General features: G+C 43.4%; 4 protein-coding genes across 7 annotated transcripts; 2 read left to right on the top strand and 2 right to left on the bottom strand.

Moving 5' to 3' along the window:
• Positions 1–18505: 18505 nt before the first annotated feature.
• On the bottom strand, positions 18506–21330 carry LOC133381756 (zinc finger protein OZF-like). Its single transcript, XM_061621168.1, has 2 exons — positions 21222–21330; positions 18506–20298 (listed from the first exon to the last, which is right to left on the bottom strand). The coding sequence occupies exon 2, from the start codon at positions 20232–20234 to the stop codon at positions 18834–18836; it is 1401 nt and encodes a 466-aa protein (XP_061477152.1). The 5' UTR covers positions 20235–20298; positions 21222–21330; the 3' UTR covers positions 18506–18833.
• A 38563-nt stretch (positions 21331–59893) lies between these two features.
• Positions 59894–71063, bottom strand: LOC133381751 (zinc finger protein 420-like). Of its 2 annotated transcripts, none has more exons than XM_061621158.1 (2): positions 70952–71063; positions 59894–61957 (listed from the first exon to the last, which is right to left on the bottom strand). In XM_061621158.1, exon 2 carries the CDS (start codon positions 61774–61776, stop codon positions 60112–60114), a length of 1665 nt encoding a protein of 554 aa, XP_061477142.1. In that variant the 5' UTR covers positions 61777–61957; positions 70952–71063; the 3' UTR covers positions 59894–60111. The 2 variants fall into 2 exon arrangements, with proteins under 2 accessions (XP_061477142.1, XP_061477143.1); XM_061621159.1 differs by lacking the exon at positions 70952–71063 and adding an exon at positions 69172–69760.
• Positions 69639–88134, top strand: LOC133381758 (zinc finger protein 664-like). 3 transcript variants are annotated; one of them, XM_061621176.1, is made up of 7 exons: positions 69639–69724; positions 72592–72720; positions 77626–77814; positions 81167–81311; positions 85105–85176; positions 85740–85823; positions 86812–88134. In XM_061621176.1, exons 3-7 carry the CDS (start codon positions 77746–77748, stop codon positions 87720–87722), a joined length of 1281 nt encoding a protein of 426 aa, XP_061477160.1. In that variant the 5' UTR covers positions 69639–69724; positions 72592–72720; positions 77626–77745; the 3' UTR covers positions 87723–88134. The 3 variants fall into 3 exon arrangements, with proteins under 3 accessions (XP_061477160.1, XP_061477159.1, XP_061477161.1); XM_061621175.1 differs by lacking the exon at positions 69639–69724 and adding an exon at positions 70536–70635; XM_061621177.1 differs by lacking the exons at positions 69639–69724; positions 72592–72720 and adding an exon at positions 70536–70635.
• A 19347-nt stretch (positions 88135–107481) lies between these two features.
• Positions 107482–115626, top strand: LOC133379056 (vomeronasal type-2 receptor 26-like). The gene is made up of 3 exons (XM_061613665.1): positions 107482–107667; positions 109909–110035; positions 114716–115626. The coding sequence occupies exons 1-3, from the start codon at positions 107482–107484 to the stop codon at positions 115624–115626; spliced, it is 1224 nt and encodes a 407-aa protein (XP_061469649.1).
• The last annotated feature ends 20603 nt before the right edge of the window (positions 115627–136229 follow it).

The following is a 136229-nucleotide window of genomic DNA, read 5'->3' as shown; positions in this document are numbered from 1 at the left end:
TCATCCATTATTTTCTGAAACATAGTTATTTCCAGCTTCTCAGCCACTTTCTTAATTGCCATTTTAAAAGAAAAATATAGGAAAACCACTTCTTATTTCAGCAACAATTGGGTTAATACTCCAAACTTGGTGACATCACAGTATAAACAGAGCAGACAGCCTTATCTCTCCATAGTTAAGTAAACAAAATGCAGTTCCCAGGATCGAAACAATTAATGGCAGTCGTCAAGAAACAGATTCGTCAAAATAAAATAGACCAAAAAGAGAGTAGTCTCAGACAGTATAATATTCTTCAAAATAAAAATCTGGAATAGAAATCCCTCTTCTGTGTATATCTTTAGAATGCAAATCCAGGACAGCTTTTTGCAACAAAAACAGAGATAAGCTATTAATTAGTGCGTAGCAGAGAGAAGTTATGGCTCCCCAGTGAGATGTCAAAAACCGATCAATCTGGCAAATCTCTTTTAAACAGCAACAATTTAAGTCAAGTAAAAGAAAAATATAGAAAGAAGGGTGCTTGCCTGTTAGTGCGTTCTCTCTTAGAAGATAAGATGAACGTTCGCTTTAACAGATAGAGCTTGCTGTTGAAAATCCGTCCCACCTTCGTCGGCTGGACCTCGTCCCATAAATTAATGAGATCTGGTCGTCCCAACAAAAATAGGCTTTGAGGTTAATCTCTTCGTTTCTCCCTACCCGGGAGAAGTTTAATCAGTCAAAAAAAAAAGAAAAAACTGACTGATATATCTGAATAAGCTTCTTTTGAGGCAGGAGCCCGTCTCAAAAGCAGGCACAGGCTAAGTCACCCTTCCCGGAAGTCAACAGTTAGGAAGATTTTCCTGATGTTCAGTCAAAATCTGGCTTCCTACAACTTGAGCCCATTATTCCATGTCCTGCACTCTGGGACGATCGAGAAGAGATCCCGGCCCTCCTCTGTGTGACAACCTTTCAAGTACCTGAACAGAACAGTGCTATCCTGTCTCCTCTCAATCTTCTCTTTTCACATATCACGACCTGAGAGACCAGGGTTCAAGTCCCCACACAGCCATGAAGCTCACTGGGTGACCTTGGGTCAATCGCTGCCTCTCAGCCTCAGAGAAAGCCAATTGTAAAACCACCTCTGAATACCATTTTCCATGAAAACCCTATTCATAAGGTCACCATAAGTCAGGATTGACTTGAAGGAGAAATAAATCCCACTGAACTCAAAAAGTATGCAAATTATCAAACCCACCCTCTCCTCCCTCCTATCCCCTCCCTCTTTGTAGGCCATGGGCAACTATATAAACATTGTAATGCATATGGATAGCTGCTTTAGCAATGGAGATTTATAAATTGAAGCTTATAACGCTTCCTTCTCAACTTTGAGCATCTGCAATAAAGTCAATATTTTAGCATCCTCCTGGCAGCTTGACGAGATAGGTCAAGGAATGGTCAATGTGTAAACTCAGCCCGTAGTTCACCTGGTCCTTATCGGAGGAACTAACAAGTTGGCCTTAGCGGGGAGGGGTGTGACCATTTAAGCTCTAAGTCTTATCTAGGAAGATAATGAGCCAAATGCTGCCAAGAGGGTAGTTTTCAGAGGTCAAGATGATCGGTTTGCTAGTAGTCTTAATTAGCACAATGCCTTCTCACCTTGAATGTATAATCAGTCAAGTACTATGATGCTTCAGATCAAATGCTGTGATGCTTTGAAGATAGTAGATATAACCTATTATTCATAGAATTGCTTTGATGCTTAGCCTGATATAGAACAATTAATCATGTATTCCGCCAAGAAGCGATGATTTGATGTAAGATAGCAACTTATCATGTATCTGTCATCATTGTGCCTTGCCAAAGACTTTGCTGCCCAGCTTGGGGTTCAGACTGGTCAATGTTCTATGCAGGGACCTTGCAGTCTGATCCATTGGGTATGCATGCTTGTTATTACTCAATAAACTGTCCTTGTGAGTAAACCTGAATCTGGTTTATTGATTCCTTGGTATGCTCTAAAACCTGAAAGCCCAAGGACCCAGGCAATACACTCTTGCCCCATCCCTCCCCTTCCTTTGCCCCTCCCTCTCCATCCCCATCCCCTTCCAATCTCCTCCTTCCCTTTGCCCTCCTCCCCATCCCCTTCCTCCTCCACATAATCAGTTTTACCTATCTTATTTCATTTATTTATCTTATTTTACCCTATTGATTTAATCTATACCCAGAACATGTCATACGGAAAGCAGTATTGGACCAAGATGAAGGAGGTGTCAAAAAGACGAAAGTAATGACAACAGAAGATTTATGTGACTTTAAAGTTGACAATGAGGACATTGAACTTGTCAAGGATTATCAATACCTCGGCACAATCAACTAAAATGGAGACAATAGTCAAGAAATCAGAAGAAGGCTAGGACTGGAGAGGGCAGCTGTGAGAGAACTAGAAAAGGTCCTCAAATGCAAAGATGCATCACTGAACACTAAAGTCAGGATCGTTGTGCCACTGGGCTGGTGTGGAAGAATCAGTGGGAGCCCCAAGCAGAAAAGAGGTGAACCTGAGCAGGGAGGAGTTGGCCTCTCCCAGCTATGCCCACCGGAATACTCGATTCAGCATCAGGGTAGATCTGAAGGTCGGGGAGGGGGGGTTGCTGTGGTCTATAGGAATTCCATCCCCCTCTCCAGGCAACCTGTCCATGTGACTACTGGTCTGGAATGTCTGCATCTTGTGTTGGGTCAGTGGGACAGATTGGGGATTCTGTTGGTGTACCGCCCACCCCACTGCCCAACGGACTCCCTAACTGAGCTGACAGAGGTAGTCTCGGATGTATTGCTGAGATCCCCTAGACTGGTGATGCTGGGGGATGTCAACATCCATGCCGAGGCCGCCTTATCTGGAGCAGCTCAGGATTTCATGGTTTCCCTGACAACCGTGGGGCTGTCCCAATATGTTACTGGCCCAACACACATAGCAGGCCATACTCTAGATCTGGTTTTCGCAACTGGACATGGAGATGATGATCTGATGGTAGGGAGCTTTACATCAGTCCCTCTCTCATGGACAGATCACCGCCTGTTGAGGTTTAGACTTACAGCGGCTCTTCCCCTCTGTAAGGGTGGGGGATCTATTAAGATGGTCCGCCCCCAGAGACTTATGACTTCTGATGATTTTCAGAGGGCTCTGGGGGGTTTTCCAGCTGATAGGGCTGGCGCTCCTGTCGAAACCCTGGTTGAACTGTGGGATGCAGAAATGGCCCGGGCAGTTGACACGATCGCTCCTGCGCGCCCTCTCCTGTGTAGAGCCCATGCAGCTCCATGGTATTCTCCGGAGCTGAGAGCGATGAAACAGTATAGGAGACAGCTGGAGTGCAGATGGAGGTGAACTCCTGATGGATGCAATCATGCACTGGTAAGTGCCTATACTAAGTTATACTCAGAGGCAATAAGGGCAGCAAAAAAGCAATATTTTGCTGCCACTATTAAAGCATCTATTTGCCGTCCAGCAGAGCTCTTTAAAGTTGTCCGTGGGCTATTGTCTTCTGGCCCTAAGGACTCAGTGGGATCATCTGAGGCCCGCTGTAATGAATTTGCTAGGCACTTCCAGGATAAAATCTTTTGCATCCGTCGGGACTTAGACTCCAATGTTATAGCAGTTGAATCGAATGAGGTATCCAGAGCACGGCCTTGTCCTGATTCTTTGGATGAGCTTCAGTTGGTACAGCTTGAGGACGTTGACAAGGTGCTTGGATTGGTGCGTGCAATCACTTCTAAGTTGGACCCTTGCCCCTCTTGGCTAATAAAAGCTAGCAGACATGGAACAGCCGGCTGGGCCAGGGAAGTGATAAACGCCTCACTGCAAGAGGGAGTGGTCCCTAGCTGCCTGAAAGAGGCGGTGATAAGACCACTTCTGAAGAAACCGTCCCTGGACCCAGAAAATCCCAACAATTACAGGCCGGTAGCAAATGTCCCATTCTTGGGCAAGGTCCTCGAACGAGTGGTTGCCAGCCAGCTCCAGACACTCTTGGATGAGACCGATTATCTAGATCCATTTCAATCGGGTTTCAGGCCTGGTTTTGGTACGGAGACAGCCTTGGTCACCCTGTATGATGACCTTTGTCAGGAGAGAGACAGGGGGAGTGTGACTCTGTTGATTCTCCTTGATCTCTCAGCGGCTTTTGATACCATCGACCATGGTATCCTTCTGGGGAGACTCGCTGATTTGGGAGTGGGTGGCACTGTTTGGCAGTGGTTCCGCTCCTACTTGGCAGGTCGTCTCCAGAAGATAGTGCTTGGGGAGCACTGCTTGACACCCTGGGTACTCCAGTATGGGGTTCCGCAGGGGTCAGTTTTGTCCCCCATGCTTTTTAACATCTATATGAAGCCCCTGGGTGTGGTCATCAGGAGCTTTGGAGTGTGTTGCCATCAGTATGCTGATGACATGCAGCTCTACTTCTCATTTTCATCTTTCTCAGGTGAGGCTGTCAATGTACTGAACCGTTGCCTGGCTGCGATAATGGACTGGATGAGAGCTAATAAACTGAGGCTTAATCCAGACAAGACCGAGATGCTGTTAGTGGGCAGTTCTGCCGACCAGATGGTGGATGTGCAACCTGTTCTGGATGGGGTTACACTCCCCCTGAAGGAGCAGGTTCGTAGTTTGGGAGTTCTTTTCAAACCTTCACTGTCACTTGAGGATCAAGTAGCCTCGGTGGCACGGAGTGCCTTTTACCAACTTCATTTGGTGGCCCAACTTCGCCCCTATCTGGATAGGGATGACCTTGCTTCAGTTGTCCATGCTCTGGTAACCTCTAAATTAGATTACTGCAATGCGCTCTATGTGGGGCTGCCTTTGAAGACGGTTCGGAAATTGCAGCTCGTACAGAATGCAGCGGCCAGATTGATAACAGGGACCAGGTGGTCCGAACATATAACACCGATTCTGGCCCGCTTGCATTGGCTGCCTATATGTTTCCGGGCCCAGTTCAAGGTGCTGGTCTTGACCTATAAAGCCTTACACGGCGCGGGACCATGATACCTGATGGAACGCCTTTCCCAATATGAACCTACCCGTACGCTATGCTCAGCATCAAAGACCTTCCTCCGGGTGCCTACTCAGAGGGAGGCTCGGAGGGTGGCGATAAGAAAGAGGGCCTTCTCAGTAGTGGCCCCCAAATTATGGAATAGTCTTCCTGATGAGGTACGCCTGGCGCCGACATTACTATCTTTTTGGCACCAGGTTAAAACTTTCCTCTTTTCCCAGGCATTTTAGTATGTATAAAAATGTTTATGTTTTAAATTTGAATTTTAAGCTTTTTAAAAAGCTGCTTTAAATATATGTTTTATTGTATTTTGATGTTGATTGTTGTGAACTGCCCAGAGAGCTTCGGCTATGGGCGGTATATAAATTTAATAAAATGAAATGAAATGAAATGAAATGAGGAGCTGCTTCTTGAAAGGGATCTTCAGGGAAGCCAACCAGCTCCTTGAAGGAGAGCTGCTGCATGTAAGTTAGAATGAAGTTATGTCAGCCTAAAGAAGTCTACTCAGAAGTGGTAAATTATAAAGAAAGAGACAGAAATATACAGCAAAGCCCATGACAGTATACTCATTTAAAGACACAGTAATATTTTAAGTAAGCTCAAGCACTTAATAATCTTCAAACAACATGCCTGTACCCCATAGTTATGGGTAAGTTAAATGTTATGGGTAAGTTAAAGGTTCAGAGGGAATGGCTGAGACTAAAGGGTGGGAGGCATGGGTTTAGGAGAACCTTAGGAGTGGGAATTGGAGTTCTTGTTTTTTAAATTACAGAATAAGTAAGTAAATACCCTCTTCTCTCACACAAGGCTACCCAGACATGTAATTTAATATGCACATTTTAATATCCTGCCTCTAGGATGCACACCTTAACATGGTGAGGGAGTTTGAGAGTGTTGAAGAAGCTAAGAGCAATGCCATCAGGAGTCTAGACCAAGAGGGTAGACTCCTAGCAGGGGCACCCAAGGCAGATGCTGAGACTGAATCTGTCCAAATTTTGATAAAAATCTGTCAAGAAATATGGAAAACTAAACAATGGCCCACAGATTGGAAGCGTTCCATATACATCCCACTTCCAAAGAAAGTAAATCCCAGGGAATGCAGTAATTATCGAACTATTGCCTTAATATCCCATGCAAGTAAAGTAATGCTCAAGATTCTACAACAAAGGCTCTTACCATATATGGAGTGAGAAATGCCAGACGTCCAAGCTGGATTTAGAAAGGGAAGAGGCACCACAGATCACATGGCAAGCATATGTTGGATAATGGAACAGACCAAGGAATTTCAGAAGAAAATCACCCTGTGCTTTATCGATTACAGCAAAGCCTTTGATAGTGTAGATCATGAAAAACTATGGAATGTTTTAAAAGAAATGGGGGTGCCACAGCATCTGATTGTCCTGATGCGCAACCTATACTCTGGACAAGAGGCTACTGTAAGGACAGCATATGGAGAAACCGATTGGTTCCACATCGGAAAGGGTGTGAAACAGGGCAGTGGCGTCACTAGGGTGGTGCTGGGGGTGCAGACTGCACCAGGTGACACCATCAGAGGGGGGTGTGATGTTCCTGGTTATAGTGTAAATATGGTAAGTGCTGTTTATATAGAAGACATATGGTAAGTGGAGTGAGAGAGGAGGGGGGAGTACATGAGCAGTAGAATGCTGGATGATTAGCTGAGCATTTGAATGGCTGGGAGTATAAATGGAAGAATGACAGTTGAATCTGGGTGGATGTCAGTAGTGTGGAGAAAGAGGTGTTTGAGGGTGGATGTTAAGGTGGAGGTGGTGTAGTTGAGAGGGAGTTGGAGTTCTGAGGCAATTAATAATAAGTCAAGTACAAAACAGAAATAGATGAAACCATATGCTTGTGAAACATTCCTAAAGTAATCTTGTTATTTCCTGTTATTAGTAAATAAATACTTCTTTGGTTTACCAAAGGCCTGATCCTTGGCTGGGGAATATACAGACCAGAAGGGAGGGCAAGGTAATTACCAAGGCTGAACAGAAACAGTATCTAATGGTGGCAGCGGTGAAGGGAGGAATGGTAACAAGTCAAGTATCCAGAGCAACCCAGAGTTGTATGCTTTTTATATAAAGATTCAAGGGGGTTGAGAACAGCATAAGCACGCAGTCAGAAAAGTAACCAGCTAGAGAGAGACTCAGGCAAAGTCTCTGGGAGTATTGGTTACAGGATGTGACTGGTGGTGCTGCCTAGCAGTGGGATCTAGTGAGATCTGTGCTAGAGCAGAGTGAGAAACCATATAAAGGACGGTCCGGACTGGTGGTGTCCCTGGTGGTGCCTAGTGAAAGGCAGTAGCCACAAGCAGGTGGGAACCTAACAGGGAGAACCAGGGAAGGGCGTCACAGGGGGTGACTCTCAGCTTTTATTTTTTTAAAAAATTAAGTTTCTAGGTGGTCCGGTTCTCAAGATATACATAAAAAAGTCAGCCCACCCGTTAAACCTTTTTTTAAACTACTGTATAGCACTTCGTAGCTTTAACCCCGCCCGTTCAGGATTGCAGCCAATCAGTGAAGTGTTTGTTTGACCTGTGGCAGTGTCTAGTAAACCTCATTGCAAGGCCAGAAAATGGTGGTCCCACCCCCCGTTTATCTGAAAATCTGATAAATTGGGTAAGTATATATATTTCAGTTTTTTCCCCTCTTGTGTGTAGGAGTCAGATCCTGGGCAGTGTTTTGAAAACCTTCGCAATACTTGCTTTTGTGGAGGTAAAAGCATTGCTAATCCCATATCTCGTGTCTCTGTTGGAGTCAGTATGCTTCTGAGTGCCAGGATCTTGTGGTCTTCAGCTGGTCAAAAACACAGAAAGCAGAGTTGGATGGATAGCAAGCAGCAGGAAAAAGAAAGATCCAATGCACCAACCCAAAAATTGGTTCTCTGGACATTTTTTATATTGATCAGGAACTGGACTGGGTGTGTGCATGACCTTTTCTATCTTTTGCATTAGTTTCATTATTTGTGTGGGAGGACCCACCTAAGACATAGACTATGAATTGCCATAATCAACGAGGGAGGGGGGATTCATGTAACTGAGACCCCTGCTTCATCAGCAGTTGTCTATACAGGGCACTTTGACACACTGGCTTTGCAAAAACACCCAGGGACCCAAAGCCCTGAGACCAAGGTTTCTTTACAAAGGAATGTAACAGCTGTCAACTTACCATGACTGGAATACATCACAAACCAGCTTTGTAAGGGAGAACTACCATCATCCCTTTGGAATAGGGTTGTCAGGTTCAATCCCTGAGACTGATCCTGTATCTTTAGGAGAAGAGAAAGTCAGCCAAGTGCTGGTGTTCTTGCAACTCTGTAATGGGAAAAACCACAAGGTGGAATTCTCCTTTCCCCCTGCACAACTTTTAAAGATACAGAAGACTTATTAGAGGCTCAACTAGGAGGTCTTTTGTATCTTTAAAAATTGTGCAGGGGGAAGGGAGAATTCCACCTTGTGGTTTTTCCCATTACAGGGTTGCAAGAACACCTGCACTTGGCTGACTGTCTCTTCTCCTAAAGTTACAGGATGAGTCTCAGGGATTGAACCTGACAACCCTACTTTGGAACAAGTATACTCTCTAGCCCAAGTGGAAGTCCAGAGAGCCTGTAAATCGACAAACTAAGGTTTCCACAAAGCAAGAGCCAAAACACACACACTGCTCCTGAAGCCTCAGGCCAACATCCAGTTAAACAGTTTGCTGTTGTTATGTGCCTCCAAGTCGACTACGACTTATGGTGACCCCAGGAATCAGTGACCTCCAAGAGCATCTGTCATGAACCACCCTATTCAGATCTTGTAAGTTCAGGTCTGTGGCTTCCTTAGTTAAACAGTAGCATATAGATTTACTGTCAAGGTGCTGTATTTAGAGCCAAAGTTTTTTTTCAGATAAACACACACTGAGTAAGCGTAGCTTATTGATATATAGTGTAAACAAGTTAGCAGCATGCAATTCCTAGTGAGCAATTGCCCGAAAGAGTTAGGCATAAGAAACTCAAGCATGGAATCAAAACAACAAGCCTAGCTTTTCGTAACCTGTGCTAAAAGAGCTGCATTTGCTCCCAGTTTGCTTCCGAGTACAATTCAAGGTGCTGGTTATGACCTCTATAGCCCTAAATGGTTTGGAATCTAGGTATCTGCCTGTCCTCCTTCCCCTCATTAGTTGTGCGCATCTCACAAGAGCCAAGAAAGAGGCCTGCGGTGAGTGCCTACTATATCTGAATGCTGACTGGCAAATACTCGCAACAGAGCCTCCTTTGTTGTGACCCCCAGACTATGGAGTGCCTTCCCCTGTGAGGTAAGATCAGCCCCTTCTCTTCCCATTTTTAGACAGCTGCTGAAAGCCATCTTTTTATGCAAGCATTTGGTTAAATTTCTAGCCCATTGCACTGATTTTTAAAACGATTTTTAAGGTTTTTAAGGCCAAGGTGGTGGACGTGGAAAAGCTGAGAGAGGCAGAGAGGTGTGTGGAGGAGGCCTTCGGGGACGTTATAGCTGTGTCCCACTCCAACGATGATAGCTCTCCTGCTATCATGGAGAACGATGGTCTCGGGGAAGGAGAGCATCCAGCTGAGGAAGAGGGAAATGATCCCTTAGAAGGGACCCATTCCTTGGGGGATGAGCAGCTATCCTCTCGTGCCGAGGATATATCTCCAGGGGGTGGACGGATCCTTGTAGTGGGTGATTCGATCATTAGGAACATAGACAGTGGGGTGTGTGATGGGCGTGTAGACCGCAAGGTGTTTTGCCTGCCTGGTGCGAAGGTTGCGGATATCGCCCGTCGTTTAGATAGTTTGGTAGACACTGCTGGGAAGGAGTCAGTGGTCGTGGTGCACGTTGGCACCAACGACATGGGGAAATGCAGCCGTGAGGTCCTGGAAGCAAAATTTAGGTTGCTAGGTAGGATGCTGAAAGCCAGGACCTCCAAGGTGGCTTTCTCTGAAATGCTACCAGTTCCACGCGCAGGACCAGCCAGACAGGCCCAGCTTCGCCGTCTCAATGCGTGGATGAGACGATGGTGTCGGGTGGAAGGGTTTGGATTTGTTAGGCACTGGGAAACATTTTGGGACAAGCCGGGCCTGTACAAAAGGGACGAGCTCCACTTGAACCAGAATGGAACCAGACTGCTGGCACTTAAAATTAAAAAGGTAGCAGAGCAGCTTTTAAACTGACTGAGGGGGGAAACCCGACAGGAGCTGAGAAAGGTCCGGTTCAGAATAAACCTCCCCCCTGGGATAAAAACCAAAGAAATGATGAAATTTTAAAAGGGGTAGGCCTAGAAGTAGGCATTGTGAGAGCAGGGGCACAGGATATAAATTCAGAAGAGCAAAATTACCACAGGCCTAACCACAAGTGCCAAAGACACTTGAAGAGAGACACTGCTTACAAGTGCCTGTACGCTAATGCTAGGAGCCTCTGAACCAAGATGGGAGAACTGGAGTGCTTGGTCTTAGAGAAGACCATTGATATAGTGAGCATAACGGAGACCTGGTGGAATGGAGAAAACCAGTGGGATATGGTTATCCCTGGATATAAACTATATCGGAAGGACAGGGAAGGACGTATTGGTGGCGGAGTCGCTCTATACGTGAAAGAAGGCATTGAATCCAGCAAGCTCGAAACCCCAAAAGAGGCAGACTCCTCCCCAAAATCGTTGTGGGTGATGATACCGTGCCCCAGGAGGGACTTAATACTGGGAATGATCTATCGTCCCTCTGATCAAAATGCTCAGGGAGACCTTGAGATGAGATATGAAATTGAGGAAGCATCCAAACTAGGAAATGTGGTAGTAATGGGTGACTTCAACTACCCGGACATAGACTGGCTGCATATGTGTTCCAGTCATGACAAAGAAGCAAAGTTTCTAGATATTCTAAATGACTATTCCCTAGATCAGTTGGTCATGGAACTGACCAGAGGGACAGAAACCCTGGACTTAATCCTCAGTGGGGACCGGGACCTGGTGCGAGATGTAAGTGTTGTTGAACCGATTGGGAGCAGTGACCACAGTGCTATTAAATTAAACATACACGTAAATGGCCAATTGCCAAGAAAATCCAACACGGTCACATTTGACTTCAAAAGAGGAAACTTCACAAAAATGAGGGGATTGGTAAAAAGAAAGCTGAAAAACAAAGTCCAGAGGGTCACATCACTCGAAAATGCTTGGAAGTTGTTTAAAAACACTATATTAGAAGCTCAACTGGAGTGCATACCGCAGATCAGAAAAGGTACCGCCAGGGCCAAGAAGATACCAGCATGGTTAACGAGCAAAGTCAAGGAAGCTCTTAGAGGCAAAAAGTCTTCCTTCAGAAAATGGAAGTCTTGTCCGAATGAAGAAAATAAAAAAGACCATAAACTCTGGCAAAAGAAATGCAAGAAGACAATAAGGGATGCTAAAACAGATTTTGAGGAGCACATTGCTAAGAACATAAAAACCAACAACAAAAAATTCTATAAATACATTCAAAGCAGGAGACCATCTAGGGAGGCGATTGGACCCTTGGATGATAAGGGAGTCAAAGGTGTACCAAAGAACGATAAGGAGATTGCAGAGAAGCTAAATGAATTCTTTGCATCTGTCTTCACAGTGGAAGATATAGGGCAGATCCCTGAACCTGAACTAACATTTGCAGGAAGGGATTCTGAGGAACTGAGACAAATAGTGGTAATGAGAGAGGAAGTTCTAAGCTTAATGGACAATATAAAAACTGACAAATCACCGGGCCCGGATGGCATCCACCCGAGAGTTCTCAAAGAACTCAAAGGTGAAATTGCTGATCTGCTAACTAAAATATGTAACTTGTCCCTCGGGTCCTCCTCTGTGCCTGAGGACTGGAAAGTGGCAAATGTAACGCCAATCTTCAAAAAGGGATCCAGAGGGGATCCCAGAAATTACAGGCCAGTTAGCTTAACTTCTGTCCCTGGAAAACTGGTAGAAAGTATAATTAAAGCTAGATTAACTAAGCACATAGAAGAACAAGCCTTGCTGAAGCAGAGCCAGCATGGCTTCTGCAAGGGAAAGTCCTGTCTCAGTAACCTATTAGAATTCTTTGAGAGTGTCAACAAGCATATAGATAGAGGTGATCCAGTGGACATAGTGTACTTAGACTTTCAAAAAGCGTTTGACAAGGTACCTCACCAAAGGCTTCTGAGGAAGCTTAGCAGTCATGGAATAATAGGAGAGGTCCTCTTGTGGATAAGGCATTGGTTAAGAAGCAGAAAGCAGAGAGTAGGAATCAACGGACAGTTCTCCCAATGGAGGGCTGTAGAAAGTGGAGTCCCTCAAGGATCGGTATTGGGACCTGTACTTTTCAACTTGTTCATTAATGACCTAGAATTAGGAGTGAGCAGTGAAGTGGCCAAGTTTGCTGACGACAGTAAATTGTTCAGGGTTGTTTAAACAAAAAGGGATTGCGAAGAGCTCCAAAAAGACCTCTCCAAACTGAGTGAATGGGCGGAAAAATGGCAAATGCAATTCAATATAAACAAGTGTAAAATTATGCATATTGGAGCAAAAAATCTGAATTTCACATATACGCTCATGGGGTCTGAACTGGCGGTGACCGACCAGGAGAGAGACCTTGGGGTTGTAGTGGACAGCATGATGAAAATGTCGACCCAGTGTGCGGCAGCTGTGAAAAAGGCAAATTCCATGCTAGCAATAATTACGAAAGGTATTGAAAATAAAACAGCCGATATCATAATGCCGTTGTATAAATTTATGGTGCGGCCGCATTTGGAATACTGTGTACAGTTCTGGTCGCCTCATCTCAAAAAGGATATTCTAGAGTTGGAAAAGGTTCAGAAGAGGGCAACCAGAATGATCAAGGGGATGGAGCGACTCCCTTACGAGGAAAGGTTGCAGCATTTGGGGCTTTTTAGTTTAGAGAAAAGGCGGGTCAGAGGAGACATGATAGAAGTGGATAAAATTATGCATGGCATTGAGAAAGTGGATAGAGAAAAGTTCTTCTCCCTCTCTCATAATACTAGAACTCGTGGACATTCAAAGAAGCTGAATGTTGGAAGATTCAGGACAGACGAAAGGAAGTACTTCTTTACTCAGCGCATAGTTAAACTATGGAATTTGCTCCCACAAGATGCAGTAATGGCCACCAGCTTGGATGGCTTTAAAAGAAGATTAGACAAATTCATGGAGGACAGGGCTATCAATGGCTACTAGCCATGATGGCTGTGCTGTGCCACCCTAGTCAGAGGCAGCATGCTTCTGAAAACCAGTTGCCGGAAGCCTCAGGAGGGGAGAGTGTTCTTGCACTCGGGTCCTGCTTGCGGGCTTCCCCCAGGCACCTGGTTGGTCACTGTGAGAACAGGATGCTGGACTAAATGGGCCACTGGCCTGATCCAGCAGGCTCTTCTTATGTTCTTATGTTCTTATGTTGTTATGTATGGGTCTTTGTGTGGTTTTGTATTTTTAAATCTGTATGGTTTTATGCATGCTTTGTATTTTTAAATCTATGTAATCTGCCTTGGAATACATATTCCAGGTGAGAGGCAGACAGCAAAAGCTGATGATGATGATTATCCCAGCATATTCACAACCTAGTAAAGCGGGAGGTTGAACCCTCTAGCAAGAGATGTAACATTAGGGTAAATCAAAGAAAATGGGGGCAACTAACTGAGGAGAAACCTTGCTTTTATCAGTAAAAGTCTAGCAACAGTCAGAAGGCTAGTTGACCAATCAGAGGGCTTCTGGGATGTAATGAGGCCAGAAGTTCAGTGTGAGGGCATACTAATTTACATCCCTTCAATGAGTGTCCTTGAGTAACAGGCGTTAGCTACTGAATACAGCATGTGACAATGATTCACCAATCCCATAAATTCCTGCCCACGTAACAACACAGTTCCTCCTCTCTGCAATCATTCCAAATCAATCAGAAAGCATTGGGTAACTCCACTGCTGATTCCAAGATTCTGTCCATCTCATTAATGTCACCATTGCTCTGCTGTTCCTCAAGACTAATGCTCTTTCAGGCCAGTACCACTGTGCATATGCCTTCAAGCATATTCTAGTACATGTATTGTTTCATTGTTCTGATTGGGCATGCTGACCCAGGTACTCTTGCTTATGTTTTGCCTCAGCTCAGAAGGACTGAATTTCAATGAGCCCTACAGTATCTTAACAGGGTTTCTTATTTCTCATGTTTTTCTTAGAAGTTCCATCTTTAACTGTAAAAAAAACACTTAGCTGTAGAGAAAAAGTTGTAACTAGGGAGCTTACTGTGCTGCAAGTTCACTTAGTTAAGAAATACAGTAGGCAATTCTAAAACCAGCTCTTGTTTCTCAGCCTCAGAGAAAATAGAAAAGGCAAGCTACCTCATAATACCTTTTTACCATGAAAAACTCACTTTCCGATGCTGTATTATAATATAACACGCAGGATTATTTTAAAATCATTATAAAATCACACTGTATCTCATTAAATCCTTTGATTATGCTGTAAAGTTTTTTCCCCTAGATGGGGCTATCGCTCTACACAACAAATCATCTTCCAAGATCAAAATAATATAATTATTAATCATACCTTCACAGGTTAAATGCTTGCTTGAGTTAAAACAATAGACTAATTAATATATGTCAGTGATGCATCAGCCACATTCTGGCAAGAACTGCAGTTCAAACTGAATTTACTTTGCCTGCTTCTTCAAACCTTACTCACAGGAGAAGAGAAAGTCAGCCAAGTGCAGGTGTTCTTGCAACACTGTAATTAGAAAAACCACAAGGTGGAATTCTCCCTTTCCCCTGTACAACGTTTAAAGATACAGAAGAACGCACCTGCACTTGGCTGACTTTCTCTTCTCCTAAAGATACAGGATCAGTCTCAGGCCATGAACCTGGCAACCCAAGAGTGGACATGTATAGGATTGTGCTCCACCAGAATGCATTTCACCATATTGGGCTGCATTCCTATCCATTAAGGCTACGCTAACAACTATATGAAGAGGTTTATTTTGACATAACCTTATACGGGCAAGAGTGAGTTTATGTCAGAATAACTACTCTTATGCATGTCTACTCAGTAGTAAGCCCCACTGAATTCCATGGGGCTTACTCCCTGACCCTGGTAAGTGTGTATGAGATTGCAACCTAAATTGGTTGGTCTTAAAAGACTGTTTACAGGACTGTAAACAAGGTACCTCATAAGTTCCAACTTGTTCACTTTTACATTTTCTTGTCAAGTAAATGTGGTGTAAGGTGAAAGGTTATTAGTGGACTAGGATCTGGGACACATGAAGCTCACTGGGTGACCTTGGGCTAGTTACTGTCCTTCACCTAACCTACCTCACAGGATTGTTGTGAGGATAAAGTGGAGAAGAGGATAACCATGAATGCCAGTTTGAGCTCTGTGGAAGAAAGGTGGGATAGAAGAATGGCATTCAGTGTTAGTCATACTCAAAGTAGACCCACTGAAGTCAATAGGCAAGACTAGCTTAGATTCATTAGTTTCCATGGGTAGGACTTAGTTGAATACAACCATAACTGCAGAGCTTGGCAAAGTTACTTTTTTAAACTACAACTCCCATCAGCCCCAGCCAGCATGGCCACTGGATTGGGCTGATGGGAGTTGTAGGTCAAAAAAGTAACTTTGCAAAGCTCTGCATAAGTGTAATATAAACGATAATAAGATGTTTATCTTCACCCAGTCTGACCATCATTTTGAATTGGCAGATGTGTGTGTGTGTGTGTAGTTATGGGATTGAGGGATGAGATTATTTCTTTGTGTCCCTTTCAGGCCTGTGACCTTGCTGCCCCGGGCTCCTGCGGGGAGGAAGGGTGAGATATAAATCAAATAGTAATAATAATAATAATAATAATCTTGTATCTGAAGTTGGGATAAGCAAGCAAGAAGCCTATTCTACTGGTCAGACCAGTTTCCTTTGTTAAACTAGCCTATGAGTTAAAAGGACTTATGAAACAGTCAAATTGCATATCCAAAGGGAGCTATTGGAACTCTTTTCAGGGGAGAGGCTCTCCTCCACCCATCCTGGACCCAAAGAGAGCCTTGTATTTTCTAGTCTAGTGGGAAGAAAGGCTGGGAACTGGAGACAGAGGGGCTTGCTTGCTGTCTGGACCCCCAAAGCAATAAGGACCCTGTGACGACCTTCCCTGGTTCTCCCTGTCTGGTTCCCACCTGCTGGTGGCTACTGCCTTTCACTAGGCACCACCAGGGACACCACTAGTCAGGACCGTCCTTTTTTATGGTTTCTCACTCCGCTCTAGCACAGATCTCACTAGATCCCACTGCTAGGCAGCACCACCAGTCACGTCCTGTAACCGATACTCCCAGAGACTTTACCTGAATCTCTCTCTAGCTGGTTACTTTTGTGACTGAGTGCTTATGCTGTTCCCAACCCCCTTGTATCTTTATAAATAAAGTATACAACTCTGGGTTGCTCTGGATACCTGACTTGTTACCATTCCTCCTTTCACCGCTGCCACCATTAGATACTGTTTCTGTTCAGCCTTGGTAATTACCTTGCCCTCCCTTCTGGTCTGTATATCCCCCAGCCAAGGATCAGGCCTTTGGTAAACCAAAGAAGTATTTATTTACTGATAACAGGAAATAACAAGATTACTTTAGGAATGTTTCACAAGCGTATGGTTTCATATATGGTCACTCTTTATGTTTCTGTTCATATATATCCTCTTTAAATATCAGCCAAATCCAATCCAAACTTCCCTCAGAACTCTGCCAACCAACTCATCAACCTCTCTCCAACCGACTCTCTAACCGACTCTCTCTCTCTCCTACTTCCAACTGACCCCATCTCATCACTCACAAACCTCCATTTATACCTTCAGCCAGCCAGTCACTCAGCCAATCATCATCCAGCGTACTTCAGCTTCTCACCCATGTACTCCTCTTTTCTCTCTCTGTCAATTACCATACATCACCCAATAGACCCGCACTTACCATATTTACAGATGCTAACTTACAGGAACATCACAGACCCACCTTAAGGTTAGGTTGCAAATATGTGTAAATAAAAACAGTATATCCTATAAGACACCATAGTCTCCACTAGCCTTCTTTCCAAGGAAATCAAACCCTGAGTAAATGCAGAAGCTCCTGGAAGTCTTGTACTGCTTGGAGACTGGGGTGTCGCATAACTATATGGGAGGGTGGGTTTGGAATCGGGAAAGAAAATGTGCAAATGGGACAGTTTGTGTTTTGCAATACAATCGTTTCATTGGGGTGGGAAATATATGATGAAAAGAAGGGAAGAAGACGGACCTTACAACACCAGAATCCTCCTACTCATAGACCCATCCAAGAGGGCCATTAGCAGGAATTTTTATTTAACCCTTGAGCTTTGATTTTCCCCTTGAAACAGATCCTATTGATCCATGAGTGAGAATCCAAATCACCCCTCTCCCATGCCTTGGTTACAGTCGGTGGGTCTGAACTCTTACCCTTCTTTCCCTCCCCAGTGTTTGCAAAAGTATTTTATTCAACAACAGATTACCTATTATATCATTTTGCAGTGGCCTGCCATGGTTTGGATGTACCTCACTTTCTCAGGAGCGTGTGTCTAATGATCTGTGGAATATGCCCTGCCTTGTATTCAAACTTCCCCAGGAGCTTTTTCTCCAGCACCTTCAACTTATTTTAAAAATATTAACATTCAAACTATAGACCAGTGTGGGCAAGCTCGCTGTTCTTACATTCCCCACCACCACCAATGATACATAAATATAGAATTAGTGGCCTAACAATAATACCAAATAAGAGAACTTTTTATCAGTATTTTATATTGTCTTATGTGGGAACAGTATATAAATCTTGATAACAATACTTTTGCAATGTTTTCAAGATGCAAGAATGAGAAATCGCTTTCCTCCTATTTTATTGTCTAACATGATTAATAATGATACTATACAGTAGGGCCCCGCTTACCGACGCTTCACATTCTGGTGTTCCACTAATGCGGTGGCAGGAAATTCCCCTTTTTAAAGCCAATTTTGTGATTTTGCGGCATTTTCGCATCATTTTTGCGCAACAGCCCCCTTATAGTCTATGGGTTCCACTTTACGGTGATTTCAAGTTTACGGCGGGGGCCTGGTCCCTAACCTGCCGTATAAGCGGGGCCCTACTGTACAAAGATAGGTCATCATCATTATTTTATCCCACCCTTCCTCCATGGAGACATTCAGGGTCTGGATTCGGTAATACAACAAGCTCTGCTGGAGACTTGTAGGAGTTTAGTAAGTGCTCTACTGTCACTGAAGCTCCTTTCATACTCTATTATTTTAAATAGCATCTCTCCTGAGTGGCTACTTCGAAGTTTATTATTATTATTATTAAATTTATTTATACCCCGCCTTTTGGCCAAAGGCCCTCAAGGCGGCTTACAAAGAAAAATAAACACAGGTATAAGGATACATCAATGAAAACAATACAATTTACAAAAATTAAACTAAATAACAAATAACATTATTAAGAAAAAAGTGTCCAAGAAAGAAACTCAGAATTGAAGACCTTGTCTTAAAAAGACATCTAGTTTATTTTCCACACTAAACTCTTTCTACACCTCATGCATTTAAATTGTTTCTCCTGTGTGTCTGTGTTCTTTGATGTGCAGTAAGGCTACTGCTCACACTAAAGCTCTTTCCACACTCCATGCATTTAAATGGTTTCTCCCCCATGTGAGTTCTCAGATGCACAGCAAGGCTACTGCTTGCACTGAAGCTCTTTCCACACTCCATAAATTTATATGGTTTCACCCATGTGGGTTTTTTGCTGTTTAGAAAGTGTTCTACTGTTAGTGTAGCTCTTATCACACTCAAAGCATTTAAAGTTTTGCTCCTGTGTGGGTTCTTTGATGTTTAGTAAGGTTAGTGCTTGCATTAAAGTTATTTCCACACTTCATGCATTTCAATGGTTTCTCTCCTGTGTGTGTTCTTTGATGCTGAGTAAGGCTGTTCCTCGCACTAAAGCTCTTTCCACACTCAATGCATTTAAATGGTTTCTCTCCTGTGTGGGTCCTTTGATGCTGAGTAAGGTTACTGCTCACACTGAATCGCTTTCCACATTCTATGCATTTAAATGGTTTTTCCCCTGTGTGACTTTGTTGATGTAAAATAAGGCTACTTTTCACACAGAATGTCTTTCCACACTCCATACATTTATGTGGCTTCATTCCTGTGTGGATTCTTTGATGTCTAGTTAATGTTCCACTGTCTCTGAAGCTCTTTTCACACTCTTTGCATTGATATGGCCTTTCTCCTGTGTGGGTTCTTAGATGCTTAGTAAGGCCACTGCTTAAACTGAAGCTCCTTCCACATTCTATGCATTTAAATGGTTTTTCTCCGGTGTGAGTTCTATTATGTAAAATAAGATGATCTCTGTGACTAAAGCTCTTTCCACACTCCTGACATTTATATGGTTTCTCTCCTGTGTGGGTTCTTTTATGTAAAGTTAGACTACTGTTCACTCTGAAACTCTTTCCACACTGTGTGCAGTTAAATGGTTTCTCTCCTGAGTGAGTTCTCAGATGCACAGTAAGGCTACTGCTTGCAGAGAAACTCTTTCCACACTCCATACATTTATATGGTTTCACCCCTGTGTGGGTTCTTTGATGTCTGGCAAGTGTTCTGCTGTCACTGAACCTCTTTCCATACTCCATGCATTTATATGGTTTCTCCCCTGTGTGGGTTTTGTGATGTCTGGTAAGGTCATATCTCTCACTAAAGGTCTTTCCACACTCCATGCATTTAAATGGTTTCTCTCCTGTGTGGGTTCTTTGATGTCTAATAAGGTGACGATTTACACTGAAGCTCTTTCCACACTTCATGCATTTAAATGGTTTCTCCCCTGTATGCATTCTTTGATGTTCAGTAAGGTGACCACTCACACTGAAACTCTTTCCACACTCCATGCATTTAAATGGTTTCTCCCCTGTGTGGGTTCTTTGATGTCTAGTAAGAGAACCACTCTGCCTAAAGGTCTTTCCACAATCCATGCATGTATATGCTTTCTCCCCTGTGTGGGTTCTGCAATGCCTATTTAATTCTGATTTATGGCTAAATATTATTCCACACACTGAAAATGTTTTCTTGCTGTTTCTTTTGTGATCTTCCACTGGAATCAGACCTTCATGGACATCCTCACCCTCATAGGTAGAGGATTTCTTCCTCCCATTCTTTGACTGATTTCCTTCATGCTGTTTTGGTCCTTCTTGATTTCCTAACATCTCTTCTGTTTGGCTGTTGCAGATGAAGCACAGATGGATTTTTCACTGTCTTGTCTACTACCTGCTGGGGTGGGAATGAAAAAATAATGTTCAATTTCAAGAAAAAAAACAAGGTAACTCATCACAGATTGAACTCTGTTTCTACGATTTTAGCATCCCTTCTTTCTCTGTATGTGCAACTGAGATGGAGGTTGTTTCCAGACTATAATACAGGCAAGAACATTAGATTCTTTATGGTGCATACTTCACTTGCTCTCATTAGGCACAGATGTGTCTGGTTTTCCCCCTCCTGTGATTCAACTGTGGGATCCATTTCTATGATATGATGCATTAAGCATTGGGGGGACAGAAGTGCGGGAGGCTGGAGAAGCTGGGAACAGCTCACTGCTCTGTGGTTCCTATGAATTTGGCTGCATTTCTTCAAAATGGTCAGATATAAATATAGGCATACAGAAAGTTGCCTTATGTGGTAGATCATCTGCTTGCATGCAGAAGGCTCCAGGTTCAACCCTCAGCTGTCCAGATAGGACTGGGAGAGAATCCTGGCTGAAACCCTAGAGAGCCACTGCCAGTCAGTGTAGACAGTACTGAGCTGGATGGACCAATGGTCTGACTCTGTATAAGGCAGCTTCCTATGTAAGACTATTGGTCCATCTAGCTGAGGTATGAGAGCCAGTGTGGTGTAGTGGTTAGAGTGCTGGACTATGACCTGGGAGACCAGGGTCTGAATCCCCACACAGCCATGAAGCTCACTGGGCGACTTTGGGCCAGTCACTGCCTCTCAGCCTCAGAGGAAGGCAATGGTAAACCACCTCTGAATACTGCTTACCACGTAAACATTATTCATAGGGTCGCCATAAGTTGGGATCAACTTGAAGGCAGTACATTTACATTCCATCCAACTTTGCATTCAGCCTTTCACAGGTTACCACATCATGAGTTTGTTCCCACTATAAGCTTTAACAAAACCTTTAAAAAAAATTTTACCTGCCAGTCTCTCCTCTTTCTCAGTACCCCGGCTAACTGGATCTTCTTCCTCCAGCCAAGAGATGAGCTCTCATTTGGGAATTTCTTTCAAATGAACAGACAGGCTGGTTACTTCTGAGAACAAAATATCCAGTCATTCCACTTTCCCCAATTGCTATGCCCCCCTTCCAAAAGCCAAGAGCATGGAAAGGCAAGTTCTCCTGCTGATGAACAGGACAGGGTCGTGTTGACCCAGCGGGATCCATCTGACCCTTGTGAACTGGCACTCTCATTCTGCATTAAGCTCAGCTGAGCAGCACTGTGGGAGCCAAGGCAGCTATTTTGATTTGGAGTGGGGTCGGTTGCTGGCTGCGAAGCAGAGCGGACGTAAAAGACGCTGCTCCGTAGCTTAAAGAAAATTCACAAAGGGAAGGACTCAATATAACTGCAAACCAGTTTCATGACTATCTTATCAACAAGAAGAAGTTTTACCTCCTTACCTGTAAGTCTAAACCCTGACTTGTTTCATCAATAGACTCTTAAATCTAGTTAAATCTAGATATTACCATATTGTCCTTAAAATGGTTCAAACAAGGAAAAATTGCTATGAACAAGATCCTAAATTGGACCTGATATTGGAAGCTCCTGGAAAAGCGGCTTATCAGCCCAAAATTACAAACTTCCTTATACCAACTAAAGCTGGCAGGACAAAAAGAATAGAGTCAAGACCAGATGAGGAAATCTCCTCTCGAATTGAAATAGATCATTCCTGCCCATGCTTGAGTGAGGAGATCCTGGCATCGGATGATCCAGGAATCCTACAAAGTTCGCATTTTGGAACACTTTTGGATCTCCCTTCTGGCAAAATGTCTTTATCTAGTCTGAGCAACCCCTTGCAGCAGGCACTTGAATGCGAGGCGACACCATTTTCATCTCAGTCTAAGGACAGTGACTTGCAATTTTCTCCTGCCGCTTCGTTTAACGTCAGTGCTTCAGATTCTGTCTGCCAGACTCCCTCTTTTGCCCAACCCCAGCCATCTTCTGTCTGCTCTCTAGAAGTTACGGAAACTATGGAATTGTCACAAATTGGCCTAAAATTACTTTTAACTGGCCAAAAATGCTTGCAGCTAAAATTAGCTATTATGGCCAAAGAGTCTGAAAATATCAAAATCTTTTTGGAAGAAACAAATAGCTTATTAAAATCATTTATGAAAGAACTAACTGATTGTCGTAAATACTTAAATTCTACTTCATCAGCTCATAAGCTAGAAACAGCTACGAAGAGCGCCAACAAAAAGAAACCTCGCAGTTTACCGAAAGGGAAAAAATCTAAAAATATTAAAAATTACAAACTACCACGGAGCAAGAAGATGAACTTCCAGAAACTTTTTAATCTACTTAAAGTTCAACAACATTCAGACCTGCAAACAAAGAAGCAATCAGATTCATCTTCAAAGAGAATATCCTCCAAAATCCACTGTGATGTTTTGCCAGACAGCAAGAAAATTTCGGTTTTGCCAGAGATATTTTCACACCCCAGCCCGAGGATTGAAAGTGAAAAAGGCTCTATAAACAGTATGATTTCACGGCAAGAAATCTCAGACGGTAACTGGCTTCTGAGATTAAACCCAAATAAACTTGCACTCCTGAACCTTCCTCTTTTCTACATTTAAAGAAAAAGCTATCGTTAGGAAACAAAGAGTGTGTCATGCTCTTCAGTCTCTAGCTGCAATGGATTTATGGCCGGACGACATCCTGCATGTGGAATTCCTTTACAACCCCTCGATTAAAACGTCCGTTTTACTTACTTTGAAATTGTCTGTGATAACAACATGGTTAATTGCAAATAAATCTATTCTAGGCAGGCATGGAATAATTGTTCAAAGATACTTCACAAATGAGGCCGGACCCATTCCCTTGCTCACAAAGAGAATTCCACTAACTAACTTGACCTCACCACAAAGGAGTGGGAAGCCTTCCCTGATTAGAAGCAAACATAACTCATCAAACTCTGGAATCCGGAATTCACCTCTGGATCAGCTTTCTCTAAATAGCTTACCTCAGACACTGAATACAGGACAAACTATGATGGGAAATAATCTATCTTCTCTGTCTCTTCCTTCACAAGAAACTTCAAACTCTGAAATACCTAATTCTCTTAACTCTGATATTATTATTATGGATGAGGTAAGCTCTTTCCCGCTCTTAGCTCCCATTCGCACTTCTACGCTGTCATCTCATAACATGGAAAATACTAAGGCTAATCAACAAACACCGTTTGACTTTGCGTGCAAGGGAGAGGATGAACTTATAAATAGTTTCCATACATTCTCAGACAGTGAACAAACCGAGGTCATCAATAAAATGCAAAACCTATTAAATAATCTAAGGGCTAAAAGGACTTGTTCTAGATTTCTGGAGGAATACGAATTGAGCTCACCTCCTAATATACAAGTTGCCTCTTCGAGAGTCCCCCAAAAGGTACTGTCACATTGCTACACAAATGTATGCAGACCCAGTATAACATGTGATGTTATAGTCCATGAGGCTTCTGAATTAATATGACAATCCCCATTAAATTCTGAAACCCCAATTCCAATCTGTGAAATTTATGAAAGAACGATAAATCATTATCCTGTGAATAGAAACCATTCACCCTGTAAATCCTCTTCCTTAAAGGAATTCTCCGTTCCACTGAGTCCTATTACTAATGCATGCCAGGTTTCTGCTCCTACACCTAACTCTACATTCCTCTTTCTTTCCTGGAATATTGCAGGGTGGAATGCTAAACAAAAGAACCCAGATTTTGTTTCCTTCCTGAACAAATTTGATTTAATCTTTTTACAGGAGACTTGGTGCTCTCAGAAATTATTTGTGGATGGCTTCTCTTGCTCATGTTTACCGGCGTCCTTTTCCCTACCTAACTCAATAAGCAGACCCAAAGGAGGTCTAGCCATACTTATTTCCACCTCTCTAACAGCACGTCCTTTAAGTGTTCCTTCCTGTAAAAACATTCCCCAGGCTGTTTTATTAGTTTTTAGCACAATTTCTCTTCTATTAGTTAATGTATACATCCTCCCCATTCTTCTAGGGCACAAATTGATCAGGACTGGGACGATCTTGCCAACTATTTGACATCACTTGAGGCTAAATTTCCCAGAGCGTCCTGTATTGTGATGGGTGATTTCAATGCTAGGTCTGGTCCACACAATGATGCTCTATTTGCATCAAACCTCTGGGGTGGTGAGGATATTTCCCCCTACTTTCTATCCCATGACCGGTTTTCCAAGGATCTCAAGATAAACTATGGTGGCATATGTTTAAATCGATTCCTTGCTGGACATAACATGATAATGCTGAATGGTCACAGTCAGTTAGACCCATGTGCGGAATTCACCTACATTTCTGGCCTTGGATGTAGTGTCATCGATTATGTGCTAATTTCCCATTTTTTGTTTGAGTTCATTTTAAATTTTTCTGTTGGCTTTAGACAGGACAGCGATCGTCTTCCCCTTACTTTTTCTTTATTATTACCGGTAGACGGTCGCTTGCTCTTAACCCACAATACAATGGCCACTCTAAACCATTCTATTCACAAAAGGACCTTCTGGACTTCCACTGTAGCTCTTAAAGTCACCTCTTTTCTCGCTTCTCCCTCTGCTTTGTCCTTGCAGAAGGAGATTATTTTTGCCACTGATCCAAATTTAGCGCTAATAGCGTATAAGTCCCTAACTTTAAACCTTAAAGACTCTATTATGATGTCATTTTCTTCCTCAAGGGCCCCTTCCTCCTTTGGTACTCCCAGATGGTTCGATAAGGATTGCCTAGGTGTCAAGAGACAGTTGAGATGGATATATCAACACTACCGACAGTTAAATCTAATTTCTCTTCCCCCAGAGTATTACTCGATTAAAAAGAATTACAAGCAATTGATAGCCACCAAAAAAAGGCAGGTGATGCATGAAGATTGGGAAGCCCTAATCCAAGCTTCCAGAACAAAAGACTCGCAGTGTTTCTGGAGGATTGTTGCTGGCTCCATGAGACCATTAAATCTGCCCCCTTGTCACATCTCTCCTTATCTCTGGGAAAAATATTTTTCTGCTTGCAATGAATCTGCTAATGTGGATCTTTTAATTGATACTCCAACAAATCTCCCCATATGGCATCCAGTAACTCAAAAAGAAATTGCCGGCCTGATTGCCTGTTTGAAACCTGGTAAAGCCCCTGGCCTCGATAATATTTTCTCTGAAATGCTGAAAGCTCACCAAGCTTGGTGGGTCCCCCTTCTTGCAAATCTTTTTACTTTAATTAATAACTCGGGATGTATTCCTGAGTCCTGGCTTGATTCCATTGTAATCCCTATATTTTAAAAAGGGAACAATGAAGACGCTGCAAATTATCGTCCAATCAGTCTCCTTTCCATTATCGGTAAACTTTATGCCTACTATTTAAAAGGGAGGCTCTCCTCATGGCTTGAGGAGGAAAACATTCTTGGGAGGGAGCAGGCAGCCTTCAGGAAAGGTAGGTCTGGGATCGAGCATTGCGTGATATTAAATCATTTAGCCGAAATATATGAGAATCGCTGGGGCAACGGTCTTTTTGTTGCTTTTGTCGATTTGAAATTGGCTTTTGACTCCATCCCAAGGGAGATACTTTGGGCTAAATTCGCTAAATCTACAATCGATAAAAGACTCCTTTTTTTAATTAGTCGTCTTCACCAACACACATCTTTCCGGGTCAGGTGCAGTCGCGATGGTCACCTTACAAATCCTATTAATACTACAAAAGGAGTTAGACAGGGTTGTATCCTTGCCCCGCTATTATTCAATTTTTTAATGAATGACTTGTCTTCACACTGTCATTCCCCGGATTTTCATCCCCCCAAACTAGCGAATTTGCATTGCCCATTGCTACTGTATGCTGATGATGATGCTCTTCTATCAGTATCTAGAGTAGGACTTAAACGTTTAATTAGAGTCTTTATGAGTTATTGTAACGAAAATGAATTGATTATAAATTTTTCCAAAACAAAGATTTTAGCCTTTGCTAAACATTCTTCTGTTCATGAATGGACGATCAATACTCATAAAATTGAACAGGTTCCCCATTTCAAGTATCTTGGGTTATTATTTCATTCTTCTCTGTCTTGGACTCCCCACATTAGAGGTGCCATTGCTACTGGTAGAAATTCAGCCAATGGCATCCGAAGGTTTTTCTTTACTAAAGGAGGACAGTACATCCCGGCAGCCATCAAGGTTTTCAGATCCAAAACTATTTCCCAACTTCTTTACGGGGCTCCCTTATGGATTGGCGCCTTCAACCCCTCAATGGAGGCAGTTCTATCTTTATTTCTAAGACAAATTCTAGGTGTTCCCAGATGTGTACCTTCAGCTGCCCTCAGGTTGGAAACTGGTCTGGCCTCACTAAAGTCCCAATCATGGATGACTGCCCTAAATTTTTGGGTTAAAATGTCTTATGAATACTCTTCTGGCTATCTCCCATTACTCTGGGAAGATCTTTTTATTTCAAAATGGGCCCAAACATTTATAAACTATCTTGCAAATATTGGCCTTTCAAATGAACATCTGATGACTCAGGATCCAAAGTCAGTTAAGATTTCAATCCTGACTGGTATCAGTGATGTGGACCTTCAAAGTTCATTTTCAGCCAATCACATATTTTCACTTTTGTGCAAGTGCAGGAATGTGCTTTGAAAAGCCCGGGAAACTGAACCAATCAGAGTCACGGGATGTTACGTTGTACTTCCCAGATGCAGAAATGTGCATTTCTGCATTTGCACACAAGGAGGCACTACAGTGGCTGGGTAAGGCGGGGTGCCGGCCGCCTCACAGCTGATCGGTTCACTGCACTGCCCCGGCAGCAAGCGGCAGTTACCATAAGAAAGCCTCCTCATGCCTTGCCCTTTGCTTCATGCTGCCTCTTGGGTGCTCCTTCCTCTGCCTGGAACGTCACTCTCCTCTCCTCTCCGGGCTATTTGCTTAACTTTTGGGAGGAAGTGAGGGAGACAAAACAAGCAGAAGCAAAGGGAGGTCCCATTCCCCCTGCCCACAAACAGGAGAGGGAAGTAAGCTCCCTGCACCTGCTCCTTCTCTGGCCAGCGAACGAAGCCAGGATAGGGCTGATGCATGCCCCTACTGCTGCTCATGTGTGAAATGGAGATGGCTCCTGAGCTCAAGGCTGCCTGGGAACTTTCCCCAAATCCCCAACTTGCAAGAATCTGCTTGGTTCTGCAGTAGTAACTGCAAGGCACATTGCAGCCTCTGGTCTTGGTGGCCTTAAATGTAGGGGTGGTTAGCAGGGAAGGGGAAGGAAGGGCACCCTGCCTGCTTCACACTTGCCCTCGGCTCAGAGCACTCGCAAACTTCCAGGGCGAAGGAGATCGGCACAGACCTGGCCCTGGACTCCACGCTCTACCTGGCTTTTAACAGCAGTTAGGGTTTTTTCCCCTTTTCTCTCTCCCCCCTTCTTCCCTTCTATTTTGCCCCTTTTAAGGATGAAAGAAGGAGTTTTTTGCTCTCTGCAGAGCTGCGGCTAATGCCTACTGCCAGTGCTTGTTAATTTCACACTTAGGTGGAAATTGTTTCAAGGTGAGCAGATACACTGTATCCAAAACAAAATAGTTGCAAAGCATAATAATCCGATCCCTTTATGTCCATTTTGCAGAGCAGCAGCTGCTATCTCCTGCTTGTTAATTTCACATTTAGGGGGAAATTGTTTCGGAGTGAGCGGATACATTGTATCAAAACCAAGAAAAATGTTGCAAAGGGTAATGCCTCTTGCTTGCCTGCATCCTGTACACAGGTACAAATCATATCTGTTGCTCCGCCCACTTATGCCACCATCATTGGTATGTGGGCCCTGGCAGGTTGCCCACAAGGAAATGCAACCCTTGGGCTCAAAAAAAGAGCCATCTCTTGTTTGGCCTTCCTCTTTTTCTACTCCCTTCTGTTTTTCCCAGCATGATTGTCTTTTCTAGTGAATCAGGTCTTCTCATGATGTGTCCAAAGTATGATAACCTCAATTTCATCATTTTAGCATCTAGTGACAGTTCTGGTTTAATTTATTCTAACACTCAATTATTTGTCTTTTTCGCAGTCCATGGTATGCGCAAAACTCCTCCAACACCACATTTCAAATGAGTTGATTTTTCTGTTACCTGCTTTTTTCACTTTCCAACTTGCACATCCATACACAGAGATCGGGACTGGTGTTCAGTGATATATCTTTGCATGTGAGGACCTTTTCTAGTTCTCTCATAGCTGCCCTCCCCAGAGGAACATAAAGTGTCTTTGGATATTATAATCAGGATTGCCTCTACCATGAATTTAAAAGCCTCAGGCTAGGTTAGGCATTGATTTATCATTTCTCCCTATCAGGCTGCAGCCTGATCCCAGGTATGTTGACTGGGGGGTAAATTCCACTTATAGGCTAGCCCTGGTGGCATCCTCTGTGCTGGGTAACTCCTTGGCTGGGCGCTGCGCCCGCTGTCTGCCCCACAAGGGCAGCTGGAGCCCAACTGGCACCTGGGCAGGGCCGTTTGTGAGCATTCCTCCTAGCTCTGAATGCCAAAAGTCTGCAAAACTTCAAAGAAGTCTCGGGGGGGGGAATGATAACTGCCAAACAAAACAGTGCAGAAACATGTGGATTTGGCATTATAAAGGGAAAACAAGTTCACCCATTCCAGTGTTCTCCTGGTTTGGGCTGCTGCTTGCAGCTTGTTTGTGACTTTGTCTGAAGCCTGTCTCTCAACATTATTTCTCCTTGGTGGTGTGGCACTGAATTTCGTCATTCGATGCGGGTCATTAGTTAAACAGTGACATAGTACTGCCTCAAGTATTTCAAATGATGTGGTAACCTAACTACTTTATTGTGCATGCACCAACCTATATTAGTTTGAATTTTTTTTGAAAAAACATGCCTGGGTATATAACTTGATATTACTTTGGTCTTGCAGGGAGAGAAACCATTTGCAATGAAGAGGCTGGAGATGTGCATAGAGATGAAGATTTGTGTGCAGAGCAAGCAGATAGGCTTCATTTTATCCCATTTAGGAAAATACCAGTGGTTTCTATTGAGTTCCTCTGAGGATGAGTGGCATTGAGTGGGCAAAGGCGAACCAGTGACCTTCATGGCTAGGTGGTTATGGATCCCTGGTCCTACACCTTAACCATTATACCAAAGTGGCTCCCATTTTTCAAATTTATGGCAAGAAATAAGGAAATGCCTTTTCATCCATGGAGGTGACTTGGACATTTGGTCTCCTTTATGTATCTCTACTTTGTTTTGGTTTCTTAAATGGTTTGCATTGTAATTGACACAGAGGTCCTTGGTATACAACTGTGCTGTCTTCTTGCCTGTGCAGTGGCGTCACTAGGGTTGGTGTCACCCAGTGCGGTAACTCATGGTGTCACCCCCACGGACCTCCTCCCATACCAGACCATACAGAATCCTTAGTAATGTTTTTTGTACTAATGTTACTCGTAAATTGTAATTCCCACATATCACTGAATGTAATGGCAATAGTAGTGACATAAACAACTAGCAAAATTAAAATTACACCTTTAAATTACAGTATCATACACACAGCCTAAATGTATTTACATTTATACATAATTTCATGTGGTTAAAGTGAAAATTTGGTAAGAAAACAATAGAATTCGAAGTAAAAACGTTTAAGAACTACATCAAAATTATGTTCATTTTAACATTAAACTTTACTGTTACATGAGATACATTAATGGATTAGGTTTGCATAATCAATAACGGCCCAAATAATGTAGAAGTTGTAGACAAATGCATATGGAAATATACTCATAAATGAAATAATACCAAAAAAATAAACAGGAACAAATACACAAACACTTCAGCACTTAGTGAACATCTCGACTAAATCAGAACTTTCCTTTCCTGGCCTTCAAAGCTGCAAACTTGTGAATCACTTCATTGAAATCAATGCCTTTCGCCAACTCACTTTCAATGGATAATATTGCAAGATCGGAAAGCCTTGACTGTCCCATGGTAGATCGCAAATAGTTCTTTATAAGTTTCAGCTTTGAAAAGCTCCTCTCACATGAAGCCACAGACACACAAATTGTCAGAAATAATTTTAGGCTTAGTGAAAGGGTTGGGAGAGATTCTACGAAGTCCCATTCAGCTATGAATGTCAAAACGTCTAATATTGCCCCATCTTTGGCTTCTTCCAGATCAATCTCTGCTGCTTTCAGGTGCCTTCTCAGCCTTGATATTTCTATTAAAAGCTTATTCTCGGGTACCTCATTATAGAAAGTGGTCAGTTTTGGAATGGACACCTTTTACTCTTCTGCTGTGGCAGATATGAGACTCCTCGCTTGAACAGCCTCAAACATGGCTGCTACTTCCTTGATGGCTCTTGATCTGAACTGGAGTTCAGAATGAAAGCGATCAATGCACTCAAGCATCACCCTCTTATTTTCTTCTTGCAGAGTGAGTCCAGCATTGCTTGCTTGCTCCCCTGCCATCCTCTTCTTGAACCTGGCTCTTCTCTCTACTGCAATTCCATATTCGTCTGATTTTAAAAGCGCCTGTTCAATTGCATGCTCCACCAGGTGACTGCGCTCCTCGTGCAGAAAAAGTCTTAGCACCTCTAGCTTTGCCACCACCTTGTCAAGCCCTTAGTCTGCGGGTACTGCTGTGTAAGATTAACTTCCTGAAGTACATCACACCAGGAGTACAGGTAGCACAGAAAAGTGAAGTCACAGACAGCAGGCAAAAGACCTTGTGCTGCACCTCTTATGTCCAAATTTTCATGTGGATCACAAAGAGCTTCAATCGCCACCACAAACTTATCAAACTTTTCTTTAACTGGCTTAACTGCAGCATGATGAGCACTCCAGCATGTTGTTGATAGCCTTTTCACTGACACTCCAGTATGGTCAATTAACACATCCCATCGATGGGTGGAAGCAGCAAAGAAAGAAAACATTCTCTCAAGAGTTCCAAAAAATGTCACACAACGATGCATTTTCAGCAAAAGAGTGCTGACCGCACAAGTTAAGTGAATGGTCCACACATCCATTAAAAATAGCTTTCTTGTTCTTTCCCTTAAGAATGGCTTGTACACCTCCATGGATTCCAGCCATAGTGGCAGGATTATCGTAACCTTGAGCGCGGCACATCATTAAGTCCAGTCCATCACTTTCCAGATTTTTTAGAATGTCAGAACTGAGGTCAGCAGCTATTTTCCCCTTTAAAGGGAAAAAAATCCTAGAAATACTTCTTTTACTTCAACTTTCCTATTGTTGATTTTTACATATCTGATCACTTCGGACATCTGGTCAGTATGTGATATGTCAGGTGTGCTGTCGAACATGATCCCAAAGTACTTTGCAGACTTTATGTCCATGACAAGCATCTCCTTCACATGATTTGTCAGGGCACTTATAAACTCATTCTGAGTTGTTGGTGAAAGATAAGAGACAGATACTTTAAGTTTACATGTGCTCTGCTTTAATCTCATTAGGTGCTCTTTCAGCACTGGATCATATTTTGAAAGCATCTCAACCAACTCAAGAAAGTTCCCTTTATTCAGTGAAGATTCTGGCAAGATGACTGGCAAGATCTGTTTGAAAGATGGCGACCGAATATTATTATTATTATTATTATTATTATTATTATTATTATTATTATTTATACTCCGCCTTTTGGCCAAAGGCCCTCAAGGCGGCTTACAAAGAAAAATAAACACAAGTTTAAAAATACATCAATAAAAGCGATACGATTTACAAAAAAATTAACTAAATAACATTATTAAGAAAAACAAATGTCCAAGAAATAGTTTGAACAAGTGAATTTAAAGTGGATCACTTTCTGTCTTTGCCAACACACAATATTCCATGCTTGGAGTCACTCTCAGACACAGGTTACTCTGTTCCAGTCCCAGCAGACTGTTGGGATTGGACCCCATTTGTGAGACTTCCATTTCTAAGCCAAGCTCAGAATAGGACGCTGAGTCTGGAGCTCCACTTTTTTATCAGTTTTTAGAGTACTTATCTCAAGGCTAAGCAACCTGCTCGGCCTCAGCTGAGGATTTTATACCAACTATATTTTTCTCGAGACCTGAAAGGTTGTCTTCCTTGTGTTTTTCTTTCCTCTGTCATTAATTACTGAGTAAGTAATTTCGTTATCTACAATCAGGGAGGAACCTTCCTACCGTCTGAGTGCAGTGCTGAGTCAGAGTCTAAAAAAGCCTACCAAAGTTCATTTGGGGCTCTACAAGGGGTTCTGGCACCAACAGCTCTGAATTCGGGGGGGATGTTAATACTCTAATGGTCTTGACAAGAAGTGTAAGAAAAGCCTTGGGAGCCGCCCTCCTGTTCGAGAGTATGTTACAACAGAGAAGACTCAGGGGGGGAGGAAAACCAAAGCTACAATCTCAACCCGCTTTGTATACCTCCAAAACCACTGACAAGGTGAATAAGGGCCAACTGAAAATTGCAGACTTTTTTACTTCACATCAAAAGGAAAGGCCTCATGAGAATTCCCCACCAGATATGTACCTACTTCATGATTGGTCCGTCTCCTTTAAAGATAATCTGCCGGTAATTTCCGAGGACTATCCTGTTCTAAATCTGGCAGCTGAAATCGCACTTGCAGAATCTCAAGAGGAAGCTGGCCATCATCCAATCTTTTGACATACTGAAGCATGGATCCAGCTAGTGTCTTGAGTGATTTTTTTTCTTGCCTCTTTTGCTTTCCTTTGCTGGCATCCACTTGGCCTTGTTGATTTATGCACTCCATGTGGCATGATTGAATATCCCTGCACAATAAGTTGTTGGAAAGACTCCATACACACAGAGAGAGAGAGAGAGAGAGAGCCAGCTGTGGGATCGTCACACAAACAACCTAGAATATTTTTTCCCTTTCACAAGGACATGCAAAAGATTGAACCCAGGACCTTCTACATGCAAAGCACAAAGCTTCAGGGGACACTGTAAATAAGGCTAAATTCCAGTCGGAGAGAAGGGGGAAAAGGAAACTCCACCGACACATACAGGGAGAGAGTCAGCTCAGTCCTTGCTAAAAAGGGCAGCTTCAGCCTTCCTGAAACACAACCACAAGCTCTGTTTCCCTAGGTTAAAGAAAGGTCAGGCTGTTCTAGGTGGGAAAACAACAAACACAAAAGACTTGCCTGGAAGTCGCAGCCCCTTGCTGAGATTAAAAGCAGCCAAAAGCTTAAACAGCCCTGCCCCTCGCTCAGGAAGGAAGGAAGCCTGAGAGAATACTAAAGAGTTAAGCCCAAGCTGATAGTTGAGCCATCAGCCTCAAGTAACACATCATTGGCTGGCAGCAGTAGCTGGGAGGAACCAGCCACACATACAAAGTCAGAGCACCTAGTGAGGGAGCCTGCTCCACGAACTAGAGGGAGCCCCAGCTGACGAAGCGTCAAGGCCCCAGCTGACGAAGCGTCAAGGCGAGTTAAGCAGCAGAGCGAGGAGGCCAGGGCCCCACACTCTGCCCTTCTGTTCCCTGACCTCAACTAAACCACAGTCTCCAACCTATTGACGTAATAAACCTTAAACAAAACTATGCAGGTAAGAAGCCAGCAGGGGTGTGGGGGCTTTCCAGTGTTTTGCACAGCCTGCAGCATGTACGACTATCTGCCTGTTGGACAGTAGTCGTGGGTGTGCTCTCGGTGCAATGAGCTCCTGGCTCTCCGGGAACGACTTCATTTCCTTGAGGCCAAGGTGGCAGACCTGGAAAAGCTGAGAGAGGCAGAGAGGTGTGTGGAGGAGGCCTTCAGGGACGTTATAGCTGTGCCCCACTCCAGTGATGATAGCTCTCCTGCTATCATGGAGAACGATGGTCTCGGGGAAGGAGAGCATCCAGCTGAGGAAGAGGGAAACGATCCCTTAGAAGGGACCCATTCCTTAGGGGATGAGCAGCTATCCTCTCGTGCCGAGGATATATCTCCAGGGAGTGGAGGGATCCTTGTAGTGGGTGATTCGATCATTAGGAACATAGACAGTGGGGTGTGTGATGGGCGTGTAGACCGCAAGGTGTTTTGCCTGCCTGGTGCGAAGGTTGCGGATATCGCCCGTCGTTTAGATAGTTTGGTAGACAGTGCTGGGAAGGAGTCAGTGGTCGTGGTGCACGTCGGCACCAACGACATGGGGAAATGCAGCCGTGAGGTCCTGGAAGCAAAATTTAGGTTGCTAGGTAGGATGATGAAAGCCAGGACCTCCAAGGTGGCTTTCTCTGAAATGCTACCAGTTCCATGTGCAGGACCAGCCAGACAGGCCCAGCTTCGCAGTCTCAATGTGTGGATGAGACGATGGTGTCGGGTGGAAGGGTTTAGATTTGTTAGGCACTGGGGAACATTTTGGGACAAGCCAGGCTTGTACAAAAGGGACGGGCTCCACTTGAACCAGAATGGAACCAGACTGCTGGCACTTAAAATTAAAAAGGTAGCAGAGCAGCTTTTAAACTGACTGAGGGGGGAAACCCGACAGGAGCTGAGGAAGGTCCGGTTTGGAATAAACCTCCCCCCTGGGATAAAAACCAAAGAAATGATGAAATTTTAAAAGGGGTAGGCCTAGAAGTAGGCATTGTGAGAGCAGGGGCACAGGATATAAATTCAGAAGAGCAAAATTACCACAGGCCAAACCACAAGTGCCAAAGACACTTGAAGAGAGACACTGCTTACAAGTGCCTGTACGCTAATGCTAGGAGCCTCTGAACCAAGATGGGAGAACTGGAGTCCTTGGTCTTAGAGGAGAGCATTGATATAGTGAGCATAACGGAGACCTGGTGGAATGGAGAAAACCAGTGGGATACGGTTATCCCTGGATATAAACTATATCGGAAGGACAGGGAAGGACGTATCGGTGGTGGAGTCACTCTATATGTGAAAGAAGACATTGAATCCAGCAAGCTCGAAACCCCAAAAGAGGCAGACTCCTCCACAGAATCGTTGTGGGTGGTGATACCATGCCCCAGAAGGGACTTAATACTGGGAACGATCTATCGTCCCCCTGATCAAAATGCTCAGGGAGACCTTGAGATGAGATATGAAATTGAGGAAGCATCCAAACTAGGAAATGTGGTAGTAACGGGTGACTTCAACTACCCGGACATAGAATGGCTGCATATGTGTTCCAGTCATGACAAAGAAGCAAAGTTTCTAGATATTCTAAATGACTATTCCCTAGACCAGTTGGTCATGGAACCGACCAGAGGGACGGCAACCCTGGACTTAATCCTCAGTGGGGACCGGGACCTGGTGCGAGATGTAAGTGTTGTTGAACCGATTGGGAGCAGTGACCACAGTGCTATTAAATTAAACATACATGTAAATGGCCAGTTGCCAAGAAAATCCAACACGGTCACATTTGACTTCAAAAGAGGAAACTTCACAAAAATGAGGGGATTGGTAAAAAGAAAGCTGAAAAACAAAGTCCAGAGGGTCACATCACTCGAAAATGCTTGGAAGTTGTTTAAAAAACATTATATTAGAAGCTCAACTGGAGTGCATACTGCAGATCAGAAAAGGTACCGCCAGGGCCAAGAAGATGCCAGCATGGTTAATGAGCAAAGTCAAGGAAGCTCTTAGAGGCAAAAAGTCTTCCTTCAGAAAATGGAAGTCTTGTCCGAATGAAGAAAATAAAAAAGAACACAAACTCTGGCAAAAGAAATGCAAGAAGACAATAAGGGATGCTAAAAAAGAATTTGAGGAGCACATTGCTAAGAACATAAAAACCAACAACAAAAAATTCTATAAATACATTCAAAGCAGGAGACCATCTAGGGAGGCGATTGGACCCTTGGATGATAAGGGAGTCAAAGGTGTACTAAAGAACGATAAGGAGATTGCAGAGAAGCTAAATGAATTCTTTGCATCTGTCTTCATAGTGGAAGATATAGGGCAGATCCCTGAACCTGAACTAACATTTGCAGGAAGGGATTCTGAGGAACTGAGACAAATAGTGGTAACGAGAGAGGAAGTTCTAGGCTTAATGGACAATATAAAAACTGACAAATCACCGGGCCCGGATGGCATCCACCCGAGAGTTCTCAAAGAACTCAAAGGTGAAATTGCTGATCTGCTAACTAAAATATGTAACTTGTCCCTCGGGTCCTCCTCCGTGCCTGAGGACTGGAAAGTGGCAAATGTAACGCCAATCTTCAAAAAGGGATCCAGAGGGGATCCCGGAAATTACAGGCCAGTTAGCTTAACTTCTGTCCCTGGAAAACTGGTAGAAAGTATGATTAAAGCTAGATTAACTAAGCACATAGAAGAACAAGCCTTGCTGAAGCAGAGCCAGCATGGCTTCTGCAAGGGAAAGTCCTGTCTCAGTAACCTATTAGAATTCTTTGAGAGTGTCAACAAGCATATAGATAGAGGTGATCCAGTGGACATAGTGTACTTAGACTTTCAAAAAGCGTTTGACAAGGTACCTCACCAAAGACTTCTGAGGAAGCTTAGCAGTCATGGAATAAGAGGAGAGGTCCTCTTGTGGATAAGGCATCGGTTAAGAAGCAGAAAGCAGAGAGTAGGAATCAACGGACAGTTCTCCCAATGGAGGGCTGTAGAAAGTGGAGTCCCTCAAGGATCGGTATTGGGAACTGTGCTTTTCAACTTGTTCATTAATGACCTAGAATTAGGAGTGAGCAGTGAAGCGGCCAAGTTTGCTGACGACACTAAATTGTTCAGGGTTGTTAAAACAAAAAGGGATTGTGAAGAGCTCCAAAAAGGCCTCTCCAAACTGAGTGAATGGGCGGAAAAATGGCAAATGCAATTCAATATAAACAAGTGTAAAATTATGCATATTGGAGCAAAAAATCTGAATTTCACATATACGCTCATGGGGTCTGAACTGGCGGTGACCGACCAGGAGAGAGACCTCGGGGTTGTAGTGGACAGCACGATGAAAATGTCGACCCAGTGTGCCGCAGCTGTGCAAAAGGCAAATTCCATGCTAGCGATAATTGGGAAAGGTATTGAAAATAAAACAGCCGATATCATAATGCCGTTGTATAAATCTATGGTGCGGCCACATTTGGAATACTGTGTACAGTTCTGGTCGCCTCATCTCAAAAAGGATATTATAGAGTTGGAAAAGGTTCAGAAGAGGGCAACCAGAATGATCAAGGGGATGGAGCGACTCCCTTACGAGGAAAGGTTGCAGCATTTGGGGCTTTTTAGTTTAGAGAAAAGGTGGGTCAGAGGAGACATGATAGAAGTGTATAAAATCATGCATGGCATTGAGAAAGTGGATAGAGAAAAGTTCTTCTCCCTCTCTCATAATACTAGAACTCGTGGACATTCAAAGAAGCTGAATGTTGGAAGATTCAGGACAGACAAAAGGAAGTACTTCTTTACTCAGCGCATAGTTCAACTATGGAATTTGCTCCCACAAGATGCAGTAATGGCCACCAGCTTGGACAGCTTTAAAAGAAGATTAGACCAATTCATGGAGGACAGGGCTATCAATGGCTACTAGCCGTGATGGCTGTGCTGTGCCACCCTAGTCATAGGCAGCATGCTTCTGAAAACCAGTTGCCGGAAGCCTCAGGAGGGAAGAGTGTTCTTGCACTCGGGTCCTGCTTGCGGGCTTCCCCCAGGCACCTGGTTGGCCACTGTGAGAACAGGATGCTGGACTAGATGGGCCACTGGCCTGATCCAGCAGGCTCTTCTTATGTTCTTATGTTCTTAATGGAAAAATTAGGTGCTCATAGCATACTCAGGTGCAACACCACTCTGTTCCCACAGCTTTGAAAAGTGATTTTTTGAACTATAACTCCCATCAGCCCAATCCAGTGCCTGTGCTGGCTGGGGCTGATGGGACTTGTGATTCACCAACTGACATTCTCCAAGCTCTGTCTCTTCCAAACAACGCCTAAAAGAACTGGTATTCCTGAATAATTTCTCATTGCACCCTTTTTTGCCTTATGGTTTTTAATGTACAAGGGCTACTGCTGCCCAGAGTTTTAAAAATGTTTTAACAAAGAATCAAGACATTTGAATTGTTACTTGGCAAAACAATGTGTAGTGGACACCACCCTGACCCCATCCCACTCTGGCACTTGGCACACAGTTTCACCAACACTGGTATGCTAACAACAGTCATTACCATGTGCCAAGGTGCTCCAAGTTGTTAGTATACCCACTATTATTATTGCCAAACTACAACTCCCAGAGCTGACCTCTAAGAGGCACTGATTGTTAAACCACCCAGACCACTGTTGCTGTATGTTCTCTGTCTGAAATTGTTGCAAACACTGTGCGTTAGGTTTCCCTGTATTTTCATTCTTGTCTCGCCATGTCTTCAGAAGGTTTGGAACCGGATGTACCAGGGCTTGAACATGAGGATGCAGAAGATGAATGTGGAAATGTTGGTACGTTGTCTACAGGGGAGTATTTGAACTGAGTGAGAGTTACTCCTGCAGTGTAAGACAAATTATGGACCCTCTGAGTTATGGTGTGGAAGAATGCTTCCCATAGAACATGCGGGACAGAAATGAGTACTTGGACACCAGTCAGCTAGACGCAGCAGGGTCTGCTTTGACGCCTTCAGTGGGGTTGTGTCACTGTTGCCATGTTTTGGAAATGTGCCCTTTCCCCGGCCATCAGCTTTGCTCAGCCAGGGGCAAAGAGGCTTCTTTTCTGGCAAGGGGCTGATCTTCGTTGCCCACCCAGGTGCTTTGCCCCTCTCCCACTTTGGGAGTTGACCTGTTCAGAAGCATTTCTCCACCCAGGATGTGGGCAGCCACAGTCGCTGCTGCCACCTCGTCCTACTCCCCCTTTCGCATGCAGGTTTATGGTGGATGACAAGCCGAGACAGTGCTCCTGGGCAGGCAAGGGTGCAGGCCCCAGAGGACCAAGCCAGGGGTGTAGTTGCCCAGGGTCTCAGGGGGTCCTAGACAGCTAACTTTTTTGGGAGCAAGGTCCATGTGTCTCCATTGTTCTACAAGCCAATCTGCATGGCCCAGAGCTTCTGCTGGGCACCAGGCATGTCGGAGGGCATCTATGCCAAACCAAACCAAAGAAAAATGTGCAGGAAAACATAAAGAACTGGGGGTGCCCACCCGAAACTCTGCTCTGGGCCAGGACAAACCATATACCTCAGGAAAGGGCAGAGTGTCCTCTGCAAGATGCCTGCTGGGTGCAGGGCACGGAGGAGGGCATTCATGCAAAACCGAAGCCAAGAAAATATTACAGGAAAAAAAACAGAACTCAGGGTGCCCACCCCAAAATCTGCTCTGGGCCAGGACAAATCATATACCTCAGGAAAGGGCAGAGTGTCCTCTACAAGATGCCTGCTGGGTGCAGGGCACGGAGGAGGGCATTCATGCAAAACCGAAGCCAAGAAAATATTACAGGAAAAAAAACAGAACTCAGGGTGCCCACCCCAAAATCTGCTCTGGGCCAGGACAAATCATACAGCCCAGGAAAGGGGAGGGTGTGCTCTATGAGACGCCACAGCATCCCGCCTGGCCCAGAGCTTCTGCTGGGCGCAGGGCACAGAGGAGGGCATCTATACAAAACCAAAGCAGAGAAAAACTTAAAGGAAAAAATAAGCAACTGGGGTGCCCACCCCAAAATCTGCTCTGGGGCAGGAGAAATCATTCAGCCCAGGATATGGGAGGGTGTCCTCCATGAGATGCCACTGCGTCCCACCTTGCCCACAGCTGCCATTTCGCACAGGGCACGGATGAGGGCACCTATGCAAAAACAAAGAAGATGAAAACATACAGGGAAAAATAACCAACTGGGGGTGCCCACCCCAAAATCTGCTCTGGGCCAGGACAAATCATACAGCCCAGGAAATGGGTGTGCTCTATGAGACGCCACAGCATCCCACCTGGCCCAGAGGTTCTGGTGGGCACAGGGCACAGAGCAGGGCATTCATGCAAAATTGAAGCCGAGAAAAAGACATACAGGAAAAATAAGTAACTGGGGGTGCCCACCCCAAACTCTGCTCTGGGGCAGGACAAATCATATAGCCCAGGAAAGGGGAGGGTGTCCGCTATGAGATGCCAGTGCAGTCCTGGCCCAGAGCAGATTTTGGGGTGGGCACCCCCAGCTACTTATTTGTTATGATTTTATGACATCATTATGTATTTACGGTAATATCAGAAGCCTGATGATTTCGATTGCATGATTTCAAGGGTACTTTTAGCAGAAGCTTGCAGAGGCCCCTTCGACTTCTCAACCCAAACTTTAGCCCTGATGGCACAGCAGCTGTAGGTCCTGGGTTCAAGTCATGGAGGGCCTTAAAGGTCAGGAACAGGAACCTGAATCGGGCTCAGAAACCAACTGGCAACTGTGACGTCCTTCCCCAGCACCACCTGTGAAGCTCTCACTTTGTGGCTACCAGCAGACAGGAACATCAGGTTTATTCTTACCCTTTACAGCACTAGCATAGATGTCAACAGATCCCCCTGCTAGGCCTTACTACCCAACACTCTGTATCTCTTATAACCTTTAGACTGTGCCTTAGTCTCTGCCAGGCTATCTTGATACCTTGTGTCTATGGGTATAAGTAATTCCCAACACCCCCCCCCCCGCAGCGTCTTGCACTGAAACTTACAGCCCTGGGTTTCTCTGTGGGACTGGATACAATATCTTTTCCTCTGCGCTGCGACCATTTGATACAACTGTTCAGCCTTGGTTACTTGCTATCCCTCCTGGTTTATGTTTCCCAGCTGAAGAAATCAGGCTTTTGTTTAACCAAGAAATATTTATTAAGAATTAGAAATAACAAGATTACTTAAGGAATGTTTCACAAGCATATGGTTTCATCTATATTCTGTTATGTACTTGACTTCTTACTAATTGCCTCAGAACTCCGACTCACTCTCAACAACAACAACCTCCAAACACCACCTCCCAGCCACCACCTCAATTCACCACCAAACCTCCACCCAGATTCAACTGTCATTCTTCCATTTATACTCCCAGCCATTCAAACGCTCAGCCAATCATCCAGCATTCTACTGCTCATGTACTCCCCCCTCCTCTTTCATTCCACTTACCACATATCTTCTATATAACCAGCACTTACCATATTTACAATATAAGCAGGAACATCACAGCAACCAACGTAGTCCTTTCCATTTTGGTGAGAGAGTTTCCCAGAGAGCTATTCCAGTTAAAGCGTCTCACAGCCACGTTTTATATCAGCTACAATTCCAACCTGTCTTCAAGGACAGCCCCATGTTTAACATGCTGCTGTGGTCTAACTGAGAGCTTACTAGAGCATGGAGAGCTATTCAAGCAAATCTACCCAGACATGTAATAGCAGACATTAGGAGGTCTGGCGCAAGGTGCCATCAGGATGCTGATAACACCTAGCTCTGTTTCTCCATAACATTTGAATCAGGAGAGATTGTGCAGCTCATCCTAGATCGAGATGAGTCACTGGAGGTAGCTGCAGGGACTGTTTGATCACATTAGTTCAGGCGTTGGTGACCTGGAGATTGGTTACTGCAATGCCCTTCATGTGGAACTTATTTATTATTTTTATTTATTTATAAATATATTTGTATAATGCTATTTTGTTAAAACAAACAACCGTATGATAAAAAAAAAATTAAAAATACAGTAAAAACAAAGGTCAAGTGTTGCAAAAAAAAAAAAAGACATCTTAATTAGCCAGGCAGAATGGAACAGTCTTCAGCAGGCACTTAAAAGTTAGAACAGAAGACGCCTGCTGGATCTCTGTTGGCAGAGCGTTCTAGAGAACTGGGCTGATGTCACTGAAGGCTCAATTGTGTGTCGAAGTTAAATGACCCTCACCAAATCGGGGGATGATCAGAGCTTCTCCTGCAGAAGATTTTAGTGATCGAGATGGGAGATTAGGGTTCAAGTGGTCCCTAAAATACCCTGGATCTAAGTTGTTCACAGCTTTGTAAATTAATACAAAGACCTTGAACCTGGTTTGGTAGCAGATGGGCAGCCGGTAGCAGATGTTCTAAGAGTGATGTCACATGCTGTCAGCCATGTGCCCCCATCAGTAGTCTGGCTGCTGCATTTTGCACCAGCTGAAGTTTCCGAACCAGGATCAACCAGGGTCAAGGGCAGCCCCACATAGAGCTCATGACAGTAATCCAACCTTGATGTTACCAATGCATGGACTACTGAGGTCAGGCTATCCTTTACACTTGGTCTGGAAACTTCAGTTAGTGCAGAATGCTGCAGCACAACTGCTGACATCCAGCATAGTCCACCTCTGCTCAGAGATTGGCACTGGCTTATGATTTGTTACTGGGACAACATTCAAGGTGCCACTCAGAGGTATAGTGATGGGGGGGATGAGGACATTGCCCCCAAATGAAAATTTTGCACCTCCCCAAATGAAATTTTCCTTCAGTCCCCAAATTTTTATCATTGCAGTGACTTAAAAATTCAGTTGAGCTTTTCGAAATGCAGTTTAGGCATCAAAGTTACCAAGGGAAGGTGAGCACAGTAAATATCAGAGTTAAAAGTGGGAATGAAGCAAACACAAGTCTTGATGCTGGGGAGGGAGTTGGCAAACCTATGGGTTGTTAGAATGCTGAGACATGAAGTGTTCCAAACAGAGCATGGACAGGGTTAAAAGCACACTCTGGGGCTCAGGGACAGAGAGCAGACCGAAGGCTGCAGGTGGCTGGGCAGGAAAGCTGCCAAGGCTATATAACGCCATAGAAACAGCTCAGGGTGTAGGGGGTGCATTTGATGTCTGTGAAGGAGAGAGCTTGTGTATCTGTATCTGTATCTGTATCTATAAGCTATTGGATCAGTAAAAGATTCATCTTCACCACTTCTAGCGTTCTGTCTCTATTCACTCCTGTTATACGCAGTGGCTTTGCCCTGACAGGCAAGCCGCAATTCCAACAAAGGGTTATGGGCCCAGAGACAGGAAAGCAATAGAGCATGAGCAGAGTGCAGTGAAGCAAAAAAGGCAGCAGAGCTGAGCCGACTGTCGAAGGAAGCACGGACGGTGACAGGAGCCAGTGGAAGCCTGTGCAGATCGTAAAAAGAGGCCTGGTGTGTAAAGAAATCAGATACGGTGAAGCTGTAAAAAGAGAAGTTTCGTTTCTCCAAAGTGACGCAAGGTAACTGTGAAAAATGGCAGTTTCACTTTCGCAAGGAATGCTGCTGGAGCGTCTGAACGAAACTAATTACTTGAATTGGAGACTGAGAATGCAGGCGTTTCTAACAAAGGAAGACTTATGGACTGTTGTAACAGAGGATCCCCCATCTGATCCCCCATCGGCACCGTGGAGAAGGCTGGATGAACGTGCGAGATCGTATATTATCCTGGCAGTAAGTGACTCTCAATTGCTATACGTGCAGGATAAAGAAACAGCGAAATTAGCTTGGCAAGCTCTGAATGAGATCCATGTTCGGAAATCAACAAGCAACCAAATAAGTTTAACAAGAAAATTGTACCAGCTCAAGTACACAGATAACGTCACAATGGCTGAACATTTGTTTAAAATTTCAAAGCTGTTTGCTGAGTTACAAGAAAGAAATGTAATATATCCGGACACACAAAATATATATATACTCCTGGCAACATTAAATTCTTCATGGGACAATCTTATTAGTTCACTCGAAGGGCTCCCTGAAGAGGATTTATCGCTCCCTTATGTGACAGGCAAGTTGATACAGCAGTGGGAGAGACAGCAGGAGGCTTCTGAACAGGAGAAGGAAAGAAAGTCGGAAGGAAAAAGTGAAAAGACTGAGATTAATGGCAGGTCGTTTGGCAGGTCGTTTGGAACAAAGGCATGCTATCGTTGTGGGTCATTAACTCATCTTCAAAGAGACTGTGAGTTGCGGCAGAGAAAACAGAGAAGGAATTCGTCCCAAGTGCAGCTAGTGAAAGCTGAAGGTAAAGACAGAGAAAGAGACTATAAAATTAAAGGAACCTGGACAATTGATTCTGGGGCTACACATAATCTAATAAAAGACAAGTCTATGTTCAGGACAATGGTTCCAGCGACGTCACATGTGGTACTAGCTGATGGGACTCAAAAACAGGTACAAGCTATGGGTACTGTGCATTTAAGTGCTTTAAATACGATAATTACTGACGTTTTGTACGTGCCAGACATTCAATGTAACATTTTATCTGTATCTAAACTATGTGCGATGGGATTTACAGTTACATTTAGAAACAGAACATGTGAGGTGAAAGCAGGAGAAAAAGTATGCGTGAGAGGGTTTCTCAGGGATTCCATGTATTATGTGCAACTGAACCCTACTGACAAAGAAAACGTAATGATGTTTTCTAACCAAAAGCCACATGATAACTGCATACATTCCTGGCATAAAAGATTAGGGCACGCAAATCATGAAATGATTAAGAAAATGCCTGCTTTGAGTAAAGATGTTACATTAAAACCATGTGATGCCTATATAGATTGTGAAATATGTAAGCAGACAAAAGCAACCACAGCTCCCAAACATAATGAAGCTGAAAGTCACACGGATAAGCCATACCAAACAATACATGTAGACGTGGCAGGACCTTTTCAGGGGTCACAAGGTGGAGCACGCTATTTCTTGGTAATACTAGATGAATTTTCAAGATATAGTACAGTATATCTGTTACGTTCCAAGAATGAAGCGGAAGGGAAACTAAAGATGTTCATACAAAGGGTGAAAGTACAGCATGGAATGAGCATACAGCAACTGAGATCGGATCAAGGAGGGGAATTTACCAGTCAGTCTTTGGCACAGTATCTAGAAAAGAAAGGCATTAAACACGCACTCACCGCTCCTTTTAGCCCCCATCAGAACGGGCTGGCGGAGAGAAAAAACAGATCCTTGCAAGATGCCACGAGGGCAATGATTAGAGATGCCAATCTGAGTAATGCCTACTGGAGTGAATGTATTATATATGCGGCTTATATTCAGAACAGGCTGTTCCACAGTGCTATAAACATGACACCCTACGAAAAGCTGTATGGACGTAAACCTACTCTCCAGCACATCCTAAAATTCTGCGCAAAATGCTGGGTTCATGTCCCAAGGGAAAACATAGGGGAAAACTAGCACCCAGGGCCCAGAAAGGAATTATTTTGGGGTTTCAAAATGTTTTTTACCGCATATGGCTGCCACAGGAGAGAAGGGTGATATTTAGCCGGAGTGTGAAAGCTCAGGAGGAAGACTGGGATAAGTCAGTGTCAGTTGATCTAACACACACACACAGTGGCTCAGAACAAGGGGGGCAAACAGTGAAAGAAGAGGAAGAGGAACGTGAACCTGATGAGACAGAAACACATATCAGCCCCAAACAAGAAGTTGTTTTAAGGAGATCAGAGCGATCTAATCTGGCAAACCGCCTGATAGATTTCAGATAGATATCATACGAAAACATGATGAAATGCATGGGTATACAGGTTTTACAGAAGTGCCAGAACGCAAAACAAATGAGGAAACCTTGTATCTAACATGTTTCAAACCAGAAATAAATGCTGACTGATGTGTTGTCTGATGTGATAAACAAATGTATAATGTATAATAAAAGATGGAGTGAGAGACCGGAAGCAAGAAAGAAACTGTAAATAACTGAACTGTAATTGAGGAATGTGAAATGTGAAAAGTACATGAGAAAAGCATAATCTGTAAAATGTAAAAAGTATGAAAGCCATGTCTGTTTGGAAGGTGGGGGCTTGTTAGAATGCTGAGACATGAAGTGTTCCAAACAGAGCATGGACAGGGTTAAAAGCACACTCTGGGGCTCAAGGACAGAGAGCAGACCGAAGGCTGCAGGTGGCTGGGCAGGAAAGCTGCCAAGGCTATATAACACCATAGAAACAGCTCAGGGTGTGGGGGGTGCATTTGATGTCTGTGAAGGAGAGAGCTCGTGTATCTGTATCTGTATCTATAAGCTATTGGATCAGTAAAAGATTCATCTTCACCACTTCTAGCGTTCTGTCTCTATTCACTCCTGTTATACGCAGTGGCATTGCCCTGACAGGCAAGCCGCAATTCCAACAGGGTTTGCAATTGTGAGCAGGGCTGTGGAGTCGGAGTTGTGGAGTCGGAGTCAGAAGCAATTTTGGGTGGAGTCGGAGACGGTGTTGGTAGAAATGTACCGACTCCGACTCTGGCTTCAAAATAAAATTAATATTTTAATATTAATTTATTAATATTAATAAATTAATATAATTTGCCATTTATGAAGGAGTCGGAGTCAGAGTCGGACAGTAGAAAAATAGAGGAGTCGGAGTTGAAGGTTTGACGTACCAACTCCACAGCCCTGATTGTGAAGAAGGAAAGGCAGAAAGGACAATATTGTTATGCACTGCTGAGCATCTCCCCCTCCCTTGTAATGCTCAACCAGTCTCTGTAGGCGGCATCTGGTGGGTGTGCTCAGGCTTTTGGGCCTAGATTGTGCAGCAGTCCAGAGCAGGATCTGAGAAGAAGCAGAGAGGTGAGTGAAGGCCCAGGAAGTCCAATGAGACTTTACTAACATAGCCCAGGGAGGAGGAAAAAAGATGGCCGCAGTGAGCAGTCTGCAGTAAGTCTACTCTCCTGAATATTTTGATTTTATCTTTAATTTTAGCTTTTTTATCACAAATTTTATCATAAATTTTAAACCTTTTTGGCCATCTATGCATATGAACTGAAGAAGAACATTATTCTGAAGCCAAGGACTCATATTAACCTTTTCCTATTTAATGCAGCAAGCTTCCAAACAAGATCGGTGTTTCCTGCAGATAGAGATTTCCATTGATTTTCATTGACTCTTTCAACTTTAAAGTTAAACTTTCCTCTTATATGGTGTCTCTAATTCCAAGCCTTAGAATATACTAACGAAAAAGAAAAATCTTAAAAGAAAATAGTTAGAAAAGAAAAAGAGAAAGGATATGTATACTTACATTTAGTTATCTATCCTTGTGGAATTTTTACTGATAGCAGAACAGCAGCTGTTATTTACACAACTGATAACATTGGTTTAAGGGCTATTGAATTATGGTTCTTACTAGAAAAAGCTACAAAAAGCTGGGCCTTACGCCAATTGATAATCTAAATCTAAGCTCAACGCCAACGAAACGGACAAAGCAGTCGAAAATAACAAACTTTTGCTGCTTAAAGAAAGATGCTAATTCTGCAAACACTTCAAGGGCAGATCTTCCAGCTGTTCCACCTGGCCATAATTGGTCAATTTCCCTTACTCCCTGTGCTTTACTATCAGGAAAAGATGAAGCTTGTAATTTAGCTCAAGAAATTGCTCAAACATCCCTAGCTGATTTTATATTCGACAAAAACATGCTAGATGACTCTACTCAGAACAGCTCGCTCTCGATGCCGGCCCTTGAATCTTCTTACTGTGAAAACTCAATAAATTTGAACTGCTCTGCTGAATTTATTCTTCACCAGGAGACAGAAATCTCTCAGATACCAAAATGCAAGTCGATTATGCTGAGCGAAAGCTGGTCACATACAACTACTCTGATGTTAACCCAAATTGCGCAATTCGTGGCGGAATCAAACTCTTTACTTACAACTTTAACGAATCTCCTACTAAAAAATGTTGCGAAAACAAATAAAGACGATGCAACAGTAACCACAGCCACGAAAATAACGCAGACTATGGTAAAACAAGACTGTCAATTATTGACTTTAAATAAGAAATCATGTAGATCTAAAAAGCCATCCAGAAGCAAACAAATCAGGAAATCAAAAAATATGAAGACCTCTAAAACTCACTGCAAAAACAACATGAATTATAATAAGCTTTTTAAACTTTTGGATCCGCCAAAGTCTATGACTAAAAAGCAAAAGAGGAAGCGAAAGCATAAGAAGAAATCTAAAAAAGGGACTTCTGTTCAACTTCCGGCACCTCAATTAAACCAAACAGAACTTCCATTGAGGATTAATTCAAATGCTATGATCCCTGAGGGTTCTCCTATTTCAAGAAATGCAATAAATCAGCATCAAATCTCTCAACCATCGAAAATGTCAAATTTCTCTCCAGCTATCAGTCAAAATAGATGGAATCTAGTTCGAAGCGGGAACATGATAGCCATAACAAACTATCCAAAACCTTGGGGTCTGCTGAATCTACAAGCGCGGAAACATCACTTATGTGCCACCTTGGATAATATAATCCCTGGGCTTTTAAATGTCCACCAGATCATCTCAGTGGAATATCTCTTCAATAATTACATTTCCGCTAGAGCCCTGATAACATTATGTGATGATAATACAACGAATAATATCTATAAAAGAAGACAGATTCTTCTAAATCACAATCTTTTATTATCTAGGGTATTTAAAAATTGTGCTCCACCTCAATGTTTGATTTCGCGTGATCTACCAAAATATAGTCCTGTTTTGACTAACAGTTCTGATACTGCAGAACATCAAAATCCTCAACTCTACAGTACCTCGGACTCGAATCATGGTCTTAATGCTATAAGTCCTCTAGAAAATGGGAAATTCCTCCAGGAAGAGATTCTTCTACTTGACTCATTTTCCTCTTTATCGATAGATGCTAAAAGTGAAATAATCACGAAACTTGAAATTCTCTTACAGACTTTAAAAACGCAAATGGCAAATGTAACCCCCGGAGTGAGAATTTATGAAAACTTTAAACTGAATGCTACTGAAACAAATAAAGATCAGCCCTCCATCTGGAGGACTACTAATACTCAATCTATACAAAATGTTTCCTTAGAGATACCCAAGACAACGACTTTATCTAATCCCAACTCTTATCTTCTACAAGGTTATTGACCAAGATCGTCAAGTGTAAAGTGGTTCTTCTCCTTGGTTTCTTGGAATATTGCTGGATGGTCTAGCAAAATACAAATGCCAACTGTTAAGGATTTCCTATCCAGCTATGATATTTTATTAATACAGGAAACTTGGGCTAGGGATGAAATATACCTAGATGGATTCTCAGCCTTCTCCCTTGAAGCTCTGCGAAGCAATAGGGGGGGAAGAGATAAGGGAGGTTTATGTATTCTGGTTACTACCAGATTTGATGCTGTGATCTGCTCCTTGCGGGATCTAGCTGTGGCAATATTGTTAAAATCTACATCCTTTGTTTACTTAATAGTAAATGTATATATTCCCCCTAGCAAAAGAAAAAATTCTACCAAAAAACAATTTACCAAACTAGAATCTTATCTGTTAAGCTTGATTGACTCTTTCCCCGAAGCTATTTTAATCCTAGCAGGGGATTTTAATGCCAGAATGGGTGCATCAGATAATGACTTATATTCTAAATATCATCTTGAACCCCCGGCGATAGATGATCCTATAATAATCCCTGTAAGACAATCTAGGGATAGAGGAATAAATTATGCAGGTTTGTGCCTAATGCTTTTGTCTGTGAAATTAAATTTATCCCTGTTAAACGGCCGTATAAGGGGAGATTTTGATGGAGAGCTAACATGTCTAGGGCCCAGGGGAGCATCTGTCATAGACATGATCTTTGTCCCGCTGGAACTTTTTGCTCAAATTAAATGTTGCAGAGTCTTGTCACGACCTGAAAGTGATCATTTTCCGATATCTTTAAATGTCTATGGTACAAATAAATCCCCTTTTTTAGAACAACGAACATTCGCTGCCATGGATGTTGAGATACGCCCAGCGCGGATTAAGTGGATTCCTAAACTCCAGGAAAAGATCGCTGAAGGTCTCAACTCCTTTGAATTACAGACTATCAAAAACCAACTTATAACAGCCGCATATAGCTCTGTAAGCTACCATTACTTATACCAGTTGATTAATAAAATTCAATATTTGATTAGAACAGACCCCAGGAAGTCACTGAGAAGGTTTACCAATAAGGCGAACCTGTGGTTTGATAGTGAATGTTATGAAGCAAGAACACAAGTAAAATATTTTCATCAAGCATTTAATTTGCATAGATCTCATGAACATCTAGATAGATTTAGGACAGCTAGGAAAAAATTTAAACAGCTAATTAAGCGGAAGAAGATTCTTGCCCTAAGACAATCGTGGCAAAATCTCCTTCAGGCTTCCAAATTAAAAGACTCGACTATGTTTTGGCGTATAATAACCCAACACTGGCCTAAATCCAATCTTCGATTAGAATGTGCCATTGCTCCAGCTATTTGGGAAAACTATTACACCACTCTTTACCAGGGAAATTATATTATGGAAGATTCCAAACTGGACCCCCATATAGAACCCCCTGTATGGCCTCCAGTTACTTCAACTGAAGTCCTAGATCTTATAGCTACCCTCAAACCAAATAAGGCACCAGGGCCAGACAATATACCCCCCGAAGTCTTTAAAGCAAACGCAAAGTGGTGGGCCCCCACCTTGGCTGCATTATTTACTAACATCAACTCTTCCATGGTTATACCACAAGGGTGGGGTGCTGCAATAATAATTCCATTATACAAAAAAGGCTCTCGACTGGACCCTGCTAACTATAGACCGATAAGTTTGCTTAATATAATTAGTAAGCTATACACCACTTACCTCTATAGGAAATTACTAGATTGGGTTAACCATACCGATTTGTTAGCACCTGAACAAGCAGGTTTTCGCATAGGACGATCGCCGTCTGACCATGTTTTGGTTCTTCAGCATCTTATTACCAAATACAGCAAAACTAATGGTCAGGCTTTATATTCGGCCTTTGTAGATTTAAAGGCGGCCTTTGATTCTATATCTAGATCCAGACTCTGGGTGAAAATGCAAAACTTGGGAATTGATAGGCGTCTTTTAATCTTGATACAGGGCCTTTATCATAATACTTCCCTGCAGATTCGGTGTAATAACGAAGGCCATCTAACGAAGCGTATCTTTACCTATAAGGGTGTCAAACAGGGGTGCATTTTAGCACCCTTACTATTCAACATCTATATAAACCCCCTAGTGGCCAAACTTTCATCTATATCATCTCACCCTCCAACGCTAGCCTCTAACCCGAGAGCATGCCTGTTATATGCAGATGATATACTGCTCCTTTCACAGACACCCATTGGTCTCAAAAGATTGATGGCAGCTCTGTCATCCTTCTGTCAAGAAGAAAAACTAGTAGTAAATCGGCAGAAGACGAAGGTTCTTGTCTTTACTAAAAAAAGGACAAAACATATTTGGAGGATTGACAACTTGCCGATTGAGCAAGTAAAAACTATTAGATATCTCGGTATTGTACTTCAAGCATCAGGTTCCTATCAGATGCATATCTCCTCCTCCCTGTTAACTGCCAGACGTACAACAAAGGCCCTATTATCTTCTATACGAAAGGGGGCCAATTTATCTTTCCAGCCATAAAAGTATTTGCTGCGAAAATCCTCCCGCAACTCTTATATGGGGCTCAAACTAGTACATACACCAATTTTACTAAACTAGAAGCCATACAAAACTCCTTTTTAAGATCAATATTAGGAGTCCCTACTTGTGTTCCAAATTTTATATTGAGACTAGAATGTGGTCTCCAATCCATAGAGTCTTGCGTGTGGAAACTGAGATTACTATTATGGTTGAAATTAATTTTTAGGCCCATCGGGTTGGCTCCACATGTACTTATAGATAAAGTTCGTTCCCCTTGGGAAAAAATGATTCATGACAAACTTTTAAGCCTAGGCTTTTCTTTGCCCTACATTCTCCAGTTGGGTTATGACTCTGCTTGTGCGATAATTAAACAACGGTTAAAAGATATTGACTTCCAGCATCATTTACTCCTTGTAAAGAAACAAAGACACAACCCGAAATTTTTCACCTTAATGTCCTACCTCATGAATTTGGAACTTCCCAACTATAGAAGGGCTTTTACTCTAATTAGATTAAATATATTGCCATCCGCTGTATTGTCTGGTAGATATAATAAAATCTCATACTCTGAGAGACTTTGCCCCTGTGCTGATGGAGAAATTGAATCAAATGAACATGTTCTTTTTCGTTGTATATTTTATCATGATTTAAGATCTCAATTGATTATGCCTATCTTGTCGTCTCTTCCATCTAGTCCTGAATCCTTTTACATAGATTATCTACTAGGCGATTATGTACCTGAGGTGACACTTGCTGTCGCCAAATTTAGCGCTGCTGCTATTAAATGTAGGAAAATAAAAGTCCAATAACTAATTTTAATCCGATTGTTTTGTATATTGATTTTATTTGATATATATCTCCTTGCTGTTAAATCAAATGGAAGTCATTTGTATTTGTTTTATTTTGTAATATTTATGTATGAAGGGTCAATTTGACTGTAAATAAACTCAAACTCAAACTTAACATAGCCCAGGCAATGGGGAGTTGGGATATTGCAGGTGCATGGGTTTCTGGGAGAAATTTCTTCCCTAGTTTGTTAAAAAAAAAAGTTGAAACATACATGCTTTTAATCCTTACAAGCTGGTTCCATTTCAAAATGGTTTTGAATAATATAATGTGGCCAGAGCTTCAGTTGCAACAGTTTTGGACCTCCACCCAAGTGTGCAAACGATATCACCTTATTTAACTTTTCTCATGCAAAACTTATGTACTACCAAAATAGGGTGTTGGACATTTGCTGGTAGAGCCATCAGAAGCCATGTTAGCAAGCTGGTCCCAAGGCCTTTCTGTAGAACAGAGATTGTGTGCTTGTACAGTTGATTCTAGCACCTGTCGTTCAGATAGATGTATAGTTTCTTTGTGACATAGTGTCAAGCATTTCTTTATGAAAACTGATGTTTATAGTTATTAATTTATAGTTTATAGTTATTAATTTAATTTTTAAACTGAAACTTGCTTTCCTGGTATGGCAAAGGAGACCAGGTAGTTAGTTCCAGAAACAGCTGCCTCAGGAGAATTCAACTCACAATTCACAAGCTTACTAAAACATTGCACCTGTACAAGGATACCTTTCCACGCATACACACTTTGTATGCTGCAGGTCTCAACTTTGGTGCAGCTACAGCTGTGTGTGAAAGTTCATTCTCAACTTTGACACGTATGTTGACACCATACAGGTGTTTAATTGTTCATCAGAGAAAAACTGACTTCATAGAATTATAGAATCGTAAAGTTAGAAGGGGCCTATAAGGCCATCGAGTCCAACCCCCTGCTCAATGCAGGAATCCAAATGACAGCATCCCTGACAGGTGCCTGTCCAGCTACATTTTGACAGGGCAGGCCCCAGATATGCCAGGGCTTTTGGGCACAAGCCTGCCCCAGGCCCCGACGCTCCCCTTCTGTGATTCGTGGCAGGAACGCTGCCACGGATAGCACACGCCACCATTCTCTTGCTTAACCTACCTTTCTCAGCTGTTCTGTGGTTGCACACACAGCCTTGCCCTTAACAAAGATGGCGGCTGAGGTTTCCCTAAGGGGCTGAAGCCTCTGCCGCCATCTTGGCTCATGATAGGGATGCGTGCACACAGCACGCATGCATGCCATCGGCGAAGATGGCGGCAGAGGCTTCAGCCCCTTAGGGAAACCTCACCCACCATCTCTATTAAGGGCAGTGCTGCATGCGCAACTGCAGAACAAGGTAGGTTAAACAAGGGAATGGTGGAGCCCCGAAGCTCTTGCTGTGCAATCCGCGGCAGCAATCCTGCTGTGAATCATGGAAGGGGAGCACAGGGGCCTGTAGTCCCAGAGGCCCTCGGGCCAGTGCCCCACCTGACTGCCCTTTAAAACCAGCCCTGCCTCTTGAATCCCTCCAGTGTTGGAGAGCCCACCACCCCCAAGGTCATTGGATCCATTGTTGTACCACTCTAACAGTTAGGAAGTTTTTCCTGATGTTCAGCTGAAATCTGGCTTTCTGTAACTTGAGCCCATTATTCTGTGTCCTGCACTCTGGGAGGATGGAGAAGAGATCCTGGCCCTCCTCTTTGTGGCAACCATTCAAGTTGTTGCAGAGTGCTCTCATATCTCCCCCTCTGCCCAGTTCTTTCAGTCTGTCCTCATAAAGCTTTGTTTCTAGTCCCCTGATCATCCTCATTGCCCTCCTCTGAACTTGTTCCAGTTTGTCTGCATCCTTCTCAAAGTGTGGTGTCCAGAGCTGAATGCAGTCCTCAGGTGAAGCCTAACAAGTGCTGAAGAGAGGGGAACTAGTACTTCATGCAATTTGGAAACCATACTTCTGTTAATGCAGCCTAAAATAGAATTCACCCTTTTTGCAGCCACATCACACTGTTGGCTCATATTCAGCTTGTGATCAACAACAATTCCAATATCCTTCTCTCATGTAGTATTGCAAAGCCAAGTATCTCCCATTTTATAACTGTGTCTTTGGTTTCTTTTTCCTATCTTTGACTACGACTTATGGCGACCCTATGAGTCAGTGACCTCCAAGAGCATCTGTCATGAACCACCCTGTTCAGATCTTATAAGTTCAGGTCTGTGGCTTCCTTTATGGAATCAATCCATCTCTTGTTTGGCCTTCCTCTTTTTCTACTCCCTTCTGTTTTTCCCAGCGTTATTGTCTTTTCTGCCCTCCCCAGTCCTAGCCTTCTTTTGATTTCTTGACTATTGTCTCCATTTTGGTTAATGACTGTGCCGAGGTATTGATAATCCTTGACAAGTTCAATGTCCTCATTGTCAATTTTAAAGTTACATATTTTTTCTGTTGTCATTACTTTAGTCTTCTTGACGTTCAGCTGTAGGCCTGGTTTTGTGCTTTTCTCTTTAACTTTCATCAGCAGTCATTTCAGATCACTTCTGGTTTCTGCTAGTGGTATGGTATCATCTGCATATCTTAAGTTATTGATATTTCTCCCTCCAATTTTCACACCTCCTTCATCTTGGTCCAATCCCGCTTTCCATATGATATGTTCTGCATATAAATTAAATAAATAGGGTGATAAAATACACCCCTGTTTCAGTGGCATCACTAGGGTTGGTGTCACCTGGTGCAGTAACTCATGGTGTCACCCCCATGGACCTCCTCCTGTATCAGACCATACAGAATGTTTTTTGTACTAATATTACTCGTAAATCGTAATTCCCATATATCACTGGATGTAATGGCAATAGTAGTGACATAAACAACTAGCAAAATTAAAATTACACCTTTAAATTACAATATCATACGCACAGCCCAATTTCTTGCTCTTATCACTAATGGGAGTTAATTATCTTGCATATGCCCATAGTAAATTTTCAGATACTTTCAGACCCTCAGCAATTTTCAAGTGGTCTATGTAGAAGAAAGGTTTGGGAACCCTGGAATAAGACACCTGCTTATGTCCCTATGCTGCTCTCTCCCCTCATTTAGGTGCCTGGGATGCATGCGTATGGACACACCTCCTTACAATTATGGAAAGTGATTCTTAATAATAAGTCTCCAGACACAAAGTTACATAGGTATTTATCAGTTGTTTAGTAGAAAATTCAGAGCTGCAGGGTCCCTTCATGATATTTACAGCCACGTACACCCTTTTTTGCTCCTGGATTAAGAATGAGATCTTTGTTAATGCATTCTCTCACAACAACAAACATCTCTAGGAGCTAATCAGCATGTAAGTGGAGAGCGTTAGCAACTGAGAAGAGTCTTCTCAGTGGCTGACTCACCTCCTTTCACTCTGATTGGCTCCAATCTGCAGAAAAGGCAAGGAAGACTATTAGAAGACTCTTCTCAGTGACTAACACACTCCCTTTTCATGCTGACTGTAGGATGCTTGGAGACATAGGGACCCTGCTCCCAAAAAAGCAGAGGGACTAAGATCCCCTGGGCGACTACCCTCCTGGTGCTTATGGACATGACCGTAATATATTTTATAAAGTGCAAGTTCGATATTATTTATTAAGTGTGTTTAGGATTACACTGATGGCATTCCCAAATATGTACTTTCACACAGACTTTGGTTTTCCATAACACAATATTTGTCCAAGCCTCCACACTTGGGGGGGCACTACTTGCACACCCCTTCCATAAGCACATCAAAGTTGGATACACACCTGAACCAGGACCCAGACAAAAGGGCACTCAAAACAAAAAGGTAATTACAGTGGCTGAGTAGATCTTGTACAGTGGTTATACTGACTGGGCAGCCACTGTCCTTCACATTTTACAAAATAAACTTTTTCCTATACAAAGATTAAATTTCTGTGTATGAAAAAGTAATATATGAAGTGGTCTCAATAGTGAGAAAAGTAAACAAGTGAATGGTGATCCAAATATTTTTCATTCTCACATTATGAAGCTAGCTGCCAGATGATGTATTACCTTCCCTACGCACGCAGCATAGACTGAAAAAACAGCACCCAAGCCACCATTCAATATGTGTACGTGTTCTTTCCAACATGAATCTACAGGTCTCAAAAAGTAATGTGTGACAAAGTCCTCAAACACCTTATAACATGCCTCAAACATGGTCTTTTGTTCTACCAGCATGCCTTCACACCATCACTTTGCCAAAACATAAGGATAGGTAAATTGCTTTTAGGGAGGTTCACAATTATGATTTCCTATTGATTTAATCTAAAAATATTTAAAATACATAAAAACAGCCAGGGTAAGATATTGGAGAAATATAAAATAAATACAAATTAAAAAGGGGAGGGAGATGAAGAGACCTTAAATGTGCTACTCACCATCTCTCAGCCTATCGTCCCCTCAGGATGAAAACAATGGAGAACCATGACCACCCCCAGGAAGAAGGGCACACTTAAAATGTAGAGGAAAAAATCATCTACAACCATAGTGTGAAATCCAATACTTATTGGGACACAGTATGAAGAACTATTTATATAAACATGACTCTCAAATATGTTTATGAATTACACAATCTGTGAATATATTTATAGTGCAATCCGATGTTTGTTTACTCAGAAGCAAGTCCCAAGTCCCAATGTATTAAATGGGGCTTACTCAAACTGGGAAGTGTGCAGAGAACTACAGCCTCAAGTGATAAGGAACTTGTTCTTTCAACTTGTTCTTTTAAGTTGAGACCTTATCCCTGGGCTCCTACTGGGAGAAAGGGCGGGATATAAATCAAATAATAAATAAATAAACTTCATTCACCCAACCCAAAATTCAGAATCATGCCTCTTTAGGCTGTTTTTCAACTGTTTATTCTTGCTTTATGGTTTTTGGATTTTAAATGGCTTTATTTCTTGTTGTGAGCTGCCTTGGTTTCCAACCCTACCTCACAGGGTTGTTGGAAAGACTACACACACACACTGCAGATGTATAAATACATACAGCCCATATAATAGTTTATTGTCAAACCAATTGGTCATTGCAGAAAAATCAGTATTAGTTTTTAAAAAATCAGTATTAGTTTCCTACAGAATAAAAACTGTAATACCTAAGTAAGCCCTGCTTTTACCCCAGGACAGTGGTTTTATTGTTCCTATATTAGAAAAGTATTCTGTCGTAAACAACATCTCTCCCCTGTTCAGAGGTTGCACCCGTTACTCTAGCAATCAAGTCCAGGAAGGGAAGGGTCAAGAGTTTCCAGGCTCTCAGGCTGAAATCTTAACCATGTCTACTCAGAAGTAGTCAATGCCTTAATCAATGTCTCCTAGCAGTGCAAAGTTGGATGAATAAAAACAAATTGAAACTAAACCCAGAAAAAACAGAGGTCATTCTCACTGGCAAAAATCTACCCCAAGGAACTGGACATCTGCCTTCACTTGACGGAGTTTTTCTCCCTTTAAAATCTCAAGTCCGTAGTTTAGGTATAATCTTGGACTCAGCCCTAACCTTTGAACCCCAGGTTGCAGCCGTGTCTAGAGCCACATTTGCAAAACTAAAACTGGTCCATCAACTCCGCCCATTTTTAGGAACATCAGAATTAATGAAAGTAACTCAGGCCTTAGTAACCTCTCGACTGGACTATTGTAATTCTTTATATGTTGGCCTTTCTGCTAGAGCACTTCGACCGCTCAAGCAGGTACAAAGAGCGGCCACTAGGATGATCACTAAAACTGGCCCTCGGGTTCATACGTCACCTCTTCTTTACCATCTCCACTGGCTCCCTATTAGCTCCAGACATCAGTTTAAGATTCTGGTCCCAACGTTTAAGGCTCTTCATGGACTGGCGCCGGTATATTTGACCAACCGTCTCGTTGAATTCAAAACCTATCGCCCTATGCGATCAATTTTTGAAGGCACTCTTATTATCCCCTCAACTTTCATGATCTGCCAAATGAACACCAGGAGGAAGGCCTTTTCAGTCATAGCCCCTACTCTTTGGAATAATTTACCATCTGAGATAAGACGTTCTTCGTCTCTCATTGAATTCTGTCGGCAGATTAAAACATACTTGTTTCAACTAGCTTTTAATGTTTGAAGTGAGATTGTTTGTCGAACTTTTTAGTATTAATTTACTTATTTGTTTTTAGGTATTACATTATGCTGTTTTTTGTATTATCTCTGTTTTTTAATGTTCACCGCTCTGAATTCTGAGTTTCGGAACTAGAGCGGTATATAAATTTTTAAAATAAATAAATAAATAAAGTAAGCTCCAGTGAATTCACAACACAAACACAATTCTTTTTTACATTCACTCCAAAGTCCCATTGATTTTCAGCACATTCATAACCATGTCTACTCAAAAGTAAATCCTATTGAATTCAATGGGATTTACTCTGGAGATATGGGATTCTTTACACCACTGGTAAATCTGGCCCAGAACTGTCTCCCCCAACAAGCAGTGGCTCCCCCACAATGTCTTAGGAAAAGAGTTCCGCCTACCCTGCTGCCTTCCCCAGAGGCTCCTCTGTTGCCTGGAGAAGCCATTTTACTGATGCGACTGCCGACAAAACCCAGTTCTCACTCCCTTCCTGGTATGAGTAGCAGATGGAGAGCTTGGAATAGTTACTTTTTTGACCTACAACTCCCATCAGCCCAATCCAGTGGCCATACTGGCTGGGGCTGATGGGAGTTGTAGTTCAAAAAAGTAACTTTCCCAAGCTCTGAGCAGATAAAGTGAGGTCCTTTATTGCTGAGAAAGAGGGCTGTGACCAGATACAACCAGAGAGTGACGTCAGCTTGGAAAATGCACTTAAAATATATCGGTAGAAGACCAGTGAATTCATTTCAGTTTATGAAAGATGTAAGCATAAGACACACACACAATCAGAGGAAAATAACACAGTCCAAGGAAAATCAAAACATTATACATGAAAACCATTAGGATACTGTGATTAGATGAGGAGACAAAGTGAAGCAAACTATTTACTTATATTAGTTATATATTTAACAAAATGTGTACACTGCTGAACTGTAAAAAAAAAACACCCTCTAACTAGTTTACAAAGAATATAAAATATATTTTAAAATGATTAATAAAAACCAACATTTAAAAACAAGTTGAAAAAAGGAAAATGAATAAAATCAAGTTAAAAGTATACTAAAGTAAATCATGTGAAAGCACTTGGTAAAGTGGCCATTACGTACAAGGATTAGCATTTTTTTATTACCATTAATTAATTGCCTCCCATACAACATCTCAAAGACATCAACGATGAAAACAGAAAAAGAATTGATTAAATGATTAAAAACATTTCCAGATTTAATACAAATAGAGACTGGGATAAAAATCTCCAGTTATAGTGAAAAAAGGAAGGTCTTCAATAGGCACCAAAAAGAAAACAGAGATGGCACCTATCTGATATGTAACAGGAGGACCTCCTGATCAGATGGTATATGCAAGAGGCCCTCTCTTGCACACCTTAGTGATTGGTTGGATATATAAGATGTGAGCAGAGCTTGGAAAAGTTACTTTTTTGAACTACAACTCCCATCAGCCCCAGCCAGCATGGCCACTAGACTGGGCTAATGGGAGTTGTAGTTCAAAAAAGTAACTTTTCCAAATTCTGCTTCTAGGTATCCTGGTCCCAAGCAGAACAGAGCTTTAATCTTTGGTAGCCTGCAAGATTAAAATTAACTACAAATTTAACATTGCTAAATAATATATTGGCCCACCTAAATACCACCAGCCTTCTAGTTTATAGAAGAAGAGTAAGGCTTACACTGAAGTTCATTCGACATTCCATTCATTTAAATACTTTCTCATCTGTGTGTGTTCGTTGATGTTTAGTAAGGCTACCGCTCGCAGTGAAGCTCTTTCCACACTCCATGCATTTAAATGGTTTCTCCCCTGTGTGTGTTCTTTCATGTAAAGTAAGGCTACTGCTTCGGCTGAAGGTCTGTCCACATTCCATGCATTTAAATGGTTTCTCCCCTGTGTGTGTTCGTTGATGTTTAGTAAGGCTACCGCCCTCAGTGAAGCTCTTTCCACACTCCATGCATTTAAATGGTTTCTCCCCTGTGTGGGTTCTCTGATGTCTAGTAAGGTTACTATTCTGACTGAAGCTCCGTCCACATTCCATGCATTTAAATGGTTTCTCTCCTGTGTGTGCTCTATGGTGTTTTGTAAGGTTACCGCTCTCACTGAAGCTCTTTCCACACTCCATGCATATGAATGGCTTTTCACCTGTGTGCATTCTTTTATGTGTAGTAAGGCTACTGCTCACATTGAAGCTTTTTCCACACTCCATGCATGTGAATGGCTTTTCACCTGTGTGTATTCTTTTATGTTTAGTAAGGCTACTGCTATCACTGAAGCTCTTTCCACACTCAATGCATTTAAATGGCTTCTCCCCTGTGTGTGTTCGTTGATGTACAGTAAGGCCACTGATCGCACTAAAGCTCTTTCCACACTCAATGCATTTAAATGGTTTCTCCCCTGTGTGTGTTCGTTGATGTACAGTAAGGCCACTGATCTGACTGAAACTACATCCACACTCCATGCATTTAAATGGCTTCTCCCCTGTATGAGTTCTTTGATGTACAGTAAGGCCACTGCTCTTACTGAAATTCTGTCCACATTCCATGCATTTAAATGGTTTCTCTCCTGTGTGTGTTCTTTGATGTACAGTAAGTTTACTGCCTCCACTGAAGCTCTTTCCGCACTCCACGCATTGAAATGGTTTCTCCCCTGTGTGTGCTCTATGGTGTTTTCTAAGGCTACTGCACTCACTGAAGCTCTTTCCACACTCCATGCATTTAAATGGCTTTTCACCTGTGTGTATTCTTTTATGTTTAGTAAGGCTACTGCTATCACTGAAGCTCTTTCCACACTCAACGCATTTAAATGGCTTCTCCCCTGTGTGCATTCGTTGATGTACAGTAAGGTTGCCGGTCGCACTAAAGCTCTTTCCACACTCCATGCATTTAAAAGGTTTCTCTCCTGTGTGTGTTCGTTGATGTACAGTAAGGTGATAGCTCCCATTAAAGCTCTTTCCATAATCCATGCACTTAAAAGGTTTCTCTCCTGTGTGTGTTCGTTGATGTACAGTAAGCTTACTGCCTCCACTGTAGCGCTTTCCGCACTCCATGCATTTAAATGGTTTCTCCCCTGTGTGGGTTCTATGATGTCGAATAAGGTCACTATTCTGCCTGAAGCTCCTTCCACATTCAATGCATTTAAATGGTTTCTCCCCTGTGTGTGTTCTGTGATGAAAGGTAAGGCTACTGTTTTTTCTGAAGCTCTTTCCACACTCCATACATGTGAATGGCTTCTCTCCTGTGTGTGTTCGTTGATGTGTTGTAAGTTGATGGTGCTTACTGAAGCTCTTTCCACACTCCATGCATTTAAATGGCTTCTCTCCTGTGTGGATTCTGTAATGCACATTCAGTTGTGATTTGTCTCTAAACATTTTCTCACACACTAGGCATGTTTTCCTGCTGTTTTCTTTGGGATCTTCCTGTTGGATCAGGAGTTCATGGACCTCAGCAGAATGAAAAGTAGCAGATTCCTTCCTCCCATTCTTTTATTTTATTCCTGTTCCCAACGACACCACAGATGCTCCCCATAGTTCCCATTGTTTTGCCTATCATCTGGGAGAGTGAGAAAAAAATATGTGTGAACTGCAAGGATCTCATCACAGATCAAGTCCAATTAGCTGCTTTCCAATTCTTGCATCCCCACAATTCTCCCCTTTTCCTCTTTATGACTAGCTGAAACTGAGGTTGTTGTTATGTGCCTTCAAGTCAATTATGACTTATGGAGACCCTATTAATGGGGAATTCTATATATCCACACATATATATTAAAAAGTGGTATATGTTTTATAATCATAAGGAATTAAGCATTGAATTGCAGGCCTGTTGGGGCCCTGAAGATACAGGCTCACAGAGAACCCTAGATTTCCAATGGGCCTCAATCAGACCTGTGGGAAAAGCATGCAAAGAGAACTTAGTTTGAACTTTTGGGTTCTTGCCAGATCGGACTGTACATGACTGGCTGAGATTGATTACTTTATTGTTTGGAATCAAGGAGTGTTTAATCTGTGAGAAAGAGTTGTGATTGATGAAATAGCTAATGTTTGATTCTTGAAAATATCAATAATGCCATCTAGAGGGGAAAAAGTGTTACAGCATAATTAAATGTTTAATGAAGAGAAATACTGAGATTTTACAATGATTTTAAAGTGTGTTATATTATATTTACAACTTTAAGAAAAAGGGACATCTGGGGTGGCCTGCCTGCCTCTATATTTCTGAGGCTGAAAGATACTAGTTAACCAGAGTTACCCAGTCTTTTCCTTAGTCTGTGTGGCTTCAAAATGAAGCTCAAGTGTTTTAAGTAATCCCCTCTCTTGAGCTATGTATTTTATAAGTAAGGAAATGGGATTTCTGAGAAAAGTATAAGGACGTAAGAACCTGTATGGCAAAGGAATAGAACTGGGGGTGCTCATAAATTCCCAAACACCCTGAGTTGAGGCAAACTTAACTCAGGGAACTTGCCCAAATATTTCCATGTGTACCTGGGTCAGCCTGACTGATCAGGAACAATGGCATATGGAATGTACCAAGTATGCTTGAAAGCATATTCACAATAGTAACTGTTCCAACTAGTCCCAAAATTCATTAGTCTTGAAAGACAGTAGGACAATGGAGACATTAATGATATAGACAGAATCTTAGAATCATCACTGGAGTTAGCTAATACTTTCTGATTGGTTTGGAACAATTGTAGAGAGGAACTGTGATATGTGGACAAGAACTCATGAGATAGGTGAAAACATTGTCACATGCTGTAACTGTACTCTATAAAAGAGCTTGCACACAGTGCCTCAGTGCAGTCTCTCCGGGATGTTTCTGGGGGAGCTGACCCTGCATGTGCTTGTAGAAAATAAAGGCCTACCTTTTGCTCCAAGCCTGTGCCTTCCAAATTTATTCAAGGACCACAAGCAAAAGATCCCAAGGAGAAGAATTCTCCAACACTATGAATCGCAACCTCCAATAGCATCTATTACACCCTGTTTAGATCTTGTAAGTTCAGGTCTGTGGCTTTCTTTATGGAATCAATCCATCTTTTGTTTGGCCTTCCTCTTTTTCTACTCCCTTCTGTTTTTCCCAGCATTGTTGTCTTTTCTAGTGAATCGTGTCTTCTCATGATGTGCCCAAAGTAGGATAACCTCAGTTTCATCATTTTAGCTTCTAGTGATAGTTCTGGTTTAATTTGTTCTAATACCCAATTATTTGTCTTTTTTGTAGTCCATGGTATGCACAAAACTCCTCCAACAACACATTTCAAATGTGTTGATTTTTCTCTTATCATTTTTCACTGTCCAACTTTCACATCCATACATGGCGATCGGGAATACCATGGTCTGAATGACCCTGACTTTAGTGCTCAGTGATACATCTGAGGTTATCTTCTGAATATTCTACCGTCTCAGACAACACAAACTATTGAATATTGAAACTGTTAAGACTAGGGGGGGGGACTCTTTATAGGTGCAGAGTTTATTCAGACATGATTTCAGCCAGAATTATTTTAATTATTTTAGATTTTATTTTACTATGAATGTACCTGAAGAAAGCTTTTTTGTTGCTTCTGGCATCTCTTGCTAACCTCAGCTCATTCTCAGCTTTAACCTTCCTGACACCATCCAGGCAATTCCGTGCTACCTGCCTGTACTCTTTCTTTGTGGCCTGGCCTTCCTTCTACTTCCTGTATGTCTCCTTTTTTGTTTTCAGGTCATCTCTGAGCTTTCTGTGAAGCCACATTGGCTCCTTCTGCTGTCTTCCCCCATTTTTCCTTGATGGAATTGTTTGCCATTGTGCCTTTAGAATTTCCTCTTTTAGAAACTCCCATGCATCTTGGACCCCTTTTCTCATTAGGATTGCTTGCCGTGGGACCTTACTTATCATTGTTCTGAGTTTATTAAAATTGGCTTTCCTGAAGTCCAGGGTACGTGTATGGCTACACTCAGATTTTGCTTCCTTTAAAATCAAGAACTCAAGTATACCGTGGTCACTTTCCCCCAGAATTCCCATAACTGCCACTTCATCCACCAAGTCATCTCTATTGGTTAGAATCAAGTCCAGGATAGCTGATCCTCTAGTTGCTTCCTCCACTTTCTGTAGGAGAAATCTCCAACACAAGTCAGGAATTTCTTGGAGGGGCCAGATATTGGGGTAAATGAATTCCCCCATTACTACGACATCATGCCTCCTCTGGAAGTGACAGATACTTGGATTATCATGCCAGGATGTGGAAAAAACTGGGACGTAGGGTACCCTTTGCAAGTTCAGGGAAATTAATTCATGGGGGAGTTTCTAAATAAGATCATACAGTACATATGGTCTGACCAATTGTAATCCCTGAAAGCTTGGGGTCATAGAATGGGGTGCCAACTTTTTTCACCTGTTTCAAATTTTAAGAGTGCTGCGGGCACCAGTTACAAAATGGCATAACACACTAGTAGAGGGTAGTCATGGTGAAGCTTTTCACATAATTGTATTTCCATGCTAGAAAAGGCTTGACCTGTGGAATTTGTGCCTGCCCTGCAGTTGTCAAAGGCACAGGAACCCTGCTTCTCTTCTATGCCAACCCTAAACCAAATTCTAGGCTGCCATCCTTTACCCACATGCCTGGATGGAAGCCCCATTAAACGGGAAAAGACTTACTTCTGTGTAGACATGCATATCATTCTACTGCAGGTTAACTACACCATGAATTCTTAATGCGTCCTTAGTCTTTAGCTCCTGAAAAGCAGGAGATATGCCTAAGCCTCTTTCCAAAGTTTTCACACTTGCCTTTTGGGGCAAGGGGAATTCTTTAACATTTACCCATGCTTACTGTATAGTAGTATTTGCAGAAAATAATTTCTTGGCAAGCAAACCCAGCACAGGAAAGAGGCATCCTGGTTGCAAGGGGAAAAGGAAGGGCAAGCTACAGAGATTCCAAGGATTGGGGGGGGGAGAGAGAGAGAGAGAGACAGAAGAGAGAGACAAAACAGCAGCTTTTTAGGACCCCAAGGATTCTTATTGCCTGGTCTCCAAACAACTGACTTATCAATCACATTGACTTCACTCATATATAAACATACTACTAGCAGAAACCAGGAATGATTTGAAATAAATTCTGATGAAAGTTAAAGAGGAAAGCACAAAAGCTGCTGAATGTCAAGAAGACTAAAGTAATGACAACAGAAGATTTATGTAACTTTAAAGGACACTGAACTTGTCAAGGATTATCAATACCTCGGCACAGTCATTAACCAAAATGGAGACAATAGTCAAGAAATCAGAAGAAGGCTAGGACTGGGGAGGGCAGCTGTGAAAGAACTAGAAAAGGTCCTCAGATGCAAAGATGTATCACTGAACACCAAAGTCAGGATCATTCAGACCATGGTATTCCCGACCTCTATGTATGGATGTGAAAGCTGGACAGTGAAAAAAGCGGGTAAGAGAAAAATCAACTCATTTGAAATGTGGTGTTGGAGGAGAGCTTTGCACATACTTTAAAGTTGACAAAGAGGACATTGAACTTGTCAAGAATTAACAATACCTCAGCACAGTCATTAACCAAAATAGAGACAATAGTCAAGAAATCAGAAGAAGGCTAGGACTGGGGAGGGCAGCTGTGAGAGAACTAGAAAAGGTCCTCAAATGTAAAGATGTATCACTGAACACTAAAGTCAGGATCATTCAGACCATGCGTTCAGTTCTGGGCACCTCATTTTAAGAAAGATATAGACAAGTTGGAGCGGGTTCAGAAGAGGGCGACAGGGATGATAGCCGGTATGGAGAACAAGTCTTATGAGGAAAGGTTGAAGGAACTTGGCATGTTCAGTCTGGTGAAGAGAAGGCTGAGGGGTGACATGATTGCACTCTTTAAGTACCTGAAGGGCTGTCACATAGAGGAGGGTACAGATTTGTTCTCTGCTGCCCCAGAGGGTAGGACTAGGTCTAATGTTTTTAAGTTGCAGGAGCGTAGATTCAGATTGGACATTAGAAGGAACTTCTTGACAGTAAGGGCAGTTCGGCAATGGAACCGACTGCCTAGGGAGGTGCTGGGATCCCCTTCGCTGGATGTCTTCAAGCAGAGGCTGGACCGCTATCTGCGGGAGATGCTCTAGCTGTGGATTTCCTGCTGTGAGCAGGGGGTTGGACTCGATGCCCTACAAGGCCCCTTCCAACTCTATGATTCTATGCTTCTATGGTATTTCCGATCTCTATGTATGGATGTGAAAGATCACTCATTGGCTAGTAACATTGACAGGCAGTAGCAGCCAGGCCGGCACATTTCACAGAAATCACTTAGATGGGTACCTGAATATTTTTCTCCAGAAAGTTTTTTCTGGAGGGGCTAGAGGGCCTTCTTTTCTTTTCTCTCAGATTCCAGGCCACCTCCTGTGGGCACCACTGAAGGTCTTCACGGGCACCATGGCGCCCGCAGGTGTTGGGTTGGTGACCCCTGCCATAGATGATGCCCAGCCTCCAAGAGGTCTTTTGTATCTTTAAAAGTTGTCCGGGGGGAGGAGGGAGAATTCCACCTTGTGGTTTTTCCCATTACAGGGTTGCAAGAACACCTGCACTTGGCTGACTTTCTCTTCTCCTAAAGATACAGGATCAGTCTCAGAGATTGAACCTGGCAACCCTACCTTTGGAGAATGTAAAAAAGATGCAAGTTCACCCCCCCCCCATTTTATGACTTAAAGGAACAGCCTACATTACAGACTCATGCAGAATCCATACAGTCCTCACAGTTGGCTCCAAAGCGTTCTCCTGATTCATTATGGTTTGATATTATGGGGGCACAAAACATGCTACTTGCAAATTCTCTCCAGATTATCCTGAGAAACATCATGGATATTAAGCAACAAACTGCAGAATTTAAACAATTTTATGCCCATCCTATGGGATTGTGGCGTAGTGGTTAAGGTACTGGACTACGACCTGGGAGACCAGGGTTTGAATCCCCACATAGCCATGAAGCTCACTGGGTGACCTTGGGCCAGTCACTGCCTCTCAGCCTCAGATGAAGGCAATGGCAAACTCCCTCTGAATACCACTTACCATGAAAACCCTATTCATAGGATTACCATAAGTCGGAATCAACTTGAAGGCAGTCCATTTACATTTTTTATGGGATCGGTCAATGAAACCTCTGTACACCTGACCCAGGCTGCTTTCTCTGTTGCTTCACTAAAGGATGATGATACTAGGAGCTGCAATTTATATAGACCTATGGGAACCAGGAATGAGATCTGTATTAAAGTTAGTACTCAAACTGAGCTCCTGGATGTCACGCTCAGAAGTATAGAACAAAGGAATGAGAGATTTAAGAAGTCTACTGAATTAAGGGTAGAAAAGGACACTGATGTATCCAAGTGCAAAGGGGGGAAAGAGAGGAGGCACCCAAGTGTCAGGGATGAAAACAAACCTCAAAATAAGCAGGGAATGACCAAAAAACCAACTAAAGGGGGGGGGAAATCCCACAGCACAAAGTTTAATTTTAAGAAATTGTTCAATCTACTCGAAAATCAAGAAAATGAAGGAACGGTGCAAGTGAAAAAAAGTTAAACAATCTCCAAATTTCCAAGGCAAGGGGACCAGTTTCTGGTGCCTGCCTTCTCTGCCCCCCATAGTTGAGGACTCTGACCCTCAGGCTGCAATCAGTGATCTCCTGTCTCTGGAGACAGACTGTCTGAAATTATCAGCTAAAGTCCCTCTCCCAGCTAAGAGCCCAGCTATAAATGGGACTCCTGCTAATGGTAATTTATCTCTCTCAATAGCTTCAGCAATGGTACTTTTAAGACTCCAGTTAGTGTTCTGCAACTTCCCTGATGAGCCAGCACAGAATGGAAAGAAACTTCATTTCACACAGATATTTCATGACATTGGAGTCACCTATTTATCAATTTATCAGTTGCCCAGTTGCAACTTTTGTGTAGTAAATCTACTATCACTTTTCAAAGAAGGAAAAAGTTGTAAGTCACTACCGGATGATCTCTTTATTGAGTATTCATTCTGATTTGTTATACTATGTTGGCTCAAACAATTGTTATCCGACACTTTCCAGTGCATTTCCCTATCACTTTTTCTTTTTGGAAGGGGATTTATTGTGCAACTTTAATTGAACAGCTGGAGGCAAGTGAATTGCTTTAATTTGTATTCCTGCATTGAGTTAGATTCCATGGCCTGATAGGCCCTTTCCAAAGCTACTATTCTATGATTCTATGAATTAGCATAGGTTGTCATACTTCGGACACATAATTTTGAAGACATGATTCATTAGAAAAGATAATAATGCTTGGAAAAACAGCAGGGAGTAGAAAAAGAGGAAGGCCAAACAAGAGACGGATTGATTCCATAAAGGAAGCCACAGACCTGAACTTACAAGATCTGAACAGGGTGGTTCATGACAGATGCTTTTGAAGGTCACTGATTCATAGGGTCACCATAAGTCGTAATCGACTTGAAGGCACATAACAACAACAATTTTGGATTAAAAGTAACTTTTACTAGAACCTCCATTGTAGATGATACTCTTACATGCAGAGACGTTTTTGCAAAATTTGGAATAGAGGTGAACAGACACTTCTATAATACTCTGATCCAACCTCTGATTAAAGAATCACTTGTCTCTTTATTTAAGTTATTTATTTATTAAATTTGTATACCGCCCCATAGCTGAAGCTCTCTGGGCGGTTTACAATAACTAAAAACAAATACAATTTAAAATACATCTTTTAAAAAACAATTTGAAACACAATTTAAAAATTTAAAACAATATAAAACACATGCTAAAATACCTGGGAGAAGAGGAAAGTCTTGACCTGGTGCCGAAAAGATAACAGTGTTGGTGCCAGGCGCACCTCGTCATAAACATCATTCCATAATTTGGGGGCCACCACTGAGAAGGCCCTCTCCCTTGTTGCCATTATCAGAACATAGTCCCCATTAGGAGAGATAACCTAGCTGGTGATAAGCCACCTTCACCCTCAAACTCAAATGAATTTATAGACCTGAGATGTGGAGATGACGTTGTAAGAACTATGGGCCTGTCCTCTATCAGTCCTATGAAAACTAAAGCTGGCAATCCCCCTTGTAATGACATTTTGCCTGTGATAGTAGAAGAATCCCTGCCAAGAAACCTATATGATAGAGACAGCTCCCCAGCGAGGAGTAGAAAACTCTTCTGCTGAACAAGTTAAACAGGTTAGTCTATAATGATACTTGTCAGAACCTGTGCCCAGAATCTACTAAGGTTCAAGCCCCAACTCTAAAAGACCATCGGAGACCTTTTATTTTTCGATTACGACATATGGCCACAGCATCTGTAATGAACCACCCAGTTTAGATCTTGTAAGTTTCCATCTCTTTCCCTTCTGGGACCCCTTCCCTCTTTGGCAGGTGTTGAAGCAGCAGCAGCTGATCTTGCCCTGTCTTTAGCAAACAAAACACATGGCAAGCTTGCTTATCACTCAAATGGCAGATAATTGGGGCTGGAAGGGGGGGGGGAGGGAGAGGCCAAAGGAGCTGGCTGAGGTCTCCCGGGCTCCCTCCCCCGGAGTCAGCTGCAAGGGGACCCCTCCGTGCCCGCCCTCTCCCCTCTGAACAACTCAATGGGCATTTCTGCCCTATGCCTTTGCCATTGTATGGCTTCCGCTCCATTGAAGTTTGCAAGCAGCTATTTGCGCGTGTGCGTGAGCACTTGTTGGACAGCTAGTGAGCTCTTGGAGAAATAAAAACCCAGTAATCTCTCTCCCCACCACCCCTTTTTCATGACTCTGATCTCCCTGGTTTTGCAAATGCATCCGGGATGCCCAGAGGGAAGGTGGGGGGGGCGCGGCTCTTCCCTCTCCCCCCCCCGGTTTCCCAGAACAGCTGCAGTCCCAGCACAACGGCAAGGAGGGGGAGGGGACCTCTCCTCGAGCCCTCCCCCACTGACCCACACATCTGATGGACTGACTTGCCAGGGGAAATGTGGGGGAGGGGCGCAAGTCATGTTAAGGAGAAAAACGCCTCCAGATGAAATTGTATAGTGGGCAAAAGGGGGGGTGTCTTGAGCCTTGCAGGGGACGGGGAAGGGAGCTCCTGCCACTCAGTCCTCCAGTGGGTCAAGGAACCGAGCTCTGGTGCCTAGAGAGGCAGGAAGTGGTAGGGGAGAGAGGGACGTTATTGAAGGAAGGGGGGGTGTGTAAACAGTGGCACCTTTCTCCATTTTCCAGGAAGGAAAATAAGCCTGCAATCGGAGTCTGCAGAGGACAAAAGAGGTGCGAAAGATTGGGGGAGGGGTGTATGTAGGAGGATTTGCTTTTGGGGGCGGGCTGTGGAGAAAGGACGGAAGAGTCCCCCTCCCTCTCTGAATTCTACAAAGGTTCTGATCGGTGCAATGCAGTTGCAGAGCCCAAAATGCAGGGTTTGCATTGCAAGCTGCTCTTGGAAGCCCCCCTCCCCGGGGATTTACAGGTTGATCAGAGGGGAAGGGGGCCTTGATGCCCCTTGGGAGGGGGAAGCGCTGGAAGGAGAGACCTGGACAGAGGCTGGTCAGTTTCCTTGGAAAATACGCGTGGGTAATTTGAAACTTACCTTCGAAACTGATGAGCTTCATAAGAGTCTCCCAGGAATTCTTAAGCCAGAGGATGGAAGAAATAGATAAATGACCCCCGCTTCTTAGCTGGCCGGGGTGGGAGCGGCTTCTTCAGACCTTCTCTTGGGAGTTTATTGGAGGGGAAGATCAAAGCTCCCCAGCCCAGCCCCCTGGTCCTTAACTTCTCCAGCAGGATTGGCTCAGCTGAAGGGGTGCTGAGGGTCTGGTGCTGCCAGCCTCGCTCCTGCCCTGGCCCTCACCACTTGCCTTGGAATCATCCACGTTGGCAGGAAGGGTCTCCTAGAGCTATAGAGGATTTAAAGTACAATGCCTAGGCAGTGCTCAAAACAACCCTGCAAGGTGGGCCAGAATGAGAGTCTGTGTAAAGGAGGAGGGGGGCTTTTCCCCAGAAGTATTGTTATAGGTGTGGAATGAATGACCTAGGGAGGTGATGGGCTTTCCAACACTGGAGGCCTTCTGGACAGCCACCTGTCTGGTATGCTTTAAGCTGGATTCCTACACTGAGCAGGGGGTTGGCCTCGATGGCCTTATTGGGCCCCTTCCAACTCTGCCATTCACTGATTCTATGAATCCCCCCCCATTCATGTATACTCACTGGGAACTCAAACATCACCCCTGAGTATAGGGGGATCTTTTGGTGTAATTAAACCCACACCTCACTGGGTACACACACCTTACCTTTAAACTCAATAAAGCACCCAAAGGGAGAGGGAAAGGCTGGTTTATTATTGAAAAACAGCAAAAGAAAGTAGCATTTTTAATTACAATTAATTCAAACAGCGTCTAACTCTACGCCAGTCATTCGTTCGCTAACATTATAGATAGCATGAGACAAGAGACCCTGAACCCTAATCCAAAGTTGCACCACATCAAACAGAGATAAAGAGTTGGGGGTGAATATTCCTTTCCTGAAGAATGCAGTGAGACTCTATAAGGTCAGAAGGGAACTTATTATTCACTGATTACATTTTATATGCCACCTTTCCTCCAAGGAGCTCAGAGTGGTGTATACGTTTCCCCCCTCTCCATTTAATCCTCACAACAACCTTGTAGGGTAGGGTTAGGCTGAGAGGCAGTGACTGCCCCAGTGTCACCCAGCGAGCTTCATGGCTGAGCGAGGATTTGAACCCTGGTCTCCCAGGTCCCGGTCCAACTCTCTAACTACTACACCACACTGGCTCTGTAACTTCCATATCAAGCCCGTGAACCAAAACTCCGCCCTTACTGTGACCTTCACCAGACCCATAAGATCTCACCTGTCCCTAGTTCTCATCTTTCTGTTATAGCCCAGGTATTCTTCCTAGAGTACGTTTTAGCGTTTTTGTTTGCCGCCCTGGGCTCCTGCTGGGAGGAAGGGCAGGATATAAATCAAATAAATAAATAATGGTTGGGGCAGTTAATTTTTTAAACCCCAGACAACTTCACTGGGTTGTCATGATGCTAAAGTAGTAAAGGTAAAGGTGTCCCCGCACTTGTAGTGCGAGTCGTTCCCGACTCCTAGGGTGGCGTCTTGCGACGTTTATTAGGCAGGCCGTATATATGGGGTGGGATTGCCAGTTCCTTCCCGGGCCTTTCTTTACCCCCCAGCTTATTTTGGGTACTCATTTTACCACCACAGATGGATGGAAGGCTGAGTGGACCTCGATCCCTTTTACCGCTTCTTACCACTCTGCACCACGGAGGATCCCCGATGCTAAAGTAGGCAGGACCAAATGTGTCACCTTGAAGTCCTTGTAGGAACCGCAAGGTAATGATAACAATATTCTGCCTGTATTAGAGGAAGGGATCCCCCCCTTTTTTTTCTTTTTTCTTTTTAGCATCTTCAGCTAAACTTTGCGGGTCAAGCAAAAGTGACATTGATATTTCTGCATTTTGGGGAGTTCACAAAATTAGTTTGGGACTCATCAGATTTGTAGCTGTGACTACGGAGACATGTTTTTATTTATTAGTTGAAAAACGGACTGCCTTCGAGTCGATCCCAACTTATGGCTACCCTATGAATAGGGCTTTCATGGTATTCAGAGGAGGTTTACCATTGCCAAATTATGGAATTAATCTCCTTGATGAGGTCACCTGGCACCAACCCTGTTCTCTTTTCGGCCCCAGGTCAAGCCTTTCCTCTTCTCCCAGGCATTTTAACAGCATTTGAATAACTTGCTTATCAGTTTTTATGGGGTTTAATGGTTTAAATTCGCATATTTATTTTTAATGTTTTTAATTGTTGTAAACCGCCCAGAGAGCTTCGGCTATGGGGCGGTATATAAATGCAATAAATAAATAAGGACATTCAATAACTTTCTATGGGGAAGCACCATCGCTCAGTTGCAGAGCTGCCTGTCAGTGTAGACAATACTAAACTGGGTGGACCAATAATCTGGCTCAAATATAAGGCAGATTCCTATGTTCCTACCTGACAGGGTTGCTGTAAGGGATACGAACAGAACACTTCAGACTCAGGATACACAAATTAAAAACTATCAAACCCTGACATTAATTTACGAAGCAGAAAGGAATACCTGCCATGACTGTATCCTTTGGAAGTCCAAGCCCCTCCGACCCACTCGTACCATCAGCTTGGATCTGGACAAGTATGCAGTGTCTAAGGCATGCGCCAGAGCCCAGATGAGGCTGTAAATCATGTGGCTGTCCAGAGTCAGGGTGCTTTCAGGCATGTCCTGATAAAGGCTCTCTCTTGTCTCGACACACCGCTTTTGGCCTTTCACGCTCATCGCGTGCTTTGAATAAAAACAGAGAAATCCTTTCTCCTTGAAGCGCGGTTTAACACCTTTGTATCTTGAACCTTTTTTGAATTGTATTAAGAAGGCTAAGCAGGTGTAGATGTCTTGCCTCTGGAATATTTGGTAAAAATTACTCAGGTTGATGTCCTGCAAATAATCAAACAAACCACAGACCCAGTTCTAATCAGTCCCCTCAGTAACTCCTATTAACATTAAAAAAAAAATCATGTAATGTTGAATATCACAAGTAGTTTTGCCTGTAACTTTGATAAAACGTGCATAATTGAGGTTTGAGGAAATTTTCGCATGAGGTTAGTTCAGTCTTCTCAATCAAGCCTACGCTCTGCTGCTCTCAAGTCCACCTCACCTCGTGCCTTCTAAGCCAGCTAGGTCCCTTGTCTTGCCTCTCCTACCCTGTTCCTTCGCTTCTTTTCCACGTTTGTTATTTTCCTCCGGCCAGTTAGGAACCTTTGGTGAAACTTTACTGTTTGGGAAATTATATATTGGATAGATTCGAAGGAACCCAGGTTGCTGACTTGTTAACTACACTTCCATAACTTCAGTGGTGACATACAAAGACATCATTGGTCCTCCTTGTATCTCTCAGGGAAACAAAGCCAGCATATAAGCCTGTATTTCTCCCAGTCAGCACTGTATGTTCTGCTACAGTTTGGTTTGCTACAAATACTATGCTGTTAGTCTTGCTATCCGCTATTTAACATGTTACGAAAGTCACATTCATTTCAGTATAAAGGAAATGTCAGAACAGTGTAAAAAGCTTTATTACGTTCAATTTGCTGACTAAAAAAAACAAAATGGAAATGGACTGCCTTCAAGTCCCCAACTTATGGCTACCCTACGAATAGGGTTTTCATGGTAAGCGGTATGCAGAGGGGGTTTCCCATTGCCTCCCTCTGAGGCTAGTCCTCCCCAGCTGGCTACGGCCTGCTCAGCTTGCCACAGCTGCACAAGCCAGCCCCTTCCTTGTCTGCAACTGCCAGCTGGGGGGCAACTGGGCTCCTTGGGACTATGCAGCTTGCCCACAGCTGCACAGGTGGCAGGGCACGTAAACCCTGAGCCACTCACTGTGGGGTGATCTTTAGCTGGCCCTTGATGCCCAGGAGACATGAGCGGGGATTTGAACTCACAGACTGTGGACTCCCAGTCAGGCTCCCCTCCCCACTGTGCTGTTATCTATTAAAGTATTTATAAGCTGCACTTTTCACAAAAGTACATCCAGGAGGCTTACAACATACATAGGCATAATAAAATTTAAAAACAGCAACAAAAGCATTGATAGGTACTGCATTGGTTTAAAGAGAAGGGGGAAATCATGTTAAAAGAGCTGTCTAAAAAGTTCAGTTTTCAAGAGACACGTGAAAGAAAGGAGGGATGGTTCCTGCCGAATCTCTACTGGCAAGGAGTTCCACAGGGCAGGGCCTGCCACACTAAAGGCTTGGTCCCTAGTGGAGGCCAACCAAACCTCAGGGGTATGCGGAACCCCCAAAAGAGTCCCATCAGACGATCTCAGTTATCGAGATGGAACACAGGGAGTCAAGCGACCCTTAAGGTACTTTTGGCCCAAATTGTTTAAGGCTTTGTGAAATAGCACAAGCACCTTGAACCTGGCCCAATAGCAAATAGGCAACCAGTGCAGCTCTTTTCACTTATTTATTTATTAGATTTATATTCCGCCCTTTCTCCCAGTAGGAGCCCTTACCCCCCAAGACCTTTAACCTTTTCATGCCCCCCTCATATATTTTTCCTGAATTTTGGAGTAATGACAACAGAAGATTTATATAACTTTACAGTTGACAATGAGGACATTGAACTTGTCAAGGATTAACAATACCTCAGCACAGTCATTAACCAAAATAGACATAATAGTCAAGAAATCAGAAGAAGGCTAGGACTGGGGAGGGCAGCTGTGAGAGAACTAGAAAAGGTCCTCAAATGCAAAGATGTATCACTGAACACTAAAGTCACGATCACTCAGACCATGGTATTCCCGATCTCTATGTATGGATGTGAAAGTTGGACAGTGAAAAAAGCGGATAAGAGAAAAATCAACTCCTTTGAAATGTGGTGTTGGAGGAGAGCTCTGCGCATACCATGGACTGCAAAAAAAAAGACAAATAATTGGATGTTAGAACAAATTAAACCAGAACTGTCACTAGAAGCTTAAATGATGAAACTGAGGTTATCATACTTTGGACACATCATGAGAAGGCATGATTCACTAGAAAAGACACTAATGCTGGGAAAAACAGCAGGGAGTAGAAAAAGAGGAAGACCAAACAAGAGATGGATTGATTCCATAAAGGAAGCCACAGACCTGAACTTACAAGATCTGAACAGGGTGGTTTACAACAGATGCTTTTGGAGGTCACTGAATCATAGGGTTGCTGTAAGTTAGACACACTGAACATTTAATATTGAATTGTGTCCAAAGCAATCTGGTTTCAAATGACTCCTTGGGAGCAAATATCAGTCGGTGCCCTTGGCCCATGGGACAGAGTCATTGTGAAGTGATAGGGGAGGTGGGTGTCAAAGCATATTTTCCACCGTGAGCTGATTAGAGGGCGTTCTGGATAAGAATATTACAAAACATGTGGATTAAAAATATAATAGGCAAGTAAAGTACAACCCTATAAGGTAGGCGAGAGTGCTGTCAAACTTTCCAGCTTGCACAACAGTTGCTCAGCTTGGAACAGACTTCTACAACCTGGTGCCCTCCACTTTTCCTATTAAAATATAAAAACATAATAAAATATATGGATGAAAATATAGTAAATAGATGAACTACAACTCTATAAGGCAGGTGAGCATGCTGTTAAATTTTCCTCCCTGTGCACAAGTTGCTGCAACCTGGTGTCTTCCAGACGATGTTGGACTTGAACTCCCATCAGCCCCAGCCAGCCTGGCCAATGGTCAGGGATGGTGAGAATTGTAGTTCAGCAGTATCTGGAGGTCACCAGATTGCAGATGGCTGCCTAAACACAATTGTTGGTTTTGTGGCAATCAGAGACTGTCCCAATATTTTAGTTTTTTTCCCCTTTAACATAAATTACTTACGGGATCAGAAAAGGGTTTTCCTGGCAACTGTTTGCAGGAATTATAAACTGCAGTCAGCAGAGATTTTAACAACAGCTAGCAGAGGTTATGTGACGCTTCATCGAGAGTTTTTTGATTTGGTCCTAGAGTTTTCTTTATTTGGGGAACTGGAGAAGCCAAACGTGCCATTTCTGTTTCTGGCATTCATGACCCTACACTTTCAAAACAAGCCCACTCAACTTTCCAAAGGACGTTGTAAGACGGTATCTCTAGACACCCATTTGGTATCTCTCTGGTACAGCTGGAATAGAAGGTGCCCTATATCATCAGACCATTCATCCATCTAGCTCAGTACTGTCTGCGTCAACAGTTCTTTCCCAGCCCTAACTGAAGATGCCAGAGATTGACCCAAGAGCCTTCTGCATGCAAAGCAACGGCCCTTTCCCCCAAAGACGTTTCCAGCTATTTGTTGAACTGCCCTGTCTAGCGACTTCCAAATCTGGAGGAAGATTTCTTTCCAATCTGGAGACGGGATGAAACCAAGAGTGTGTCCTGCCGGTTTGAATGTGGTCCTGTTGCATGTAGCTCAGTGTGTTTCATTGCCTAAAGTGCTGAACCAGACTGAGTGCAGCTCAAGGCTGCTCTCCCCATACTCCTATGGAGGGTCTAGAGTGGAGAAAAACGGAGATTTTCACACACCCGGGGAGCTCTGAGATGGAGTAGTTGGACAGAATTTACACTTTATTTTAGAGCTTTTACCACCCTACAAAAGATTTGAGGCAGCTTGATAATATTTAAACCTATGAATCCGAAATTTGTGTAAAGGGTTCAACTCCTATCTTTTTATCACTTTTCTGCAGACTATGGAATGACCTCACTTGAGAGCTACTCCCGACTTTCAAAGCACGTGGGGGCAACAGCAGTGCAAGTCCCAGAAGTGGCCTGGTTTACGGCGCCTTGTCTCCCTCTCAGGGAGCACCATGGCCTCACAGGTTGGATCATCTCTTCTTTGGGGTGAAGTGAGAAAAGCAGCCAGGCAGCCAACTGAGGTAAGGAGATTGGTGGGAAAAGAGAGACAGAGGGCAGTCTGTATGCAGAATTTATTTATTTATTAAATTTTTATGCCGCCCCATAGCCGAAGTTGTCTGGGCGGTTCACAACAGAATGACCAAGGACTGTTTCCAACAGCCATAAAGTGGATCCTTCTAGCACCGCTTTCTTAATTCATACCTGTAGTGGAATAGTGGTGTTGGAGGAGAGCTTTGTGCATACCATGAACTCCGAAAAAGACCAGTAATTGGGTGTCAGAACAAATTAAACCAGAACTATCACTAGAAGCTAAAATGATGAAACTGAGGTTATCATACGTTGGACACATAATGAGAAGATGTGATTCGCTAGAAAAGACAATAATGCTGGGAAAAACAGCAGGGAGTAGAAAAACAGGAAGGCCAAACAAGAGATGGATTGATTCCACAAAGGAAGCCACAGACCTGAGCTTACAGGATCTGAACTGGGTGGTTCATGACAGATGCTCTTGGAGGTGGCTGGTTCATAGGGTCGCCATAAGTCGTGATCGACTTGAAGGCACATAACAACAAGTGGAATAGACAATGGTTATCACATTTCAAGTTAGGGTTACTAGAAAATGATCGTCTTGCTGCCCTGGGCTCCTGCTGGGAGGAAGGGCAGGATAAAAATCAATCAGTCAGAGTCAATTAATAAGAGGTGATTGGGGATGATCCAAGGCATTCTGCTGCCTGACAGAAGGAGGAAGAAGGTGCTCTCTCTTTCACTTAGTTGGTTAAAATCATTTTTAAGAACACCTTAAGATAATGTTGTATACTGAGCTCGATGTGTAAACTACGATGGAAGTATTTATGGTTATTTTACTGTTAATGTCAGCTGACAGCATTTTTGTTTTATTTTCTTGTTTTGTGTTCTTTTGACCCTTTTTTTCTTGCTTTTCTTTAATTAGAGGAAAAAAACCAGGGAACATAAGAATCTTGCAGGATGAGACCAAAAGTCCACCTAGTCCACCAGCCTGTTCTTACACAGGACAGCCACAGAATTTCATAGCTTAGCTATGTGCCGCTGTCTGAAGAAGCTACTTCATGCTCACCCCTAACTCTAAACCATTTAATGAAAAAGTTAAAAAGCAGAGATGCCAATCCCAGTCCATGGACAACTCCACTTTACATCATTCCTTTTGGAGAACTGTCCATTTATTCCTGCTCTCTGCATCCTGTTTTCTTAAACAGTTCCTGATCCGCAAGAGGACTTCTCCTCTTATTCCATGACTGCAAACGTTTTCTTTGTAATCTTTAGTGAGGCACTTTGTAAAAACCTTTTTGAAAGTCTAAGGGTTGTATTCAGTGTAGCTCTAAATAGGGTACGCGTGTGAGAAATGAGGTCTGTTTGTGCAAGACTTTCCCCTAAGCATGCACCCCCTAAACCTGTTCTGTGGGCTCCCCCACCTTCCATAATAGATTTAGGGGTGCACAGGGGTAGGAGAAGAGGGAAAGCCGTGTGGCATGAGTGGAGCTTGTTCTGTGCATGCAATCAATACTGCCCTTAATACACAATCTCAACTGGATCGCCTCTATATGCTTGTTGACTCTCTCAAAGAACTCTAACAGATTTGTGAGACAGGAATGGCCTTTGCAGAATCCATGCTGGTTCTGTTTCAGCAAGACTTGTCCTTATTTATTTATTAAATTTATTAGTCGCCCATCTGGCTGGTTATCCAGCCACTCTGGGCGACGTACAAAATAAAAACATACAAATACATTAAAACATTCAAATCTCGATCAATGATAATAAAACCTAACCCGCCCCAAAAGCCTGCCTGAAGAGCCCGGTCTTCAAGGCCTGGCAGAAACTCATCATAGAGGGGGCATGACGGAGATCATTTGGGAGGGAATTCCATAGGGTGGGGGCCACAATTGAGAAAGCCCTCTCCTTAGTCCTCACCAGTCTGGCTGTTTTAACTGGTAGGATGGAGAGAAGGTCTTTCGAGGCTGATCTAGTTGAGGGGCATCGGTGATGATGCTGGAGGTACTCCTTCAGATAGACTGGACCAAACCATACAGGGTTTTAAAGGTGAAAACCAACACCTTGAATTGGGCCCGGTAAGCAACTGGTAACCAGTGCAACTCTTTCAGCACTGGAGTGATGTGATCTCACCGGCAGCTGCCTTTAATCAGGCACGCCGCTGCATTCTGTACTAGTTGCAGCTTCTGGACCGTTTTGAAGGGTAGCCCCACGTAGAGCGCATTACAGTAGTCTAGGGGAGAGGAGACCAGGGCATGTACCACCAATGGGAGCAGATGTTGGGAAGGTAGGGGCGCAGCCTCCATATCAGATGGAGTTGATACAATGCCGCCCGGCTCACAGCCGAGACCTGAGCTTCCATGGACAGCTGGGAGTCGAGAATGACCCTCAGGCTGTGGACCTGGTCTCTCAGGGGCAATTGTACCCCATTGAGCACCAGGTCCAAATCTCCCAACCTTCCCTTGTCTCCCACGAACAGTACCTCAGTTTTGTCAGGGTTCAGCTTCAGCTTATTCCTTCCCATCCAGCCACTCACCGACTGCAGGCACTTGGATAGGGTTTCTACAGCCAACCTCGGTGAAGATTTGAATAAAAGATATAGCTGCGTGCCATCTGCGTATTGGTGACATTGCAGCCCAAATCTCCTGTCTTGGTATCTCTGTCTTTAAAAATGCTTTCCACCAGTTTTCCCAGAATAGTGATTAATCTGGCCTGTGATTTCCTGAGCCGCCATTCCCTCTGGATGCTGGAGAAATGATTATTTTCTTCTTATTTTATTTTATGCATTTATTAGTTGAATTTATATGCCACTTTCCCATACAAATATGCTCAAAGTGGCTTACAAAAATGCAAACAACGGCACCAATAGCAATCGATTCAAAAACACAACAATCGTTTCAAATCATTTCAAAACATAACAATCCAACAACAACTCCAATTGATTACTTAAACATTATCACATTTAAAGTCATCATAAAACAAGCTGTCAATCAATTAAAACATATCAAATTAATAACATTACATTTCAATAATAATAACATAACATTCCAATACAAAAGCATAAGAAAACAGTTTTTCCCCCACTCTAGTATTGATGTTAAGAGTCTCTGCTGATGGCTGCTGTTGTTATATGAAGACTCCATGTTCAGAGGCAGACCAACCCCAGGCACCAGCGGCCGGGGAAAACCCACAGCAGGAGAAGACCACCACCCCTAGGTTCCCCCAAAAAGCAGCCAGGTGGACACTCCCCCATCATTTGTTCTGCCAGTTGATTCTATTTTCCTGAAATTCTGGTGTACAAAGTTGATAGAGGGCTTTTTGTCTGTGCCTGCTCTGTTCTTCTTCCAGGGTCTGTTGACTTTGCAGGCTCTCTTGACCTTTGAGGAGGTGGCTGTGTACTTCACAGAGGAGGAGTGGGACCTGCTGGAACCAGGCCAGAAAACTCTGCACAGAGAAGCCATGGATGAGATTTATGAGATGGTGGCCTCTCTCGGTAAGGACACCTCTGTGTTTTCTTGACTACTAGGGGTTGAAGGTTTGCAGTCATTATTTAGGCACAGTAGGGATACTTTTATGGAAGTAGATGTCTGGGTCATGTGCTTCGGATGTTTGGGGAGGGTCTGCAACTCAGGAAGAGCACCTGCTTTAACATGCAGGAGATTCCAGCTTCAATTCCTGACAGTTAGGGGGAAGGATCCGGTAGCGGCTGATAGGAAAGGCCTTTCCCTGCCTGAGATCCTGGAGATCCGCTCCTAGTTTGGAGTAGTCAGTGCTGGGCTAGATAGATGGTTGAAGAGTTTGTCCTGGTAGAAGGCAGCTTTGAGTGGACTGGAGGGCTTTTGGGTTCTTAGATGCATACACCTGAACAGTGCCCATTTCAGCTGCATTCCAAGACAAAAAGATGTGCCTCGCAGCAGGAGAAAGGCGAAAGGAGGTGCTCTTGAGCCCCAGCAGAGCACCTTGTCCTGAACACCCAGCAGATGACGGGCACTCTACATTCTCTCTTCACTGGGGATGACGTGCAGAGAGTCAGGGCAGGTCCACACCACACATTTAAAGCACATGACTTCCCCCAAAGAATCATGAGAACTATAGTTTGTTAAGGGTGCTGGGAATTTGTAGCACTGTGAAGGGAAAGCCACTGGTCCCAGAATTCTTTGGGATTTAAATGTACATTTGATGAGCTTTAAATGTATGGTGTGGATCTGCCTTCGGTTTCCTCATAGGGACTGACATTTGGTCAAAAACCCCATTGGAGATTTCCCCCCCCCCCACCGGAGCCTGGGAGAATCCGCCACCTTTCGCTCTTCCTTGCTGTGCCAAAGGTAAATGTATGCCTTTGGTTGGAGGGGGGAGGCAGGAAGAGGCATGGCAGCAGATTTCAGAGTCACGGTGCACACTACCGTGCTTGCGTCAACCTGGGAGCTCCTGCCTGCAGGCTCATGACATGCCTAGCAAGGACCAGAATTTCTGCAAGAACATAGAGGAAGAAAAATGGAAGACATTGCAAAAAGCCAATGTGGCTACATGGAAGACTGGTGGAGGAGGTAAACGTAAAAAAGAGCATGTATAAAGAATGGAAGGAAGGACGCATCACCAAGGAAGAGTACCGACGAGCGGCTCGGGGTTGCAGGAATAGCGTAAGGAAAGCTAAAACCCAGAATGAGCTGAGGCTGGCGAGGGAAGCGAGGAACAACAAAAAGGGGTTTTTCAGATACGTTTGAAGCAAGAGAAAGACCAAGGAAACGGTGGGACTGCTGCTCAATGAAGATGGCAAAATGTTGACAGATAATGAGGAAAAAGCAGAACTGCTCAATGTGTATTTTGCCTCTGTTTTCTCTCAAAACGGGAACAGTGTGCAACCTTGCATCGGTAGCAATCTGAGTAAGGGGTCGGGATTGCAGTTCAAGATTGATAAGGAGATAGCCAGGAAATACCTAGTTAACCTAAATGAGTTCAAATCTCCAGGGCCTGATGAACTGCATCCCAGAGTATTGAAGGAACTTGCGGATGTACTCTCGGAACCTCTTGCCATCATCTTTGAGAAATCCTGGAGAACGGGAGAGGTGCCGGAGGATTGGAGATGGGCAAACATCATCCCGCTCTTTAAAAAGGGTAAAAAAGAAGATCCGGGTAATTACAGGCCAGTCAGTCTGACTTCAATACCGGGAAAGATATTAGAACGGATAATAAAAGAGTCCATTGGAAACTATCTAGATGACAATGCTGTGATTAGAAGGAGCCAGCATGGGTTTGTCAAGAAAAAATCCTGTCAAACTAATCTCATCTCCTTTTTTGATCAGGTCACTAGCCTAGTAGATGGTAGAAATGCTGTAGATGTCATCTATCTAGATTTCAGCAAAGCATTTGACAAAGTCCCCCACGACCTTTTGATTAGCAAACTAGTCAAATGAAGACTACATGGAAATACTGTCAGGTGGATTCACAACTGGTTGGAAAACCGTACTCAAAGCGTGGTCGTCGGTGGCTCTGCTTCGGACTGGAAGGAGGTCTCGAGTGGAGTGCCACAGGGTTCTGTCCTGGGGCCGATACTCTTCAACATTTTTATTAATGACTTAGATGACGGGGTGGAGGGAAGCCTTATGAAGTTTGCGGATGATACGAAACTGGGAGGGATAGCTAACACAATGGAAGACAGGAATAAAATCCAAAGGGACCTGGATAGACTAGGAAATTGGGCTGAAATTAATAAAATGACATTCAATAAAGACAAATGCAGGATTCTGCATTTAGGCCACAAAAACAAAATGCATGGGTACAGGATGGGAAATGGCTGGCTCAGCAGTAGTGCGTGTGAGAAGGACCTTGGAATTGTAGTGGATCGCAAGTTGAACATGACCCAGCAGTGTGATGCTGCAGCAAAAAAGGCAAACACGGTTTGGGGCTGCATAAACAGAGCTATAGTTTCCAGGTCGAGGGAAGTAATAGTCCCACTATATTCTGCATTGGTCAGGCCTCATCTGGAATACTGCATTCAGTTCTGGGCGCCTCATTTTAAGAAAGATATAGACAAGTTAGAGCGGGTTCAGAAGAGGGCGACGAGGATGATAGCCGGTATGGAGAACAAGTCTTATGAGGAAAGGTTGAAGGAACTTGGCATGTTCAGTCTGGTGAAGAGAAGGCTGAGGGGTGACATGATTGCACTCTTTAAGTACCTGAAGGACTGTCACATAGAGGAGGGTACAGATTTGTTCTCTGCTGCCCCAGAGGGTAGGACTAGGTCTAATGGTTTTAAGTTGCAGGAGCGTAGATTCAGATTGGACATTAGAAGGGACTTCTTGACAGTAAGGGCAGTTCGGCAATGGAACCGACTGCCTAGGGAGGTGGTGGGATCCCCTTCGCTGGATGTCTTCAAGCAGAGGCTGGACCGCTATCTGCGGGAGACGCTCTAGCTGTGGATTTCCTGCTGTGAGCAAGGGGTTGGACTCAATGGCCTACAAGGCCCCTTCCAACTCTATGATTCTATGATTTTATAGCCATGTTCCACACATTGGAGATGGGGAGCAAACACTCCCCCCCCCTGCAAAAAAAGTTTCTCACTCCACGCTGGACTGCTTTTAGTATAAAAATGGCAATCATCAACTGGAAATTAAAATAAGGCTACAAGCCCAAGCACATTCGCTTGAAAGGTGACTGAGAAAAAAAATCAGTAAAATATCCCTCGGGGGGGGGAAGTTTAGGGTGGGAGCATTAATGTGAAATGTACCGTTATTTCTATTTCAGAAAAGTAACATTTGGGATAAAGTTTTCCCCGTCTCCATAGCCCCCTTTTCTGTGCCCCTCCCCCAATGCCTTTTGTTCTGCTGTCGCCACCGATTCATTGCAAATCCATCCTCATGACATTTGGCTTGCATCTTAATGTTCACCAAAAAAAATTCCTCCAGAATTGTAATTTTTTGGGGATATGGCCCTAGCTGGCTTTTGGAGGAAGAGGAGCAGGAGGAGGAATGGAGCCAAGGCTGGTTTTAATTTTTATGGGATAAAAATGCTACGGCCCCGATGAAAACATCTGGATTTGCCCACTTCTACAGGGTTTAATCTCCAACAGGCATTTCAAGCTGAGCTTCGTATCCAGTGAGCTCATGTTCACAAGCACCAGGCTGATCACGCTGGCACCACACACCCCAGTCCTATCCATAGGGGCAGGAGGTATAGGATCAGAATCATCCCTCTTCTTAGCCTTGAGCACACTGAAATCGCTTGATTTGGAATGGATGAACATTTTGTGGTCAAAAGTTAACTAGTCTTGTCTGTTTCCTTGAGAGAATCGGACCTCATTTCCTTTTGGGAAGAAGATCTGCTTTTCCAGGATCCCAAAGAAGAGGAGACATCAGCAGGTAGCTATTTACACAGCATCCTGTATAATACCATCCAGGGCAGATTGAATCAGCAGGCTTTAAAAAGGGGTAGGAAAGAAGGCACTCAAAGGCTGCTAATTATCAAGGTGATGCGCTACCTCTGGAATCAGGAGAACAGCATTAGGAGAGGACTGTCAATTTCCTCTTCCACTTGTGGGCTTCCCTTACACATCTAATTGGCCCCTTTGAGGATGCTGGACTAGACAGACCTTTGGTTGGATCCAGCAGGGCTTTCCTCATGAAGAGGAGGATTGGCCTGCAGGTTAAGATTTCACTTGCATACGCTGTGATGTGCCCAGATTAGAATAGATGGGTTCCACAGTACCGCTGAGCTGAGCTTAATGCGCAGTGAATGCCTGTTCACAAATGCCAGGCGAGTCCTGCAAGATCCACATGCCCCGTCCCATGCATTGGCAGGAGATCTAAGATCATGCCTTTCCCTGCTCTTGGCTTTGGGGAGTAGTCCACAGTGCAATATGTGGACTTGGGGTGCTTGAATATTTTGTTCTTGAGAGTAACTGGCCTGTCTGTTTCTTTGAAAGTAATTCCCACGCCAAAGTTGATTTCTTGTCTGGAAGGAGAAGATCCAATTGGACAGGGCTCTGAGGAAGGAGCGAGATCAGCAGGTACAGATTTTTAAAAATGTCTTGGGGAAGATTATAATGGGAACAAAACAACCACCTGCATAGTGTTGTCCTTGGGCCACCCCTGCCTTTGTGGAAAACCCATGGCTCCATGTGAAAACACAATCTTTGCATTGCTCCCACAAGTAATGGCCACCAGCTTGGATGGCTTTAAAAGAAGATTAGACAAATTCATGGAGGACAGGGCTATCAATGGCTACTAGCCGTGATGGCTGTGCTCTGCCACCCTAGTCAGAGGCAGCATGCTTCTGTAAACCAGTTGCCGGAAGCCTCAGGAGGGGAGAGTGTTCTTGCACTCGGGTCCTGCTTGCGGGCTTCCCCCAGGCACCTGGTTGGCCACTGTGAGAACAGGATGCTGGACTAGATGGGCCACTGGCCTGATCCAGCAGGCTCTTCTTATGTTCTAGGAAGTCCTACATTCAGTCCTCCAGAGCCCCCATGTGAAATCCTGCACAGCAGCAGCTAGCCAGTGTAGACACTACTCAGCTAGATGTACCTCAGTGATCTCTGTATGAGGCATCCTCCTGGGTACCTATATCTGACTAGCCAAATTCTTAGGAACCACAGAGCAGTGAGTTGTTCAAAGTTTGGTCCATTCCTAAGCCTGGCTGCAATTCTATGTATGCCACAATCCCAATATAGCACAGCTTAAATGGGCTCAGTTTGTGATTGATGATGATGTACTGCCTTCAAGTCGATCCCGACTTATGGTGACCCTATGAATAGGGTTTTCATGGTAAGCGGTATTCAGAGGTGGTTTACCATTGCCTTCCTCTGAGGCTGAGAGGCAGTGACTGGCCCAAGGTCACCCAGTGAGCTTCATGGCTGTGAGGGGTTTGAACCCTGGTCTCCCAGGCCATAGTCCAACACCTTAACCACTACACCACACTGGCTCTTAGTTTGTGATTAGATCCTTTGATTTTCCTGTGAAATTCCAATGTGATTTTTCCCTCCCTCTCCTCCTCATCAGATGATGGACAGAACAGTAGGAATTGTGAGGAGCAACCTGTGGTGTCATCGGAAACAACTATGGTTGAAGTAGGAAAAGATATGTTTGGAAATCAAAGTGAATCTAAAAAGGATAAAGGAAAACAGTCAAAGAATGGAAAGAAGAAATCCTCTGTATCTCAGGGTGCTGATGTCTGTGAACCCTTGAACCTACAGATAGATCACAAAAGAAACAGCATGGAGGGTGGAAAGAGCTTTAGTGTGAACAGTAGTCTTACTTTACATGTAAGAACCCACACAGGAGAGAAGCAATTTAAATGCATGGAGTGTGGAAAGAGCTTCAGTAGGCCTGGCCACCTTACTGTACATCAAAGGACTCACACAGGGGATAAACCTTTTAAATGCATGGAATGTGAAAAGAGCTTCAGAGATAGCAATAGTCTTAATTTACATTACAGAACGCACACAGGGGAGAAGCCATATCAATGCATGCAGTGTGGAAAGAGCTTCAGGATGCATGGCTCCCTTAGTGGACATGAAAGAATCCACACAGGGGAGAAACCATTTAAGTGCATGACGTGTGGAAAGAGTTTTAGGCAGAGGACTACCCTTACTGCACACAGAAGAACACACACAGGGGAGAAACCATATAAATGCATGGAATGTGGAAAGACCTTTAGTCAGAGCGGTAACCTTATTTTACATCAAAGAATGCACACGGGGGAGAAACCATATAAGTGCATGGAGTGTGGAAAGAGCTTTAGTCAGAGCTGTCACCTTACTTCACATCAAAGAACACACACAAGTGAGAAACCATATAAATGCATTGCATGTGGGAAGAGCTTTAGTCGCAGTAGTCATCTTACTGCACATGAAATAATCCACACGGGAGAAAAATGCATGGAGGGTGGAAAGAGCTTTATTTATTATTGAGGGTACTGCTGTGACCGAATAATTTTTTTGATGTTGTTGTACACTGCCCTGATGCTTTACAAGAGGGTGGTGTATAAATATTTTATTATTAAATCAATAAACATAAAAGAACACACACTGGGGAGAAACCATTTCAGTGCATGGAGTGTGGAAAGACCTTTGGAGTGAAAGAGTGTCCAGTTTTGCCCTGCAGTCATGGATGAAGCAACTCCCCTATGAGGAAAGGGTGCAACATTTCGGGGTCTTCAGTTTAGAGCAAAAGTGAGTAAATGGTGACATGATCGAAGTGTATAAAATTATGCACGGCATGGAAAAAGTGGCTAGAGACAAGTTTTTCTCCCTCACGATACTATAACGTGTGGACATCCAATAAACTGAATGTTGTTAAACTAATAAACTAATATTATTATTATTATTTATTATGTTGTTGTTAAACTATGGAACTGGCTCCCACAAGAAGCAGTGATGGCCACCAACTTGGATGGATTTAAAAGAGGATTAGACAAATTCATGGAGGAAAAGGCTATCGCGGGCTACTAGCCATGTTGGCTATGCTCCATAGTCAGAGGCAGTATGCTTCCAAATACCAGTTGCTGGAAACTGCAGGAGGGAAGCATGCTCTTTACACACAGGTCCTGTTTGTGGGTTTCCCATGGGCAACTGGTTAGCCTCTGTGAGAAAAGGAAGTTGGCCTCGATGGGCCATTGGCCTGATCCAGCAGGGTCTTATGTTGTTATGTCATGTTTAAGGGGGCATCTTCTACCTAGGAGAAAAAGCAGAGTCAGTTCAAAGAGGAGGAAGAGAGAGCAATCAAACAGCAATGCAGCATCTTCATAACTTTCTTTCCAGGAAGCCTGGCAATTACATTAAAAAGAAATCGTGTCTTGTGAAGAGCTTCGGCTATGGGGCGGTCTATACGTTTAATGAAATAAATAAATAAATAAATAAAAGAAAGCTCAGAGTCTGGGCTCTGGCCTTGGGTTTGTGGTTGTTCATTCTGTGAACTGCAACCTTATGCTTGGCTTCTCTGGCCAGTTGTGCATTGCCAAGGAAAAGGGGGCACAAATTTGCATAGAAGTTGCATATGCTAATTGATAGGCACAGGTACGCACTTAGGAAAAACTCAAGGCATTCAGATACTCCTGCAGCTAACCATCGTCAATATTTTAATGCAAGTATAAAATTTTAAATTGTAAACTCAAAACTCTGACAATATATAGAAAATACAAAAAGACTTCCCTAAATTGCAGCACCAGTTCGGTTACAAAACACCTAACGTGGTGGGCTGCTATCTTTGATGTTGAGGCAAAAGCCTACACACCATGAAGACGGAGCTTTTTCACTGATGTCAAGACGGTTGTGGGAGCCACCTGTGACAAGACAAGTTACAAACAATCCTGCCAGATTAGATCACAGACAGTAGGCACTGCGCCCTGATTTGCATCAATAAAGGAGATGAAAACTGTTGTTATGTGTCTTCAAGTCAATTACAACTTATGGTGATCCTCTGAGTCAGTGACCTCCAATAGTATCTGTTATAAACCACCCTGTTCAGATCACGAGTGCCTGCTGACCTGGGGGGTCTCATCTTCCAGCACTATATTGTGTTGCATGAAAAACTATGGAATACTTTAAAAGAAATGGGGGTGCCACAGCATCTGATTGTCCTAATGTGCAACCTATACTCTGGACAAGAAGCTACTGTAAAAACAGAATATGAAGAAACCAATTGGTTCCCCAACGGAAAGGGGGTGAGATGAGTGTATTTTATCACCTTATTTGTTTAATCTATAAACAGAATATATCATACAAAAGTAGGATTGGACCAAGATGAAGGAGATGTGAAAACTGGAGGGAGAAATATCTATAATTTAAGATATGCAGACGATACCATACTACTAGTAGAAACCTGTAATGATTTGAAACAAATGCTGATGAAAGTTCAAGAGGAAAGCACAAAAGCAGGACTACAGCTGAATGTCAAAAAGACTAAAGTAATGACAACAGAAGATTTATGTAGTTTTACAGTTGACAATGAGGACATAGAACTTGTCAAGGATTATCAATACCTTGGCACAGTCATTAACCAAAATTGTGACAATTGTCAAGAAATCAGAAGAAGGCTAGGATTGGGGAGGGCAGATATGAGAGAATGAGAAAAGGTCCTCAAATGCAGACATTTATCACTGAACACTAAAGTCAGGATCATACGGACCATGGTATTCCCAATCTCTATGTATGGATGTGAAAGTTGGACAGTGAAAAAAGCAGAAAAGAGAAAAATCAACTCATTTGAAATGTGGTGTTGGAGGAGAGCTTTGGGGGTACCATGGACTGTGAAAAAGACACATAATTTGGTGTTAGAACAAATTAAACCAGAACTGTCACTAGAAGCTAAAATGATAAATACTTTGGACACATCATGAGAAGACAGGATTCACTAGAAAAGACAATAATGCTGGGGAAAACAGCAGGGAGTAGAAAAAGAGGAAGGCCAAACAAGAGATGGATTGATTCCATAAAGGAAGCCACAGACCTGAACTTACAAGATCTGAACAGGGTGATTCATGACAGATGTTACTGGAGGTTGCTGATTCATAGGATTGCCATAAGTCATAATCGACTTGAGGGCACACAACAATAACAATTCAAGATGCTGGCTTGGATCTCCACAGAAGACCTCTTGGAGGCTGGCCCTGGCAACCAAAAGGTCTTCTGTATCTTTAAAAGTTATGCAGGGGGAAGGGAGAATTTCACTTTTTGTTTTTTTCCCATTACAATGTTGTAAGAAAACCTGCACTTGGCTGAGTTTTCTCTTCTCTTAAGATACAGAATCATTCTCAGGCCCTGAGCCTGGCAACCCTAAGGGAGGCTGCTTGGAGAAAGAGAGGGAGAGAGTTCATCGCTTTCTGTTGCTTATGTCAAACTTTGGAGCTGCAACTGTGATTTCTCACAAACATGTTTTTCTCCACTTTTGCAACTGTCATGCAATAACTGTATAATTTATAACTAATTTATAATTATCAAAATGATGATGATTTAACCCTTATTCTTGCTAAAGCTCAAGAGCTATTTCTGGAGGTTACCCAAACATCAGAATCAAGGGCAGCATGAAGTTATTTATTGCACTGTGCCGGTGGGGGTGGCGGTGCAAAAATTGCTCCTGAGTTAGAGACAGACTAAGTCAAGATGCAGAGCAGGCTCAAGGAGGGGATTTGCTTGTGTATGCTGCATTAAGTTTAATGTTTGTTTGCTTATTAATAATCTGTATATAGCCATTGGCTGTTACAAAAGTATTACAAGCATGTATACATAAAACAGAAAACTAACAACTCAAGATTAAAATAAGCAAAATTTAGGCATTATTTACAACAACTATTTTTGACATAACTAGCTCTGAGCTTCTTTGCTGCCAAAGCAAAATTAGCAGTGGAAATTACTATGTGTGGCTGTACAGATGATAATAAAAAAATCACTTTCTGGGACCCACTGAGATCATTATTCATATAGAACATTGGAAGTAAAAATTTTGCTCTCGGGAGAAGGAACAATGGACAATCTAACATATAGTGCATCAAATCTTCTGGCACCTTACACCCTGCTATACATAACCGTTCAGCGTGTGGGATACCAAAATATCTACCTTGTAAATACGCTGAAGGCATCACCTGAAATCTCAGTTCAGTATAGGCTCTTCGAAGAGGAGCCCTCGTCAATATATCCAGATAAATGGGCCATGCATCGTTGGGTTTAATATGAGGGAACCATCTGGAAAAAGGCGAAGTAGCAATCACTGCTCTATCTTGTTGCGCATCGTAATCATAAATCTGATTTCGCAGTGCCTTTGAATTAAGGTTTCTGAGCAGGTTAGGTGTTAGGAGATACTGTGCGCCTAGGGCAGAGAAATTCTTCGCCCAGCCCCCATTTTCCATCTGGTCCTCCCAACATAATTTAGCCAGGGAAGGTGAATCATCTGCAGAAAGTTTCTTCCAAAAGCGTAAAAACGCTAAATCAATCCTGGCCATTAAGGAGGGCGAATTGAGTTCAGCTCTCACGTTGGCCGCCGGGGTGCCCTTAGGTAAGCCTAAAATTTGCTTGTAAAAAGTATTTTGAATTGACTCAAGGGCTAAACGCAATGAAGGGCCCCAAATCTCATAACCATACATAATAGTAGGGAGAATTTTTGTTATATAAAGTTTGGACATAGGTCTCAGCAATTGACCTCCCTTAGAGTAGAAAATTATTTTCAGTAGGCCGAGGGCCATGAGTGCTTGTACTTTAATATGAGCTAAATGATGGGACCAAGACAATTTATTATTAATGTATATTCCCAGATATTTGAAGGTGGAAACCTGTTCTATAATGTGGCCCTTTAAATGCCAGGTGGTTTTAGATTTACTATATTTCCCACACACCATTATTTTAGATTTTGTATAGTTAATTTGCAGAGATTGGGAATCACTATAATCTTGTAGGCATAGGAGCATTTGTTTAAGACCAATCCTATTCTGAAGCCATGGCTAAAAACCACCCATATTGGTAAAGATGCTGCAGCATTGATCTTACAAGAGTTTTTGGCTTCTTCTGGTTAGCTGGCCTTGGGGGGGAGAGGATCAGAGCTTGGAAAAGTTACTTTTTGAACTACAACTCCCATCAGCCCTGGGGCTTATGGGAGTTGGAGTTCAAAAAAGTAACTTTTCCAAGCTCTGGAGAGGAGCACATGCAAGACAGGTGCAGGAGGCACAACCTCAATGATCTCCCTCTTGCTTCTGTTGCGACTTCTGCTGCTGATGCTCTGGAGTCTCTGGGAGCCTGGAGACAAAATGCCCCTTGAATCTGGACAGGGGGAAAAGCGAAGTGCTCAATTTCTACTGGCCTGTAGATTTCCTCATCAGCGGGATCATATCTCTCAAAAAGTTTTTTGAACAACATCCATACATCTTTTCCCAGCCCCCCTTAACCAGACTTGACGGGTAGGTAATTATATGCAGGTGGATGATTTGCCTTTTGAATAATAGTTGGGGATTTCAGCATCACCGAGACAGCTTCTAAACCAGGTAGGATCTCATACGGTTGGATAATTGGGGAATTCAAGCATCGTTTTCACAAGAGCTCCCATCATCCCTGACTGTTGCACACAACAACGCAGTGAATTATCCTACCTGCAGGCAGGAGGCGAGGGTGGCACCCAAGACACACAATTTCCTGCAGGCAAGTAAATGCCAGGATTTGCATCAGAGGGAGGGGGAACAGGCTTCATTCCTAGGGCAGCAGCTCATGCCCAAATACTTCTTAGCTAAATTAAACCTTTCCTCCTCCCTCCTTAGCACTTTTTCCTTTCACATTGCATCTTTTTTTAAATTGTAACCTAGAGGACAGGGAATTCCTTAGCAATTACATTTGTTAAGCTGCATTGGGAGACTTTTTTTTTTTTTTTGGCCAAAATGCTTTAAATAAAACAAATAATTGAAATAATATGTGCCAGGAGTCAGGGGACTTCCTCATTAGTGGAGTCAGATATTTAATAAAGAACTATTCGACTTTTACACACAAACCTACTCACCTTCCTACCTACCCCTGCAAAACACCAGGATGCATTTGTAAGTAAAGATGGATTGATGTGCTGGGTGCATTGAAGAATCTCCAAATTGCAAGGGACGTCTCCTATTTTCTAGTCTCCACTGGTGGTCATCCCTAGCAAAATACTCCCCCTACTTGACCCTTCTGTGAACACAGAGAAAGCATCTAATCCAGGCAAGATCACGTACAACTGGCTAATTAGGAGATTCTGCATCATTCATAGGGTCGCCATAAGTCATAATCGACTTGAAGGCATATAACAACAGGAAGAAGAAGAAGGAGAAGCATCATTCCCACCAAAAAGAAAAGCCTCTTTCCTTAAGCACTGGCTGTAGCTAAGGTGGCTCTTACTCGGGCGATCTAAACATAAATGACAGCACACAGCTTCCCCCTCTGTCCCCTGCCTAATATAAAGGTAGCAAAAGTCATTGAACAGAAATATCATCTCATTTGAAATGTGGTATTGGAGGAGAGTTGTGGATACCATGGACTGCGAAAATGACAAATAATTGGGTGCTAGAACAAATTAAACCAGAACAATCACTAGAAGCTAAAATGATGAAACTGAGGTTATCATACTTTGGACACATCATGAGAAGACATGATTCGCTAGAAAAGACAATCATGTTGGGAAAAACAGAAGGGAGTAGAAAAAGAGGAAGGCCAAACAAGAGATGGATTGATTCCATCAAGGAAGCCACAGAGGTGAACTTACAAGATCTGAACAGGGTGGTTCATGACAGATGCTCTTGGAGGTCGCTGAATTCATAGGGTTGCCATACATCATGATCAGCTTGAAGGCACATAACAACCATGTTTGAATTACATCTGTTCTATAGGAAACAGAATCAAATCCACTGTGCAACTGAACATTTGGAGAGAGGGCAGGGTGAGCACTCAGTCAGTGTCCGTTAGTGTATTTTCTGCTGATATTTTGTAAGGCATTTTTATTATAATTTTACATTCCCCAGTCTGAAGGAATCCCTGGATTGGCAGAATTTGTGTCTCAGGAGCTGTCATTCGAATGAAGTCGAGGAGACTTCCCTCAACTTTGGCCAGGTTTTGGAGAGATCTTACCAGAGTGGCAGCTGATTGTTGACACACACAAAAATTGTCAATTGGTGGTAGCAGAAAAAATTACTTATAAATTAAAGGTATTAATGGGTCGAGCAAGTAAACTATTATGAATAGTATGATTTTATCTGCTTCGTAATGATGAGATTGATAATACGGCCCCTCCAATCACTAGTGTAGAGGCCAATTCATGTTAGTCACACCGACACACACACACACCCTTTTTGTTGCGGGTTTAAGAATGAGATCCTGTACAAATTGCTCTTCTTCCCTGCAGAGCTTCAAGAGAGGCCAGGTAACATTTTCCTATAGGCTGAATATTTTCCTCTCAGCCATTCCTGACTCTCCTGTCTTGTCAGAATATCTCTCTATTGAGATGCATAGCAAAGTTGTGTAAGCGCTGCAGAACGGAGAGTATTGAGCGACCTTAGTGTGTGTGTATGAATCTTTGCTAAGATTCTACCTTCCCTGCAAATTAGTCAGACAGAGTAAGCTTTAAAATAAGAAACAACTACTTTATTCTGGAAGTACATGCTTGATAGGAAAGAGTTCTATATCTAGCTTAATTAGCTATGTTGGAGCAGTCTGCACTGGTCCCAGTGCAGCTCTCATCCTGGTTGAGAGGAGAGACAAAGAGAAGATGTCTGCTCCCCTCTCCAGAGAAAGAGAAACAACAGAGAAGGGCGGGAAGGAACTGGGATCAAACATCCTGCTGCTTATCAGTCTAGCAGGAAGGGAAGAGACGGCAGGATCAAAGGGATAGGGATAGCCTCAACCAGCAAGAGGTCTAGCTCTCTCTAGCTACCCTTATTAACCCCATGCAGCCTCAACCCACCAAGTTGGAGTTGAACCTCATACATTCCAACATGCCTTGCGGGGAGTATCATCCCTCATGGAAGGTATTTGTGTCATTGAGACCCACATTTCCTCAATTCACCCAATTCAAGCAGCGGCTACAGGGATGGCTTGGAAATTCCACCTCTGAGGGTCGTTATTGGTATGTAGATAAGATGGAAGGGGACGGATGTTGCAACAGGACTGGGCAGACAAAAGATGAGTCTGTGCGTTCTTACTTCCCTGTAATGGAGAATTACCTGGCGAATCACAGAGCCAGGTGGAAGCGGGAAACAGGTAAAGACCCTTATTGGGTACCTTGGGACACATGACTGTACATTGTAAAAACCTATAAAAGACCCTCAATTTGGGGAAGGAAGCAGTGTCCCACCATAGCACATGCTGGCCGGGACTCCTTGCAATTGTGAGTATAATAAACAGCTGTAAGCTTCAACCTACCTCAATGTCGTTTCCTGGACAAGGACTCCATTAAGGAGAAAATTCCACAACAGGGGCCTTCTCTTCTGCCTTTTTTATTCATGCAAATAAGTTTTTAAGTAGAAATGGCTGCAATTTGCAATGGTAAGGACCGTGTGAACCTCCTCTGCAAGTCATTCCCAAACCTTTGCCCCATCGTAAACGTTAACATAGACCCCAGAACAATTTTATCTTTTTTACAACCTGCCATAAAGATCCATGTGGAGAACACTATGTCTGCGCCTGACTGTTAACTGTCTCTCATCCTGTTTGTGACATCACGCATGATGCCATCATGATGCATTTGCATCCAGCATAGGCTATCTTCATGGTGACACTAATGGACAGTAAACCTCTGCAGCTAGGTGACCATCAGCCTGACTCTCCAGCAAGTTTGATGTTTTAGTTCATAACTTAACCCTGGAGAAGAATGTAGTGCAAGCTAAAAGTTTGCTTCTAGGGTTTTAAATAAATAAATAAAACAAAACCACAAGATGTAATCTCACTTTGCGTTAACGCTTGAATATTTTTTTTACCAGAAGCATCAGTCCATGCAATCAGTCACGTGAACTTCCTCTGTAATTACATGCAATCCCTGATGCACTCAATTGTCAACAATGTTGTCAACTGATGTCCAACACAGCAGTAATGAAGCTCACATTCTCGTCCTGGGAATGTAGCTCCTTAGACGTAACTCTCTCACATAAATCACAAATGATTACCGTGAAGGCATAATAATCGCAATGGCCACAGGGCTTTTAGACTTAACGTTTACATGTATGGCTTTGTTACAGTCTGCTCCCACTATGGATACCTGACCAACTGCACTAGTCTTTATGCAGCTATGGGCGTCCCCCTGACTAGGTTTGTAGCCTTATCTTCTAGCAAACAATATGCAATTGAGGCATGATTGTAAATACAGTCACACCTTGCAAAGAACCACGGTTGCCTTGGCTTCTTTTGAGCTGCAGAAATAAGCCTGCTAAAACTGGTATCTGGAAATCTGCCTTTGTGTCTATTATTGATAACACATTTTTCCCCCTGCTCTGAAACACCTCAGAGCACATCACCTGAACCGTTTTAAAAACTGCTGGGAGGAAGGGCGGGATATAAATCAAATAATAAATAAATAAATACCTCCGGCGTGCCTGGATGGGGTACAGAAAGTTGTGCGTGTGTGTTTTTGCCATACCTGTCATTGGTCTGTGGTCGCTGGAAGTTTACCCATGATGTCATCTGGCCTTCCCGATGAAAAAGGTCCCCACCCCTGGACTACAGCAATGTGTTCTATGTGGGGCCACCCTTGAAGACAGGTTGGAAACTGCAGCTAGTACAGAATATGGCTGCAAAACCTTTAACTAGGACAGCTCACTGAGAACATCTCTCACCAAAATTGAAATACCGTTGCAGGTTGTCAGTTGGTTTCTGAGACCAATTCAAGTTGCTGGTGCTGACCTTCATAGACCTATATGGCTTGAACCCTAGGAACAAAACCAGTGGTGCTGTTAGCGTTGGGCTATGGGTCACTGCCTCTCAGCCTCATGAAAACCCTATGGAGCAGAAAATAGGGCAGGGAGCATGTAGCCCCTGCAGGTATTCACCAGGAGAGTTCCTGCCCATGCAAGCTTGTTGGCCCATTGAGCCTTAGACATTCATAGAATCATAGAATAGCAGAGTTGGAAGGGGCCTACAAGGCCATTGAGTCCAACCCCCTGCTCAATGCAGGAATCCAAATCAAAGCATTCCCAACAGAGGGCTGTCCAGCTGCCTCTTGAAGGCCTCCAGTGTTGGAGAGCCCACTACCTCTCCAGGTCATTGGTCCCATTGTTGTATGGCTCTAACAGTTAGGAAGTTTTTCCTGATGTCCAGTCGAAATCTGGCTTCCTGCAACTTGAGCCCATTATTGTGTCCTGCACTCTGGGATGATCAAGAAGAGATCCTGGCCCTCCTCTATGTGACAACCTTTCATGTACTCGAAGAGTGCTATCATTATAAGAGGAAGGGCTGTATGCTAGTGGCAGAGCATCTTCCTTGCATGCAGAAGGCCCCAGGTTCAATCCCTGGCACCTCCAGGTAGGGCTGGGAGAGACTCTTGCTGCTCCCAGACAGTATACACAATACTGAGCTAAACATCTACCAAGTCTAGTCAGTAGCCCAGCTATGCCCCAGGGATAACCTGGCTTCAGTTGTCCATGCTCTGGTAACCTCCAAGTTAGATTACTGCAATGTGCTCTACATGGGGCTGCCTTTGAAGATAGTTCAGAAGCTGCAGCTTGTGCAAAATGCAGCAGCCAGATTGGTAACAGGGACCAGAGGGTTCAAACTTATAAAACCAATTCTGGCCCGCTTGCATTGGCTGCCTGTATGTTTGCAAGCTCAATTCAAGGTGCTGGTTTTAACCTATGAAGCCTTACACTGCTTGGGACCACAATACCTGATGGAACGCCTCTCCCAACATGAACCTACCCATACTCTACGTTCAACATCAAAGGCCCTCTTGCAGATGCCTCCTCCGAGGGAAGCTGGGAGTCTGGCAACAAGGAAGAGGGCCTTCTCAGTGGTGGCCCCCAAAGTATGGAATGAATTCTGTTGATGAGATGCGCCTGGCGCCAACCCTGTTATCTTTTCGGGCCCAGGTCAAGCCTTTCCTCTTCTCCCAGGCATTTCAGCATGTGTTTTTAAATGGCTTTTTTAAAATGTGTTTTTAAATTTGTATATTTGTTTTTAATGTTTTTAACTGTTGTAAACCGCCTAGTGAGCTTCGGCTACGGGGCGGTATACAAATGCAATAAATGAATGAATAAATGTACCAATGGATCTGACTTAGCATAAAGGCAGCTTCCTATGTCACTAATATGAAGCAATAGGTTGGGGGGCCCAGACAGGTGGGGCTGCTGGGCAGCTTGCCCCCTTTGCCCCTCTGTTCATCCATGTGGCAGAGGGGAACTTGTGCCTGTTCTTCCACTGTGCAAAGGCAGCAGTGAGCAAGGCTTGGTGAAGCCGCTCTTTGTGACAGACAGACAGGACCCTGCACTCTCAGTGAGCCCAAAGGAAGATTGTTTTTCTTCATCAGTTCTCTCTTTGTTCGGGGGCGGCACTTACCATGAGAACTAATGAGGCCTCTGCTACAGCCAGTGCTGTTGCCCATAACAGTTCGGCTAGATCGTAAAATGGGGTGGGAAAATGGATCTGCCAACCTATCAGTCATCTGACATCACAGTGACATCACATAACCTGTTTTTGCATCATGCATAGAACTGTGTGAGCCCCAACAATGAGCTGATCACCGGGTTTTGCAGACCTCCATCCACAAACTGCCCAACCCGTAATAATCAGGCGATCGCTGATGCTCGTAAAACACTGTGGACAGGTGTTTGCAAGTGTCACCCATCAGCTCGTAGACAGTGCCTGCAAAACCCACTTTGGATCAGCTGTGTCATTACCTGACCCACATCTGACACTGGATGGAGGGCAGGTGGGCGTGGCTTGATCAAAACAGCCCTGAGGGTCAAACTGAAAGGTCAGGGCTGGCGCCAGGCATGCTGGGGCCCTTGGGCTCCAGCCTGCCCCGGGCCCCGGCACATGCACACATGCACACCCCACCTACTTCCCCCTGAAGGGCCCCTCCTTAGTGTGGGTGGGTAGCGTTCCCTTCCGCGATCCACACCGTGGATCGTGGCAGGGAGTACTACCCACCCACCTTAAGGAGGGCCCCTTCAAGAGCCCCTAGGGATCCAGGGGCCCTTGGCCAGGACCCATCCTGGCTGCCCTCTGGCACTGGCCCTGTCCGGCGGGCCTAATTTGGCCTGCAGCCTGAAGGATCTCCATCACTGTATCAATAGGATATCCTGATGTTGACTTGTGAATGTGTTTATTCACTAAGTTTAGACATGTTCAGCTTCCCCCTCAGTTCTCCAACTCAGAGTTTCAAGCAACACCTGGGAGTTTTTGCAAACCTGTTTTTCTCCAGCCTTGCACCTGCGCATGGAGCCACGTAAAGAGTTAAGGGTGTTGCAGAGGCAATGCTTCTTCCCCTTATAATTAATAAAATCATAGTGATTTTTTCCCATTATCTTCTCACCAAAGCTCCAGGGAATTTGTCGAAAGACGGCCTTTGAGTCCACTAAAATAAACATCAGGACTGAGAGCAACAATAGGTGACTTCTCGCATCTGAGCTGGGAAGGACTGGAGCATAAATGCCTCCTTTGCCATTGAGAGCTTCGGGAGAGATTTTGGGCAGGTGAGGAGGACGATGGTGGTGTGAGATTGACTTACTACCATTCTCTCCAAGTGTGGAGCTTTGACTGGGCTCCATAAATATAAGGAAAGCCACTGAAGCTTGCAAAATGGTTTGGTGTTGATGACTCTTTCAATCAGCTTAGAGGAGCGGTCACAAGGGAGGAGGCCGTTCCAGGCAGACACAGGATGGTCCTTCTGCTGCTGCTGCTGCTGCTGCCTTATGCAGACTGTGGGATGCTGAAGGCGAAATGCCCCTTGACTCTGGAGAGGGATGAAATAGATCCATTCAACTATTACAGGCCAGGAGACCACCTCATTGGCGGGGTCATCTCGGCCACAAGAGCTTTGTTTCATCCACACCTCTTCAACAAGCCTCCCTCTACCAGCTTTAAACAGTAAGTCATTTTTTTGGGGGGGGGGAGGTTACTTCTTCACTTGCTGTTGTCTTCCTGAGCTCCACCTATCCCCAAAGCTTTTTCCTACTAAATCCATGTCCTCTGTTGCTGTTGGGGGGGGGGGAGCTTGGGGGGTGCATCAGTGCTGGGGCACCACTGAATGCTTAGCCTGCCTTTTCAGATGCTATCCCTGGTGAGGCCCCTTTCTCAGTGTAAAAGATAGTAGGAAAGGACAATAACATAACTTTAACGTACAGAACAAGCATATACTTTTCTTTAAACTTCTGTGAACAGACACAGGCCTATAGCTAATTTGCAAGTGCAAAAGGCCGTAACAGCCCACCTGATCAGTCTCTCCAATGGCTGCATATTAAATCAACAAATGTTGTCCAATTGCAGCTTTTAGATGATAAAAGAGGATCAAATCCACTATGAAATTCAGCAACCTATCAGATCTTTGTACGTTTTCAAAGACAGAAACAGTGATAAGTCACTTCCAGATGACCTCTTTATTGAGCATTGATCTTGATACAGACATCGTGGCAAGCAATTGATACCTTACACATCTGTGCATTTCCCCATCACTTGTTTTCATTTTCCCCCATAAGAGCTCAAAGCCTGGTGATGATCAGCCAGGGAGAATAGCCAGTGGGGAGGCAACTGGAGAGAGGCTTTGGTGGGAGATTGGGGTTAGAGGTATTTTCAACGGTTGGAGATGGGAGAGTGTATGACTTTAACCTCTATGTGCACCTTTGTGTGCTGTGTGTGTGTGTGTAACTGCAATGACTTTACTTGATCTTCAGTTTGTCATAACAGACTGTGCTAACAGAATATATCCCAGCCTTCAGGGTTGTTCCATTCCAGCTTTTAACAACTCTCCACCATACATACATATATATACACACACCACTAGACTACACCGTATGCCTCTTAAATATGTGTTACACAACTCAAATGAAGACATCCCAATTTCCCCCTCTGCCTTATTTACACAAAATATGTGTGGGGAGGTATTTGTTCACTTATCTAATTTGAAGGCTAAGTACTTCATTTCAGAGTACAGTATATCCAGTTGCCCCCATCATATAGCTAAATTAAAAATGCAAATGTACTGCCTTCAAGTCAATTCCGACTTATGGCGACCCTATGAATAGAGTTTTCATGAGGCTGAGAGGCAGTGACTGGCCCAAGGTCACCCAGTGAGCTTCATGGCTGTGTGGGGATTCGAACCCTGGTCTCCCAGGTCGTAGTCCAACACCTTAGCCACTACACCACACTGTTCCCCTTCATGACCCTTTTGAACCTTTTATCAGCTCTTTCAAGGGCTGTGCATTCCTAATTCTATCATTAAAATGATCATCTGCCTTAGTCCCCCCCAAAAAAAGGATTATGGTTATTGATTCACAAACAAGGTTATCCGCCTACTTACACATAACCATTAAGTAAGGATTGGCTGTTGAGCTTGTGGCTTTGATTCTGGATCAGTGTTAGCATAAGTAAAGTTCTAGAAATTAAATCCAAAGTTTCAATACGGTCTGCAAAAACTTTTCAAAAAAAGCTAGAGTTGAATTTAATATATTAATTGAATGCAAGATGATGATGCAATATGTATATTTTTGCAGGAGAACAGCCACTAAATACTGGCAAACCCTCTCCTTCTTGCTTGCCATTCAAGATGTCAACCGGAATCCCCAGCTCTTACCCAATGTCACCCTGGGCTACAGCATCCATGACAACTTTTTTAAAGGAAGGGTGACAGATGATGCTTTGTTAGACTTTCTGTCTCCTGGGCAGGCAAATGTTCTAAACTACAACTGTGGAAGACAGAGTAACTTACTGGTTGTTCTTGAAGGGGCTGACTCTGAAATCTCCATCCAGATTTCAAACTTGTTGGCCACCTATAAAATCCCACAGGTAGGAGTGGAGACGGAGTGGGGCATTTGGAGACAGATAACAATAAAGATCTTTCAGAAAAACTGGATAACATTTTTGTATTGAATACTGATGAAATCATTAGTGTTACGGATGTCCTAAATATGCATTTATTTGTTTTGGAATTGTAAACGGGGGGGGGGGGGAAGAAACCTCAAACCAATAAGCAAACAATAGATATTGGCAGTTTTATTTTCAGTCCCCTTCCTAACGATCCTTCGCATGGATATTGCTTTTCTTCACAGCTGCCTCACAATGGGTCAACTTCATCGTCAAGGTGTAGACTGTGACCACAAGGTCTCATTCCTGGTCAGCCACTGCCAGTTCAGACCCCATGAGTGTATACATGGGCTGAACCAGAATTTACCAAGCAGGAAAAAAACCCTTCCGATCACAGAGTGTTTGGGATCGTACCCTGAAGCCTCCTTTTATTATTGCAAGGCTGTCCTTTTAGGCACAATGGCAGAAGAGTGAGAATGGTCCCAGGGCTTGCTTTGCTCTCTTTGATAATACCTCTTCTTCCTTCCTTTTGTGCCAAAGGGGGATTCTAAGCATTCTTTGTCTCTCTCTCTCTTGTTGGAATATGTGGTTCAACTCGAACTCATGGGTTGAGGCTGCATGGGGTTAAAAAGGGTAGCTAGAGAGAAGACCTCCTGATTGCTCGGCTAATACCTATCCTTCGATCTCCTGCTGACTCTCCCTTCCTGCTAGACTGACATCTCCTTCCTTTTTCTTCTTTCTCTTGAGAGGGAGAGCAGACGTCTTCTCTTTGTCTCTCCCTCTCCTCCAAGCATGAGGGCAAACACTAGGTTTAGTGTTTGCATCTCCAACTTACCTAGTTAGATGTAGAACTCTTTCCTGTCAAGTATGTACTTCAAGAATAAAGTAATTATTTCTTATTTTAAAGCTTAAAGTCTCTCTCTGGCTATTCAGGCGGGCCTATGGAATTGGGGAGGATTAATTTTTATGAGGTTTTAACAGGAATTGGTTTTAAATTGATTATGATTATGTTTGCTGGTATATTATGTTGTATATTATGTGCTGCTTTTATTATTGTAAGTCGCCTAGAGTGTCCACTAACCTGGACAGATAGGCGACCAACAAATACAATTTATTATTTATTATTATTATTAATTCCAAGGAAGGTGGAATCTTTAGCAAAGATTCAAACACATAAAGGCTCACTCAGTCTCTCCATTCCCAATTTCGCCACTCTGCGACATCTCTAAGGTCACATCCACACCATATATTTAAAGCACATTCAACACACATTAAGAGCACATGGATTTCCCGAAAAAGAATCCTGGGAACTGTAGTTTACCCCTCACAGAACTAAAATCCCCATCACCTTTAACACCTTACAGCCCCCAGGATGTTGGGGGAAGCCATGCTCTTTAAATGTGCCTTATGTGCGCTTTAAGTATGTGGTTTGGGTGTAACTGTTATGCTCATATGTGTGTAAAAGGAGAACAGAAGAGAACTTCTCTTGCACAGCTACCACTAAATAGTGGGAGGAGCTTAGTTGGTTGGTTGATTTAGCCGTTCTCAACCTGTGGGTCCCCAGATGTTGCTAAGCTCCAATTCCCATCATTCCTGACTATTGGCCATGCTGCCTGGGGCTTATGGGAGTTGTAATCCAACAACATCTGGAGACCCAAAGGTTGGGAAAGGCTGGTTTTGTCACATTTATAATCCACTTCATTCTTTTAAAATCTCTAAGTTGTACTTAAAATAAAAACAGTAATTTATTTATTTATTTATTTATTTATTGCATTTTTAGACCGCCCTATAGCAATAAGCTCCCAGGGCGGTGTACAGCATAATAAAACAGGTTAAAATACAAAAACACAATAAAACATAATTAAAAATTTTCAATTTTAAATGCAAATTTTTAAATTTTTAAAATGCCTGGGCGAAGAGGTAGGTCTTTACCTGGCGCCGAAAAGATAGCAAAGAAGGCGCCAGGCGTATCTCATCAGGGAGGGCGTTCCATAGTTCGGGGGCCACCACTGAGAAGGCCGTAGCTCTAGTTATCGTTCTCCGTGCCTCCCTATGCACTGGGACATGGAGAAGGGCCTTCGACGTCGAGCGCAGCGACCGGGTAGGTACATAGCAGGAGAGGCGTTCCATCTCATTACAACAAAAATACAGCATAAAACCAACACAGCAGTAGTACAAAAGCATATGTGTTATGGGTTTGGGGTTGAGATGGATGATTTCTATGAGTCCCTTTCCAGCTTCTGATCTGGAACCATGCACCTGGGATAATGAGACTGTACTATGGCTATGCTTTTGATGATGTATATTTCAATGCCTTATTAACCTGTATCTGTTATTTCTTTATAGGAAAATCTGTTATTCTGTTGTCTGCAGGTCTGGGACAGAACTTTGTCAGGGAAGGGGGTAGTGTTACGAGTTTGGGGCTGAGATGGATGATTTCTATGTCCCTTTCCAGCCTCTGATTTGGAACCCTGCACCTGGGGGTGAAAAACCCGCTCTGCTGGTCAGAGGAGTTCCCTTTGTTAGTCTAATAGAGTGACCAGGTGAGTTAATGGGCCTATCAAGTGCCCATTAACTGGACCAGGGAGATCCTATTGTTATTGAAACTCTTTAGGAGAGCTCTCCCCCTTCCTGAGGCTTGTGTTTTGAGTTGAGTCTGAGGAAAGGCTGGGAACTGGAAGCAGGCAGAGAGGCTGGCTCCCTGCACTATGGCTTTCAGATGCCTCCTGTAAGCCTGATGGGAAAAGAAAGCTCTTTGGATTGCTAATGCCTTGAAACTCTCCATCTTAAGCTCAGGTTGGAATGTGTGTAAATACATAAACCGTATTTCATAAAGACACCACAGTCACCACTGACCTTCTAACCAATGAAACCAAACCCTAGGTAAGCACAGCGACCCCTGGCGATCTCTCACTGCTCAGAGATATGGGTGGCATGCAACATATGGAAAAACAAATAAAGGCAGAAATTAAGGGAACCATTCAGGTAAAAATAGCACCCGATATTCTGGGTCAGGGGGAAAAACATGTCTTTACAAGGGAAATATTTGTTATTGGGTACAACGGTAATTGGTCTTCGATCTGAAAGAAACCACAACAAACCACCTCTCTTCCTTTCCTTGCCAGGTCAGTTATGCTTTTGTCTCTCCTGTTCTGAGTGATAAGACCCAGTTCCCTTTTTACTACCAGATATTCCCCAAAGAGGAAGCCCAGTACCCAGGGATTGTCAAGCTGCTCCTGCACTTCAGGTGGACGTTCATTGGTCTCTTTGCTCCAGACACCGACAACGGAGAGAGGTTCATGAAGACCTTGACGCCTCTGCTCCTCAGGAGTGGCATTTGTGTTGCCATCTCACAAAGCCTCCCACGACTGAATACGAATGTAGTAGTGATTGATGAACTTTCATTCCAAAAGTGGGGACAAGTCCATGTGTTTGTTTCCTGTTATGAGACTTCTAATGCCTTACTGGAAATATTTCTCCTAGGACAAATATTCGAGATATGGATAAAACCCACTGCAGGGATAGTCTTGATCACAACAGCTATGGGGGATATCTCCTTTGACTTAATGCACAATGGCTTCTCCTTCCAATACATCCACGGTATTTTTTCCTTCTTTATTGGGACAAATAAAAGGACAACCTATTATGATTTCCTACCTTTTTCCTCTCCTATCGTGCATTTTGTGGAGAAAGCTTTTAGTTGTTCCTATTTGAAGCATTCGTTGTCGGTGAAAGGCTGGACAAGGTGCAGAGAGACAGAGAATGTGGAGATGTTGCCCCAAGATGATGTGGAAAAAATCCTGTCTCTAGATACCTACAGGATATACAACACTGTCCAAGCCGTGGCCCGGGCCTTAGACATTGTATATTCATCTAGATCTAAACAGAGGGTGATGGAAAGCCTGGAAGTTCAAAGGCTACAGCCATGGCAGGTATTTTCTTTTCCGTCACAGACATCTCAGCTGAATATGACAATTGATTTTGCAGTCCCAGAGTCATTGTGTTAAATGTTTAAATTGTGTTTCAAATTGTTTTTAAAAGATGTGTTTTAAATTTGTATTTAGGTACTGTAAACCGCCCAGAGAGCTTCAGCTATGGGGCGGTATATAAATACAATAAATAAATAAATTGTTGTGTAATTAGAAGCTGAGAAAATGTGGGATGTAATGTGGATGCAAAACATTGCAAAGATCTAATTGAGAAATGCCCCTCTTAATTGAGGACACGCCCCCTTTTTTAACAGCTCCTATCACTGCCATAATTCTCCCTGTGCCTACAACAGCCTATCTGGAGTAAGAGTCCCTGCCCTCTAAATTGGTCAGGAGAGATAGCTTTACGCAGGCTGTTCCTAAACCCTCTTCCTTCCTGCCCAGGGTGCTACTTTGGCACTAAGCTCCAGCCTTTGTCCAAGGGAATGTGTGCATTCGGAGAGCCTGTTTTAAGGGTCTGGCTGGTTTGTGGGCTCATTATAGTGTTTGATATGCATGTGCATTTGTAATATTTCTGTAATATTGCCCTATGTATATGCAGTAAACTAATATTTGTCACTTTATACATATTAGAATTTCTTGTATTTTTTAAGAGAGTAGATAATAGCTGTGTGCTGAGAATATTTGTAATTGACTTGCACAATTTGATGCTGAGGTAAGGATGTCAGATGTCTCTCCCAACTAGGGTTGCCAGGTTCTTGGCCTGAGACTGATCCTGTATCTTTAGGAGAAGAGAAAGTCAGCCAAGTGCAGCTCTGTAATGGGAAAAAGCACAAGATGGAATTCTCCCTTCTACCTGCCCAACTTTTAAAGATACATATCTTTAAAGATTCCACCTTGTGGTTTTTCCCATTACAATGTTGCAAGAACACCTGCACTTGGCTGACCTTCTCTTCTCCTAAAGATACAGGATCAGTCTCATGCCTTGAACCTGGCAACCCTACTCCCAACCATATAATAAAAATATAATATTTTGCAGCTCTACTCTGAATTGCTAACTAGAAGTCCCATTGTGTTCAATGGGTATACTTTCATATCAATGTGTACAGGAGTACACATACTTACCTGGGAGTAAGTCCCACTGGGAGTAACTCTTAATGTAGCAAATGTTTTAAAGACACACAACTACTTGAGTCTGCAACCAGCTAGTGTGGTTTCACATATTCTAACTACTGCTGTTTTCTCTGCCATTCTAGCTCCACCCTTTCCTGAAAAACTCCCAGTTTTATAATTCTTCCATGGATGGAGTGTATTTGGATGAGAACAGGGAGATGGCAGCTGACTTGGACATAGTGAACTGGGTGGCGTTTCCCAATAACTCTGTCCTTAGAGTGAAGTTTGGGAGTTTATTCAGAGGGGGATCCCCAGACCTACAGTTCTCCATCGACCAGGATGCCATTGTGTGGCCCAAATGGCTCAACGAGGTGGAAGAAATCATGTCTTTCATTTCATTGTATTTTCAGCCCCTTAAGCTGCGTTCGAATGCCTGATGGCCCCAACATTCAGCATTTCTTCATGATTTGGCAGTGGGTTCCTGTGAAAGTGTTGTATGGTGGGTTCAGCTGTTGCTGTGGGGCAAATTTCAAGGCAGTCACTTCCCTTAGTAACTAGATGAGATGGCCAAAAGTTCCCATGCCATATTTAAACTGGAAAAAAACCCATCATATCTGCAGCAGTGTGAGTCTTTCAGCAGTCTCCTACCTGGCCGTATTTCTGAAACGCTCCTGAGAGCCCATGTTGTGTAGTATCATTCTACAGCAACTTTTGAGGAAACATGGAGAGGTTCACGTGCATGGATCCAGAGCTTGGAAAAGTTACTTTTTTGAACTACAACTCCCATCAGCCCAATCCAGTGGCCATGCTGGCTGGGGCTGATGGGAGCTGTAGTTCAAAAAAGTAACTTTTCCAAGCTCTGCATGGATCAGAGTTGATCCCCTCCTCCTTAAAGAGATGTTAGGAGCGTGACAAGAGCAACTCCCACTGGGTCCTCCTTACACGGGGAAAGGGAGATAGAGAGGTAGTCCTCACAGCTGGCTAGGCTGCCACTGACCTGTGCTCACCTTTTCTGTCTCTCTTCTTTCTGTTTAAACTGATATGTCTCAAGGAGCCATTCACACCTCCTGACTCACTTGCCTGTTTTTCTCTTCTCTGCTGACCACCGGAGGTGAAGGAGCCACGTTCCCTTGGTCCCCTCTCCTCTAGCATGAGTGGCAATGTCTAGGCCAACTTTGGCCACATTCACACTGTACATTTATTCCGCTATTATTCCATTTTAAACAGTCATGGTTTCCCCCAAGGAATAATTTACTAAAACTCTGATTGGTCCACCAGCTATTGGAGAGCCCAACAAAGGATACCCCAATCCTTGAGGATATTTAACCTCTCCCTCCCTCGATGAATGAAAAACAATTAGCAGGAAAAAACTTTCCCAGTTCTTATGGCCCCCAAGCGCCCCCCTCACCATTTATCTTTTAAATTAATTCTTAATAATAATTGTTTTCACTGACTGCTCCTGTAAGTCCCTTCCTGTGATACTGGGATGATCGCTGGGATGCTGTGATGGGTACTGGAAGGCAGCTTTTGGAACTGCAGTTCTCACCACACTCATTTTGGCCATGCCCACTTTAACACTTTGGCCACGCCCACTTGGACATGGCAGCCCCCGGAAGGTTCACTATGGGTCGATGCAGCCCTTGGCCTAAAAATGGTTGAAAAATGGAAATCAAGTCGATTCCGACTTATGGCGACCCTATGAATAGGGTTTTCATAGTAAGCGGTATTACCATTGCCTTCCTCTAAGGCTGAGAGGCAGTGACTGGCCCAAGGTCACCCACTGAGTTTCATGGCTGTGTGGGGATTTGAATCCTGGTCTCCCAGGTCATAGTCCAACACCTTAACCACTACATCATTAGCCACCTTTTATTTAGATAGTACTCTCAATGGGCATGAAACATTATAGGATACAAGAGGACAGGCCTCTGCTTTGCGGAGCTTACAATCTAAAATTAGACACAGATGAACAACAGAGGAAGGGGAGGGAAGGGAAGGTCAAACAGGGAAGCAGTATCGTTAGTTATTACAATTTTTAGCCTTCCTTTCATTCTTTAGAATCCCAGGGTGGGTTACCCGGAAAGTAGAAAAATAAATTCCCACATCCTGTTCCTCATTTCAAGAAAACATGCTATGCTAGTCAATGAGACTTCCAGCAGGGTCTGTCACACAGATGTCAAAGTTTATCTTGGGAGATATTTGCAAGGCCCTCCTCTATGCATTTGGGTCCTGCACTTGGGGATTTATACATACGTTTTGGTGCTATGTAGGGTTGGGCAAATCTGTCAAGTTCAATTTCTCTCGATTTCTCATTTTTTCCCAATCTCGAGTTCAATTCTCCACATTTCCACATCAGTTTGCAATTAATTTTGTTTGAAGTCCTCATGGAAACGAGAACCTGCCACAGAGAGAAATTCACACTCTATGCCACTGAGACTACCTTGGCCTCAAGCAACAATGCAGTTGTTTCCTTCTTCAGGCTTACACTTAGTTACAAGCTTAAAGTTAAACCCGCAACAACAGGTCCTCTAGTGTCCTTCCAAGTCCTGTACCTCATTTCCATAGATAATTAGGCTTAACACATTTTCCTTGATGCTCCTTGTCTCTATGCTTAGACCCTGCCTCCTTCCAGGTGTGTGGAAAGCTGCCAGCCTGGATTCATCAAGGTGGTTCAGGAAGGAAAGCCACTTTGCTGCTATGACTGTGTTCCCTGCGCAGAAGGGACCATCTCCACTCAGGAAGGTGGGTGATTCCAGCAGAAAGCACTGCCCTTGTCGAATGGGGCAAAGATTCGCACAGAGCTTTTTAAAAGGAAAACTGCACAGTGGTATGTGATGATAATTGACAAATGAAATGCACATCACTTCAACACACTTTCCCTCACATGTGTATACATGCTAGGGCTGTACACCATATTTGTACAAATCACAAATTATATAGGGCCGATTTGGGCTGATTTGTATCCAATCCAGATCAGGCTGAAGCAGCTACAAATCTCTACAGAGCAGATTGGCTAGTCCCAAATCAATTTGTAGAGATTTGTACAGATCTGTAGCTCATAACTGTCTCTAATGAACCCAGATAGGGTGACTCTGAAATGGAACAATTACAACACCGTATGAGGAGAACACCAAGGTGGGGAGAGAGGGAGGAAGACTAAATTGCTAACACCCCACCTAATACTCTCCAATCACAGTGCTTGGAAGTGAGGAAGTCTTAAAATGCAGAAATCTTTTGTAAGTTCTGTCTCTTAGAAAAGTTTGGTGGGTGGTGGGTGGCATTTGTTCAGCTTGTGTATGTTTTCTATTATTTCCCAATCAATCACAGTCCCATCCTTATTTACATATTTTTTAAAAACAAATTGTCTGTTTTTAAAAAAATTATTCCACTTTCATTGCTAAGAATTATTATTAAATTTTGTGGGCATGTTTAGCCACAGCTTCCTGAAAATTTTATTATTATTATTACAATCATCACTATTTTCCAGTAGCTACCCATAAACAATAAGAAGCAGCCAGTTTATTATTATTATTATTATTATTATTATTATTATTATCCAGGCAGCCAGCATTCTGTTAAGAATTATAATTACAATTTCTAATTGCTAACCACAGTGAATATTATTAATATTAAATAATATTTTCCTGTCCCCCTCCCTCTCTACTGCTGTTGGCAATCTGCCCCCTATGTGAGTGTCTTTTTAAAAAAATAATTGGAACAAACAAATTTTAAAGGTGGCTAACAAATAAAAAACCCTGGATCTACCCATCTGAAATTTGTTGTGGTTAATCCCCTCTATAAGGGCAACAATGTCCCCAAATCTCATGCCCCTATGTGCATATTCTCTCCATGGTGCTGCCAGCCTGTGCCTGCCTGATGCCATCTACATAAGTCTAGTATCACAAACCAATTATGTAAAAAAACCAGGGTTTTTTTCAAAATCTTGAAGAGAGGAACAAGGGCATGATCATTGGCATGACTGAGCACTCAATCTTTTTTTTAAAAAAATGGTACAAGTAACATGAAATCCCTAGGCTACCACCCGAAATTTGGCATGGTTAATTCCCTCAATAGGAGCTACTATGTCACTAATTTCCATGTCCCTAGGTAAAATAAGCAAGAATACCATGTCTTTTTTGGTTTTGCAATGTGAGTCAAAGGGATTTCCAAAGATGTGTAATATCTGGATTGTGATCAAGTCAGACTGGGTCCAAATTTGTCCAAACCAAACTGGGCCTGTTCTGTATTTACAAACTGAAGCCACAAATCGGATGGGGGGGGGGATCCACGCACAGCCCTAATGCACGAGCTTGGAAAAGTTACTTTTTTGAACTACAACTCCCATCAGCCCAATCCAATGGCCATGCTGGCTGGGGCTGATGGGAGTTGTAGTTCAAAAAAGTAACTTTTCCAAGCTGTCGCTTTCTTGCTTGCAGTCACCTTCCATGAAATTTAGGAGCCTTCATGAAGCAGGAGGAAAGACTTCAGAACTGGAAAATTGACAGCAGTAATGCAGAAGAGCATTAGTCAAGCTTCACACAAGAGGCATCGCAACCTCCAATATGTGATGATATTTCCAGGCACAAATGTTTCACATAGCTTTGCCCCAATCAGATCCCTGTTAAGACCCTCCCATTACATATTACTGACACCACCACACTTAAAGCTTATTTTGTTTTAATGTATTTTAAAGTCTGTTTTTATGATGTTTAAAAAAGTGTTTTTAGCGTTTCTGTTTGCCGCCCTGGGCTCCTGCTGGAAGGACAGGATATGAATCAAATAATAAATAAATAAATAATAAATAAAATAAATATAGCATTGTTACGACAAGTGCTCTTGGGAACCTGAGTGTGTGAACTTGCCACCCCCATGTCCCATGAAACACACCTCCTTGAGAGGAGGGGGATCTTTTGCTAGGGATAAGAACAAGCGCTTTGCCCTGAAATGTGCCTAAATGGTGTATATATTTAACCCAAGAAATGCAGGTCCAAACCAAAATAAAGCAAAGCTTGATTTTATTGAGAGAAAGAGTGGAATAGCATTACAGAATTACTTGGGTGCATGGCAGCATTAATCATTAATATCCTAACCCATTCATAACTTTAAACTAAAAAGATCAAAGGACCCTATTAATATAAATAGTGACAGGTAGAAAGGATTGCCTCTCCTAGGCCCTGAGTGGGCAACTGAATACAGCTGAAGCTATGTGGAAGAGCTCTGATCCAAAACCAGGAAGAAATCTCTTGGTCTCAAGGTTTTGCACCCAGACCCAGCGTCTCTCCCCGGTTCTGTCCCTGCAGTCCCTCAATACATTCCTTGAGAGCGTAGTACACATGTTGGAGCTCTGATCTTCCTCAGCCCCCCTTCTCCTCTTTTCCTAGATTCAAGCCTCATTGTGTGTGTGTGTGTGTTTCTAACTTACCTTGAAAAACTAAGACTCCTTCTAACAAACAATGGAATTCACTGTGGTGCCTAAGGGAAGCCTGCCAAGGAAGAAGATAGCGTTTATGCAGTAGCTTTAGTTAATTTTGTGTCTCAACAGCTGTTCTGGTTGTCCTTCGCACAACACCTCTGGAATGCATGACGAGTCACATAAGAAGGAGTGTCAAGTGGGAATTGTAGTTTTAGCAGGCTCCATCGCCTTGCCTTATCGTAACAGCATGGACACATGACGTCTCAGGAAAGTGCTATGTTCTAGAATTATTTCCTTCATTTTAGAACCATTGGTGAATCCTCTGTTGAGAGTAGCAGTGGTGTTTGGCAAGGTGAGGAGAAATGGGCATGCTTGATCAGATTATCTAGATCCATCACAATCTGGATTCGGACCTGGTTTAGGAATGAATCAGCCTTGGTCCCTCTGATGGATGACCTTTATTGTGAGAGAGGCAGCGGGGGTGGGGAGCAACCCTGCTACTTCCGCTCGATCTCTGAGCAGCATTTAACACCATTGACCACATGGTATCCTCCTGGACCAATTCAGTGGAATGAGAATTGGCGGCACTGCATTATGGTGGTTCCAGTCTTATCTTCAGGGTCATGTCCAGAGAGTAACACTGGGTGAGTGTTCCTTGGCCCCCTGGCACTTGTGTCTGGGATTCTAAGGGACCCTGGAGTATTCAATTTACTTTTCACGTTGTTGTCAGCCACAGTTTACACCACCTGTTAGAAGGGCAGGAAACAAGCACAGTATCTTGGCTGTGTGTGTGAATCTCACCTGAAGTAGCACATACTTTCCCATGAATATAATCACACTTAGATTGCCTAGCCTTTAGGGAAATAAGAAAAGCTAGTTTATTACAGGAAATACACACTTGATAGAAAAGAGTTTCTCATTCTAAGTAGGAGATGCAAAGAGCCATGCTTTGCTCTTGTGCTACTGAAGAGGGAGAGAAAGGAAAGATGAAGCAGGAGTAGGAAATGAGGCCTACACCTGAAGAAAGATTAGCATAGAAGACAAAGGATAGTCAAAGAAGTTTGGAAGGTCCCCTTTGTATCTGCTTTAATCCCTTTTATCCCAACAATTCAAATGCTAACATAATTATACAGCCACCACTCACCATATGCTCAGAGGCACTTGTTACCAAATTCTTCCAAGTTACACAGGAAGTGGATTGGACTGTGAAAGACCAACCCAAATTGTGTTTGCGTTTTGACAAATTTGTAGGGCAGTCCAATATCTCAGAGAGGAGTTCAGGTCTCCTGCTCCCCTGGTGCATTCACTATAGCTGCCCAATTTCCCTGCTTTTTAAAGTTTGATAGAAATATCTGTGGGCTATAGGTATGTTCTTAAACTGCGTTTTTTGACTATTAGTGAATACAACTTTTGTATGACTTGAATTTTTGAACTGCCCATAAGTATTTTTTTAACAGCCTATTGTGTCTGGCTGCCAATGAAAGAAAAACAGTCCTGCAGAAATCTTCTAAAAGGATTACCAAAATAATTCCTAAACCAGTGAGGCAAGATAAAGCTGGTACAATTAATGTAGAACTCCTGGTTTGGGACAGGAAATAGAATGGTGTGACCCTTTTGACTAGTAGCTCAAGTGCTGATCATTGACTCAGGAAGCCTGAGTACCATTCTAATTTCACGTATTTCATAACTCTTCCAGATTTCAAATTGTTAACACGATGATGGTTTATGATATTACTTTAAAAGCTGCTTGGAACATGATACCCTAAACCACCTGACAGGGTTATTGTGACATGTGAAGGAAAGGCCTTCTCTGCTATGGTCCCTACCATGTTGAATGCTCTCCTTGTTGTTTTTACCATCGATTGAAGGCATACCTGTTTCCTTGGTGAAATGCTATTGATTTTTAATGGATGTATTTTCTTATATTGGGAACCATTTTGGTAAGTCTTTGTGTAAATGAAAAGTGATACAGATGTGTTTAAGGTAGATATTATTCTTGTTCTTTGCAGATGCAGAAAGTTGTACCAGGTGTCCAGATGATCAACATCCAAACAAGGCCCGAGATCAATGTGTCCCCAAGATTATCACCTTCTTGCCTTATGAAGAACATTTAGGGATCCTCTTGGCTTCCTTTGCCCTGTTCTTGTCCTTAACCACATGCATTGTTTTAGGAATCTTCATTAAATTCCTAGAAACTCCAATTGTCAAAGCCAACAACAGGGACCTCTCCTATATCCTCCTCATCTCCCTCCTGCTCTCCTTTTTGTCCTCCTTCCTCTTCATTGGCCAGCCAAGAAAAGTGACCTGCCTTCTCCAACAAATGGCCTTCAGTGTCATCTTCTCGATTGCAGTTTCTTCTGTGTTGGCAAAAACCATCACTGTGGTGCTGGCCTTCCTGGCCACAAAACCAGGAAACAGGGGGAGGAGATGGCTGGGGAGGAGTCTGGCCAATTCCATTGTCATTTCTTGTTCTAGTGCCCAAGTTGTCATCTGCACTGTCTGGCTAGGACACTCTCCCCCATTCCCAGAGTCCGACATGCATTCCCAGCCTGGAGAGATCATCTTGCAGTGCAATGAAGGGTCTGTTGCCATGTTTTATGTTGCTCTTGGCTACATGGGCTTCCTGGCTGCCATCTGCTTCACAGTGGCTTTCCTGGCCAGGAAGCTGCCTGGGGCCTTCAATGAAGCCAAGCTGATCACCTTCAGCATGCTGGTCTTCTGCAGTGTTTGGGTGTCCTTTGTGCCCACCTACCTGAGCACGAAGGGGAAATACATGGTAGCCGTGCAGGTCTTCTCCATCTTGGCCTCCAGTGCTGGCCTTCTGGGCTGCATCTTCATGCCCAAGTGCTACATTATTGTCCTGAGGCCTGATCTGAATACAAAGGAGCACCTGACAACAAAAACTAAAGTAGAAACCTGATTCTTATGAAATTGTTTCTTAGAGGCACCAGTTAGCAAGTGCAAAGTAAAACATCTGCCTCCTCAATTTTTCCAATAATGTGAGATTATTGTCCAGAAGAAACAGCAATATAGAGCTGTTTTCCTGGTTCCTGAGTGTGAGACACTTACCGTCTAAAAATGCAATCAGAACAATTTGTTTAAAACCATTTTTATTGCACAGTTCTTCATAGTTCTTGGCAAGTGACACTCCAATTTCGGGTATTAAGGCTCTGGTTGACATGAAACCAGCCCGAGTTAATATAAAATTGTCTGCACCTCCACAACTTCTCATTATTCACCACTCCTTTTGAACACCTAACTGCAGATATAGATATTGATATATGTGTGATATTGAAATACCATAGACAGTATATTGATATTTTGATATCCAAAATGGAGACAATAGTCAAGAAATGAGAAAAAGGCTAGGACTGGGGAGGGCAGCTATGAGAGAACTAGAGAAGGTCCTCAAATGCAAAGATGTATCACTGAACACTAAAGTCAGGATCATTCAGACCATGTTATTTCTGATGTCTATGTATGGATGTGAAAGTTGGACAGTGAAAAAAGTGGATAAGAGAAAAATCAACTCATTTGAAATGTGGTGTTGGAGGAGAGCTTTGCACATATCATGGACTGCGAAAAAGAAATAATTGGGTTAGAACCAGAACTATCATTATAAGCTTCATCATATTAGGTTATGATGGACACATCATGAGAAGACATGATTCACTAGAAAAGACAATAATGCTGGGAAAAACAGCAGGGAGTACAAAAAGAGGAAGGCCAAACAAGAGATGGATTGATTCCATAAAGGAAGCCACAGACCTGAACTTACAAGATCTGAGCAGGGTGGTTCATGACAGATGCTCTTGGAGGTCGCTGATTCATAGGGTCGCCATAAGTCGTAATCGACTTGAAGGCACATAACAACAACAATCAGACTTAAAATTATGAAACTGGTCTGAATTATCCTGACTTTAGTGTTCAGTGATACATCTTTGCATTTGAGGACCTTTTCTAGTTCTCTCACAGCTGCCCTCCCCAATCCTAGCCTTTTTCTCATTTCTTTACTATTGTCTCCATTTTGGTTAATGACTGTGCTAAGGTATTGATAATCCTTGATAAGTTCAATGTCATCATGCAAAAATGGCAGCAGTTTCCTTGACAAGATAATACAGATGAAGACCACATGATCCTCCACTGTTCTAGAATCTTTCCCCTATGGGAAAAGTTAACATAACCACAAATTTTACCATTTCATCATCTGTCATGAAGATCCATCTCTTTGAGAGCATTTAGCATGGGCCTGACTCTAACTGCCTCTCACTTACTGAGACTTGGAGTTTATGCTGCTTGTGACATCATGCATGATGTCATAATGATGCCTTTGCATTCAGCCTAGACAATCTCCATGGCAATGCCAATGGCCTGCAACTAGGCCACCATCAACCTGACTCTCCACCAAATATATTTTAGTTCACAGCCTGTCAACCTTCCTCTTTCAACAAGCCTTTTAAGTAAAGACCTTATCCCAGTCTGCGTCAGTGTTGGAATTTTTTTAAAGGTGTTTTTATGGCTTTTTAGAAAAAAATTTTTTTAAAGATCTTTTGTTTTAATATGTTTTTAAAGATGTTTTGTTCTAATTCGCCCAATCTCAAATTTACCATTCTTGGGCAAGGTCATTGAGCGAGTGGTGGCTAATCAGCTGTCGACACACTTGGATGAAACGGATTATTTGGATCCATACCAATCGGGTTTCAGGACTGGACATGGTACTGAAACAGCCTTGGTCGCTCTGGTGGATGATATGAGGAGGGCATTAGATAGGGGAGAATTCACCTTTCTTGTCCTCCTCGATCTCTCAGCGGCTTTTGATACTGTTGACCACAGTATCCTTTTACATCGCCTGGAGGGGTTGGGAATAGGGGGCACTGTATTGCAGTGGTTCCGTTCCTTCCTCTCCGATAGGCATCAACAGGTAGCATTGGGGGAAGAGGTTTCAGACCCTTGGCCTCTCAATTGTGGTGTGCCACAGGGCTCTATCCTCTCTCCCATGCTATTTAATATCTATATGAAGCCGCTGGGGACAATCATTAGGAGATTTGGGCTGCAGTGTCACCAATATGCGGATGACACTCAGCTCTATCTCTCGTTTAAATCCTCACCAGAGTTGGCTGTGGAGACCTTGTCCAAGTGCCTGGAATCCGTGAGTGGATGGATGGGAAGGAACAGGCTGAAGCTGAATCCTGATAAGACCGAGGTGCTACTCGTGGGAGACAGAGGAGGGTTGGGAGATATTGACTTGATGTTCGACGGGGTGAAATTGCCCCTAAAGGACCAGGTCCGCAGCCTTGGGGTTGTTCTTGATTCCAAGCTGTCCATGGAGGCTCAGATCTCGGCAGTGAGTTGGGCAGCTTGGTATCAATTACACCTCATACGTAGACTGCAACCATACCTTCCTGTTCACCAGCTCCCATTGGTGGTACATGCCCTGGTCACCTCTCGTTTGGATTACTGTCATGCGCTCTACGTGGGGCTACCCTTGAAAACGGTCCAGAAATTACAACTTATACAAAATGCGGCGGCTCGACTACTTACAAACTGTCGCCGCCGGGAGCATATTACTCCAGTGCTGTTCGATCTGCACTGGCTCCCAGTTGTTTTCCGGGCCCAATTCAAGGTGTTGGTATTAACCTTTAAATCCCTATACGGTCTCGGCCCAGTTTATCTGATGGAGCGCCTCCAACGCCACCAATTATGCCGCCCCACAAGATCAGCCACACAGGGCCTTCTCTCAGTCCCGCCAACTAAAACAGCTAGGCCGGTGGGGACTAGAGAGAGGGCCTTTTCAGTGGCGGCCCCCACTCTCTGGAACTCCCTCCCATATGATCTTCGGCATGCCCCTTCCCTGAATGTATTCCGCCAGGCCTTGAAGACCTGGCTTTTCAGACAGGCCTTTGGGACTTCCGGGGAGGGTTAATCACTATGATCAATTGCCTAGTACTCTGAACTGTCAGTGTCTATAGTTTTATAGTTTGATCGTTGTATTGTTTTATTATGATGTATTTTATTGAAACAAAGATTTACGTCGCCTAGAGTGGCCATTGGCCAGATAGGCGACACAGAAATTAAATTATTATTATTATTATTAATACATTTTAAAATCTGTTTTAAAGATGTTTTAGAGTGTTTTTTGTTCACTGCCATGGGCTCCTACTGGGAGGAAGGGTGGGATATTAATGTAGTAAATAAATAGCCCTAAGCTCAGAGAAGAATTCAGGGTAATTTAGAGAGTCCTGGAAGCCTTTGTTGCCCGCACAGAACCCCAGATATCTATGAGGCTGGGTTTATTTTATTTACAAATACTGTGTTTCTACACCATCAATCATTTTTTTAAAATCAAAGGTTGTGAATGACATCCAATCAATAAAATTATGCCAATCCCGTAGGCTCTGTCTGAAGTTTACTGGCAGTGCATTCCAAAGGGCAGGTGCCCCCTCACTAAATGCCAAGTCCATACAGCCTCAAATGTATTAGAATAAGAAACACACATACACTGCCATTCAGTGACTCTTTTATGGGAGGGAAAGCTGGTCTAATGTCTGACACTAGAGAGAGCCACTGAGGGCCCGTCCGTGGTGCTCTGAGGTGATTTTTTTGTGGGGGGGGATGGCGGTAAGGAGGATAGATGCCCACCCAGCTATTTCAATTTAGGCTACATCTCACCACATAGAAGGGAAACCTTCAGCCTGGAAACTATCCTTTTTTGTTTTGTTTTTTTCAGTAAAGCCCTTGCGGATCAGACCAAACGTCTATCTGGGCCAGTAATCCCACAGGAGCTAGCTAGATGTGTATGGGAAGACCACCAACAGGACATAAAAGGCAATATCCATCTCCTGCTGTGGTTCCCCTGATTTTGGAAGTAGGCACATTGCCATCAGAACTAATAACTATTAAGATCTTGCATGAATTTGTCTAACCCTCCATGTAAAGCCTTCAGAGATGTCCACCAGTTCAAAGTGCTGGTTTTGACCTGTAACTCTTTACAGCTCAACCCCACTATCTTCTGGAATGCCTCGCCCAATGTGAACCTACCCAGACCCTTAGGACTTCTTCTGACACCCTTCTCATCTGTGGAATATGCTCAACAGTGAGGTCCAATTGGTGCTCTCCTAATGTCTTTTCAGCTGTAGGTAAAGGCGTGCCTTTTCCCCCAGACTGAGATGATGTGGTTTGTCATTAGTATAGACTACTGGAATCCTGAATGCCCTGGGGGAGTTCCCAGTAGATAGAGCAGGTGACCCTGTTGAAGCCGTTGCCACACTGTGGAACAGTGAGGCACGTCAGGCTCTTGAATGGTTGCCCCCAAGTCCCCTCTCCAGGATTGTGGAGCCCGGTTTGCACCTTGATACACCAGTGAGTTAAGGGCAATGAAACAGGCTGGACGACTGCTAGAGCGCAAGTGGCGAAAGACATGCTGTGAGTCTGATTGGGCATGAGTAAAACATCATAATCATGCCTACTATGTGGCAGTGAGGGTGGCGAAGAGGGCCACTTCTCTGCCTCCATTGCATCCTCAAATAGCCATCCAGTGGAGCTTTTCCATATTGTCAGGGGTCTGTTGACATCAACTCCAGGAAATTGAGTTTTAGACCCTTCGGAGGCCCACTGTGAATTGTTTGCAAGGCACTTTGAGAGTAAAGTTGCTCACCTCTGTAGAAATCTTGAGGGTCCATCCACATCTACTGTAGTCTCCAATGAGGTGTCCAGTGCCACGTCTGCTGCAACTTCTTGGGAATGGTTTCAGTTGATGCGGCCTTAGGACGTAGACAAGGTGGTTTCGATGATGCGGCCAGCAACGTGTCCTCTCGACCCTTGCCCTTCTTGGCTTATTAAAGCTTACCGAGGGGGGTTGACCGAGTTGATCCAGTGTGTGGTCAATGCATCATTGAGGGAGGAGTGATTCCAGCCACCCTGAAAGATGTGGTGATTTGACCGCTCCTGAAGGAGTCTGCCCTGAATCCATTGGTTTGCAACAATTACCGATCGGTCGCAAATACCCCCTTTTTAGGGAAGGTGATTGAGAGGGTTGTGGCACAGCAATTGTAAGCACTCTAGGATGAAAGAGATTATCTTGACCCATTCCAGTCTGGGTTCAGGCCTGGTTATGGGACTGAATTGGCCTTGGTCGTCCTTATGGATGACCTTTTTCGGGAGAAGGACAGTGGGAGTATGACCCTTGATCTCTCAGCGGCTTTTGACCATGGGCATTGACCATGGTATCCTTCTGGGCCAACTTGGTGAGATGGGTATTGGAGGCACCATTTTACAATGGTTCCCATCCTATCTTGAGGGTCGTTTTCAGAGAATAGCATTGGGCTATTGTATTTTGGCCCCCTGGCAGTTGTCCTGTGGGGTGCCTCAGGGTGCCATCTTGTCCCCCATGTTGTTTAACATCTATATGAAGTCCTTGGGAGCAGTCATCAGGAGCTTTGGGGCGAGGTGTCAGAAGTATGCTGAAGATACCCAGCTCTATTTCTCTGTAACATCTGAATCGGGAGAGGCTGTGCAAGCCCTTGGCTTATGCCTGGACTCGGTGGTGGGCTGGATGAGGGCCAATAAACTGAGTCTCAATCCTAACAAGATGGAGACTCTGTGGGATGGTGGTTCCCAAGTTCAGATAATTGGTCAGTTGCCTGCTTTGGATGGGGTTGTACTCCCTCTGAAAGAGCAGGTCTGTAGTCTGGGGTGCTCCTGGATCCATCTTTGTCACTGGAGGCCCAGGTGACCTCTGTGGCTAGGAATGCCATTCACCAGCTTCGGGAGGTAAAATAACTGCAGCTGTTTCTGGATCAGGATAGTCTGACCACTATTGTCCATGCATTGGATTACTGTAATGTGCTCTGTGTGGGGCTACCCTTGAGGTTGGTCTGGAAGCCACAGCTGGTGCAAACTGTGGCAGCAAGACTGCTCACTGGAGCAGATTATTGCCATCATGTCACTCCACTACTGACAGAATGGCACTGGCTGCCCATTAGCTGCCAGACCAAGTTCAAGGTTCTGGTTTTGGTGTACAAAGACTTATGCAGCTTGGGACCAGGATACCTGAAAGGCCATCTTACCCCTTATATACCCAGTCGATCACTGAGCTCTGCAGGTGGGGGCCTCCATCAGATACCATCTTATCAGGAGGTCCATTCTGCACAACATAGGAAGTGGACCTTTAGTGTTGTGGCATAAACCCTTTGGAATTCCCTACCCTTAAATATTAGACAGGCTGTTATCTTTTTGGTGCTTGCTGAAGACTTTCCTCTTTCAACAAGCCTTTTCAGTAGAGGTCTTATCCCAGTTTGCTTCTGTATTGGAACTGCTTTTTCAGATGCTTTTAAGCCTTCTTTTTAAAAAAAAAAATAGGTGTTTTTAAAGCTTTTAAAAATCGAAGTCTTTTTATGATGTTTTTAAGTGTTTTTAGTGTTTTTTTTTTGCCACCCTGGGCTCCTACTTGGAGAAGGGGTGGGATATAAGTCAAATAAATAAATATGTTGCCAAACCTTCCTGTCTGAGGGTTTTGTTTTGTTGTTTTACTTTATTTTTACAGAATCATACATTTGATTTCTTTTTAACCATGTTGTGAGTTATTTGGAGAAGTTCAGACGGCAATCGACTAATAAATTTAAACAGCAACAATAATAATCTTGCACATATTGTAAATAAATGGTGAGAGTGGATTCAGTCAAATAACTCCGTCTTGGAGTTCCCCAGGGATGGAAAAAGCCTCCACTCTTTCCATTAGAAATATGGGGAAAGGAACAATTATCTTAATTAAGTCTGGACAAGGAAAAGGATTTCATAGAATCATAAAGTTGGAAGGGGCCTCTAAGGCCATCGAGTCCAACCCCTCTGCTCACTGCAGGAATCCAACTTCAAAGTATACCAGACAGATGGCTGTCCAGCTGCCTCTTGAAGGCCTCCAGTGTTGGAGAGCCCACTACATCCCTAGGTCATTGGTTCCATTGTTGCACTGCTCTAACTGTTTGGAGGTTTTTTCTGAAGTTCTGCCAAAATCTGGCTTCCTGTCACTGGAGCCCATGATTCCCGGTCCTGCACTCTGGGACGATCGAGAAGAAATCCTGGCCCTCCTCTATGTGACAACCTTTCAAGTGCTTGAAGAGTGCTATCATATCTCCCCTCAGTCTTCTCTTCTCAAGGCTAAACATGTCCAGTTCTTTCAGTCTCTCCTCATAGGGCTTTGTTTCCAGTCCCCTGATCATCTTTGTTGCCCTCCTCTGAACCTGATCCAGTTTCTCTGCATCCTTCTTAAAGGGTGGTGTCCAGAACTGGACGCTGTACTCAAGATGAGGCTTAACCAGTGCTGAATAGAGGAGAACTAATACTTCATGCTATTTGGAAATTATACTTCTCTTAATACAGCCTAATATAACATTTGCCTTTTTTGCAGCCAGACAGCACTGTTGGCTCATATTCAACTTGTGATCAACAACAATCCCAAGATCCTTCTTGCATGTAGTATTGCTGAGCCAAATATCCCCCATCTTATAACTGTGCATTTGGTTTCTTTTTCCTAGGTGTTTGCACTTATCCCTGTTAAATTTCATTCAACCCTCCCCATTTTGTATCATCTGCAAATCTGATAAGCTTTCCCTGATAAGCATGATCTGTACCTCCTCATCCAAGTCATTAATAAAAATGTTGAAGAGCACTGGGTTCAGGGCCAAGCCCTGCAGTATCCCACTCATTACTACCCCCAGTTTGAAAAGGAATAATTGATAAGCACTCTTTGAGTATGATTCAGTAACCAACTGTGGATCTACCTGATAGTTGTTCCATTCAGCCCACATTTAACTAACTATCACAGGGCACTTTGTCAAAGGTTTTGCTAAATTTGAGGTATATTATGTCCACAGCTTTCCCACAGTCTACCAGAGAGGTTATCCAATCATAAAATGAGATAAGCTTAGCCTGTCTGGTATTTTAAAAATATATGTGAAATAGGAACAGTTTCGTGGTCCTATTTCTTAGCAGAAATATAAATGCAAGTAGCAGGATGAGAATCAACCAGTCCACCCTTTCCCTCAGACACAAATAATTACAGACACAATCTTCTTAAGTAAAAGATAAAGAATGTTTACTCACAACCTTTCATATGTTCAGGAAACATAGGCTCTAGCTTAGATAGAAACGTGGAAGTCTCAGTCCATGGTAATTGTCATCTTGGAGAGGAGCATGAGCATGCTTCTCTCTCCTCAGGCTTAATGGAGAATAAGCAAGAATCCCAGACAAAGGAGGCTGGTAAAAAGGTACATGGGATATTTCTCAAATATCCCTTCAAGGGAACGTACAAGTTTGCCCTCATCAGTTGTTATCGCCAAATTTATGACTCACTTCCCCTTAGGATTCAGCTTAAAGCCCTCTAGATGAGGTTGTCCATGCTGTGGCCAAACACATTCTTCCCAGTCCTTGTGAGGTGCCGGTAGTCACTTGCCGGTAGTCCATCTTCCAGGAAGGGTAACCTGTGATCCCAGAATCCAAATATCTCATGTCAGCATCATCTTCATAGCCAGTCAGTATTTTTCTTTCCCTTTCTACTCCTCTTCTAAGTGATGGAAGGATGGACGAGAAAACTATCTGGGCCCCGAAGTCCTTGAGTTTCCCAGAGCTTCAAAGTCTGACATGATCATTCTTTGAAGCTCTGCTTGGCAATGTCATTCGTTTCCACATGGATGAGAAGAAAGCGATGGCAACCCTTCCATCACAATCAAACAATGGTTACAAAAATGCATTGATTGATTGATTGATTACATTTATATACCGCCCCATAGCCAAAGCTCTCTGGGCAGTTGACAGCAATTAAAAACAATAAAAACATATATACAAATTTTAAAACACAAAAACAATTTAAAAACACAATTAAAAACAATTAAAAACAATTTAAAAACACATGCTAAAATACCTAGGAGAAGAGGAAAGTCTTAACCTGGCGCCAGAAAGATAACAGTGTTGGCGCCAGGCACACCTCGTCAGAGACATCATTCCATAATTTGGGGGCCACCACTGAGAAGGCCCTCTCCCTATTAGGGGAAAGTATGCATAAAAAAGGACATAGTGAAAACAACATAAAGAAATGAATTATAGATGAGAAATTGCTTGCAAAAATGTGTATATTAATAAAAGCTGCCTGCAGAAACGTGTTTATTAGGAGAAATTCACACCAAAATGCTGGAGAATTTTCATGATTTTTTTTTTTAATGCAAATTGCTGCATAAATGTGGAGAACTGAATTTAAGATTGGAGAAAGGAGAAACAAAATTGACAGATCTTTCAAACGCTATAATTTGTTAGGTTAGTTTTAGAGATCCTCTCTTTTGCTATATTTACTAAATATAACCATTTCACCACTTAATGGCCGCTCAACTCTGCTTCACAGCTATGTTGGCAAACTTCAGCAGGATGGGGCTATTGCCCTCCTGCTCTGCTTGTGAGCTACCCAGAGGCATTTGATTGGCCGCTGTGGAGAATAAGATATTAATTAGACTAGATGGGCCTTTGGTCTGCTCCAACTGAAGGACTCTTCTCTGAAATAAAAGTTCAGGCCACATCTCCCCCCTGCGTTTTGTCTCTTGTCAAAATTTGGAGCCGCATCTCTGATTTCTCACAAATTTGTTTTTCTCTAGCTCTACACCTGTCCCTTAAGTCACGCATGAGTGTGCTATAATTATCAAAATAATGGTGATTGTGATACTTTTGGAGATTGCCTTTGAGACCAATAAACTAAACATCAGAATCAAGGGCAGCATGAGGTTATTCATAGCAGTTCTTGTGCCAGAGATAGACTGAGCCAGGTTTAGCGCACGTGAAAGGGGAAGATATGCCTGTTTTCAATTTAATGGCCCCAACTGAAGCTGTGGCTGGACACCACCCATATTTCTTACATCACTGCTGCTTTGGTCCTGCAAAGTTTTTGGCTTCTTCTGATTAGCTGGCTGTTGTGGAGAGAGGAGCACTTACAAGAGAAGGTTAGTACTAGCAGGAAGAACCAGAAATGAGATCCCTGTTGCTTCTGTTGCTGCGTCTGCTGCTGATGCCCCATGGAGTCTGTGGGATGCTGAAGGGAAATTGCCCCTTGAATCTGACAAGGGACCAAAATGAAGCACAGAATTATTACCGGCCTGGAGACTTCCTCATTAGTGGCATCATATCTCCTAAGCATTTTGCTCATCAACTTCCGTACGACTTTTCCCAGACCCCATTAACCAGGATTGATGAGTAAGTAATTATGTGCTGATGGATGTAAGGGTTCTCCTATTTTCTCCTGTCCTATTTTCTGGTTCCTTGGCCACCCCTTGTAAAATACTCTCCCTGTAGTTCTGCATGTTGCCTTTTGAATCTGGTTAGGGATCAAAATGACGACTCACATGCAGGCTGGAGGGGAGGGTGCCACCACAGTCGTGCAATTTACAAAAGGCACGTAGGTATCAAGATTTGCATGGGGGCTTCCTTTGGAGCCCTGCAGCTCATGTGAAGAGTCCTCATAGCTAAGTTAAAGCTTTCCTCCTTCTTCATAAGACCATTTCTTTTTCTGTCGTGTCTTTTTAGACTGCAAGGCTATGGAAAGGGACTGTCTTAACAATGATACTTGTAAGCTGCTCTGGGAGACTTTTATATAAAATAATACAGGCCAAGGACTTTCTCATTTCTGGAGTCAGATCTCCAAAATTTGATGAACTATTCAGCTTTTTTCATACACACCCTCAACCCACCCAGCCCCAAGTTGTATTTCACGCTTGCTTGCCTGCCCTCAAATTGCACCTAATTATCAGGGACACCTCCTATTTTCTAGTCCCCGCTGGTGGTCATCATTGGCAAAAGACTCTCCTTCTTGACTCCTCTGTTGCCTTTTGGGCACTTTGTAAATACCATGGCAGCAACTTCCTCTGCTGAGAGGAAGGGTGGGATATATATATATAAAAAAATAAGTCCAGGTAGGATCACAGATACAACTGGATAATTAGGGGATGCTAGCATCATTTTTAGTATCACTGAGCTGCAACTGGTGCAAAATGCAGCGGTGAGACTGCTCACTGGGGCAGGGTATCTCCAACATGTCACCCCTGCTGCTGCTGAAAGAATTGCACTGGCTGCCCATTTCCTACTGGGCTAAGTTCAAGGTTCTGGTTTTGGTGTACAAAGCCCTGTACAGCTTGGGACCAGGATACCTGAAAGATCATCTTACCCCTTATATACCCAGTCGATCACTGCGCTCTGCAGGTGATCGCCTCCTGCAGATACCATCTTATTAGGAGGTCCATTCTGCACAACATAGGAAGTGGACCTTTACTGTGGTGATACCTACCCTTTAGAATTCCCTCCCCTTAAATATTTGACTGAGGAACCATCTGTGTTATCTTTTTGTCGCCTACTGAAGACCTTCCTCTTTCAACAAGCCTTTTAAGTACAGACCTTATCTCAGTCTGCCGCCCTGGGCTCCTACTGTTTTTAAAGCTTTTTTTTTTAAAGGGGTTTTAAAATATGTTTTAATATGTCTGAAATTCTTTTGTTTTTAAGATGTTTTAGAGGGTTTTTAGTGTTTTTGTTTGCTACTCTGGGCTCCTAGAAGGAAGGGCAGGTTATAAATCTAATAATAAATAAATAATTTCCACAAAAAGAAAAGCCTCTTTGCTTAGGCACAGGCTAGAGCCAAGATGGTTTGTTCTTGGTGGTTTAAACACAAACGCCAATGCACAGCTTCCCCCTCTGTCCCCACCATAATGAAGGTAACAAGTGCAGCTGAATGTGTTGGAATGGCATCTGTCGTATAGTTAGCAGAGCCAAATCCATGCTCAGGCAGTGTTCCTTTGTATAGGTATTGGGCTGTTACAAGTATTTCTCGCTGATACTTTGGAGGGCTTAAGACTTGTTTTTTCACATTGCCCAATCTGAAATTACTTCCAAGGTCTGGCACTGCCATTGCAATGGGATTGAAGGGAGCAAAATGAATGACCAGGCTACTCTCCTTCTGCAGGGCTCTGCTTTATAGCTGGATGCAATGTTCATTTAAGAGAACATTTTTTTCCAACTGCAACTACCACATGAATTCTATCCCCCCAAGTCCAAACTAATGTGTGCCATGTATTTATTTTATTTATTTATTATTTGATTTATATCCCACCCTTCCTCCCAGCAGGAGGCCAAGGCGGCAAACAAAAGCACTAAAAACACTTTAGAACATCATAAAAACAGACTTTAAAATACACTAAAAAAATCTTTAAAAACATTTTTTAAAAGCTTTCAAGACATCTTTTTTTAAAAAGGTTTAAAAACATATTAAGAAGCAGTTCCAACACAGATGCGGACTGGGATAAGGTCTCCACTTAAGAGGCTTGTTGAAAGAGGAAGGTCTTCAATGTTTATATTAAATATTTGCAACTTAAAATTGCAAACTGTTGTTGTTTGTGCCTTCAAGTCGATTACAACTTATGGCGACCCTATGAATCAGTGACCTCCAAGAGCATCTGTCGTGAACCACCCTGTTCAGATCTTGTAAGTTCAGGTCTGTGACTTCCTTGATGGAATCAATCCACCTCTTGTTTGGCCTTCCTCTTTTTCTACTCCTGTTTTTCCCAGCATTATTGTCTTTTCTAGTGAATCAGGTCTTCTCATGATGTGTCCAAAGTATGATAACCTCAGTTTCACCATTTTGGCTTCTAGTGACAGTTCTGGTTAAATTTGTTCTAACACCCAATTATTTGTCTTTTTCACAGTCCATGGTACCCCCAAAGCTCTCCTCAAAAAGTTGGTTTTTCTCTTATCCACTTTTTTCACTGTCCAACTTTCACATCTTTAGGCAAGTGCAATGCATATGGGGACTCAGCTTGGCTCTGGGCATCAGCCCCCATTCCTAAAACTTCCCCCTCTGCTGTGCCCTTCAGCTGATTTCACTTGCATAAGGGAGACTCAAGGGGGGGGCACAACAAGTTGTTGCAGCCTCCTGACAGTTTCTTTTACAAAAGGGCTGAACTACAAACATAAATGCCATTATTTGGTGATCAAATCATGCTTGTTTTCATTAAATAGTGAATAGCACTGTGACCATTTTTAATTTATTTTTATTTCAGTTTGGCACCTAGGTACTACTGGCACATCTTGTCCTTCTTGTTCACCATCCAGGAGATCAACCGGGATCCCAGGCTCTTACCCAACATGACCCTGGGATATAACCTCTATGAGAACTATTTCGATGCAAGGATAACTTCTGATGCCATGCTAGACCTGCTTGCAGGGGGAGAAAGCAATATTCCAAACTATAACTGTGGAAATTGGAATAACCTGCTGGCTGTTCTTGAAGGGGCTAATTCTGTCATCTCTAAACAGATTTCAACCCTGTCGGGCATCTTTAAAATCCCACAGGTATGAAGGAGGGTCAGAGAAGTTCAGCTGAATAAAATCCCCCTTTTACTTCAGCAGAGACAAGAAAGGACATCAAAAAATGAGAAAATCTTGAGCTATGGATCCTGCGTTCTTTCTTCAACCTGGCCACCCTTGAGATGTTTTGGACTCAAACTCCCATCAGCCCCAGCCAGCACAAATGTTGTTAGATATTAACCATTTCAAGTTAATAAATATCTGTTCCTTATCCTGAAAGCAAAACAAAACGCTAATTCATCTTTTCCTTTCCTCACTAGATCAGTTATGGCTTCACTGCTCAGGTTCTTGATAAGACCCAGCTCCCTTCTGTCTACTGGATAGTCCCCAGAGAAGACACTCAGTACCCTGGGATTGTCAAGTTGCTTCTGCATTTTGGATGGACATGGATCGGCCTCTTTGCTCCAGACAGTGATGATGGAGAAAGGTTTGTGAGTGTGTTGACATCTCTGATGACCAGCAATGGAATTTGTGTTGCCTTATCAAAAAGACTACCTGAAAAGAATCTGCACCAAGTGCTCAGCCCACGTGAATCATTTATCTTGTGGAGACAAGTCAGTGTATTTGTTTACTATGAAAACACTCACAGGGGATGGATTCCAATCATAGTGCTACAAAAAATACTTGAGAAAGATATTGGGGCAAAGGTCTGGGTCACAACAGGGTTTCAGAACATCAACTTGAATTTGTCTTATGGCCCTGATTTATTCCAGTACATCCATGGTTCATTGTCCTTTGTAATGAAGGCCAAAAAAAAGTACACACATGACTACTATACGCCATCTTCGCATCTTCTCAGACAGTTTTGGGAAGAAGCATTTCATTGTTCTTATTCAAAACATGTGTTGGCAGTGAGAGGTTGGACAAGATGCACAGAGGAGGAGAACTTGGAGACGCTGCCCCAAGAGGAGCTGGAGAGAGTCCTGTCTCAAGACAGCTACACCACTTACTTCAGTGTCCACGCCGTGGCACTCGCCTTAAATGCTGCATATTCACCCAGATCAAAGTGGATGGTGATGGTGGGTGGAGGAGACAAGTTGGAACTCCGAAGGCTACAGCCATGGCAGGTACCATCTTTCCCTTCCTGCAAACTGCAATTAATATTCCAAACTCTGAAATAATCATTATTCTGAATCCATACTCAAACATAGTAGTGAGGCAAAACTATTGCCTATTTCTGAGGCAAATCCAATTTTGGTTATGTCAGAAGACTCTTCCAATTCCCAACGGTTCCTCCCTGGTGCCCTTAGAGAGATTCAGCTTTCTTGAATGCAGTTGGGCTCTCCTCAACGCCACCCACATTCTGCTGGGCCTAGAAGTTGCCCATCAACAGTGAGCACCTGAAACACAGGCCTCCTGGTCACAGTCGTCACCTTCTGTCATTAGATGTACCATATTATCATTTATTTTTATTTAAACATTTATATACCGCCCTTTGTCAAAAGACCGCTTGGCGGTTTACAATATGGTAAAACAAGAAGGTAATAAAAATGGCTAACAACAGTTTTTAATGCAATTCAATATAAACAAGTGTAAAATTATGCATATTGGAGCAAAAAATCTGAATTTCACATATACGCTCATGGGGTCTGAACTGGCGGTGACCGACCAGGAGAGAGACCTCGGGGTTGTAGTGGACAGCACAATGAAAATGTCGACCCAGTGTGCGGCAGCTGTGAAAAAGGCAAATTCCATGCTAGCGATAATTAGGAAAGGTATTGAAAATAAAACAGCCGATATCATAATGCCGTTGTATAAATCTATGGTGCGGCCGCATTTGGAATACTGTGTACAGTTCTGGTCGCCTCATCTCCAAAAGGATATTATAGAGTTGGAAAAGGTTCAGAAGAGGGCAACCAGAATGATCAAGGGGATGGAGCGACTCCCTTACGAGGAAAGGTTGCAGCATTTGGGGCTTTTTAGTTTAGAGAAAAGGCGGGTCAGAGGAGACATGATAGAAGTGTATAAAATTATGCATGGCATTGAGAAAATAGATAGAGAAAAGTTCTTCTCCCTCTCTCATAATACTAGAACTCGTGGACATTCAAAGAAGCTGAATGTTGGAAGATTCAGGACAGACAAAAGGAAGTACTTCTTTACTCAGCGCATAGTTAAACTATGGAATTTGCTCCCACAAGATGCAGTAATGGCCACCAGCTTGGATGGCTTTAAAAGAAGATTAGACCAATTCATGGAGGACAGGGCTATCAATGGCTACTAGCCATGATGGCTGTGCTGTGCCACCCTAGTCAGAGGCAGCATGCTTCTGAAAACCAGTTGCCGGAAGCCTCAGGAGGGGAGAGTGTTCTTGCACCCGGGTCCTGCTTGCGGGCTTCCCCCAGGCACCTGGTTGGCCACTGTGAGAACAGGATGCTGGACTAGATGGGCCACTGGCCTGATCCAGCAGGCTCTTCTTATGTTCTTATGTTTAAAATAATACAGAACAATACAAAAAGAACATGTAAGTCAGAGACATTTTCATCTTGCTGAAAAAGCTTGCCAAAACAAAAACGCATTTCTGGAAAGCACAAATTTTCTTCTTTAAATTAAAGTAACTGCTTCAACATTTGAACCTATGCCCATAAGTTAGTAGAAGGGAATTTCATGTTGTCCTCTTTTGTGGTGTTGTGTAATTAGTACCATATAATCCTAGAGTAGTAGAGTTGGAAGGGGTCCATAAGGCCATCGAGTCCAACCCCCTGCTCAACACAGGAATCCAGCTTAAAGCATACCTCTCCAGCTGCCTCTTGAATGCCTCTAGTGTTGGACAGCCCACCATCTTCCAAGGTCATTGTTTCCATTGTCGTATGGCTCTAACAGTTAAGAAGTTTTTCCTGATGTTCAGTCAAAATCTGGCTTCCTGCAACTTGAGCCCATTATTCCGTGTCCTGCACTCTGGGACAATCGAGAAAAGCTTCTGGCCCTCTGTGTGACAACCTTTCAAGTTCTTGAAGAGTGCTGTAATATCTCCCCTCAGTCTTCTTTACTCAAGGGTAAACTGAAAGCTGTCACAGTCTGAATGGAAGGGGAAACCCTTGCACATGCAGGCTTCCACTCAATCAGGGAGCCTGAGTGATTGAAGTTCCAGATCATGTGGAAACCTGTACACATGATAACATCCTCTCTCCCTTCAGATGTTTGCATGTAGAGGAGATACTCTGAACAGCCCCACCTCCTACTCATACGATGATCTTGATTGTGATTAGACCTGTGAGGTCTCATTCTGCAGTGGCCCCCATACTGTGAAATAACCTTCCTTAGAAATACAGAGGGCACCTGGTGTTCTGCCAGCTAGTTATATCAAATCTATTCACAAGGGCATCCTTAAGCACTGGTTCTTAGTACCATCTCTATCAGAAATTTTGGATATGTGTGGTATTTGTAGTTTTTAAAAGTATTTCATTGTCTTTTGTATTTATCTTATACTGTAAACCACCTTGTTATTTTCTACAAAATGTGGTCTATAAATGTTTTAATAAATAAAATAGAACGCGTCACTAGGACTTATAGTCCAGATGAGATGTTCACTGGCCCCAATTCATGAGAGCTCAAAATGAGCAGGGCTGAGATATCCAACATCGTTTCATGCTTTCCTAATGCTGATGTTCTTCCTGTCATTGCCAACCAAACGGAGAGGGTTCCTAGTGCAACCACAAAATACACAGAAAAAGTCACTCCCCAGATTGACAAAGGAAAATGGAAGCACTGTGGCATGCAGCTGAAACGAAAGCTAGCAAAACAAGAAAAATGAGCACAATGACTGTGAATCACAGGATAAATATACTGAGAGGCCCAAATCATGGTACCTGAAACAACAATATGTAACAATGCAAAATGCTGCCACAGTGAATATAGTAACCTGAAAAAATATACAATGACGACAGGCAATGGAAAATGACACAATAATACAAAGATAACAGTTATTCTGGATTGTTGAACTGTTTCAGTGCTTCCTCAGACATTCATAATATTCAGATTCCAGCAGCCAGCCTTGACTCTCCCACAAATGTGTTAAAAATGTGAGAAGTGTAACCCACATATAAGTCTTCCTGTCATTCCAGCTCCACCCCTTCTTAAAAGACACCCAGTTTTCAAATGCATCCATAGGCGGGCTGCATTTTGACGAGAATGGGGAGATGCCTGCTGACTACGATGTTGAGAACTGGGTGATGTTTCCCAACGAGTCTCGTGTTAGAGTGAAAATTGGGAGCATCGAGAGAGAGGCATCCGCTGACATCAAACTCACCATTAACCCGGAAGCCATTGTGTGGCCAAAGTGGTTTAATCAGGTAGGGGACACTTTATTATGGTAAGCTCCAATCCCCACTCAGCCATGTTGAAGCACACTGGGGACCTTGGGCAAGTCACGTTTTTCCGCCTAACCTACCCCACAGGGTTGTTGTGGGGATAAAAATGAAGAGTGTGGGGAGAACTATGGGTGCCACCTTAAGCTCCTTGGAGGAAAGGTGGGAAATTGTATTATTATTATTTTTGTTATTATTGTTAACAACAACAACAACAACAATAATAGTATTGCATGGGAGTTGAGGCAGTGGCATCCTCAGCCCTCATTTTCTGGCTCGATCAGGGCATGTCAGTAGACGGGGAGGAACATGTCTGGCTGGAGGGCAGATAAAAGGACAGCAGCTGGAAAAAAGGTTGTTGGCTCCAAGACATACTGACAAAGAAGTGGGTTAAAGCAGCTGAAAGGAGCGAGCAAACATAAGAGTGAGAGAGGCTGTAAGCACACTAGTTGCCTACAGCAAAGCTTTTCCATTAGCCACACCTGGATGGGGAAGAGGTTGATCAGTTGATCAGTTACAAAATCTGTCTGAAGCAAGTATCGCTCTCACTCGTGGCTACCAGCAGTCCTTTCCTGGCAGCACCTGTGTCGCTCAGACTTGCGGCTACCAGCAGTCAGGATTGTCGTGTTTATTTTTACCTCTCTCTGCTCTAGCACAGATCTCAAAAGATCCCCTTGCTAGGCCACACTACCCAACACTCTGTGTATCCAATATAACATCTAGACTGTGCCTTAGTCTCTTCCCAGTTACTGTGATACCTTGTGTCTGTGTGTATAGGTAATTCCCAACCCCCCTGAAGCCTCTTGCCTATGAAGCTCACAGCTCTGGGTTGCTCTGTGGTACTGGATGTTGACACAATATCTCTTCCTTCACCGCTGCCACCATTCGATACTGTTTCTTGTCAGCCTTGGTTACCCTGCCTTTCCCTCCTGGTCTGTGCCCCCCTAGCTGAGGAATCAGACTTTAAGTAAACCAAGAAAACATTTATTGATAACACTAAGAATAACAAGATTAGTTATAGATTTCATTGATAAGCATATGGTTTCATATATGTTTCTCTTATGTTCCTAATTCCTACTATTTGCCTCAGAACTCCCAATCCAATATCTCAACAGCCACCTTTTACTCTCCACATCAACTTCCCTGTCCACAACCACCCTGTCCAAACCCCCCACCCCGACTCAACTGTCATCCTCTCATTTATACCCTTAGCCATTCAAACACACAGCCAATCCTCATCTAGCATTCTACAGCCCATGTACTCCCCCTTCTCACTCACTCCACTTACCATATTTCCTATAATAAACCTGCACTTACCATATTTACATTACATTCACATACAGGAACATCACACACACTCAAGCTGCTCCGTCCTGGTTTTACAGTATAAAAGGGCGGGGGTTGGACTAGCATCATGTGCCCCCATTTTCAGAGAGGCGGACATGCACTGGAACCAGCAGAATGGCGAGTGTGTCCCTCCCCAGAGAGACAAAGTGGAAGGAGACTGGGAGGTGAGATATGAGAGAGAAGGTGGCTGTGTGGGGGAGTGTGTAAGTGTGAGCGATGGAAGGAACGAATGGGAAAGATATTGCAGAGAAGGAGAAGGGAAGTGGCAGAGGGTGTAGATCTGAGAGTGAAGACAGTTGTGACTTGGAAAGCAAGAGAAAGCAAGCTAGATGGAAAACAGAAGGAGTTAGGAAAGAAAGTCTCCGAGTGATGGTGGAGATTACAGGCTACTTGGGAGGGGGGCAGAGCAAAGGGAAGTACAGATAAAGACTGCAAGGGGAACGAAAATAGGAGATCAGGAGCAGCGGAGCAGGAGTCCCCCGGGAGGAGGGTCATCGGGACAGGGGAGACTGTCCTGAGGAGAATTTTATGTATTATACAACCACAAGAGTGGCTGTATACTATAGCCAGTGTGGAGTTTTCGCATTCTGCAATGTTAAATTGAAAATACCCCCCATGTCATTCTGATGCTTCCCATAAGCTCATTTCAAACCAAACCCTTACAAAACTTACAGTCCTGAACTCAGAAATGCCTGCTTAACAACCCTCTAAATTTTCATGGTGATACACAAAACAGTCAGACAATTGAGAGTTCAAACTCTAAAATAAGCGGGGGGGGGGAACCAGATCCCTTTTGGACTTTTTTCTCTGAGAGTTATCATAATCTGTTGAAATTCATTACAAATCAGCCATGTTCACAGAGTACCTGAAATCTTATTACTGACCTTGCCCCATACTCTGACCTTCATCTTCTGCAGTTTAAAAGTTTAAAAAAATGCCTGGTTGATTTTTAATTAATTTAAGAAATTTTGGCTGGAAGCCTATTATAACACGGGGCATGCTCAGTAAGAACCAACTGTCAGAGTTCTAAAAGCCTCACAGCTGCTGGGCTTGGCTAATCAGAGGGCCACACCCACACCAGACTTTGAATTCACCTGAGACAGTCATGGCTTCCCTCAGAGAATCCTGGGAAGTGTAGTTTGTGAAGGGTGCTGAGAGGAGACTCCTATTCCACTGAGAGAGCTCCAGTGGCCAGACTAGTTTAACAGTCAGCCACTCTGATTGAAGCTCTGTGAGGGGAACTGGGCGTCTCCTAGCAACTCTCAGCACCCTTCACTAACTACACTTCCCAGGATTCTTTGAGAGAAGCCATGACTGCCTAAAGTGAAATAAAGGACTGGTGTGGATGTGGTCAGGGAGAGCTTTGGTTTAAATTTGGGTGTGAGGCTACATGTGCCTGCTGTAGAATAAACAGGTGGGGGAAACCCTGAAAAGCAATGATACTGTTCACAATGTTTTCCTTTTGGAAACGAAAGGGGCTTCCCATCTG

This window comes from Rhineura floridana, chromosome 3, assembly GCF_030035675.1.
Source record: "Rhineura floridana isolate rRhiFlo1 chromosome 3, rRhiFlo1.hap2, whole genome shotgun sequence".
NCBI classification, from domain to species: domain Eukaryota; kingdom Metazoa; phylum Chordata; class Lepidosauria; order Squamata; family Rhineuridae; genus Rhineura; species Rhineura floridana.
This window is presented reverse-complemented; position numbering and strand designations above follow the sequence as displayed.

What these genes read in the sequence shown, in the direction of transcription:
- LOC133381756 (XM_061621168.1), bottom strand. Translation starts at nt 20,234, where the DNA reads ATGTTAGGAAATCAAGAAGGACCAAAACAGCATGAAGGAAATCAGTCA.
- LOC133381751 (XM_061621158.1), bottom strand. Translation starts at nt 61,776, where the DNA reads ATGTTTAGAGACAAATCACAACTGAATGTGCATTACAGAATCCACACA.
- LOC133381758 (XM_061621176.1), top strand. Translation starts at nt 77,746, where the DNA reads ATGGCCTCACAGGTTGGATCATCTCTTCTTTGGGGTGAAGTGAGAAAA. An exon ending in CAGCCAGGCAGCCAACTGAG is followed by an intron (nt 77,815 to 81,166) that starts GTAAGGAGATTG and finishes TTCTTCTTCCAG; the next exon opens with GGTCTGTTGACTTTGCAGGC. An exon ending in TGAGATGGTGGCCTCTCTCG is followed by an intron (nt 81,312 to 85,104) that starts GTAAGGACACCT and finishes TTTCCTTGAGAG; the next exon opens with AATCGGACCTCATTTCCTTT.
- LOC133379056 (XM_061613665.1), top strand. Translation starts at nt 107,482, where the DNA reads ATGGATGGAGTGTATTTGGATGAGAACAGGGAGATGGCAGCTGACTTG. An exon ending in GGCCCAAATGGCTCAACGAG is followed by an intron (nt 107,668 to 109,908) that starts GTGGAAGAAATC and finishes CTCTATGCTTAG; the next exon opens with ACCCTGCCTCCTTCCAGGTG. An exon ending in GACCATCTCCACTCAGGAAG is followed by an intron (nt 110,036 to 114,715) that starts GTGGGTGATTCC and finishes TGTTCTTTGCAG; the next exon opens with ATGCAGAAAGTTGTACCAGG.